A 126,419-nucleotide genomic window follows, 5' to 3' on the forward strand; every position below is an offset into this window, starting at 1 on the left:
CCCCTGCCTGCCCCCCCAAGGCCCCTGATCCCGGCAGTGCCTGGCCCCATGTCCCCCCAGCCCCTCCGACCCTTCCGACCCCCACCTACCACCCAAGGCCCCTGATCCCTGCAATGCTTGCCCCAGCCCCCCCAGCACCCTGATCACCACAGTGCCTGGCTCCATCCCCCGCCTACCCTCAAGCCCCCTGATCCCTGACCTGCCCAGCCCCATCCCTCCCAGCCCCCTGAGGCCTCCACTTCCTGCCCCCGCACCCCAGTATGCTCACTTAAAACAAAGAAACAAACAAACAACCCCCCCCCACCCCCCAGCACTTACCAGCAGCTCCAACTGCCCTCAGGATCACTTGGGGCCTTGCCTGCAAAGCAGGGGGCAGAGGGACAGCCCCAGCGGCCCCAGCCCAGGCCCTCCTGCCCTGTGCTGTCTGGGGGCTCTGCCAGGGGGCCCTGGAACCCCCCACCCCTGCTCCTGAGCTAAGTAGAGGCTTTTCCCCAGTTTTTATTCTGTTTTTTTTCTGGCTTCTTTTTTAAGTGCTGGTGCCTGGGGTGGGGGGGCAGCCATCGGGTCCTTGGGGTGCAAATGTGGGGTGGAGCCAGGGCGGAACAGCCATTGGGGGGGTCTGGGGGAGAGGGGGGTGGAGCTGGGTGGGGCAGCCATCGGGGGGGCTGCAGCAGCAGGCAGGGATGGGGCCAGGTGGGGCAACTATTGGGGGGCTGGAATGGGGCATGTGAGCCTTGTAGGGGGTAGCCTCTGTGGGGGCCATTTGGCCCCTGTTGGATGGCCATAACCCCTGTGTGGCCATAGCCCCCCAATAGCCAGTGCTTTGACACTGTAGATATATCAATAAAACATTGCCTAACTGATCGCTGTCTCTCTGGCTCACTTCCTCTCTCTCTGTTTATAGTGGTCTTTTGTTTTAACTGTGGAGGAACATGGATTTTGGGGTATTTTAGAGAATGACTTTGGGATTTTTTTTACCAGGAATTTTTCAGTTTTCCAATAGGGAACACCTGAATTCCTGCTAGGCAGGCCAGTGGCATGACCTTGCCTGCTCCGAGCTGGCACCTTGGACCCAGCGGCTGTGGCTGACCACCTGGCCAAGTGGGGCCAGGAGGACATGCTTTGACAGTACAAAGCAGGCCACCACACTCGGAACATCTTCCGGGAGATAGTTGCCCAGGTGGCCAGGAAGGGGGCACACGTGGCAGTAGTGCTGCACAGAGGCCAACCCTACAGCCACACCTCACTGGCAGCTGGCCCAGAGGGGAGATGCCTCATCCCGCTCTGGCAGGTGCGCAGCAGGTCACAGCCAGGCAGCAGCCCCCACTGCCAGACTGCTGCAGTGGGTAGGGGGCGCAGGGAACTCTCGGGGCTGCTTCAGCAGTCCAGCTGGCACAAGGGGCAGTGTCCCCAGGTACCAAATGCCTGGACCTTTTTCCAGAAGTATACCCAGATGGCCACAAATGAACTGTGCCGCTGTATCTGAGAGCTGGAGGAAGATGTGGTGGAGCTCGAGGCCGCCCTGCTGGCTGCTGGCAGTGATGTGGTGCTGCACAAGAGCCTCTGATTCTGCAGGAAATCCTGTGTGACTTGGCAGAGAGCACGGCCTGCAGAGCAAGGATCTGCGCCTGCTGCCAAGAGCTGGCAAAAACCAATGCCCCAACCCACTTCAACCTGGACCGGCGGTGGGCAGTGAACAAAGTCTTAGATCACCTCAAGACCCACCCCCCACAAGGTCCCCCACAACCAGTCCCCCAGCAATCACCCCACTCCTACCCACACACCAACCCACATCTGTCCACACACACTCACACACCTTCCCCCACACCCCTTCCCACCCCCTTCCTGCAAACACCCCATCTACCCATCACATACCCATCATATGTGGAGAAAACCAAAAGTATGCATCAACACATATGTATTTCAAATTTATTTTATCATAATGATAGAGACACTGGTAGGCTTCCATATTGCTTTAACATTGTACAAATACCAATAAAGCATTGCCCAACTGATTGCTGTCTGTCTGTCTCTCTCTCTAGATATATATATGTATGTGTGTGTGTATAGAGTGGTCTTTTGTTTTAATTGTGGAAGAACGTGGATTTGGGGGTATTTTTAAAAATGGATTTGGGATGCTGCTGCAGCAGTCCAGCTGGCACCAGGGGCAGTGTCCCCAGGTACCAAGTGGCCGGGCCCCAGAAGCTCTTGAGAGCAAGTAGCCCTAAGCTGCTTGCCAGGACAGCTTTTTGTATGGATGGGGCCAGGACAGGGCAGCTTTTTATACTGCTGGGGACAGCACAGGTGCTGGCCCTGGGCGCTAGCTTTTCCCTAGCTGCAGATCCAGGAAGAGCCAGGCAGGGTTATTTGGGCCCGAGTGGCACAATTTGCTCCACAACAAAGGGCATGTCTGAGCATGTGTGCTGAGGCAAAAGCCCCACCTCAAATTTGCACCGCTTCTATTTGAGTTGCTGCAAGCACACATGTTTGCATGTGTGCATGCACCTGTGGTGTCCTCAGCATTTGCAGTGGTGCTGTGCTGGCAAGGTGGTGGTGTGGCACCATGTACACAGTCATGTGTACCAAAAGTATAGGGGTGGGCTTATCTATAGCACCCACGGAGTGGGTATGGTAGGACCATGAGTGGGTGCCCATGCCTGATGTAAACAGTGGCACTATGGGTAGTTGAAAGGCATCTCACAGATTTCTGGGTTCCTGCTGTGTTGGTTTAGTTACCCCATCCTGCCACCAAGGGCCCAGCCCAGCCGGGCAGCAGAGGGGCCCTGAGAGTGGTGGGACCCACTTGGGTCTGGCACGCAGTCCTCGTGTGCATCACCAGGTCCTGCCTCTGCCTTGCTGTGCCTGTGGGGGGTGGCATGCAGTGGGATCTGGGCCAGCCCTGTGTGGCTTGCTAGTCTGACTTTGCACCAGAGTGGGTTGATTCTTTTTGGTGTTGGTTGATGGAACCGGAGCGTGCTCCATCCACTCCATGCATTGACCTGGTATTGTGCTTCCAGGACCCGTGCAAAAAAAATTAAAAAAAAAAAAAAAAAAAAGGGTCACATGGCTCCAGGAGGCATGAGCCACATGGGGCTGGGCTGGGTCTATACCCCCGCAGCCCTGGGGACATCCCTTTGCCACTCCCCAACCCGCACCCACATCCATGAATGCCCCCCCCCCCCCCCCCCCCACTTACCTTGGACAGCGCTGGGGCCTGGAGGAAGCAGGAGAGCAAAAGAGACACTCTGGCTGACACCAGAGCATCTCTTTTGGAGGACTCACTCCCTGGCATGGTCTGGGACTGTGTCTTGCTCTGCATTTCTGCAGAGTGGTTTTTTTAGACCCCTGGATGTCCAGGGGTCTAATTTTCTCCCCACGCTGCAAGTTTGCAGTAAGGGGAACCTTTTTCATTCCCGCACATGCCTCTTGCCCTGCCTCAGAGGGGTTTGATGTGGGGCAAAAGGCATGTGCGCACTCATCTGGACATGCCCCACCTGTGCTTCAGGGAACAACAGGCACAAGAAGAATGCAAGACAGTGGTAAGTTTGCCAGCGGAGGGGTACTTTGGAAAAAGACAGATTTTTAGTTGAATTTTTGAATGGGCTAACTGCTCAATGTCATCTCCCCTGACAACTGTTCCTCGCCCTGACACAAGAGATGCCGTGACACAGAGACACAATGGTATCAATGAGGATACTAATTGATTAATTAGGTATGTATGTATGTAATCAAAAGAAAATACAAGTTATGTCATGTGAGAAGAAAGCACAAGGACTTGGATTCTTTCTAACTGTCACATTCACTACCCAGAGAATAGCACTGATCATGCATTGTAAAGATTTCAAATTTGTCTTTTGACAGGAGTGAAAATGAAATCATTGTCCAGTTTCAGGAGGCACTGCTCTTTACTGGTGGATAAGCAAGGTTCGTTCACTTGTTCATTTGTTTGTTTGTTCTTTCTTTTTTGCTTGTTTGTTGCGGGAAGTTATCTTTTTCTGTATCTTGCCTTTCGAGAAGTGCTTTTAATCCCCATTTTTTTCTTTTTCTCTGTTTCTGTTTTATGCCTAACCCCCATAAGCCCCCCCCCGACCCTTCTCACTCCACCCCTTTCCCCATCCCATTTTGTTTTTTATGGCCGCATTCCCAGACACTTATCTCTGTAGTTAATATACACAACTTTTTTTTCATTCCCTTAGTTTTAGCTTTTGGGATTAACCCTGTCCTAGCAGGAATGGATGCTCCTACACCCAGTGGCTGGCATGGGGATGCCTCTCAAGGTCTCCCCCTTAACCATGGCTTGAGGGTTCACACCTCTCCTTATGTCAGGGTCGAGGTCTGCGTAGGTGCCCTAGCTGGTCTCCTGGGACAGCGTAACATACATTATGCGGGTCATGTGAACACAGTCCCAGTGATTTACCTGAGCACTTCCACCCTGGTCAACAGGGTGTTTGCGGAGGGCCTGGGCAACGCGGGCGTACACTATCTTGTTATGTCCCTAGATACCCAGGCTATGAGGGTGGTGATTTCCAACGTGCCCCCACATGTGTCTGACCAGGAGCTAGCCAAGGGACTTGAGCCCTATGGGGTTCCTATGAGTCCCTTTCACTGGCTGACAATCGGAAGCAAGGACCCAAAGCTGAAGCATGTCCTGTCTTTTCAAAGGCAGGTTTTCATGCTCCTCAGGGAGGGCCCTCAGTCTCTGCCTCGCTCCTTGAACCTCATGCTTGATGGGCGGAGGTTTGTGATTTATTTTTCCTTGGGGGAGACCATGTGTTTCCAGTGTGGTAGCTCTTCCCACCTAGCAGCCCAGTGCCCATGGAGGAAAGTGGCCAGAACATCAGGAACTGCAGCGGCACCGATGGATGGCACATCCACATCCTACACCCAGCTCCCCCCAACCTCCTTTCACCTCTGTTCCATCCGAGGGGCTGGGGTCTCCAGTGTGAGAGCACCAGCCAGTGGAGGGCCTGGGACTGCTCCTCAGCCCTCTCCCCCACCCATTCCACCTATGGTTCCCCCCCCAGTGCAGAGGTCCCACCAGGCAGAAGGGCTGATGCCTCCACTTGCCCCCTGCCTGCCCCAACTGCCCCATCTGAGGTGGCTGGGGTGGCCAGTGACTGTGGTGCCAAGGCCCTATTAGATGACGGGGCTCGGGCCTTCTCCTGGCCGCCCTCCACCACAGCCTTGTTCGAGGTGGCTGGCCCTGGGGAGGTGGGCTGGGAGCAGTCTGGCCTATCCCCTATGAAGAATGGGCCACCTGCCACTAAGAAGAAGAAGAACAAAGAGCGGAAGGTGAAGGGACACCTCATCCCCACTGAGACCCTCCTCGGCCGGCTCTGGGGGGGCACTGCTGGAGAGTCTGACCCCACTCTGGCTGTCATGCCAGCAACCCTATTGCACGTGACTGCGGAGGGGAATGGCTTGGAGGTGGGAGAGGCAATGGCGGTGGTCACCAACCCCTTACCTGTCTCCCAGTTTCCAGAGCTGGGTGGCAGTAAAAGTGATACAGAATGCCTGTCTTCTGGAGGCCCTACCCATCGGGTGGCAGAGGAGTCTGCTGACCTCTTGGTCACATCCCAGCCTACCGAGTTGGATGAGGAAGCTAGTGAGATGGAGATCCAGCTTTCTGAGTGTCACAAGCAACCTTGAGAGCAGGATGACCTCTTTCCCCACAGGAAGGTGGGGATCACTCCCCTGGAGCCAGTCCTTGACCTGGTCGATGAGAGAAGGTTGATATGTCTAGACATTGAGGGTGTAGACACTGCATTTGTGGGTGAGCTTCCACCTTGGGTGCAGCCTCACCGTGCTTTTGTCAGAAATATCCAGCCCATGTTGGCAGATCCCTGCCCCTGATCGCCCCCAACTATGGGGGTCTCCTGGCCTTTTTGAAGCAGACCAAAGGATAGAAGACTGTAGAGGAGTGCATCACCCAGTGGTGTGCAGATCCTAAACTCTTTATCAAGGCTTCCAGAGCTGTGGCCAAACTTATGCAACAGGATCTAGGTACTCGTCAGATGGCTTACCGTCGGGAGAAGCTCGCACAGTGGGTGAGAGATGAGTGGGGTTGGGGTGGTCCCTGGAGTATAGTAGGGCATGATAGGCCTTCCCTGACCTGTCTCTGCTGTTTTGCTCTACTCTTGGGTGCTCAATCTTCCACCTACACCTTACCACGCTCTTCCTCTCCCATACCCACACCCATGGTAACCACAACCATTGCACTTTTAACATCAATGGCTGTCGAGATCCAGTGAAATGGGAGGCCATCCTGGAGCTCCTGCACCAGAAGTGGCTGGCCATCGCCTTCCTCCAGGAGATACATTCTGATAGGCTCAACCAGGTGGCTTGGCACACTGCCTGGCATGGCCACTTGTTCTTGAGCTATGGCACCAACCTTAGCACCGGAGTTGTGACTCTCCTATTGCCACAACTGCAGCATAATAAGGCAGTGGCATGGGAGGTCATCCGTGGCCACCTGCTGACTGTCTGCATCACCCTAGCACAACACCACCTGCTACTCGTCAACATCTACACATCCACTTATGGCCCGGACACAATTGCTTTCTTTGAGACCTTGGCCTCCTGCGTGATGCCAGTGAGGATGATGACTTGGTCCTTGTAGGTGGGGACTTTAATTGACACCTCGCTTGACTGCACAGGGCCTGAGCCTCACTTGCCCTCAGCATGCAAATTGCAGTCTACCCTGGGCCAGTACACCTGGGCCAGGATGAATGCTGGTGGTCTCACCATGACCTGCCTTGACTGCCTTTATATCACCAGGCACCATCTGTGCAGCAGTCACATCATTCCTTTAGGCCTGTCAGATCATGGCTTGTCCTGCTGTGAACTGAGCCTGCCAGGGAGAACGTACATGCAGGCACCCTATTGGTGTTTCAGTGTCAGCCTGCTTCAAGACTTCTCCTTCTGAGACTGCTTCACCCACTTTTGGTGGGGCTGGGAGGCCACAAGACTGAGGTAATCCTCCTGGCAGCTGTGATGGGATGTAGGCAAGATACAGATCTGGGCCTTTTACCAGAAGTACACCCAGATGGCCGCAAATGAACTGTGCCGCTGTATCTGTGAGCTGAAAGAAGATGTGGCAGAGCTTGAGGTCACCCTGCTGGCTGCCAGCAGTGATGTGGTGCTGCGCAAGAGCCTCTGATTCTGCAGGAAATGCCTGTGTGACTTGGCAGAGAGCACAGCCTGCAGAGGGAAGATCTGTGCCTGATGCCAAGAGCTGGCAGAAACCAACACTCCAACCCACTTCTTCAACCTGGAGCAGCAGTGGGGAGTGAGTTAAGTCTTAGATTACCTCAAGACCCCCGAGGGCAGGGTAATCATGGACCCGGGTGAAGTACGTGAGCACGCCATTGTTTTCTATCATGACCTGTTTGCAGCTGAGCCTTCCTGCCCTGAGACCATTCGGGAACTCCACAAGGGCCTGCCATGTCTGTGCCCTGGAGGCCAGCGAGCTTGAGCAAGCATTGTCTTTGGAGGAGCTGGCAGCTGCCATGGCTGGCCTCACCTCTGGCAAGGCCCTAGGCCTTGACAGGTTACCCGCTGAGTTCAACAAGACCTTCTGGCCTCTCCTTGGCCCATGCCTCCTGCATTTTCCAGGACAGCCTTGCTAACAAGGTCCTGCCAATCAGCTGCCCCCAAGAGGTGCTCATGCTGCTGCTCAAGAAGGGAGACCTTGGCTGCATTAAGAACTGGGGCTGGTCTCCCTGCTGTGTGCGGACTACAAGATTCTGGCCGAAGCACTGGTGACCTGCCTTCACACCATCATGACCTCTGTCACTGGGCCTGAGCAGAGCTACTACGTGCCAGGCAGGACCATCCAAGGTAATCTGTTTCTGCTGCATGACCTACTCACAGCCAGTGAACTCTTTAGCCTAGACATTGGCCTCATCTCTCTGGCCCAAGAGAAGGCCTTTGATCAGGTGGGTCAAGCCTACCTCTTCCAGACCCTGGAGGCCTTTGGTTTTGGGCCTCTCTTCACCGGGGCCCTCCAGATCTTGTATCAAGACACCTTCAGCCTGCTCAAGTGAATGGTATGCTCTGCACCCCATTCCCTGCACATAGGGGCATCCGTCAGGGCTGCCGCCTGTCAGGCATGCTCTATGCCCTGGCCATTGAGCTGCTGCTGCATGCACTGCAGTGCTGCCTGAGCATTATGGCTTTGCCATTAGCCACAGGCCCATCCATTGGCCCTCTGCTCTGGCTGTTGGTGTATGCAGATGATGTGACCATTTTCCTTAACACCCAGAAAGACGTGTGGGCCCTGCCAGACTGCTAGCGATCCTATGAACGTGCCTCCTCGGCCCGTATTAACTCGGCCAAGCGTTAATCCCTGCTGCTTGGTGCGTGGATCAGTGAGCCCCCCGCCGATTAGCCAGGGGGCTTCACTTGGTGCTGTGAGGGCCTCAAGGTCTTGGGCATGTTCCTGGGGCAACCAACCTTCACGGTGTACAACTGGGACGGCCTTGAGGAGGGGGTGGAGACCCGGCTGCAATGATGACACTGGCTTCTACCCAGCTTCTCCTACCATGGTTGTATCCTTATCGCAAACAACCTGGTGGCAGCAACGCTGTGGCACTGGTGCACTGTACTTGACCCGCCACAGGACCTACTCAAGAGGCTTCAGCACCTCCTTGTAGATTTTTTTTTGGATGGGCTTTGCTCGGTCTCATGAGCTGTTCTTTACCTACCTGTTGCTGAGGGGAGCCAGAGCCTGGTCGACCTGGCAAGCAAGGTGGCCGCCTTCCGCCTGCAAGCCTTTCAGCAACTCCTCTACGGTGAGGAGCACCTACCTTGACAACAACTGTCGTGCCGGTTCCTGCAGAGAGTGGGGGCTCTTGGCTTTGACCGGGAGCTCTTCCTGCTAGTCCTCATGCTCCTGAACTGGGAGGTGCTTCCAGCTTTCTACCATGGCATGATATGAGCCTGGCAGGCCACCTTCTGCCTCCAGCCAGGGGCCTAGCACCTGCAATTCCCACAACTGCTGAGGGAGCCCCTGGTGCACAACTCAGTTATTTATGCTCCTTAACAGGGAGGGTCCGGGTTTGCCCCACTCCATGTCCTTCCTGATTGGTGGGCAGGATTATGAGGTCTACCTCACCACTGGGGACACCTCATGCTTTCGGTGTGACAGCAGGTCCTATCTGGCTACCCAGTGCCCAAAGAAGAATCTGGCTGCAGTGGACACACTTGCAACTGCACCCAATGGTGTCTCATCCGCCTCTGGTACGGCAGCCCTGTCAGGTGGTGGGGAAGGGCCTTCCTCCCAGTCACTCCCCATTTCATTGGAGTCAGGTAGCTCTGTGGCAGTGAACCTGCCCACCCCCCTGCTTTCCCTTCAGGGGAGGATTTGGCCCCTCCTGCTGGGAAGAGCAAGTCCCAGAAAAAAGGGGGTCTTCTAAAAAGGCCTCGTCATCCCCTCAAGGCATCCCCACCACTTTGAGGAGAGCTGAGGTTAGTAAGCAGGGCCCGCCTCCCTCTCAATGACTCCTTGGCACCCCCCCAAGACCCTCTAGTGCTCAGGGGTGTCCTGGGGGTAGGGGAGGTGGTGGGGGAGTCCAGTGGCCCTCCCTCTGCTTCTCAGTTCCTTGAGCCCGATGAGGTTGATATGGAGGTTGGGCCCCCTGAGAGCCACAAGTGACTCTGGGAGCAAGAGTGCTCAGGCCAGGAGAAAGCCCTCCTCTCCCGCACAAGAGATCAGGGACTGATATCCCCACTCAGAACCTCTCAGAGGATGTTGCTCCCACAGGGCTTGATGCTGAAAGTCCTGGCATGGGGGAGAGTGATCCCCACCCCCCGGGGCTTGGCAACTCTCACTGCCCGATGTGTACAGCTCTGTCTCCTTGCAGTTGGATTTTGATTCTGCCTCTGAGGATGAGTTGACAGAAGTCCTGCCTCAGAAGGTGGTGTCCCCCATTTCAACTAAGGTGCCCCCCTCAATAGGGATCGTACCCAACCCAGAGGCGAGACCTGTTCCTGCTTCTGAGGAACCTCCTTGTGTCAGTTACTCTGTTGAATGACTTACTGGTTTTCTTGACCAGACCAAGCACCACTGGAGGGTTGCACAAATGGTTGCATAAATAGTTCCTAGAATCTGAGACATTTGTGGTGTCCACTGAGGCTACAGCAGTAATGCTGCACTCCATTCCAGGGATGCAGTGTTATAGTTTTTGCCTAAGCAAGCTCATGAGCATGCTAGGCACCTGTTGTGAGCAGTGCTGGCTGGTGAGCTGTAGGCCTGGTTTTTCCCTGTCCTGAATACTTGATCCTCTCTGTTGTTTCTCTCTGTTCCTTTGGTTTTGCCTCTCCCCTTTTCTACACCCTTCATGCATGGCTGCTGTGGTGGGCCAGTAGGTGGTACTCCTACACTGAGCAACCTGCCTCACCATGCTTGACCACCTGCCAGGCTCCAAGTCCCTCCCTGGGAGTGCCTCATATCTGGCTGACCCCCTTCCTGGAGCACACCCACAAGCCTGGAGGTAATGCTACCACCACCCATTGTCTGGACTGATCTTGGCCCAGTGCCCCCTGGGAAACACAGGCCTAGTAGTCATAGATTTCATAGATTTCATAGACATTAGGGCTGGAAGGGACCTCAGAAGATCATCGAGTCCAGCCCCCTGCCTGAAGGGCAGGAAGTCAGCTGGGGTCATAGGATCCCAGCAAGATAAGCATCCAATTTACTCTTGAAGGTGTTCAATGTAGGTGCTTGAACCACCTCCAATGGCAGGCTGTTCCAGACCTTGGGGGATCAGACAGTAAAGAAATTCTTCCTTATGTCCAGCCTGAAACGGTCTTGTAGCAGTTTATGACCATTCGACCTCGTCATCCCTTGGGGCGCTCTGGTGAACAAACGTTCCCCCAGATCCTGGTGGTTACCCCTGATAAACTTATAGGTGGCCATCAGATCACCCCTGAGCCTGCACTTGTCCAGGCTAAAGAGTCCCATGGCTCTCAGCTTGTCATTGTAAAGTCTGTTTTCCTGACCTCTGATCATGCATGTGGCTCTTCTGTGGACTCTTTCAAGCTTCTCCACATCATTTTGAATGGTGGAGCCCAAAACTGGACACAGTACTCCAGCTGCGGCCTCACCAAGGCCGAGTACAAGGGGAGAATGATGTCCTGAGATTTGCTTGAGAAGCATCTATGGATGCAAGCCAGCATTTTGGTCACTTTACTAACTGCAGCATCACAGTGCAGGCTCATGTTCATCTTGTGGTCAATGATGACCCCCAAGTCTCTTTCTTCCATAGTGCTAGCCAGTATAGCACTGCTGAGCCTATAAGAATGCTGCAGGTTTTTCCTCCCAAGGTGGAGAACCTTGCATTTTTCAGTGTTAACCACCATCAGGTTCTCGCCCGCCCATTTGCTGAGCCTGTCCAGGTCAGCCTGGATCGCCCTTCTGTCTTCTGGTATGGATGCTTTGCCCCAAAGTTTGGTGTCATCGGCAAACTTGGCCAGTCCACTCCTGACTCCAATGTCCACATCATTAATGAAGATGTTGAACAATAGGGTCCAAGGACAGAGCCTTGGGGGACCCTACTGGTCACAGGGCACCATGATGATTGACTTCCATCAATTACTACCCTCTGGGTCCGACCATGGAGCCAATTTCCCAGCCAGTGGATCATGGTGGACCCAAGGCTGCAATTGGCCAGTTTCTCCAAGAGGTGATCATGGGATACCAGATTGAAGGCTTTTTTGAAGTCAAGATATATGACATCAATCTCTTCTCCCTTGTCCAGGTAATAGGTCACCTGGTCATAAAAGGAAATGAGATTGGTCAAGCAAGGCCTACCTGCAACAAACTAGTGCTGGCTATCCCTCAGGATATTGGCGTTGGCCAGTCCATTAAGGATGGCCTCTTTAATAAACTTTTCTAAGATCTTCCCTGGGATAGAAGTCAGGTTGATGGGCCTATAGTTTGCCGGATCCACTTTCCTCTCCTTCTTGAAGATAGGCACCACATTGGCCTTCTTCCAGTCTTTGGGCAACCAGAGCACCAGGAGTCCTCAAAGATCCGTGCCAGGGGCTGGGCTATGATGACCGCCAGCTCCTTGAGTATCCTGGGGTGTAGATTGTCAGGGCCGGCTGACTTGAAGGTATCCAACCTCTTAAGGTGTTCCTTCATGAGGTCAGCATTGATGGAGGGCAGGAGATCTCCCTCACCCAGACCTCCCTGTCCCGTAGTGGGCATGGGCGTCCCATGGGACTGAAGAAAGACCGATGGAAAGTACCCATTTAATAGGTTGGCTTTTTTCTGGGTGTCAGTTGTCCCATCTGGTTCATCAGGGGTCCAATGTTGCCCTTGCTTTTCCTCCGGCTCCCCACATATCTGAAAAAGCACTTTTTATTGTCCTTGATGCTCAAAGCTAGTTGGAGTTCAGTTGCAGCCTTGGCTTTCCTGGTTTGCTCCCTGCAGGACTGGACCAGTGCAGCATATTCCTCCTTGGAGGTGCATTTCATCCCCCATCCTTTGTAGGCCTTTCTTTTTAGCCTCAGGAGGTCTGCTAGATTCCTGGAGAGCCAGAGGGGCTGCTGTACCCTCTTGCTGCCTTTCCTCTGAGATGGAATCGAATTAGCTTGTGCATTGAGGATCGCTCCCTTGAGGAGCAACCACTGTTCCTGGACTCCCCTCCCCCTGGGGTCGTGGTCCCTTAGGGCCTCACTGACAAGCCTCCTGAGCTTGTCAAAGTCAGCTTTCCTGAACTCAAGGACTTCAGTGTTGCTGACTGACTTGCCAGCTTTACAGTAGATGGTGAAGGTGATCAGCTTGTGGGGTAGTCCATGTGAGGTATTCAACCCACTGCAAGAACTTGGGGTGCTTCTTTCAGTCTGAAGTACAAATACTGGTCTCCCATAGTCAGCAGAACCAAGGGGACCCCCAAGGCATAATCTAGACCTTCTCCCAATAAGTCTCCCACACCGGGTACCGAGGAGAACTTTATTGGTTACAAGGAGTAGGTTTGGAATAGGGTAGAGGAATATCAGAGAAATACGGTACCTTAGAGCAAACAGTGGCGTGGTAGCCTTTGATCATGCACCTGAGTTACTGCAAGCTATATATCTAGTTAGATCTCGAGTAGCTTACTCACAAGTGTCATCCAGAGGCAGGTGGATATTCCCTCTGGAGGTAGGCAGTTCTTTGACCATGAGTTTCAAGAGAGAGAGTTTCAGATGGTCCAGCTTCTCTGAGAGTTTTCATCATGGCTTCTGCCCCACCTCCTGGACAGTTCTTAACTTATATAGAACTTACAACCTCTTTTACCTGATCTGAAGGCCAGCAGCTGTTGGCTGCCAGCCAACCAATTTGAAATGCATCACTGATTGCTGGGTAGACTGGCAGAGTCTCTAGCCCCTCCCAGTCATGATGACATTGCTTAGAACAATAGGGAGTTTAAGCCTCCATCCAGGTGTGTGAGGCCAGTCACATAGGCAGAGGAAGCAGGTTTCCCCCTCCCTCAGGAATGTATCTAGCTCAGGTTATAACTCAGTATTACCTAAAGCTGATGGGGCCAGGGATGTCTGCCCTCTGCAGTGACCATGGTATTGTCAGATTTGTCATCTGTCTGATAGCAGAGTTTGGGGAGAGAGAGAGTTTGGGGAGGGACAGAGATGGCATTCTGCCACAGCTGCCACAACCTTTGGTTCTCTCAGTGCCAACAGCTGCAGAGACCCTGTGAAGTAGATGGCACTCCTTGATTTTCTGCACCAGAAAAAGCTGGATGTCACCTTTCTGCAAGAAACTCATACTGATGCAACTAGTCAAGCTGATTGGCATGCCACCTGGAGGGGCCATATGTTCCTGAGCCACGGCACCTCTCTCAGTGCAGGAGTCGCAATCCTTTTATTGCCACAGCTTATGCCTGACTTAGTGGTAACCCAAGAGGTTATCTCTGGCCGCCTGCTAACTGTTCATATCATGTTAGCATAACATTGCCTCCTTCTAATTAACATCTGTGCACCCACTGCCAGGTGAGAATGGACTGCCTTCTTTGAGACCCTGGCTAACTTTTTGAGGAGTGTAGCTGGCAGTGACCACCTTCTGCTCCTGGGCAGGGACTTCAATTGCACAGTCAATGAATGGCATGACCAGAACAGGCCAGAACCCAACCCATTCTCAGCCTGGCAGCTGTGTACAGCTTTGGAGGCAAGGGACCTTGTTGATGTCCGGCACCATTTCCACACTGATGCAAAACAGTACACTTGGATAAAGGCAACCTCTGGTGGGATTTCTCTGGCACGCCTTGACCAAGCATAGCCTGCCAGTCCTGCGTGGCAGCTTCATCATTTCATTCAGACTCTCAGATCACAGTCTTATTGGCTGTGAGCTAAGTCTCCTTGGCAGAGCATGTCCCCAGGCACCCTACTGGTGTTTTAACACCAGCTTGCTGCAGGATACTGACTTCTGTGAATGATTTGCCTATTTCTGGTGGACCTGGGAGACTGCGAGAACAACCTTTTCCTTCTGGAAGCAGTGGTGGGATGTGGGGAAGGTACAGATCTCTGCTCCATTCCTGGCTCACAAGGGCATCCACCAGGGCTTCCCCCTCTCAGGAATGCTGTATGCTCTGGCCATTGAGTCCCTGCTTCATGCGCTGCGATGGCACCTGACTGGCTTTGTTCTTCTATTGACCTCTGATTTCGTTGGCGGCCCACCAGTTAGGCTGATGGCATATGCAGGTGATGTGATCGTTCTCCTTGGCACCCAAGGTGATGTCCAGTTGCTGCTGGACTGTCAGCGTGCTTATGAGCATGCTTCCTCAGCTCACATTAACTGGACCAAAAGCATGCCGTCCTCAGTGCATGGGCCAATCATTCCCCCCCAGCCCCAGACCTCTCTGGGGGTCTCACGTGGGAGCGCAAGGGTCTTAAAGCTCTGGGGGTGTTCCTTGGACCATCAGTCTTCCCAGCCTGGAATTGGGAGGGCTTCAGCGAGAAGGTGGAGGCATGCCTGTGGTGGTGATGCTGGCATTTGCCTAACCTCTCCTACACTTGGGAGGTTCATGTCCACCATGCTTATGTCCTTGATACTTGACCTCACATGATGTGGAGGCAGCACCTAGTGGCACCGGCGCTCGCACCAGCTTGCCCTGCATAGTGCACACTTTATAAGCTACCCATTGCCAAACAGACTAGTGGCCTCCAGTGTCAATTGCTGCATGGGATACTGGCCACTGGCACTCTTGTCCACCACATGGACCCAGCTGCATCAGCAACTTGTCCCTTTGCCCAGGGGAGGTAGAAGAGGATTTATTCCATGCCTTCCTTGGGTGCCCCAGCTGATGTGATTTGCTGACCTCGGCATCTTGTCACAGGTGATAGACTTGGACCTCTTGGAGGCTACCTATTTGGTTTTTTTCCCATACTGGGTGGCTGAGGGGAATGTCATCTGCCTGGCCACCTTTTTGCTTGATCAAGCCAAGATGGCCATCCTCAAGAGTCACAGGAACTGGCTCAATGGGGTCAATTCTGACGACACCCTACGACTCTTTCAGTTCTTCGTCCAGGAATGCCTGGCACTGGAATTTGAAAATGCGGTCCTCCAGCAGACAGCACCCACCTTTTAGGTGTGTTGGACCATTCAGGGGGTGCTTTGCAGCATTGAAGGCATCCATTTAGTTCTCGTGCTATGATATTGCTTGACCCCTCCCAGGGTACCAGCAGGGGTCTGAGTGGGCTGTTGTTGAACTAGCTGGTTTTGTTTTTAGACCGTGCCATAGCCCTAGGCTCTGTTGTACCTGGGCCCCTGTGTGGGCAGTGTTTTATTTTGTTGTTGTTGTTGTTGTTGTTGTTGTATTGTTACCCCCTTTTCCTTAATAAACCTTTTTAAAGTCTAAAAAGTCTGTCTGCTATCTTGGTTTATTTGTTTATTTATTTGGTTTTTATTTTCATTTTGTTTGATGCCTTTATTTATGGTTCTTAAGTTAAATTATGTTATTAAAACGTTTTGCTCTGTACAGTACAGGGTTTTGTGTGTTTGCTCAAAATGAAAAAATGTGAAGAGTGGGAGAAATACTGTGGCCATGAATGGCCTGTGCGTGATGTGAAAGCAGGGGTGTGCTCTGGGGGTGCAGGGTCAGGCACCTTTGTGGGGACAGGACAGCAAAGCAGGGCGTGCAAGAAAAGTTGGGGTGCTGAATCGGAAGAGGTTTGTTGACTCTGAGAAGTGGCAGCAGGGAAAATGGGCATTGCCTGCCAGCAGTGGTGAGAGGGAAGGGGAGAGCCTCAAAATTCACAGCAAGGCCAGCCAGTCGTAGTACTGTGGGCATGCACAGCCCAGCCATGGTATGAATGCAGGGGTGTGCTCCAGGGGTGCGGGGCCAGGCACCCCTTGAGGAGGGGCACAGCAAAGCAGGTTGTAGAAGAATCTTCTTCCAGCCTCCAGCTTTTAAGGGTTTTTTTCCCCTTCCTTTTGTTTTGCTCTTCTCACCTGTCTGTCAAGTGGTTGCCCTGAGTTATGGTATATATGATCTGAGTCACCTAGCCTCCATTGTCCTGAGCCCTAGCATCATGACCTGGGGGGCAGGGCCTTGAGTCCCAGTCAAGGTGTGATGCTTTTCAAATTGGTTGGTCAGCCTCAAACAACACCTGTCCCTGACTGGGTCAGGAAGGTGAGGTCAAGCAAGCTATTTTAGGGGGAGGCTCTCCAGGGAGTGGGGGGAACCATGTTGGGACTTTTACACAGCAAACTGAACCTCTGCAATCCTCACTCATTTCTGGGATGCTGAAGTGAGTTAATTACCAGAATCTTAACTAGACAGATAGCTTACAGTAATTTAGATGCATTTTAAACAGCTACCAAGCCAGTTCTGTTTGCTCTCAGTATTCTTTTGATACTTCTCTGATTTGTACCCCTCCCCAAGCCTACCCTCTCTCTCCAGTAAAGCTATCTGCTATAACAAGCTTTGTGGTACATGTTTGAGGGGAATAGGCATGCCTTTTATTCCCTTGTCTCAGCTGGCTAAGGGAAGCTATTTTCTGTGCTTCAGGTTAAAGGAAACACTGCAAGATCTGGCAGAGGGTCAAGCACCCTCCAGTTTCACAAGGCCTGTGTACCCTGGGGGGCACAGGGCCTGTGCAATGACCAGACCTTGGGGTGGTGGTGGCAGTTACCCCAGGCTTGCAGGTGTGCTCTGGGAGGGGTCGGCAAGATTTGTAGCACCCCAGGGAAGGCACTCAGAGCTTGGTAGGTGGTTGGATGCAGTGTGGTGTGTTGGTCAGCACACGAGACTGGCCCTGCCACACAGGGCATGTGAGAAAAGTTGGGGCATTGGAATGGAAGAGGCTTGCTAGCTTTGAGAAGTGGAAGCAGGGAAAATGGGTGTAGCTGGCTTTCAGAAATGCATGTGTAGATGGGGAACAATTCATTTTTTTTTTAAATGACCAGTAAAGATTTGCAAGAATCACACCCGGTGTCTTGTTGCAGCATTGAAATCGAAATTCCATGGATTTCCAAGTGAACCCATGTGGCAGCTGGTGATGAAATAATTGCAAGGCAGGGAAAATGTCATTTACATGTTGAAAGAATAATACAATAAAAATACAATAAAAATAATCCTCTTGGCACAAATTCACCCACTAAAAATAAAACATGTCAGAGGTGGTTTAATTTACCGGGATAAAAAACGACTAACAAGGTGACAATGTGGATCTTCAGACGTGATTAAGCTAGCAAAATGATGAATTTTGTCACGTGGAAACAGTAAAAGCACTTTGTGGACAAGTGTCCCCCTGTGACTGGGGCTGTATCTATGCCATATCCTGCTGTTATTCAGAGAAAGCTGTCAGTTCACTGTTAACTAGTCGGTGGGGGGGAACTCTTAACGAAAGATGCAAAGGTGGCAGAGCTACTCAACAGCCACTTTGCCCCAGTCTTCACACAAAAATTAAGCTGCAGGCAGATACTGATAAGGATCATTTGTATAAGGGAGGGGACAAGAAGAGAGATAAAATAACAGAAGAAATGATCAGAGAGCTTTTGAGGAGTCTGAATGAATTCAAGTTGATAAGCCTGATAACCTTCATCCCAGGGTACTAAAGGAACTGGAAGAGGAGATCTTGGAGCCCTTTGCAATGATATTCATAAAGTCATGGAAGATGGACAATGTACCAGAAGATTGGAAAGGGGCCAGTGCAGTACCCCTCTTTAAAAAAGGCAAAATGAGGATCTGGGGTGCTACAAACCAGTTAACCTCACCACAATACCCAGGAAGTCACTGGAGAAGAGCCTAAGGAAGGCCATTTGCAAGCATCTAGAGGAGGAAAGGGTGATCACAAGCAGCTGGCATGGATTTATTAAGTTTGTGCCAAACAAACTTGATCTCCCTCTTTGACTAACTAATTATTTGGGTGAATGAAGGAAATGCTGTTGATATAGTGTATCTGGGCTACAGCAAGGCTTTTGATTATTAACAGATCCATGTCAGAATGGCAAGAAGTTTAGAGTCCCATAAAAGTCTGTCCTTGGCCCTGTGCTGTTCAACAAGTTTATTAACGGTTTGGGTGCTGGTATAGAAAGCTTCTTGAGCAAGTTTGCAGATGACATGAAACTGGGAAACACTGCAAATATACTGGAGGATAGGAGTGAAAATTTAGAAGGATCTCAACGGGTTGGAAAGCTGGGCAAGAGCTAAGAGGATGAAATTCAATGCTGAGAAAATCCAAGGTGCTACACCTTGAGAAGAATAAATTTTTAAAAAAAATACAAAATAGGTGACACCCAGCTGGATGGCAGCACTATTGAAAAGGAATTAGAAGGCTTATTGGATCTTACACTGAATATAAATCTCCAGTGTAATGAAGTTGCACTAAAGACAAATAGTTTTGGGATGCACCAATAGAAGAAGCATTAGGTGTAAGGCACAGGAGGTGATAGAGTCTCTCTACTCGGCACTGGTTACGCCTCATCTAAAGTACCATGTAGTTTTGGACTCCATATTTTAAAAAGGATGTGGAGAAGTTAGAGAGGGTCCAGAGACAGGTAACAAAGATGAAAGGGCTTGGAAGACAAGTCATGTGAGGAGAGAGGAGAGGTTGAAGGCACTTAAAAAAGGACATAATAGCAGTCCTCAAATACCCGGAGGGCTGCCATGAAGAAGAAGGGAACACTTTTCTTTCTTTCTGAAGAGGACCAATGGCTTGAAATTGCAGCAAAGTGGTTTAAACTGGGAGGAAAAACCTGCAGCATCCTTATAGGCTCGGCAGTGCTACGTTGGATAGCACTACAGAAGAAAGAGACTTGGGGGTCATCATTGACCACAAGATGAACATGAGCCTGCAATGCGATGCGGCGGCTAGTAAAGCGACCAAAACGCTGGCTTGCATCCATAGATGCTTCTCGAGCAAATCCCGGGACGTCATTCTCCCCTTGTACTCGGCCTTAGTGAGGCCGCAGCTGGAGTACTGTGTCCAGTTTTGGGCTCCACAATTCAAAAAGGATGTGGAGAAGCTTGAGAGAGTCCAGAGGAGAGCCACGCGCATGATCAGAGGTCAGGAAAACAGATCTTACGATGACAGGCTGAGAGCCATGGGACTCTTTAGCCTGGAAAAGCGCAGGCTCAGGGGTGATCTGATGGCCACCTAGAAGTTTATCAGGGGTGACCACCAGGATCTGGGGGAACATTTGTTCACCAGAGCACCCCAGGGGGATGACGAGGTCGAATGGTCACAAACTCCTGCAAGACCGTTTCAGGCTGGACATAAGGAAGAATCTCTTTACTGTCCGAGCCCCCAAGGTCTGGAACAGCCTGCCATCGGAGGTGGTTCAAGCACCTACATTGAACACCTTCAAGAGTGAATTGGATGCTTATCTTGCTGGGATCCTATGACCCCAGCTGACTTCCTGCCCTTTGGGCGTGGGGCTGGACTCGATGATCTCCCGAGGTCCCTTCCAGCCCTAATGTCTATGAAATCTATGAAATCTATGAGAGCAGTGAGGCTGTGGAATAGATGCCTGGGGAAGCTGGAATCTCTGTCACTGAAGGGGTTCAAGGAGAGGTTGGACAGGTACAGGCTGGGGATGACCTGAGCCTAGTGATGTCTATGCCCTCCTATGGCAATTTCCCAGACTTCCAGGCTTTGCTGATTGCTGCAGGAGCTGGGCAGGAGTTTTTTTTCTTCTCTTGCTGCAGCATGTGCCAGGAGGTTTCCTCAGAGGCACTGGGTGCTGGCTAGAGCCAAGCCTAGGGATTTTGACTAGGCTGTGCCAATGCTCCTGCTGAGACTTAAAGCTGGAGGTTCCTGGCTAAAGGGTCTTGCCCCTTTTCTCAGGGTTAGACCAATCACCACATTTGGGATCAGGGAGGGAACTTTTCCCCATGGTCAGATTGGGATGAACTGTGTGGGTTTTTGCCTTTTTCTGTAGTCAGCGGGAGTCACCTTCTTCCTGGGATATGTTGGGCATATATTAACCACCTTTTACAGCAGCAGGACTTTGGCTGCTGTGGTTCCCCTTCTTTATCTGTGCAGATTTGGGTGTTATGTCCTGTGGTTGCACATGGGCTGACTGTGTAGTTTTGCTAAGAGGTTAGACAATGGACTTGGATGGTTCAGATAGGGATAATCCTGCCTCAGGCAGGGGGTTGGGCTAAATGTGACCTCTGGAGGTCCCTTCCAGTCCTACTTCTCTATGACTCTATGAGTTGTGAAATCAGTGGAACTAAAACTTGATTTCTCCCGAAAAACTTTGCAAGACGAAGGAGACTCCCTACAACCAATTGCCTAAAGTGCCCTGAAGAGACCACATAGAGTCCGCAAGATTCTCATCAGTAGACTGGTGATACAACTCCTTCCTCTGTTTAAATTGCAAACTCCTTGGGGCAGCACTGGGCCGGTGGAAAGAGCTCAGTGCAGTGAAATGGTCTTTAAGCCTTACCTTAAGGCATAAAATGAGAAAGGGTTTTGTTTGAGAATTACCATATAGTTGTTACAACACACAGGGAAACCCCCCCCGACAAAAAAAAAAAAGAAAAGAAAAAAAAAAGATTAGTTCAAAAGGGAATATTTAGTTCAAAAGTTCCTGCAGAAAGAAATCTCCCTAGACATCTTCAGGACTTTCCTGAACTCAGTGTTGCTGCTAAGAATAAGGACTTCTCTTCAGAGAATGATGAACAGGCATGAAAGTTTTTACATGTTAGGTACTCCACCTCACTTAAGTACTCTACCCCGCCACCTCTCCAGCCTTGATGGGGAGGCTTCCTTAGCAATGGTTTAGAAAGCACACCATATTCCTCTTCTCCCTACCTCTACCCCCATGTCGTGCCTCTTCCTCTCCTATTCATACTCCTCCTTGCTTCTTCCTCTTTTGTGGCCTACTTCTCTAGGATCTGGGTTACCCTCCAAAAGACAGACCAGGGATCAGCAACCCCCAGTACTCATGCCAGACCATGGCACATGAAGCCATCTTCCTTGGCATGCCACAGCCAACCTGGACTCTGGGCAGCTTCTGTCAGCTGCTGCCCAGGGCCTGGGCTGGCTGCAGCTGGGAGGCTGCAAACAACTGCATGGGGCTCTGCAGCCCTGGCACCAGTTCTGTGGCTGCAGCAGCTGTGCACACACCTCTGGGTACATGGCCAGGAAGGGGCCTGGGGTAGCACAACCCTGGCTCCTCCCCGACTGTCTACCCAGAGGCATGTGTGCAGCTGCCGCCACCATGGAGCTAGTGCTGCGGCTGTGGACCCTGGCACAACCGCTTGCAGCCTTCCGGCTGCCTGCTGCAGCTACCCAGAGCCAGGGATGGCTGTGGAACACAGTCAGGAGGCTGCAAACACCTGTGCTGGGCTCCAGAGCCCCAGCACCAGCTCCAAGGTGGTGGTGGGTGCACACGCGGATCACAGCACATGGCTAGGTAGGGGCTGAGGCAGTGCAACCCTGGTCCCTCCCTACTGTCCACTCAGAGGCAGGCGTGCAGCCGCCGCCAGCAATGAAGATTGTGCCCCTTGCAGCTCCGCCATCTCTGGCACACCAAGTCGAGTCATGGGTGGAAGCTGGGGTGATTTTGGCACTCAGGGCAAAAACGGTGCTGACCCCTGAATCAGACCAAGGCACCAACATAGAAACATGGTGCCTGCTTCTGCATAGCTACCAGCCATCCTGAATTCTCCATGACAGTCCCACACGTGAGGGCTCTGGCTCAGTTTCCCATGAGAACTCCCCAAAACAAGCCTTTGTTTCAGGTTTGAAAAAACTGATCTCATGTCCATGCCAGAGAGCATCCTGGTCCATGTGGTCAGAGAACACAACGCAACGCCACTTAGTGCCGTATGAATGTGGTCATACTGCTCCTGGGTCACAAGGTACCCAGAAGCTACTTCGTGAACCAGACATAGTGTAGCAGCAAGTTGCAGTGTCACATGCCACTACACCCAGTCCAGCTTTGTCTCCCATTGGGAACTAAATCAGTCCTGAAATTTTTTCAGCTATTGCTGTGTGCTTCACCTGCTTCAAAGGGGTGGGTGAAACCCAGAGCCCCCAAGCAAAGTGGGATACAAAGGATGAATAGATGCAGAGGAGAGAATTGGATCTCACATACAAACAGCTACTAGATCTTTAGCCAGTATAGGTGGGCACCCCTCCATTGACCAATGTGGAACAACCCTGCTTGATGCCAGCTGGGAATCTACTTCATACTGTTTTCTGGTTCTGAAGATAGTGGGGTTTTTCCAAGAAAGAGATTTTTCTGTCACTCCATAAACAATGCAGCACTTAATATTGCAGAAAAGACCTTTCCCATGAGAGTCCAGACCATCCTACTATGCGGCTCCCAAGCCAATGCTAGATTGATGGCAGATGACCCCTGCTCTCTGTGGGACCTCTCTGCAATGGGGATGACTGTTTTATAAAAGATGCTACATCCTAAGAGAGAGTTGCACCTTACCAGTGTCCATTATCATCTGGGCATCCCTTGATAGAAGAATGAACCATCCAAGAAAGAAGATCACTAGAGAGAGGAAAACAATTCATTTTTGAAACACTACAGGCTTCCTTAGTCAGGGGGTCCCCAAGGCAGGCATGGCTGCTTGTAGGCCAGAGCCTTAGCCTAACCAGTGCTATTTTTAAAGCAATGCTATGCAGCTGAGCTTGCAAAATAATTGTTTCCTAGAATTCTGTTTCATAGGACTAACTTTTTAAGGAAGGCTATGTAGCTGAACATGCACAAAAACTGTGGTTTAGCATTTAAGCTACTTGGAGGCACTCTTATTTTACAAAATAAGCCACTTTTGTTCTGAAAAATAGTAACCACGGAAGTATTTACTAAAAATACATGTTGGATAGATTCAGGTTTGAACTTCTGAGAAGCAGCGGCTGCAGAAGAAGAACTCCACAGCCCCAGACCTCCTCAGGATGGATTGGCTGAAGGAGTTGTTAATTAGTTACAGCACTAATGTAGGTCGGGGTGCTCAACCCCCAGTCTGTGGACTGTATCTGAGCCATGGAGCCATGTTATCCAGCCTGCGGGGCTCCCCATGGGTCCATAAATTTGGCTGTGGTAGAGCAGTGGTTAACACTGTCACCACTCCCCTGCTGCCAAATTTCCAGGTCCTGGATGGCTGGATTGGACCCACAGAAGAGATTTGGCCTGCGGACTGACTGGGCACTGCTCATCCAGCTCACAAGGCAAAGAAGTTGGGCACCACTGGTTTAGGTAATGGTGATATTAGTTATATAAATCCTATGCTTGTTCTGTCAATAAATTCACCTTGTTAGGCTGCAGTCTTGGTTTATCAAGAAATGAAAGGATTGGACTTAAGCCCCTAAAGTGGGGTTATACCTTTGAACTGACAAGCAGTGCACAGTTGCTTCTAGTGAAGCGTGAGTTGACAAGCAGGGTCACATCTAGTGAAGTGTGATGGCAACATCCCAACATCACCATTGTTTTGGGCTAGGATTCAGCTCTTTGTGCTCTAAAAGGAGAAGCGAGATACAGTAGAATAATAAAGAAGGTTGGTGCCATGGTTAATGCACCAAGTGGCCACTTAGGAGATCCAATTTCATTCTCTAGCATTGTGGCCCATTTCCCATGTGACACATCAGGGAGTAGAAATTACTTCAATTGCTCAGTGCGGCAGTGTAGGGGAATCTATGGGCCAGTTTCAGCTGGTATTGTAGGTTCCAGCGGCCCATAACCAGTCCTCAGTACAGGTTACTACAAACCTGGAAAAGTCCACAGGGAAGGAGAGCTAATTCAACAAACTTTGGGATATCCAGGGTTGATACATTATGTCCTCCTCTTAGTTCTTCCTCAAGTATATGGTCTCATTTGTAGGATCAAGGTATCCATGCCATGAGCCTCTAGTTAGAATGAGAAGGGTGACAGAAGAACTCACCTGGGAGGACACCAGTTAATAGCAAGTAACCTGCATTTTTCTAAATACGGAGCCTTATGGTACTGGCTGTTTCTATGTTTCACCCGGTGTATTGGGAACAGTACAGGATTCCAGCTGATGAGGGGTTGAGCAGTGGTTTTAAGATGATCTTACAAGAGCAAATAGGCAAACAGGAGTTTGGGAAGCAGAAAGCCTGGGATGTTAGGACCCAAGATTAGAATACGTGACTGCACTGACCTTCTGCAAAAAAACAGGAACTCAGGCTGTTGTGAAAATAGGAAGTACAAATTATAGGAATCCTTTCTCTAGAAAGTATGATGATAGTTCCCGAGGCTATAAAAGATCATAGTGTCAAGAAGATGAACATAAATCCCCAACCATGGAGCAACGTTGTCTCTACTCCAGGCAGGAAAATTTTGAAAAGATGGAACTCACAATGGAGAGCCCGAGGAGGAGGCAAGGTAAGGGCAGGACTGGTCTGAGGAGAAAGGGTGCTGGGTTCTGGACTAGGACTAAGAGATAGGTATAATGGCTGGCTCGCGTCCAGATTCTGCTATTCTACTGATTTTAGCCCTACTTGTACAAATGTTTTTCCTAGCATTCCTAGAAACACCCTAGCTCTCAGAGTAACTCATTGCTGTGGTAACTTCCTTTCCTTCAGTGTGATGTTACTCCAGGAATGTAGCTGGTCTTGTGAGTCTCTGCAGCATTTTCCTTCGAAAGCCTAAAAGGGTCCTTGTGTCCCAGAGTTAGGGCTTCTCCACCTGGGCGTCACAAGTCCAGCCGCTCTCAAGGAATCACAGTCACTCGGTGTTTCCCATTTTGCCAAAATGGGAAGAGACTCCATGTCCTGAGCATTGTCACTTTAGAGAAAAGATGAGTGAGTCGTTGCAGTGACTGAAGGGTGCTGACCCAACATTGAATTGCACTGAGAAATCTAACTGGCATTGCTCCCCATAGCTTTCGGCTGCCAAGGGAAGGCCATTGCAGTCCTGTGCGTCTTGCTGGTGATCTGCTTTGTGGTGTTCACAGCTGTCCTTATAGTGAACCATGGGAAAAGTAAGTCTTCTATGTCGCCAGCTCAGTCCTACATTTCTCTTGCACACTGAGAGGCTGAAGAGATTATTAGGGAGTGATTTTATCATACTGGGACAAAAAAAACAAACAGCTCAGGGACTTAGATGGAAGCTAAGATGCAAATCTACTTGTGGCGTAGCACGCATGGCAAATTCCACAAGCAGGTGGGACTTTTCTAAAGTGTGCATGTGACTTGGGAACACAACTCCCACTAGCTTTCCACAGTACCTGTGCTCCTAAAGTCATTTTAGAGAACCCCATTCAAAAAATCAGGAACTGGGACAGATCCATACTAGCCTTTAACCCCTCAAAAGTGGATATTCAAAGTAGGATCTCAACTGTAGCAGGCAACTGTTTACTTTGCATAGCATTCAGCCCTGCAGTGTGGTGTGAAGGGCAATTCTTTCTTTCAAATCTCTGTGCTGCTCTGACCCTTTACTTTGCACTGAAGCCCAAACTGGTCCCAAGAATCCACCACAGTGCACTTGAAACTGAGGGTCATATCTAGTGAAGCGTGATGGCAACATCCTAACATCACCATTGTTGTTGGGCTAGGATTCAGCTCTTTGTGCTCTAAAAGGGGAAGTGAGTCACAGTGGAATAATAAAGGAGGCTGGTGCCATGATTAATGCACCCAGTGGCCACTTAGGAGATCCAATCTCATTCTCTAGCATTGTGGCCCATTTCCCATGTGACACATCACTTCCCTAATGATAGCTTAATTCTTCCATCTGTAAAATGGGGTTCCTTTCTTGCCTGGGAGATGGTAGCATTCCTGCCTCTGGACAGTGGGGTGGGGCAATCTCCTCTCTCTGACCCCTTGTAAGGAAGCAATGTCTTATCATGCTGTTTGCAGCATCCATGGAGCTATCCAACATGAAGATGCAACTTGAGAAAATACCAGTGAATTCCACAAAAGAACTAGCAGACCTTCTGCACTCCATAGGTAAGAACCAGCCTTATCGCTCCAGTCCTGAATGGCTGCCGTTTCTTTGTGGGGAAGCCTAGATATGGCCATCCTGCTTCAGGGTCTTTTGCTTCAGCCTAGAAGCATGGTAGAGAAAAGTGTGGTGAGTGGGACATCTACAGGAGCTGGCAATTGGGATCCAGTGCAAGCTAAGGATAGACGTAATGGTTGACAGGGTGGCAGAAAATGGGAGCACTCAATTGTCTTATATTCCTTTTAGATTCTGCAACATCCAAAGAACTCAAGACAATCAACAGTCAACTTGTTAAAGGTACTTTCTTGCCTCCCAAGAGGGCTGGGGATAACAGAGCTCCCAGTATCACTGACAGTGAGATTTAAAGTCATGGTTCAGGGTGGTGGGGTTTTTAAGACATAAATATTATGTTCATTTTATACCGTTGCACATTTCTAAGCCCTTAGGACTATGCTTTGAGCTTCTCTGCAAGCTTAAACCAGGGGGCATGGGGCAGGAAATGTAATGTTCTAAATGAAAGCTGAATTTCTCCCCTAATCATAGAAAGCCAGAAACTGAAACCTGATGGAATACATTACATCACATGAGATAAAAAATACGATAAAATAGCATGGCTTGACAGCAATGTAGGCCCTGGGACCTGAGGTGGAAAAATGTCCCTTTGTGGAGTCCAATACAATGCAGAGCTCTTTCCCTTTCCATCTGCAGTGTCTGACGAGCTGGCTGAAACAAAGACGAGGTTTGCAAAGATCCAAACAGATTCCAGGAAAAATCTATCAGATTTCCATGACTCTATAGGTAAGAGAGGTCCTACTGCTTTTTAACAGACCCTAACGTTGACTGACTTACTGATGGATCCTGACTACGTTGTTACTAGGGCTGTGTGAAATTTTGGCAGCCATTTTGTTTCAGAGGGGTTTCAGGTCATTTCGGTGCCTGAAACACCAAATCGGATTGAAACAGAAGGCTCCAAAACAGCTCCAAGATGTTTTGGAAATGTTTCAGAGAACTGTGGAGTTTCGGAGCCAGGCTTGTAGGGAAACAAAAGCTAAGAAGAGGGAGAGGAAAAGACTGCTTTGATATTCACATCTAGCCCCTGGTTCAATTCCCCAGCTCTCTGACCATTTCCCCAGCTCTTCCTTGGGGGCCATGGGCCCCCAATCTGCACGCAGGGTTTCAGCAGGCTGCTGCTGCAGGCTGGGGCCAGTGGCAGCCGCTTGGCGCAGCCCACACCAAGCTGCGGCACTGCTGCTGGCCCCAGCCTGCAGCAGCAGCCTGCTGAAACCCTGCGTGCAGATCCAGGGGCCATGCTGGGGGAATGATCCGAGAGCTGGTGAATCGAACCGGGAGCTGGGGAATCCATGTCACACCACCTGGCTCCGTTGGGAGCAGAGATCCACACCGGGGTCTCCTCCCTGCCACTGCCCACCCCGTGCAGTCCCACATGTCTGCTGCCTGTGGAGCCAGGCCGTGCAGTAGGGACCAGCACTATCCTGCTGTGCAACCTGGCTCTGCAGGGATTCAGAGATTCAGCCACTGAATCAAGCCAAATCTCTGCTGAATCGAACCACCAACCGAAGCTTTGCTCAGTCCTACTAACAGTTACCGCACAAAGATGAGACGTTGTGAAGGGTTCTTTAAAAATACTGGCATGGGGCTCGAAACACACAAAACCAAAATGATCACAGGAACAGCTTCAGTTGGAGGGGAAACTAGAAAGGAGAGATTTCTTCAGCTTGGAAAGGACATAAGTGACAGGGAATATGATAGCAGCCTGAAAAATCATAAAAGGTGTAGAAAAGAAAAACTATTTGCTATGTTGTATATATAACACAAGAACTAGGCATCACCTAATGAATTCATCCAGTTGTTTAAAACAAAACAAAAGCAAGTTATTTTTTAACACAATGCACAATTAACATGCTGCTGTCATTGCTACGGGACACTGAAGCAGCCAAAAGTATAGCCGTGTTCATAAGAGAGATCAGACACAATTTATGGAGAAAGGATCCGTCAGGAGCTATTAAGCACAACAGTTAGGATTGTAACCTCCTTGTGATGACTGGAAGAGTATGAGGAGCTGGATCACTCTCCCTTATTTTTTGGTACTCTTTCTCTGTCTCTCAGTGATTCTCAAGCAGGATGGCATAGCACCGCAGGGTGCCTTGAGATCCTCTCAAGGCTGCCACAAGGTGCTAGCACTGTTAGGCACGCAAACACAATTCACAAGATCAATCCAGAATTTTCACACAGGAATTCACAGTGTTGGAGACATTCTGATCTGCTGTGGTTTTTCTGAGTTCTTTGCATCACAGGAATTGCTGTAATATTTTTCATAGTAAAAAAAAAAAGAGCACGATAGCTCAGAGCTGACATTTCCGAAGGTTGCCTTGAGTCTACAAAGGTTAAGAGCCACTTCTCTAAATCATCCAATACTTGCAACAGTTGGACACAGGTTACTCAGCGACTACTCAGGTTACTCAGACCTTTGGCCTGACCCATTCTGGAAATGATTGCAAGTTTTTATCTTGCCAAAGAATAAGCATTGGGGAATTCCTATTAGATCAGTCAATTGTTTGCATAGCTGGTCCCAGAGAGCACAGAATTGAGATCTTCTAGATTTCAGAAGAAAGTACAGGACTGAAATTTAGGAGACACATCTCAGTTTGTGTCTGAGCAGAAAATTAGCATAGTAGGATACATTCCTAGTTGGGCACCACAATAATACAAAGCAAGTAACACCAACAAACACCACCACCACCATCTCATAAAAAGTTGCCATTACTCCCCAAGTTTCACACCCCACAGCACAAAAGACTGTAACCCAGTGAATGCTATGAGCAGTTGTAAGGGTCGGGGGGCTGGTGAAAATGGAACCTCCTCATTCTCTTATGTCCCTTTTAGATTCCAAGCTGTCCACAGAACTCCAGACAATCGACAATCAGCTTGTTAATGGTACGTTCTTCACTTGTCTCTCAAGACATCTGGTAGGAAGCAGAGCCTACAATACTGCTAACAGCGATATCCAAAATGATGACTCGGACCACTGGGATTTTTAAGAAATAAATGCTAGGTTCATTTTACTCATTTCCATGTTACTGTTCCCTTGCCATTACACTTGGGATGTACTTTAACGCTGCAACTAGGAGGGCAAGAAATCTAATGTTTTAATGGAACACAAACTTCTCTCCTATTCAGAGAAAGTCAGGAACCGAAGCTGAAAAAAATGCAGCATATATAATAATGCAATTTGTGATAATATAGCATGGATTGGCAGCCATGCAGGCTTTGTGACCCGAGTTGAAGAAATCCCTTCTTGACAGCCCAAACACAGCACAATGCTGTCTTTTCCCTGTCATTTGCAGTGACTGAGGAGCTGAGTAATACAAAGCTGAGGCTTAGGAAGATCCAGGAGGATTCCAAGCAAGATTTATCTGATCTCCAGGATGTAATAGGTGAGAGCTTTCCCAGTTCTGTTTTAATAGAACCTAAGTAGATATTTTTCCTAGAATTCTGATTGCTGCTCCTAAAAGAAACAAAACATCTAGGTAACACTGTAGAGCATTTAAATAAAAAACCAAACAAACCTGGCAACAAGAGCAGTGTTATTCAAAAAGACAAATAAAATCAGTAGGAAATGAATTTAAACCAAACTGAAAATACCAGTGTGCTTTATACAACTCTAGGGGACACCCAACCTCTTGAATTATCTGTGATCTGCACAGAGTATTGCTTCTTTTCTATTTAGATCATAAATTTCATGAGGCAGGGGCTGTCTCTCATTAAGTGCCATTTGGCACAATGAGGACCCATCTCACTTTGTGCCTGTGCAGATGACAGTGCAAAAGGATACCAGTCATAGCTGGGGACTGGGCAGAACCAAGTAGATGTGGCCCTGATCTCAGTTAGGTCTTCTGGGCACTACATGAATATGAAATATTAATTGCAACAAAGTTGATGACCTTACAAAAAGGTTCTGCCACATGTTCAAATTAAAGCTGGAGAGAAACGAGCCATAAAGTTGTTCCACATTTTCAAGCACTAACTCGGTAGCTGTTTGTCACTTGTTATAGCTGAATGGACATTCTTATGGTGTGATAATTACTTTGCACATGTGGCTGATCTTAATTTATTGCATGATTGACCAGTTAATTGTGTGAAGTGTGTAATGTGTAGCAAGGACCTAAGACTCACAGCTTTGAACAAGGCTGTGATCCAGTGAAGAACAGCCACAGGGACTGGTGGGAGTTGTTAAAAATGGAATCCCCCCACCCTTCCATTTCCTTTTTTAGATTCCAAGATGGCAAAAGAACTCAAGACAATCAACAATCAGCTTTTCAATGGTATGTTCTTTACTTCTCTTCAAGAGATCTGGGGTAAGCTAAGCCTACAATACTGTTGATAGCAATGTTCAAAATCATGACTCAGGCCAGCATGGCTTAAGAAATAAGCACTAGATTTATTTTATTCTTTTCTGTGTTTCTGAGCACTTAGCATCTCACTCATGCCACAGTTTAACCTTCTTTCTGCAGCCAGCAGATATAGAAATGTACCTATTTAATGTAGGCTGAGTTTCTCCCCTAAGTTAGAAAAAGCCAAGAACAGAGGCTTAACAACTCACACCAACTATCCCAACACTTGTCATAAAATAGGAGGGAATGATAATGTAGGCCCTGGGACCTCAGGTAGGGAAATCTCTTCTTGCCAGTACAGAACACAACACAGTACTCTCTTTCCTGTCATTTTAGTGTCTGAAGAACTGAGTGAGACACACCCACAGCTTATGAGGGTAGAAGCGGATGCTAAGAAAAATCTATCTGATCTCTGGAACTCCATAGGTAAGAGATGTCTTACTGCCTTCTTATAGATCCTAAGCAGATCTAATTACTGATAGGCCCTGAACATGCTGTTACCACTCAAGAAACATTTGAAACATTACATGTTCTTTTAAAATACTGGAACTAGGGACAGCACCACTCAAAACAGCAAAAAAGAATCATGATGAAAGGAACTGAAAACAAAACATAAAATATCATTATGCACTATATACATTCAGGGTGCACTCAGCTTTTCAAAACTATTGGTAGATCTTGCCACTCTATCCCAAAAAGGAGATAACAGAATTAGGAAAATTACCAAGGGGGGAGGAACTGAGATGATTATATGGTATGGAACGATTTTGGTAGGGGGAACTAAAAAGGACAGATCTCTTCAATCTGGTAAAAAAAGAGATAACTGAGGAAGGATGCGATAGCAGCCTATAAAATCATAAATGGTGTGGGTAAGGTGAACTGTTTCACTATGTCTTACAACACAAGAACTGGGGACCAGGCAATGAACCCATCAAGCAGCATGTTGAAGACACAAAATAAAGACTTTTTTTTTTTCCAAATGCACAATTAACATGCCACTGTCATTGCTGTAGGACATCAGTGAAGGTTAAAAGTATAACCAAGTTAAAAAAAAAGATCTAGCTTATGGAGGAGAGCTCCATCAGGGTCTATTAAATGCAACAGTTAGGGATGCGACCTCCTCATGGTGACTGGGAACGTATGGAAGGGGATGGATCACTCTACATTGTTTCTAACACTCTTTCTCTAAAACATATATTACTTGTTACTGTTTGACATAGGGCACTGGACTACTGGGCTACTCCATTCCTTTGGCCTGGAAATTCTTATGAGTTTCTATCTTGCCCAGGAAAGTGTGCTGGTGGATTTCCACCGGCCCAATAGATGGGCTTTGTGTTGCCGGCCCCAGAGAGCACAGAAATCTCCTAAATCTATGTCTTTATGGGTCTGCATAGCATTTGGCACAACTAGAATCCATCATGGTGCCTGTGAAAAAACAACACAGTAGGATGCCAGTCTTACTTGGGGTCTGAGTTTTGGCCAATACCAAGCTTAGAGACGTCCCAAACTCATTTGGGTCTCTAAGCACTATAATTATATAAAGCATTAATAGTAGTAGTAGTAGTAATAAAATAATTAAAACCTTACAAAAGGCTGCCATTGTTCCATATGTTCTACATTCCCCCGAATACAAAGCTGTGACCCAGTATACTCTAAGTGCAGGTGTTTTTGTTAAAAATGTAATCTCCTCTTTCTCTCTTCCCTTTTAGATTCCACCATGTCCAAAAAATTCCAGACAATCGAGACTCAAATTCACAGCAGTAAGTTTTTCTCTCTCAGGTGGTCTGGGGATAGGTAAGGCCTACAATACTGTTAAATGTAACATACAAAATCACAACACAGATCAGTCGGATTCTTAAGAAATAAGTGTTAGAATCATTTTATTTATTTCCATGTTTTTGAGCCCTTGGCATGTCACTTGTGATATGCTTTAAACTTTTTGCTGCAATAAGAAAAGCTAAAAATTTACCTTATTGATAAAATCTGAATTTAAACCCTTATTAATTGCAAGCCAGGTACTGAAATGGGAAGAAATATATCACTTCATCTTTTTCCGGTGACCATTCATTCTGTTCCTCTGTGTCTGTCTCTCTCCCAAAGACTTGAGAAAGGGGATTATGATACCCAAAAGCTTGTCTATGTCTATCCCAACCATGCAGTTGGTCCAATAAGATATACATCACCCACAAGAATTCTTGCATATTTCCTGGACCATCACAGCAACATCATTACTTCAACACTATCAGCAAATATCATGCAATTTGTGATTGGGCAGCAGAGAAAACTATGTAGGCCCTGTGCCCTGGGATGGGGATTTCTCTTCTTGAAATATCAACACAATATAATGCTCTCTTTCCCCTGGTATCTGCAGTATCTAAGGAGCTGGCTGACACCAAGCAGAAGGTTATGATAATCCAAGCAGATTCCTGGAAGAATTTATTAGCCCACCTAGGCAAGACAGGTAAGAGAAGACTTTTCCATACAACCCCACAATTACTCTTACATCCTTTCAGAGAGAATTCAGAGTATGACCTTTCAGGACTGGGTTGAACTGCAGATAGAGTATGACAATAGCAAAGAGTCAGAGCAGGGACTCCTAGCCTGATATCCCAACAGTGGAATCCTACTCCAACAAGACCTTCAGGGATATTGAATGTTTCCCTGCAGCTGCAGAGGTCTCTTAGACCCAATAAAGGTACACATATGTGTAATTACTGGTGATTATGCATTACAAAGCCAACATTGGGCTTTTCTCTAGAGAAAGTCAGTCAGTCAAAGGCCCAGTTAGACCTCCAGGTAAAATTTTAGCAGTCCTTGCTTGTAGCTCTGGAGGGTATCATTTCAACCCCAATTGTACTGGTTAAAATGGCAGCAGACAAGGAATGTCCCGGTTACTACATGTGATGTCCTGTATGCTTGGGTGCTTGGCTGAATTTTAATAAGTGCCTATGCATAGGTGTTTGGCTCTCAAGAGGTGCTGAAAGCTCACCATACCAGAGGAACTCTACATTAGCTGTTACCACACAAGAAAGAGATCTAAAACTCCCACTCAGGGCTCAGCAGCCACCAGAGGAGGCAAAAAAATGTTTGGGATTATTAAGAATGGAATTGTAAAGAAAACTGAAAGTATCATGATGCCTCTTTATAAATGTATGGTATATCCACTAGGGGTGTGTGAAGTGGGCCCTATTTGATTCAGATTCGAATTTGGCCCAGATCAGGGACAGTGATTTGATTCGTTGATTTGGATCACTGTCCCTGATTCAATTTGGCTGAATCCAAATCTGAAGATTCGATGCTGATTCAGAGAATCAGTGATTCGGACATAGACACAGCTTTAAAAGTTTGTTCTACATACCTTGAGGTAGCAGGTGCAGCTCGCGATTGCTGTGATGCATGGAGGTGCATGGAGCATCCACAGGAGTGCGGGGGGGCCCTCCACATGCTTGGTGGTGGAAGTAGTTCCAGTCCACTTCTGGGTCCAACAGGAAGTGTGCCAGGCCCCTCCCCCCCGTGCCCCCCAAGCTCAGCGCTCGGCCGCAGAGGGACCCTGGGTGCCTCCCCCAGACCCAGGAGGCACCAGTTGGTGAGCTGGGGGAGTGTGGGGGGGGCCGCCCAGCACACTCCCTGGTGGACCCGGAAGTGGATCAGAAGTGCTTCTGGTCCACTTCTGGGTCTGCTGCCGAGTGCACTGGGGACCCCCGAGCACCTGGGGGACACTCCATGTGCCCCAGTATCACAGCATTCACGAACCCCTCTACCTAGAGGTATGTAGAAAAAACATTTAAAGCTGTCTCTATTTTCAAATTGCCAAATCTCTCCGAATCAATTCTGAGGATTCTGATTTGATCTGGAGAGATTAAAGGGTCTCCTGATTTGCTTAGGATTTGGAGGTTCAGCCATCAAATCGGGCCAAATCTCCACCATATCAAATCAGGGACTGAAGCTTCATGCAGACCTAGTATCCACACCTTGAATACTTGCCCAGTTCTGATTCCCAGACCTCCAAAAGGATAGAGAAGAACTACAGAAGGTCCAGAGAAAGGCAACAAGGATGATGAGTGCTATGAAAGGACTTCCATATGAGAAGAGACTACAGAGGCCAAGCTTTTCAGTTTAGAAAAGAGACAATTGAGGGCAGACAGGATAAAGTTTTATAAAATACTAAATGGGAAAGAAAGAGTCAATAGGGATTTATTATTTAGTATCTCTCACAATACAAGAACTAGGGGTCAACATGAAACTAGTAGGCTGTAAGTTTAAAACTACCAAAAGGAAGCTTTTTTCACAGAGTGTGTAATTAAAGTGTGGACCTCATTGCCACCCAATCTTGTGGAAACTGAGAGTTCAGCTGTATTCACAAAGGGATTGGACATGTTCTTGGAGGAAAGGGGCATCAGTAGCTATCAGAGAGGCACAGCCTCCAAATCAGAACTTCCTAGACCTCAAAAGCTGGTAGATGCAAGCGAGAGAGGAACAGTGGAAAATTCTGGTCAGACCCAGTTCACTCTCCCTTTCAGCTTCTGCTGTCTGCCCATGTGACACAGGAGACTGGGTCTGACCCAAGAAATGGCAATTATGTTCTTTATAACTACCTTCAGACACTGGGGATGCACAGCCCTGTGGAGTCAAATCCCTTCAGTGCAAGTATGAACCGGACTGTGACCCTGGTTGGGCTGGCATGAATCTGGTGATTCTGTAAGAAGAGGATGCCCTTACTACAGATTTGCACATCCATGGGGAAAAAGTATCTCATGGCACAGAAACAGAGGGCCAGCAAGCTGATTGTGGGGCTAGCAGGGTGAAACTTCATCCCTGCAGGTATAGAAAGCTCAGGAAGTCAAAGACAAAAGAAGGGCTTAATTAATACAGTTGTGACAGGCATCACTTTAACAGAAGGGCATGGATGAAGACGGACAGGGAGACAGTTGGAAGGACAGAGGGGAAGGGGACAGACAGTAATGAGGATGAGAGCGGGTCAGCTACAAAACAGAGAAGGAAGATCTTGAGCCAGTACATAATACAATATCCATCCTTTCCTCCTGGTGACATCTTTCTACCTTTTGCCTGCTCGTACAGAGATAAGGAACCTGACACATTTTTTGGTAGAAGAAGTGGGCAAGGAGCTGACTGAAGTGAAAAAGGACTACGAGAGATTCCAGAATTCCTTGAGCAGCGCACAGGAAGAATTAAGGAACCTCACAGGTGAGGGCTTACAGCCAGGCCTGTGCCACCAGTAAAAGCATTAACCTCAAAACACTCCAGGTCAGGCTGTTTCATTTTCAGGCTCCCAATAGGCCCTACAGCTAACTCTGCTCCTTCTGCAATGAAGCTGACCACTACTCGCCAACCTGAGGGTCAGTTCTTAGGCAGAGCTGTTCCTTCAGAACGTATCTCAGAAATGTGGCCTGTGATCCCAGACTAGGCTGCATGTCATCTGTGGCCACCTTCATCTGTGAGCAGAGAGAAATAGTTTGCTGTGTTCAGCAGTAGAAGGCAGGATAAGTTTGCACTTACAGACTAACCCGAAGTGTGTGTGTGTGTGCATGTGTTTACAAACACACATGTACACACATACCCACTTTGGTTGGTCTGTAAGGTACAAATCTACTTTGCCATCTACTTGACTACTATATATAATATGAGAGAGGGAGAGAGTGCACAAGGTTTCATGGGCTGAAGCTCACTGGTCTGATGAAGTGAGGTGCAGCCCACGAGAGCCTTTGATAGATAAAGCTACTTTGGTTAGTCTATAAAGGTGCAAATCTATTCTACCTACATCTATATACCCAGGACTGGTGTTAGGATTTATAGATAAACCAAGTGTCACTAAGAAAAAAGTTATATTACTAATTTCTCTTTCCAAAGGAAACCAACCTGCAAGCTTCCTGTTGCCTAGGCAAAGGTGATAATATCATGTGATTTGTGTAACTACCCAAAAAGACGATCAAAGGCTGAATACTGCACCAAAATAACTGGCAATACTTTTCATTAGGAGACAAGGATGGGCAGAGAGGGTGGTAAATTCATTAACTGTTCACTGCCAAGTATTTGTGCAATCCTAATGAAAATTTAAGTAGTAAATAAGGAGTATGAGACGCACAGAAGATTTCTTACACTTCAACTTGTCTGCAGCTAAGCCTGGGGTGTTTGACTGGGCTGTGCCAATACTTCTGCTGGGACTTAAAGCCAGAGGTTCCTGGCTGAAGGGTCTGGCCCCTTTGCTTAGGATCAGACCAATCCCATATTTGGGTTCAGGAAGGAATTTTACCCTATGGTCAAACTGGGGTTTTTTTGCTTTTCTCTGCAGTGGGGGCATGGCCTCCCCCTGGGATCTCTTGAGTGTATATTAACGACCTTTTATAGAAGCAGGATATTGATTGCCGTGGCTCCCAGCTTTGCCTGTTGCAGGTTTGGATGGCATGTCTTGTCTTGTGTTAGGATTGATGGTAGATTTACAAAAAGGTTAGATTATGGATTTGTTTGATTTAGATAGGCATGATCCTGTCTCAAGCAGGGGGCTGAACTAGATCAGCGTTTCTCAACTTATGGGTTGTGACCCAAAAGTGGGCCACAAGAATATACAAAAGGGTTGTGAACAAACTTAAAAAATGGGTTTTCCTTTAAAGAAGAAAAATGTAGGAAACCATGGGTTTCCCTTTGCAGGCTGGCAGAGTTCCTGAAGGGTGGCTCCTGCTGCTGCGTGCACTCCCAGCAAGCATGGCAGGAGGCATGTGCCCCCCCAGCTCTGTGCACAGGGCAAGGTGGGCTGCTGTTGTGGGCTATGCCCTGGGCACCAAACTTCGGTGCTTTGGCACTGGTCTTGGTACAAAAAAACCATAGAACCACTAGACTAGATGACCTCTGGGGTCCCTTCCAGCCCTACATCTCCATGATTTTGTCTCTAATGCAAAATCTTTCTCTCACCTGACTTCTATCAGATCTCTTCTGCACAAGATGTCCAAAAGGCTGGGTGCAAGATCAGAAAATCTGTTACTTCGTTTCAACATCAAGCAAAAACTGGAGAGATTCCAAGAAATTCTGTGCCGATCTGGGGGCTCACCTGGCTATCATTAACAGCGAAAGGGAAAACGTAAGTCAGATGCTCAGCTTCCTATTGTAGGTCCAACATAAAGGAAGAAATTAGCTCTTATTGAAAAAAAGGGTTCAGCTTTTTAGGATTTAGTTTCCATTTACAAGGTTGGAGTGTGCACATGGCTAGGTATTGTGGAGCAGCTGAGACATAGTAAAGATCCACCGTATCTTATTCTGCGCCAAGTTGCTTGTATATCCACTTATTCTGATCAAATGGAGACTGGAGTCTGGCCCAAATTCCTTAGCAGAGGGCGCTTCTACCCAGTGCAATTGATGTGCCTGAATAAACTCCATAGTAGTTTGTGCAGAAGCTTATTGCTCCCAGGTGCAACATTTACGTGTGTACCCAGGACCACAGCATATGCAACCGGGACAGCACAGCCCTGGCGAGCCGGGGGTCCTGCAGGTCAGCCTGCCAGCCCAGAGCTCTTCTGCCCCACCAAAATGTGCTCTGGAGGGGCTGGCTGGGACATGAGGGTGCTACAGTGCGGGGCTACCCAGCAGGTAGCCTCCCTGCACAGTAGCACCCTCATGCCCCAGCCAGCCCCAGTCATTGTTTACACATGTGTTGCAGTGCAGTAAATAACTCTGCCATAGGATAGTACTTGTGCTGGCAGTACTAACCTGTGGTGGAGTTAATTGTGGTGACTGCAGAGCTAATTAGGCAATTCCACAGTGTCTGGTGTAGATGCCCCCACTGAGAGGTAGATAGCCATGTTAGTCAAATATGGCATAAGACTTTAGGATATTAGTGAGACTTTTGGATGTCTCAGGAGGTTGACGGTGGTTTGGGAGGAACTGCAGAGTCATCTGAAAAACACTGAATGAGCTTCACCAACTGAAAACTGAATGTCCAATATGAGGGATTCCACACACAGGGGGGTCCCATGTGAATCCAGCCTACAGATTATTTTGTGGTTCTCTGTGCCTGGTTCCTGCAATCGGAGACAAAAGATATCTCCCTTGCCTCTCAAACACTAATATCTATCTATCTATCTATCTATCTATCTATCAATTTCTTTATTTTTTTTCATCCTTGCACCAGGGAAGGCTTCTCAGATCTCTTAGGTGAGATTTCACTCCAGATCTCTGACCAGGACTCTGCAGCAACCAAAAGTAATCCCACCCTCAGGAAAATCCATGCCTAGCTTTAAATTGAGGCCTGAGAGAGAATTTGGGGCAGGGCATATACACAGGGAGGGCAGAGGTGGCCAGTTACTGGCGTGCATCTATAGTCACTCTACTGAATGCAGCAGGGATACTTTGGATAGCAATCAGTGGAACTATGATTTGAATCTGAGTCTTGTGCCCACTGTATATATATTTTATCCATGCAATTTATATACTGCCATTCCCCCCAGAAAAGGCTCACAGCAGCTTACAGCAAAGGAAACAGAATAATTTACAAGAGCAACTAGAATAAATTAGACAAAATTCTAATCTAATAAAGGTCCTAGTCTGTCTGTCTGTCTGTCTGTAACAATTTTGACCAAGTGCACAGGCTGTTCTCCAGTGGGGAGAAGTGGTAGGGTGTGGGGGCGGGGCTTGGAGGGCAGCAGGGAACTCTGTGGCCGGACAGCAGCACAGGGGCCAGTGCCTGTGCTCTGGGGGCTGAGCAGCCATGAGATGCTGTGGGGGGGTGGGGAGGAAGGAGGAGCAGGGGGCCATGGCCAGGCTGCCTGGTGCAGCAGCCTCATCCCAAGGCAGAGGCTGCCACAAGCCCCCACTTCTCTTCCCTTCGCCTGCCCTGGAGCTGGACACGCTCCGCTGCTACCTGCATGAATTGGTGCCACCGCGCTCTGGCTCAGTCAGGACAGGGACAGCTGAGGCACCTCTGACAGGAATGGGGGGGCAGGGGGCTGTGGGTCGGGAGTGAGGGACACTGGGGTGGGGCGGGGACTGTGGGTTGGGAAAGCAGGCGGCACTGGCAGTGCCAGGGGGCTGTGGTTCAGGAGTGAGGGGCACCATCAGGGCCCAGGGGGGCAGAGTACTGCAGTTTGGTGAGGGAGGGGCACTGGCAGGGCTGGGGTCAGTGGGTTGGGAGTAAGGGGCAACAGAATGGGCAGGGGCAGGGCCATCCTTCGGGACCGGTCATGTAAACACTCCTTTGTAATCCATCATTTGTGATGGGCATTTGGCTAGTATAATATAAAATATTTAAAAGTTTACAATAAACTAGAAAAGAATTTACAGTCATATCCTAATACCTAGGCTTAATGAAATTTGAAATGATATGGGATACAAGTAATTTTGGGAAGGTAGGTGAATCACTTCCTTGATTATCCCAGAAAGAAATCAGGAGACCTATAGTCAAGAATTTACAAGCCCTGGGAGCTGACACTAAGCTATCTTCATTTCTCCTGGAACAAGCTAAAGTTGTCACAGAACAGCAGTGCAATGTATTGCATTTAGTCAGGTTACTAGCAACTCTGACTCTCCATAATGCAGTAGCACCTGTCAGCTCCAGGCAAGGCCCCATTGCTCTGGGCACTACATATGCACACACGTCACAGAAGGCAGTCCATCACACAGAGTTCATAACACAGAGTTTACTTTCAATTCAGAAAGGGATCTTTGTAGTGCACAGCTGAGATTAGGCATTTAATCTGGTAGATCTGGTCTAAAATGGATTTTTCCTCTTTAGCAAAAACTGGAATTCTCAACTGTTTAAAAGACCCCGCCTAACTATTTCAAATCAACAAGACCGCACGTCACTGTGGGACTCGTAGCTTCAGCACATCAGGCCCCTGCTCTTCTCTGAGCCGGGCTTTCTGCTCAGTTACACCTGCCATAACACGTCACAATTGGCCTCTTTGATAGACAAGGTACATTATGGGTAGGGGTCACAAGGCAGGCTGCTGTTTTCATGGGCTCATCACAGGGCCCCACGCCTCTGGCTTAGGGGCCCTGGTGGCTCAACTCTGGCCACGGATTGGTGGAGAAGGCTGTCCATCATATAGCCCCTTCCCTCACCACTGATTGGCTGAGAGAGTTGTGTTATGTGGCCCCACTCCTCACTGCTGATTGATGGGGGGGGGCACAAGACAGGCAGCCCTCTGCACCAGTCACTGGTGAGAGATGGCAGCCATCTTGCCTGCTTCCCCCCTCCCCACCCAAGGTCTGGCCACAGTGGCCATGAAGACTGTTAGCTCCCACTGGGGAGCCAGCATTGTATTTTTAGTAAGTCATCCCCTGCCCCACCCCCCAACCCCCCACTGGATTTCCTGGAAATTGCCTGATTTTGTAACTTCCACGAAATCTGCAAAATTGCAATTTTAATAGTTCCTTAATTATGAGTGCCTCTAGCCATGGACCATCCTGGAAGACATAGTCTGATAAATCATAAACTTAAAGGACTGAAAAAATTAGTGCTTGGTAATGGCGACGAGTCTGTCAATGAGTCCAATAGTTCAGTAGTTTGTACACGTCCATCCAATGATTCCCAATTGGGGCGCACTCACTCCAGAGATGTACGCGTCAGATCCGCCTGCCACGACTTTGATGGTTCCCTGGTTCAGTGTCTTTCTATGATGCGCACACGTCCGAAAATGAGACCTCCAGTCACTCCAAGTCCGAGATCCTTGAGGGCTCCTTCGTCCCCTACACCCTCGCCCAGGCCTCCATGCACAAGTCCGGGTTGCCCTCCAAGTCTCCCCTCTGGTGAGCGGGGAGGGGCAATGCCTCGAATACAAAATACAAAGTTAGCAACCACGAGCCAAACAGTCAGTTCCACCATGGGGCCCCTGACTCCAGGTCCCTGTGTTTGCCGGCTTCACTCAAGTCCAGCTCTCCTCTTTCAGGAGTCCCCTTGTCCCCCTTACCGGGGTGGGCTGTCTGCCCCCTTAGGGTCCTTTCCCTTTGTCCCCTTTGTCTGGGGCGGCTCTGACTCCTGCCCCCAACGCACTGTGGCCGAGGCCCGTAGCCCACTTCTCCAGGCTACCGGCCGAGTAGCCTCCAGCTGGGGTGAGGTGCCTCCAGCCTTCACAATCGCCTTGAATAACTTCGGGGCTTATCGCTCCTGGTGTCTCGCCCCGGCGAGACCTCACCCTTTCCCCAGAATGTGCGTGCAGGGCGCGTGTCGACGTGCCTCTGCCGCTCCGGACTCCTGCTGGGGATCCGCTGCCATCCCGGCTCTTCCAGTTCCCCTCCTCTCTGTTCCGGCGTGGCTTTTGTGCCCACCGGCGCCGCCGCACACCTGGGAGGGGTAAGTGAGTCTCCCGCCCTCGGTGCCTGCGGGGGACTCGCACCCGTAGCCGGGCCCGCTCGGCAGCTCGCGTGCTGTGCTGACCCCGCCGCGCCTGCACCGCGCCCCCCACTCCTTAGCTGCCGGCAATTTATTGCCACAGTGGCTCCCTCTTCGCTGCTCCCAGGGCTTATCGGGGCTGGGGCTCTCTCACAGGTAACTATAGACTCTCACCTACAGACTCAACTTTGTGTTCTTTTTCCCCTCCATAGAAATTTCTGTCAAACCAAATTCCTGCTTTCCATGCTTATTGGCTGGGCCTATCTGACGAAGATGAGGAAGGATACTGGCACTGGGTTGATGGCACTTCCTTAACCCTCAAGTAAGTCCTTTTTATTTGGTATCTGTGGAAATTGAGCTGTTCCAGACAATCAGGCAATTCTGCTTTCTCCCTTCTACTGAAAGACACTGAGACACGGAGTATTTACATCAGCATGAGTTTGTCTCCCTCTGGTAGTTGAATCACGTAAGATCTGAGATCCTCTTTTATCACCAAAAGAGCATCCTACCACATTAGCACAAAACAAAATGCACCTTGAATCTTTTGCCCAGTTCTGGTCCCCACATCTCGGAAAGGAAACAGAAGAGCTAGAGATGGTCCAGACAAGGGCAACATGGACGATCAGTACTATGGAGGATCTTCCATATGAGGAGAGACTAAAGAGGCTGGGCCCAGCTTGAGAGCAATCTTCCTTCCAGAATGCTTAATACTATGAACAAGCCCTGCATCCTCTGGCCATGAATAATCCCAACTCTGGGGTCTCCAACTCAGTGGCAGTTCAGGCATGGCATTTGCAGATGAGTCGGGCTCAAGTCACCTCAAGATGCATTAATGAGCTATGGTAGAGATCATCCAGGAATCAAGAGATTGCCGATGATGACAACAGTAGTTCAGGAAGAACTCAACCGAGATTGTCTGCATCTAATGAACAACGTTTTCCTCCATCAGAACAGCTGGTTCATTGAAATCAAACTGTTCACCCGAGCAAGATTTCAGCAGAGTTTCCCCAATCAGCTCTAGCAGCATGCTCTAGGACACACTGGAATGACTTGCAAGCAAGACTATGGGGCTCTAACCCCATCTTGTAATGGGAGATGTGTCTGTGGTTAGGATTCACTAGACCAGAAGTTAGGATTCCTAGGTTTGAGCTCTGTGTTGGTAAGGAATTGGTCTGGGGTGGTCAGAACAAAGAAGCTAGGAACCTGGGTTCCATGGCCAGCTTTTCCATTGGGCTCTGGCAGACCTTGAGGCCATCTGTCCTTTTGTTTCTACACCAGCAAAATAAACTGAGAATGGATCTCTTCCATCTCCAGAATAAAAAATGAATGCACCAACTTCTCACTATCCAGCTGCCATCACCAACCTACCACAGCTCTGCACTGTGGGATCCAGCTCTAGGACCATTTGGGGTCGGATTAATCCATGTCCCAGCTGATGTGTTAGATTAGCAGGCTGGTCAGTGCCCACCGATATCTGTGATGCAGATGCCCATCCTTTAGGAGCTGGCCCAGTTGACACCACTGTTTTAACAGTGGATTAAAAAGCAGTTCTTCTACCCCAATGTGCTGGTGCCCATCCCCTTTTTAAATTCCAGACTTACTGCTAACCACAAGGTCTCTGGCCTCTTTCTCAGGTTCTGGGATAAGGGAGAACCCAACGATGTAGGACGACATGGTGAAGACTGTGCCACCCTTTTGGACAGAGGAAGATGGAATGATGTTACCTGCCATGGAGAGGAATACTGGATTTGTGAACGGAAATGCGACCCAGAGCTTTGAATTTATAGAAGGGAGGGGAATGACAGACTGTAAAATGAAATCCAGGCACAATTGCTAAAGATTTACATCTGTTAATGCTTGGGGGCTATTGCAAGGCTTTGAGTTTGAATTTATCAGACATAACCCTGAAAAGCAGGGTTAGAAAAACTGATTGATTGGTATTTATTATTGAGTTTGTTTCCCTAGCCCACTGGACCCAACAGCAAAAGCATTTCCCATGATCTGGGATGCAGGATCTGACGTTGCATGTGGTCCCCACATGGGGGATACAATTGCTCAACGTAGTAGATCTCATTGGCTCCATATGCATCCTGGCACTGGCCTGAATACTGATCTCAGATGCACCACTGTAAATGCAAAAATGGTACTGACTCCATTGGAATAATTCTTTATTGGTGAGAAAGATACAATCTGGCCCTTCTGACTAACATGTCCTTTTATAAATATCACCCACCAGTTCTGCTAGGAGGAAAAATACTTGTTTGTAAGGAACAGGATTGAGACAGAGGGAATCTGTGTTCAGTTCCCAGCTCTGTCACCATCTCATTGTATGCCTATGAGAAAACCAGTTAATTTCCCTGGGCCTCAGTTTTCTCATCTGCAAAATGGGGATAATTCTGCTTTTGTCCATTACAATATAAGCTTCTGGGGTCAGGAGGTGTTTCCAATTCTCCCTCTGCAGTGCCCAGCACAGAGGGGTCCCAAATGCCAAATGGGGCCTCCAGGTGAATTACTGGATCAGTGTGCCTCAGGATCAGAGATTTACATCTTTCCGGAACATACATGCCTGGGTTTTAATGATTCAAAGTCTATTTTTGTTCACCAAATTCCCCTTTCTCCATAATATTCCAGTCATGCTCCTCTCACAGGAACCAATTCTGTGGAGAGCAGCAAGGTATTATTTACCTCCCTTACAATGTGCAGCGACCTCCTATTTGACAACCTATTCCCAGTGACTCACAACATTTCTGTAACCTTCTGCTTACTGGTGATGGGGAAAAGTCAATAACAGCAGCTTGTTTGTGCTGGGCGTTAGCCTGCTGCCAGTACACTACTTTCTCAACAAAAACTTTGTACTTTTAAGACTATGCTGTACCCAGACCATCCTCATTAAGTAGGTGCTCAGAGACAAATAAAACGTTCCCCAGCCTTGCCGCAGAGTCATCCATGTCTTCTGTGCAGAACAGGCCAGTTTCTCAGCTGCTGTAAAATCAGCACCACTGGAGAAGCTACCGCAGCTGGGAAGACAGTCTGACATAATGAACCGCAACATGCTCAGGGAAGGGCTTACGGCTGGAGGAAATGTGAGGGCTAAAACCAGGAAATTCAAGAGAGGAAGAAGCAGCTAGTCACAAATTCAAGTCCAAATTGGAGACAATGAGACTCAGCACAGAGGCTGCTTGAGTCCAAACACCATGCCCAGGTCAGAAACATGGGATAGTGAAGCTTCCTTTATGTCCTGTCTGAGCTACCCAACTCCTACACCACGGGTCATGATTCACAAACTTAACCCTGTTCCTCTTTCCCAGCTTAGTTTATCTTAGTCCTGCTTGTTGTGAACATTTGGTGGAGCAGCTGGTTGTTCTGGGAGAACTGATTTGCATCCAGCCACTCCAATCTAAAATGCACAGATATAAAATGGTGTCCCCTACCCTCACACCCCAAGAGTGCTTTAACACACAGTCTACATGGCATATTCCATCTTGCTTGCTTATCTCCCGCACTGGAGTTATAGTGCCTAAGCTTGCTGGAAATCTGAGTCTTCATTCCCAAGAAAACAGGTGTGTGCGCACAAGTGTTTGCATGTGTACATGCATTTCTGTCCTCCCATGACCCAGCCCAATCCAGTTTCCACACATTCCTTCAGCAGCACCAACCCAAGACACAAAGCACCTCCTGGGTACTCCCTGCAGATACAGAACATGGAGTGGCAGAAGTATCTAAAGGACATGAGAACAGATCTGTTTAGATGCATACTTTAGTTAATGCTGGGATCTCCTTCCAAGACAGGGAAGAGTACCTACAGTCATATGAGGATCACTATCATTGCTCTGAAGTCAGCATACCAGAAACCCAAATGGTAAAATCTGGTGTTGCTTTGCTGAAGTCAGTAAGTCCATTACTACCAGCTAGGGATCTTGTCCTGTATAAAGAACTTACATACATGCAGGCTCAGCACTAACTGTAGAAATCATAGCATAGAAAAGTAGGGCTGAAAGGGACCTCCATAGGTCATCTAGCCCAATCCCCTGTCACAGGCAGGATCATCCCTGTCCAAGCCATACTGGACAAATCCATCATCTAAGCTCTTTGTAAAACTACTGTCAGCCCTAACGCAACACATCACACCCAAAACTCCCACAGGGAAAGTAGGGGGATGGGGCACAGCAGTCACAGTCCTGCTTCTGTAAGTGGTTGTTAATATACACTCAGAAGATCCCAAGGAGGGGTTGTGCTTCTGCTACAAAAGAAGGAAGGCAACCTCCAGGTCTCCCCACCAGGTCCATACCAAACTAAAAATGGGGTAAACTTCCTTCCTGACCTCAAATATGGCAATCAGTCTGACCCTGAGCAGAGGGGAAAGACCCTCTAGCTAGGAACCTCCAGCTTTAAGTCTCAGCAAGAACACAGGCACAGCCTAGTCAAAATCCCCAGCCTTGGCTGCAGCCAACCACCAATGCCTCCAAGGAAAAAAAGAACACACACACCTGACACGTGTAGCAGGAACCGAGTGGGGATACAAAATAAAATAGGGAAGCTCATCAGAAAACAGCCTAAGGAATAAAGAGAGGAAGATAAAAGCAGAAGTTATGGACCTACAGGCAAAAAGATTTTTCACTGAGGCTGAAGGTCCATGAATTGTAAAGAAAATTGTTTCGTTTGCTGTTCTCCTTCACTGATCTCTGCCTGCCTGTCCGTCCAACCTTACCCTGTGAGTACAACAGGGCAAACACTGTTGCTTCTTGTGCCTTTGGAAAATGCCTGGCACATCACAGGCACTGTAAGGATTGGGTCGAGGAGTGTGGGGGTAGACAAGCATCTGAGCCACAGGCAACTCCAGACCAGGGTCCAAAGCTCCCTGAGAGAAGCAGAACCAGAGTCCAAATCTAAGCCCTAGTCAGTAAGCAAGATCCATGTCAGCAGTCTCAGCAGTGCCAGAAGTCAGGAGCAGGGAATCCAGGACACACAAACAGGGTCAGCAGGAGCAAAGAACCAGGGTGAAGGGGAAAAGGTGCAGCTGTTGACAGGTTGCAGAGCACTGAACAACCAAGTCCAAGTGAAGAGCTTGGGTTTATATAGGTCTACTCTGCAACTACTGTAGCTTACATACTGAGCCTAGTCTGCAGCCAGTGAGCTTGACCTTTGTAGCTGCTCCCACTCTGTACCCAGATGGCCCTGCTGAGGGTGCAGATTGTCTTCTAACAAACAGTGGCACACACATTTAGACAGTGCACAGGGGAACTCACTGCCACCAAGACTGAGAATTTAGCAGGATTCTTAACAGGCTTTGAAGGCTTAACAGGCTCCTCTTCTCTGATTTAAAGTAGACTTTGTGCATTTGAAACTCAGGCCCTGCATAATAAGAACAGTCAGTGACATTAGGTAAGCTGATAAATAAGTCAGACTCTGCTGAGTCAAGTCACATCTACCATAGGCTGCTGCTACTTTCAGAACTCTGGTCAGGACACAGAACTGCCGCCAAGGTACACGCTCACCGCACACTTCTGACAGCCCCGGGCAGCTTTGGATAGGCGCAGGGCCCGCAGAGGATGAAATGGATTCTGGCAGGGCACCAACTGCTGAACAGACTGCTGAAAGGTGCAAGGATCATCAGATGTATTCAGGGGGCTGCTGGGTGTCAGTCCACACCTTTCTGTACTTAGAGTAACCCTCCAGGCAGACCTCAGATAGACTTTTAAGTATTCAAGCACTCAAGGTTTGCTGGCAAAAAGCTATGCAGTATAGGTCTAGTGAATGCACTATGAAAGTATTTCTTCGGTAAACAGAAGTTCACCTGCAAAAGAGGGTAAAAGGAAACTACCAAAACCTAATTCCTAAGAACTATTTGGAACGGTTCACGTATGACAGGCATGAGGACACTGCAACGTCTGACTGACCATGACACAGTGAAGAGGCGTGCAAATGCTTTGGTTAGAAACAAGAATTATAGAGAAATGGGGCTGGAAGGGACCTTCAGAGGTCATCTAGTCCAACCCCCTGCCTGAGGCAGGATTGGCCCTATCCAAACTATGCTATAAAAATCCATTGCTTAACCTCTTTGTAAAACTGTCCACCCTGGCACAAAACAATACATCACGCCTGAACCTGCCACAGGTAAGGCAGGTAGCCAATGTCTTGCTTCTATAAAATATTTTTAATATTTTAATATCCCCAACCCCATTCCCACTAGGTCTCACTATCTTGGCTCTACTTTGGTTTGTTTCGTTTACAAATACAGCTGGTGTCAAGCTGTCTGCCAAAAATCTTATGATTGCCTTGCAAATACTTTTAAACTGCTGATCTTTGTGCCTTTTGCAGTCATGTAGCAAAGGGAAGCTGTAAGCAAAATGCTGAGTTGTTTCCCCAAAGCCACTATGAGACAATGGCTACTTCTGGGTTCCACTGTCAGTGCAAATTCTTCCTTTTCAGGGCTTCTCTCTCCCCACAGACCTTTGAGTGTAAGGCAAGGATTTTGGCTATGCATAGCTAGCCTAGCCATCCTTCAACCCAAAGTGCCAGTCCTCAGAGCATATAGGCACAGATTCTACCTGCAGCACTTAATCTCTGCTTCCTCTGTAAACCTGAGCCTTAGCCTGACCAATGCTATTTTTAACTCAACATTGTGTTGCTGAACTTGCAAAAGACTTGTTCCTTGGAATTTAATATACCCATGATCCTTGCTGTTTTATCCTATAACACTAGTGGTTGGGTGGTGAGAAGCAGCAATGCTCAAGGTATGAAATGGGAGCACAGGCTGGAGCAATTTGAGTCAGATTTGTTTGCATGTCTGAGGAAGATAGGCAGCTGCAGGAAAAGCAGCCAGAAATCCCAGGTTACCAGAGCATGGCCCAGACATTCCACTAAAGCTGTTAATCATTTAAGTAACTGCATTTAGGTAAATATCAGTTGTCCAGATCTTTCACTTCTCCACCATATGAGACAGGTTGCTGTCTTCTCTCTCTGTAAGCCAAAAGGGTCCAAAGTTAAATTCCCTGAAGTATGGTAACATCTTTACACTGAAAAGTAGTGCTTAGAGAGAAGAAAAAAACTTGAATCTTCTACCTAATTGTGTAGGGAAACCTCTGGCTTAATTTCAGCTGATTTTGCAGGTTCCAGTACTCCAATTCTAGCCCTCAGTTCATGCTCCTGCAAACCAGAAGTTCACAGGAACAGAGCTAACTCAGCAGACTTTGCAATGTCTTGGGGTTGATACATTATGCCCCTTTAGTTCTTTTTCAAGTACATATTCCCAGTTGTAGAATTAAGGCACTGCTATCATAAGCTGCCTGTTGATGTAGGGTGGAAAAGAGGAGAGCTCCTCTGGGAAAAATCCAGTTATCAGTGAGGTGCCTTCATTTTTCTGACTATAAAATCCTATGCTTATTACAGTTCTTATGCACCATCCAGTGTATCAGGAGTAGCACAGGGTCCCAGCTGATGAGGCGTGCTGATTTTATAAAACACAAAAGACAACCAGGCATTCAGGGAACTCAAAGTTTGGAAATATACAGACCAGAGCCTGCAGCTTCCACGAATCTGTTACTCTGTATTGACCTTCTGCAGAAGGGAAGTCAAGTAACTAGGAGAATAGAAGTTGTTATTATGATGGGCGTTCTTTTCCCGGCATGAAACTTGACAGAAGTTCCTGGAACTATAAAATGTGCTGGTGTCAAGGAAAGAAGCAGAGGTAACCACAGCTATGGAGCAAGTTGGTTATAACAAGCACGAAAATTCTGATTGCGTAGAACTCGAAATGAAGGAACCAAGCAGGAAAAGAGGTAAGTGGGGAGTGGTTTAAAAGACAATGGTCTTTCAATTAAAGTTCTGGGCAAGGACCCGAGAAAGATGGGGTTAGTGGTTAGTTTGTGTCCATAATCAGGAAAATGTATGGCTCTCCTACTAGTGCACTGATTTTAATCTCAACTGTTATAAACCAGGGCTGTGCAAAATTTCGTCACCAGTTTTGTTTCAACCTGTTTTGAGGTTGAAATAGCAAAGTCAAAATGAAACAGATATCATCAAAACAGCCTCAAAATGAGGCAAGTCAAAACATTTCACCATTTCGTTGTTTCGCCCATAGGCTATAATGGGGAAGGTCAAAACAGGCTATAAATGTGTCATTCTAGCCAGATTTGGATAAAACTTGCAGAAATGGCAGACCCTGCTGAGGCCACAAAGCCTGCCACATTTCAAGGAGATAGGTGCAGGGGGTTCAGCGAAACTGCACCCCAAAATCCTGAAAGCAAAACTCATGTCACATGTATGTGGTAAGCCACAGTGGGGTCAAAACTGCAAGCATGCTAACTCATGCTGAGGCCACAAAGCCTGCCAAGTTTCAAGGTGATAAGTGCCAGGTGTGGAAGAAATCAAACTTCGTGGTTGAATCAGAACTGACAGAGCCAGCTTTTCTTTATTTCAGGCTATACTGTGATCACAGGGAGGATTTCGTACAGCAAGGGGAATCACCCACTTGTCTGTTTCAAAGGAATCCTCTTCCTCTCTAAGTTTTCAAGGGTTTTTATACTTAAGACAGATAAAGAGAAAAAAAATATGACCTTGGAGAAACTAAAACAAGTTTACTTAATTGGACCTCTGCGCACAGGTTAATAAGACATGCAGGATTCCTTATTTTAAAACACGTAACTGAAATAAGCAGTATCGGCACTTCTGGTTTCTGTCTGTTTTTCTAGTCAGGGGGGCCAGAAGCCGGACTAAATTCATTCCTACATTCTCTATTTTTTTTTTCTCAACAAGTTAGATATTTATAGCCATTAGACTTTCAACTTCTAGTTTTTCTTTCTCTTTACTTTCTGCTATTTCAACATACAAATTATGTTTCTGGTTGATGGGCTATTCCTCATTTGCAGCACAGTTTAAGCAACATTGAATTATCATAAACACTACGCATACTCTAATAAAAACAACAAACGATATCAACAAACTATGAATGATGGTACAGACTAAGGAACTGAAAATAGAGCTAAACCAAGAATTTAAATTTCAGCTATCTGACTCATGCAATTTAGCTGCTTCTTTCCGAATATGTTTAATTAAATCCTGGATTTCTTCTGAATTATCAGGAATATAAGTACAACATTCTTTACTTATTAAAGCACAGACTCCTCCTTTGCTGCCTAGTATATAATCTAACACAAGTTGGTTTTGCAGTGTCATTTCCCTTATTTCCTTCATTTCTGTATTTATTTTATCAAAACTATCAGCAGTAGCATTAGCAATCTTTTCCAGAGATGCTGCAACTTTCTTTATCTTGGACATAGCTAAGCCTGCGCCATAGCTGGGGAACATTATACTCCAAAACCTTTGATTTTCTGTAATTTGGTGAACATTGCGAATTCTTCCTTTAGGTAAGTGAGATTTAATAGTAAAGGCAGGATACACTGCGAAGACATAGCACATTCCTCTCCAACCAGAGGGAAGATTTTTATAGGCCTTATCTCCACACACAAAATAGTGACCAACTAGTGCAGTATATCCAACTGTATTACAGCGTGGGGACATCATTCATTGTGAATAATAGCCTGAAAAATTGACCTGCATGGGAGTAGTTAGATATCCAGGAACCATTAGAAAACCAAGCACCATTTATCTTAAATTCTGCCTTGCACTTACTGACTCTTACTACAACACGAGATCCGTTACAGGTCCAACAGAATTTTCCAGGGGTGGCATAAGCTAATCCTACATAGTCAGACCGGTTGCAACTTACATTCTGCCAAGTTTTGTTTCCATGAACATCTGAATATTAAGGGGCTAACATCTGAGTTGCATTCAAGGGTACTGGTATCACGGGTATTCCTCCAGTAGAATAGATAGGGACATGACTACATATCCAACAATGAGAGACATTTAAATCTATTCCAATTTGATTAACTAAAGACAAGAACATATTTTCATGAAATGATCTTTTTTGTTGGTGCGGAAGTGTAGTTTGGTTTACAGAGTTTCTTATAACTGATGAGTCAAGTTCATATAAGATGGCCCAAAAAGAAATACTGAGAACCACCCAAATCATGACTAACTAACTCCACCTTGGGAACCAGGAACTAGGTAGAGGACTTTTTTCTGTCCCAAAGGACATAGTGGTGTCTTTGGGGCACATCCTCTTTGCTCTGTAGTGGCAAATCTTCTTCACCAGTAGGCGCTTGGCTCACTACTGGTCTTGAGCTCTCCTGCTGGCAGGTGCTAGGCTCACTACTAGTCTGTGGAGACTGATTACAAGATTGATATGGAAGAGACTTTGAGTCTAAAGGGGCTGATGTTTTCTTACTGTGTGAAGTATGGATTCATCTCTGGAGTCCTTGACACTTTATTGAAGTGTTGGTGGTCAGGAGTACCTGGAATGGGCCTTTTCAGTGAGGTTCCAGCGATGACTTTCATTGATGGACTTTTACATGGACCCAATCTCCAGGCAGGATAGAATGGCACGGCTCATCTGGTTCTTTGGGGAGAGCTGCCTGTACCTGTGAATGAAAAGCCTTAACACACTTCATTAGTGCCTTACAATAGTCCAGAATGGTATCATCAAGAGAATGTATATCACAAAAGTGGGAGGCAACAAGTGGCAAGGCGGGGAGCCTCATGGGTCTTCCCGTTAGAATTTCATGTGGGCTAAGCCCAGTCTTTTAGTTGGCAGTAGATCTCATACTCATAAGGGCTATGGGAAGTGCATCTGGCCAGTTTAAGTGTGTCTCAGCACAAATTTTGGCCAATTTATTTTTCAGAATGCCATTTTGGCGTTCCACTTGGCCCCAGGCCTGTGCATGGTATGGGCAATGAAAGTTCTGTTGGATCTGCAGGACTTTGCAGACTTCTTTCATTATCTGTCCAGTAAAATGAGTTCCTCTATCAGAGTTTAGGGATAAAGGAATACCAAACCTTGGAATAAAGTCTCTGAGCAACTTTTTGCTTACAGTAATGGTATCAGCTTTTGCACATGGCTAGGCTTCTATCCATCCAGAAAACATACATACAATAACAAGAACATATTCATAAGAACAACATTTCTGCGGTTGAATAAAATCTAATTGTAAATTTACAAACGGTCCTCAAGGTGGGGGATGTGCTGCCTTCTTTGTTTTTACAGGCTTTCCCACATTATGGGCTTGGCAAATAAGACAGGTGTGTCAGTACTGTTGAGCCACAGATGGAAAAGTTGGAGCAAACTAATTAAGCTTAACAGCTTCTATCATCTCCCCTTTGCTCATATGTGCCATGCCATGGTGTATGCCAGCAAGATGAGGAAGAAGGACCACTGGGGCAACCAGGAGGCCGTCCGGGGAGGGCCACTAATGGTCAGGGTGTAACAAACACCCAGCCAGTCTCCATGTTTGTTTCTCTGGTTCTGGAGCCTGATCTTGGAGGAGGGCAAAGTTGTGAAGACTTGCCAGTGGAGACTGGTCAGTTGGAATAGACAAAAACACAGGCATAGCCTGAGGAGTGGAAATAGCCGCAGCTTTGGCAGTGGAATCTGCCACAGCATTCCCAAATGTAACATCATCATAAGGTTTCTGGTGAGTCTGGCATTTAATAATAGCAACAGCAGAAGGTAATTGTAAAGCATTCAACAAGGCATTTACATATGGACCATTACTAGTCTTGGCACCTCCTGAAGTGAGGAAGCCTCTTTGTTTCTAAAGTTGACCGTAATCGTGTGCAATACCAAAAGCATAGTGAGAATCAGTATAAATATTAACAGAGGCACCAGAGGCCAGGGTGCAAGCCCTGGTGAGGGCCACAAGCTCAGCAACTTGAGCTGAATACACATTAGGTAAGTGATGGCTTTCTATAACATCATATTGGGAACATACTGCATATCCTGCAGCAAGGGAACCTTTTGAGTTTCTCTGACATGATTCATCAGCATAGAATACTAGATCTGGGTTTTGCAAGGGGTTGACCTTTAGGTTAGTGCGGGGCATTGATAGGTGAGCAGTAACAAAAATGCAATCATGGGGTTCACCATCTGAAGGGGTAGGTAACAGGGAAGCAGGGTTTAAAACAAGGCACCTAGTTAGGGTGACATTTCTAGCAGAAAGAAGCAAGATTCCATACTTAGTTAATTTAGCATTTGAAAGGTGTTAGGTTTTTGTTTTTAGTAGAAGCGCTGCTACAGCATGTGGGACAGCAACAGTAAGAGAACAACCTAATACAAGGGTGGAGGAAAGTTCAACAGTGACAGTGGCTGCAGCTACAGCACGGAGACATGGGGGAAATCCAGCTGCAACTGGGTCGAGAGCAGAGCTATAATAAGCAATGGGACAGTGCTTTTCTCCATGTGTCTGAGTAAGTACTGCAAGTGCAAATCATGACCAAAAAGGATAAAAGGTTTAGTATAATTGGGAAGGCCTAAGGCAGGAGCTTGCAACAGAGCTTGTTTAATAGAGGCAAAAGCAGCTTCGATCTCTGAAGTCCAAGGTAAAGGCTCAGAAGTATTAACAAGAGCCAGATTTTGCAATGGCTTGACTATACAGGCATAGCCGAGTATCCACTGATGGCAGTAACCAGCCATGCCTAGGAAGGTATGCATTTGGGACACAGTAGTTGGTCTAGGGATTTTAAGAATAGCTTCTATTCTGGAAGAGGAAAGCAGTCATTCTCTAGCAGAAATATCATGACCTAAATGGTGGACGTGAGGAAGACAAAGCTGTAGCTTTTCTTTAGATGCTTTATGGCCTTTTAGGGCAAGAGAGGTGAGGAGAGTTAAAGAATCAGTTTTACAGGCTTCAAGGGAGGTAGATGCCAAGAGCAAATCATCAACTTATTGCACAAGCACAGAATTTTCTTTAAATATTATGTCATCTAGATCTTTCTTCAGAATTTGAGAAAAAAGAGAAGGGGATTCAGTATAGCCCTGGGGCAGTCGTGTCCAGGTATACTGAAGTCCTTGATAGGTAAATGCAAAGAGAAACTGGCTATCAGGGTGTATAGGAATAGAGAAAAATGCAGAACACAAGTCAAGAACAGTAAAATAACAAGCATTAGGAGGAATATAGGACAAGATAGTAGCTGGATTTGGTACAACAGGGAAAGTAGGTAAAACTGCAGAATTTACCACACAAAGGTCTTGTACAAAGCGATAGGTATTCTTTCCAGATTTTTTTACAGGAAGAATAGACGTATTACAAAGGCTCTTGGTTGGAACAATGATACCATGCTTTAAAAGGGCAGTTATAACAGAGTGTATCCCTTCTTCAGCTTCTAGATGTAAAGGGTATTGAGCAACTTTAAACTTAGCTGGGTTTAATCTAATTTTTACAGGCTGGGCAGTATGGATTTGTCCTACTTCATTAGCATGCTGGGACCAGAGAAACGGAGGGACAGCTTTTATGATTTCTTCTTGCAACACAGAAAGATTAGGGAACTCAGGCTCAGGAGGTGAGCTAGCTAAAGTGTCAAGTATTGCTATCTCATTATCACAGGGGACATCTAAATAAACACCATTAGGAGAGCAATAGTTAGTACAGTCAAGTTTACAAAGCAAATCTCTGCCTAATAAATTAACAGGAGAACAAGGACTAAGAGGAAAGGCATGTTGATCAGAAACAGGACCAAGAGAAACATGTAAAGGTTGAGAAACAGGATGAGGAACTATTGATTTTAAATTCCTACAGCATTTACAACAGCAGAGGAGAGGGGAGTTGTGGAAAATTCTTCAGCTCGAAGAGTAGCGTGGCTTGCGCTCTACAAAATGTAGTAACGATGTCTACTAAACATTTTGTAGAGATACCATTTATTATGCAGGAAACGAAGGGATCATCCTGATTAAGTGGGAGAAGCGGGGCCGTGATGATGTTACTATTCCTCAGGCTGGCCTAACAGGAGGCTCCCTGATTCAGGACAGAGAACTGAGTGTGAGGAGGTGGTGGCAGGTTAAACATCATCCCCGGCTGGCCAGGCCGGTGAAGACATTGAGCCTTCCAGTGTCCTGGTTGGCCATGATAATGAGAACTGTCATTATTTTGGGACTGAAATCCTCCTCATCCCATCCTACGACCAGTTCCCTTGCCTCTGAACTGTCCTTGATGGAAACCTCTGCTTCTGCCCCTACCTAAAGTCTGTAATTGTAATGTCATTAGCTTAGTTTCCGTGGATTCCTTTTTCTTTTCCTGGCAGGTTGTACAATGATTTGCAATGGTGACTAGTTCTGCAAGTGGCTTAGTCTGCCAACCTACAGCAATTGTGCACAACTGTTCCTGGACTTTAGAAAGAAGTCTGTGGACAAAGGTGAAAGCAACTGCTTCTGGGGCAGTTTCAGCTGCATTTTCAATACTTGAATGTCTTTCAAATACTAGTTTCAAGCGGTCCATGTAGTTTGCTGGGGATTCTCCTTTATTTTGTTTACAGTTATGTATTTTGGCCCAGTCAGTTTTTCTGGGGCAAATTTTAAGCATAGCCTCAAGGATGTGTCTTTGGGCATCTGCTAAGTGATCTCCTATTCTGGGGTCTTGAGTAGGCCAAGTAGCCTGTGCAATGAGGTGGTTGCAGACCTCAGAGGGCAGAACACTTCTCATTAATTGGTTCAAATCTGCCCATGTTAGATTATAACAATGGATTACAGTGTCTAATTCATCTCTACATTTTTGGGGTTCCTCTCTGACGTTGGGAAATTGTTTAACAAGGTTTAGGAGATCTTCTGGAGTCCAGGGGACAGGGACTGTGATTGTAGTTTCACCATTTGGACCTTGTCCTGGAAGTTGGAGCAAAGGCACAAGCTGAGCCTTTTTAGTTTTTAAAGAAGGGGCTGGACCATACTGGGTATCAGACCTTAAACAAGAGGAGGGGGTTGAGATTTCAGGAGACAGATGCCATGCCTCCGGTGGATGTGGGCATGCCCCAGGGGCAGGTGACGGTTGTTGAGTGATAGTTTTCTGGTGAGGTGGGCTAATCCTGCCGGAAGAGCCTATTTGGTTACTTTGGACTTCTTCAGGTTTAGATTGTGCCTGGGGATGATATGGGGGTGGCACATTAAGAAAATCAATTATATCTTCTGCAGATTCATTCTCAGTTTTTTGTGGATAAAGTTGTTTTGGTGCTGATGGTACTGTTGATGGGGGGCCCCCTTTTGGTGAACTTTTCTGTTTTAATTCCTTTATCTGAGATTTCAGTTTCTCTTGGGAGTCCTTAAGACTCCAAACTTGAGATTCTTGATGTCTTTTAATAGCTTCTTCATACCAATCAAAAAACGTGTCCCATTGAGTCTGTGGTATATTACTACCTCTTAACTCAAGGTCTCTGCGGAGATGAACAATTTTACTTATATCAAATGTTCCCTCCAGGGGAAACTGCTGGTTAAAATCATCTCTGGTATACCAATTCCATTTGTCTAGAAACTTACAACTTTTATGGCCATAGCGTGTGTACATGTACAATGCTGGAGTCCCTTTTGGTGGAGCCGTATGTCTTTAGACTCTGCACTCCCCATATCTTTAAACTCAATGCACACAGGTCTTTCATACAGGAATGGCTTATTCAGGGTGTCTGGTCAGGTTTTGAGATCTGATAGCGGCACAGAGATGCTGTGGCTAATGTCCAAAGACAAGACTCCACTGCAATAACAGCACACAATGCAGTTACTCAGGGTTAGACACGGCTCATTTATGAGGGTGGGGAAAGGGTAAACCTGTCCACTGGGTCACGAGGTTCCAGTTGGGCCCCCTTGCATTCAAAACTGCCCTTTTGGACAGCCTTGGGGCGGCTGAACCCAACCTTAGTCTCAGACCTGGTCAGTGGCTCATATTTCTCAATTCATACTCTCAATTCACACAAGGGAATTTCTGCATTGAGGCATGAGATTCAAGAGCATTTCTTTAGTCTCAGCCTTGGTCAACGCTTATCGTGGAAAACACTCACACTCTTAAGAGCTTCCACCTTGCACCCTTGCTTTCAAAGACCACACAGAACAAGTCTGGTGTCCTCAGGGTGGCTGCACAAGGTTTCCACTCCTGGCCTCAGAGAGACTTCCTAGTTTTTTACAGAACTTAACTCAATTCACACGGGGAAATACTTTCATTGACAACAGCAACACAGAGTCTTTAACCTTAATTCTTTTTACTCACAGTTACTACTTACACAGTGGGTCTGACAGTTCTGGCAGAAAAAAAGTTCGGATAGGGTGAGCCTCAAGCAGTGAATCAGGAAGACACAGAGACAGCCTCTCACTGAAAAGCCCCAATAGAGATTTCAAAAGGTCTCTCCTTGATTTGATGCCAGGGCTTCAGTGAAGAGATATCCAACTGATCACTCCAGGCACCTCTATCCGAGTCACGGCACCAAATTGTGGAAGAAATCAAACTTCGCGTTGTGGTTGAATCAGAACTGACAGAGCCAGCTTTTCTTTATTTAGGGGTATACTGTGATCGCAGGGAGGATTTCATACAGCAAGGGAATCACTCACTTGTCTGTTTCAAAGGAATCCTCTTCCTCTCTAAGTTTTCAAGCATTTTTATACTTAAGACAGATAAAGAGAAAAAAATACGACCTTGAAGAAACTAAAACAAATTTACTTAATTGGACATCTGTGCACAGGGTAATAAGACATGCAGGATTTTTTTATCTCAAAACATATAACTGAAATAAGTAGCACTTCTGGTCTCTGTCTGTTTTTCTAGTCAGGGAGGCCAGAAGCCCGACTAAATTCACTCCTACAAGGGGTTTGAGGGAAACTGCATCTCAAGCTGCAGACAAGCAAAACTTGTGACGTGGGTGACAGTGTGTGTGTTAAGGCGCAGCAGGGTGATGGCTGCAGGCCTGCTAGCCCCTGCTGTGGCCACAAAGCCTGCCAGCTGTCAAGGAGATAGGTGCAGGGCTTCTGGGGCCCTGCACCTCTGGCTGCTGACAGGCAAACCTTGTGTCATGGGTGCTTGTGCAACTGTGTCTGTCTTGGGGCGGCGTAGGGGGAGAACTACTGCAGGCCTGGCTGCTAGGCCCTGCTGCAGCCACTAAGTCTGCCAGCTGTCAAGGAGATAGGTGCATGAGGGAGTCTGGGTTCTGGGGTGCATGGTGGGTTCTCCTAGCCGAGTAGAGCAGGAGAATCACTTCTTTGCAATGGTTTCAATTGATGCATGCCAGTGTACTGTTGGCCCTGCCGGCTAAGGCTGTGTGAGGCTTTGAACTGTGCTCCGGATCCAGAGGAGCTTCGGTGTCCAAAGCAGCATGTCTGGATCAAAGTGCTGGCTTTGTTAGGCTTTTTGAAGTGGTTTGGAGCTTCCAAACCGCTTCAGAAAAGTTTTGGAGCTGCTTCGGAGATCCGGCCATAGGGTATAATGGGGAATCAATAAAATATCTATAACTTTGTGGGGGGTTGTCTGATTTGGATTAAACTTAAAGAGATGGTCACTGCTGCTTAGAACATGAAGCTTGCCAAGTTTCAAGATGGTAGATTTAGGGGCTTGGGGGGAACTGCACCCCAAATATTTGAAAGCAAAACTCATGTCATGTGTACATGTTAAGCCACAGTGGGCTCAAAACTGTAGGGCTGGTAGCTCCTGCTGAGGCCACAAAGCCTGCCAGGTTTTAAGAAGATAGGCACAGGGGTTTGGGGGGAACTGCACCCCAAGCTTCTGACAGGCAAAACTCATGACATAGATGACCCTGTGTGTGTTAAGGCACAGTGGGCTGAAAACTGCAGGAGTGGTGGCCCCTGGTGAGGCACAAAGCCTGCCAGCTGTCGAGGAGATTGGTGCAGGGGGGTTCTAGGACCCTGCACCCCTAGCTGCTGACAGACAAAACTCATGACATAGGTGCTTGTGCAACTGACTGTCTCTGTCTTGGGTCAGTTGATTGTCTGTATTGATTACTTCCTCTCCTTAGTCTGTGGTTTTGTAGGTGTTAATCCATGCTTGTTAACTGGTTATGTAGTAACTAGGTACTGTGTATTGAGCTGGTCCCTGAGTGAATCATGATTAATTGGTAACTGGTAACACAGTAGCTTAGCAGCCTGGCCTGCAGTAGTCCGTCCCCCACCTCCCCCATACCCCAAGACAGACACAGTTGCTCAAGCACCCATGTCACGAGTTTTTCTTGTCAGCAGCTTGAGGTGCAGTTTCCCCGAAACCCCTGCACTTACCTCCTTGAAACTTGGCAGGCTTTGTGGCCTCAGCAGGAGCTACCACCCCCGCAGTTTTGACCCCACTGTGGCTTAATACATACACATGACATGAGTTTTGCTCTCAAGAATTTGGGATGCAGTTTCTCTGAACTCCCTGCTCCTATCTTCTTGGAACTTGGCATGCATCATGCCCTCAGAGAAGGCTACTATTTCTACAGGTTTCATCTAAATCTGGCCAGAAGTGACACTTTTATAGCCTGTTTTGTCCTTCCCCATTATATCATATGGGCAAAATGTTGAAACAGGTTTGAAACGGCAAAACATTTTGATGGAACGAAATGGAACAGCCATTTCAACTCAAAACAAAAGTCAAAACAAAACACTGTTCTGTCAAAACATCGAAACACTGGTCAAAACGGAACGCTTCCATTTCGCACAGTCCTATTATAAAACTGATTTTTCTAACCTTCATATAAACTCCTTAGCTCTTATAGAACAAACTCATGTCTGTGGAAACTCCACTTCCTATATTATGATGTTAGTCTAAGAATAAAGCTGGTCCTGGGAACCTGAACCCTATTTTTTCCCTAAAGCCTAAAAAGATTCTTGTGTTTCCACAAGTCTGGGCTTCTCTACCTGTGGGTCACAACTCCAACTGCTGTCAAGTGATCACAGTCACCCTGCATTTTCCATTTTGCCAAATTGTAGAGCTCCAAAAATGGGTGGGCCCCAGTAGAAGATGAAGTATCACAGAATTATAGAAAGTTAGGGTTGGAAGGGACCTCAGGAGGTTAAATCTAGTCTAACCCCCTGCTCAAAGCAGGACCAGCCCCAGCTAGATCATCCCAGGCAAAGCTTTATCTAGACAGGTTTTGAAAATCTTCAGGGATGGAGCTTCCACCACCTTGCTGGGTAACCTGTTCCTGTGCTTTACTACCCTCCTAGTGGGAAAGTTTTTCTTAATATCTAACCTGAACTTCCCTTGCTGCAACTTGAGATCATTGCTCCTTGTTCTGTCATCTTCCACCAGTGAGAATGGTCCAGCTCCATCCTCTTTTGAGCTCCCCTTCAGGTAGTTGAAGGCTCCTATTAAATCCTCCCTCGGTCTTCTCCTCTGTAGACTAAATAAGCCCAGTTCCCTCATTCTTTCCTCATAAGTCATATCCCCCAGCCCCCTCACCGTTTTTGACACCCTCTGCTGAATTCTCTCCAATTTCCCCACATATTTTCTGTAGTGGAGGTCCAAAACTGGACACTACTCCACATGTGGCCTCACCAGTGCTGAATAGAGGGGAATAATCACTTCCCTTGACCTACTGGCAACACACCTACCAATGCAGCCCAGTGTGCCATTTGCCTTCTTGACAGCAAGAGCACACTGTTGGCTCATATTCAGCTAAAGTACCTCAAGGTATTTGCCATAATATGAATCCCTCCTCTCCCTTAGTTCATTCATCTTTGCTCTGAAATAACAGTGCCCAGTGCCTGGAGTCTCTTCCCAGACACACGTTAGAAGGGCCTGATCCAATGCTGAATTGCACTGAGAAATCTAGTGCAACATTGCTCCCTACAGGTTGCCACTTCTTTTATTCTGCCCAAAGGAATACCATTCAAATCCTGTGTGCCTTGCTGCTGATCTGCTTCGTGATCTTCATAACTGTCATTGTAGTGAACCAAGGAAAAAGTAAGTCTCATACTTTTCTATTTCAGTCTCAGATCTTACTTGCCAATTTGGACACCAAAAGGATTATTTAAGGATGAATTTTTGTGTTGGGACAGGAAAAAATAGTCCTAGGGGGCTTTGAATGCAAGCTCAGTTGCAAACGTAATCGTGAAGTAGCTGCCACGGATTTCATAAATAGATGAGATTTTTTTAAAGCATCTAAGTAGTTTAGAAACAAAACTCCCATTGGCCTTCCACAACACTTTTGCTTCTCAGGTCAGTCAGAATCATAGAATCGTAGAAAATGAGGGCTAGAAGGGACCTCAGGAGGTCATCTAGTCCAACCCCCTCCTCAAAGCAGGACCAGCCCCAGCTAGATTATCCCAGCCAAAGCTTTGTCTAGCCAGGTCTTGAAAACCTCCAAGGATGGAGAGTCCACAACCTCTCTGGGTAACGTGTTCTAATTTTTTACTACCCTCCTAGTGAGACAGTTTTTCCTAATATCTATCCTAAACTTCCTTTGCTGCAACTGAGACCATTGCTCCTTGTTCTGTCATCAGTCTAACATAGAACTTTGGGCACCCCCTTCTAAAATAATCAGTAATTTTGACATACTTGGGGCAATAGATTTTATGGTAGTGAATTATTCCAACAAAGGGTCCCTTCTTATAAACTGTATTCTACAGCAAGTGAAGCTCCAATTTAATGGCTTATCAAGGACCCTGCAATGTATGGGGACTATGTAGTAGTGGGTCACTGTACAGTATATCATGGGCACAGAGAACATCAATTCTATCGTGGGGCTCACAGTCAGATCCTTCTGTTCCCAAAGCCTACATGAGGCCTGCAGAGCAACAAGGGAGGTTGGTGCTGCAGTTAATGCACTAGGCTGCAAATTTTTATCTCCCAGCTTTGCTATTGACTTTCTGTGGAAAGAGCTCCATCACTTCTCTAGTGATACCTTAGATTTACCATCTGTAAAATGGGACGCCTTTCTTAGAATCACAGATTCATAGATTGTAAGTGGCTGGAAAGGACCTTGCAAGATCATCAGGTCCAGCCCCCCTGCACTAAGCAGGTAAAACAACTGGAGTCAGGTGACCCCAGCGAGGTGACCATCCAGTCTCCTCTTGAAGATTTCTAGGGTGGGTGCTCTCTTGCTTGGGAGATGGTAGTAGAGCTGCTGTTGTGCATTGGGATGAGATAATCCCTCCTTCTTTGACCACTTGTAATGGCAGCAATTTCTGTATCTGGCTATTTACAGCATCCAAGGAGCTGTCCGATGTGAGGCTGAAGATTGAGAAAATCCCAGTGAATTCCACAAAAGATCTGTCAGACTTTCTGTACTCAATAGGTGAGAAACATCTTTGCCCTCCCAACACCTGATTGCTGCCATTTTCTCATTGAAACTCTGGGTGTAACCATTGTGTCTCAGAGTCTCAACCTAGAAGGATGGCAGACATGATAAATGTGGAGTGGGACATCCACAGGACTCAAGTATCCAGTGCAGGCATAAGGGTTGTGGTGGTGTCAAAAAGTTAACCTCCCCATTTTCTCATCTCCCTTTCAGGGATGTCCAACGAATTGAAGACAATCAACAGTCAGCTTCTTCATGGTATGTTCTTTACTCATCTCTTAAGAGGTCCAGGGATAAGCAGAGCCTAGAATATTGCTAATAGAGACCTGCAAAATCACAGCGCAGGCCAGTGGGTGTTATAAGAAACCAGAAGTTAGCTTCACTGTATTCACATTCTTATTTTGTTAGACTCAAATACTTCATCAGGCTGTGTTTTAAGTTTCTCTCAGGAACCAGGAGGGGGTAGCAATTTGCCTTTTAACAAAGCTGAATTTCCCCCTAAACCATCAATGGCACATGCCCCCGGCGGCTGGGGGGACACGGCTGCACTGACAGTGGCGGGAACCCGGGGACAGTGAGTGGGGATGTCCCACAGATGCTGCCAACACTGTTGGTAACGGGGGGTGGCGAGTGCTGACTACAGGTCAGCGACCACCGGCAGGTGCTGCCGGCAATGTCAGCAGCAGCCGGGGCAATCACGGACCACCCGCAGATGCCAACAGTGCCGGCAGTGGGGTGGCAAGCGATGACTTCCTGCAGGTGCCGCTGACAGTGTTGGCAGTGCCTTTTTGCAGGAGGTGCACTGCCACGCACAGGGGGTGCACATGTACCCTCATGCACCCCCTATGCATCGTCCCTGCCCTAAACAAAAAAAGCCAAGAACTTAAGTCTGTGAAAACACATCAAGTGTCAGAGACCTGAGATAAAACAGATAGAATTAACAATGTAGGCCCTGTGACCGCAGGTGGGGAAATCTTACCACATTCCCACACATAGTAATGCTCTTTTTCCCCTGTCATTTGCAGTGTCTAAGGAGCTGGACTACACAAAGTTGAAACTAAGAGAAATCCAAGCAGATTCTAAGAAAGATCTTCAGAACTACACAGGTGAAATATGTCTTCTCTGACAATACCTACTTACCGCTACTTCCTTTGAGAAAGAATCCCCAAAATGACCTTCCTGCCCCAGGGCCTGATTGCAATGCAGGAAGGCTTAGTGTAATAAAAGACTGAGGGAGTTGTGAGGGTTAGGGCAGCAAGCCCTGGCTTGATGATCCCATTTTATAATCAGTTGAAATTTGGTCCCACCAAGTTCTTCCCTGCTGAGTGGTTCACCTCTGCAGTAGGCATTTGGATCTTAGACTCCAATCCAACAAAGGCGCTTATCATAATCATGCATTACAAAGCCTACTTTGTGCTCATCCCCAAACAATGTGAATGAGTCGCAGGCCAAACTAGAGAATTTGAACTCGTTTTAGCAATCTTTGCTTGTAGCTCTGGAGGACACCAGTTCAGTCCCAACTGTGGTGGCTGAGATGATATTTCTTATGTAATACTTCCATTCCCCATTACTGCATGTGATGACATCTATGTTTGGGTGCTTGACTGAATTTTAGATAGGCAGAGGGGTCAGGTCTGGTCAGTGCAAGTATGAACCAGACAGTGACCCTGACTGGGCTGGCATAAATCCAACATGAAAACATAGGTGGTAATGTCCTGACTTCAGATTTGCATCTTCAAAGGGAGCTCTCAAAGGCCAGAAGCAGCAAGTTGACAAGCTGACTGTGGGGTCGTTAGGGTGAAACTTCACTCCCAGAATATGGTGGGTGTAGGAAGCTCCATAAGTCAAAGGTGTAAGAAGCAATTAGTAAATCCTGGGAGCATCTACACATTCATTAATGCATTGTAGTTACCGTGCATAAAGTTTAGTATTTGTATAACCAAATACTGAATCAACATGCAGTAACTGGCATTACTGCACAGTAGTGCTGGCATATGGCTTTTTAGTGATGCCAACTGATCAGTAGCCTAATACTACTGTGCATTACCATATTAGCATGGTTTTTGCCCTGCATGCTAATGCACAGCAGAATTAGTCTATTGCATGGTTAGCGTTTCGTGTAGATGCGCCCACTGTGACCTATCTGTGTAAGAGGATGGATGAATAGAACAGGGTGGATAAGACAGATAGGACAAAGGATAGTTAGAAAGACAGAAGGAAGTGGGAAAGAAAGAAAGACAGAAATGATAATTAGAGTGCATTGGTTACAAACTAGAAAAGGAATAGAAAATGTCAGTCTTTCCATTTTGGTGACATCTTTCTACCTTCTGCTTTCCCTTACAGATATAAAGAGCCTCACACAGTCTATGGTCAGGGAACTGACTGAGGAGCTGACTGAGGTGAAAAGAGCCTGTAACAAGTTTCAAAATATCTTGAGCAGCATACACGAGGAAATACGGAATCTGTCCGGTGAGGGTTACAGGGCAGGGCTCTGATATCCGGAACAGTTTTAACCTCAAAACAGTCAGTGAAAGCTATTTCATGACATTTTCACACTCCCAAAAGGCCCTATGGCCTGCTCTACTCCTTCTACAATCAAACTGATCACATTCCCCCCCAACTTAGGAGTGTCCAGTAGATGCAAAACATTACACCGCTCATAATGGCAGTCCAGAGTGGTTTAGTTACTTGATACATATCATTAGCGGTGCACAATATAGTGTGATAGCATGGGTCACCAGGGGTCATCATTGTACATCATCTTTACAAATTCTTTATCTTAGCCCATGAGCAATATTTAGCCTTTGAAGACATATTGGGTTGTTTTTAGTTTTGTGCTGTAATTTACTGATCCTTGCCGAAATCAACCAGCCAGTTCTTAGGATAGAGTTATTCCCTGAAAACTCAGGACTGATGTTTGGCCTGAGATTTCAGACTGGAAACTCTGTTGTTTGTGACCACATTCATCTGCCCCCAGGGCTGGTGTAAAGATTTATAGATAAACAAGTTCTATTAAAGAAGATATTATAATACCTGATTTCTTTTTCCAAAAGGAAACCAACCTGCCATGGCTTGGCAGATGGCAGTAGTATCATGTGCTTTCTGTAATTCTGAGAAATAATCACCACTGAAGTCAAAATAGGCACACCAAGCAATCTGATGCCCTCTTTAACAGAAGATAGGGAAGTGTGAGGGGTAGGAAAACTTCATTAACAAATTCACAAAAATTTACCCAAACCATGTAAGTTCTATAATTTCTTTAGGGATGTATGTTGTAGCTGTGTTGGTCTAAGGACATAGTCAGACAAGAGTCTTTGGGTAAATCTGATCTATTGTATTAAGCCAACTCAAATAGTTGGAAAAAATCTTCTCAGCGAGCTTTGTGGCACAAATACCCTTCGTCAGGCTTAGGAAGCATCTTCAGTTGGTGTGTGCTCTTCCTTGCTGGGAGGAGGCCGCTGCCTGGTGCCCCTCCGGGTCAAGCCCCCGCCCAGGCCCCTACTTGGCCCAGCCCCCAGGGAGAGAGGAGTGAAGGAGGGGGTACTTACCAGTCCCCCTCCTGTAGGGCAGGGCCCCCCAAATCCCAGGCAGGGCCCCCCTGGCCTGAGAAGCCAGTGTTCCCCGACGGCAGGCCCACTGCGCATGCGCGTAGTTTAAAAGGGCCCACCAAACAGGGGCCAAAAAAAAACAAAACAAAAAACAAAACAAAAAAAACCACACACTCAGGACTCAGGCAGGCTCTGGAGCAGTGAGAGACGCGCGGGTGAAGCCCGCTGCGCCCCCACTCCCCCGAAGCCCCCCAGACACTCCCTCAGCAGCCGCCGAGCCCCCTGCCGACCCCCAGCACAGCCGGAGGTAAGCGGGCTCGTGGTGGGAAGGGGTTAACTCCTCGCTTGCTCGGAGGAGGCCACTGCCTGGTGCTGGGCCTGGTCAAGCCCCCGCCCAGGCCCCTACTTGGCCCAGCCCCCCAGGGAGCCCCGTGACCGGAGCCGTGTGAACAGGCTGCGTAAACAGGCACTTGAGTTAGCGCAGAGTTCGCGCAGGGGAGGGTGTGGGAGGGCACGAGACCCTGCCTGCGACCCCCCCCAGCCATAGCCAGCCCCAGCCGTAGCCAGCCTACCAGAGGCATGACACGGATGGGCACGCGCCGCACCCCGAGGGTCTCCTCGGGCTCTGCGGCCCCCCCATTGGGCGCCTCAGAGACGGCCACCCAGACGGGGCCCATGGTTCCGGGCTCCACACAGACGGAGCCCCTGGCTCTTGGCTGCGGGGGCTGCCTGTCCCTTTTTCAGGCTCTGGGGCCCGGGAGCATGGCCCCCTCCCCTTGCGGGGTCTGCTCCCTACTGGGGTCTCTGGCGCACCAGCTGGAGGAGCTCCAGGCCACAGTCCAGAGACTGCGTGCCATCAGGGACTGCGAGCAGGAGATAGACTCCTACTGCCAGGCCCTTCTCCCCCGGGAGCCGCAGGGTAGAGCTCCGTCTCCCTCCGCGACTAAGGAGGACTCTGGGACCTCCCGCTCTGCCCAGTCAGGGGCATGGACCAAGGTGGTCAAGGGCCCCAAGGCCCGCCGCACCAAGGCCCCTGCCCCGCCGGAGCTTAGCAACAGGTTCGCACCTCTTGCAGCCCCAGCAGAGCCCACGCAGTTGCCAGCTCCCGCAGGCAACCCAGGCTCGACTGCAGCTACTGGCCCCGCTCTCCCCAAGACAATGCGTAAGGTGTTTGTTGTGGGAGACTCCATCCTGCGGGGCACTGAGGGGGCAATCTGCCGCCCCGACCCCTTAGCCCGGGAAGTCTGCTGCTTCCCGGGGGCCCGCATCCGAGACATTGCGGAGAGGATCCCGCAGCTCCTCTGGCCCACAGACCACTACCCCATGCTCCTGATTCATGTGGGCACCAATGACACGGCTCGGAGCACCCCCAGCCAGGTCATGAGGCGCTACAGGGAGTTGGGAGCGGGGCTTAGGGGTCTGGGAGCTCAGGTGGTGTTTTCGTCGATCCTCCCAGTCTCGGGCTATGGGCTGAGGAGGGAGAGGAGGATCCACACGGTGAACCAAAGACTGTGGCGCTGGTGTTATCGGGAAGGCTTTGGCTTCCATGACCACAGCCCGCTCCTTGGAGAGAGAGGCAGCAAGCTGCTGGGAAGAGATGGCCTCCACCTCTCTCCCCTGGGGAGGAGGCTCTTCTCAGCCAGGCTGGCTGACCTGCTCCACCGGGCTTTAAACTAAGCCCGCTGGGGGATGGGGGGACTACTGCCCCTGCTGGCCTGCTGAACGGCCCTTGCAAAGCCAGCGGACCAAGGCACTTAAGGGGGCACTTAAGGGAGCTCACCCCTGCCCCAGCCCTGGCACAATCTGTGGGCAAGGCAAGAGCCCCCAAGGGCACACTTGCCTGCCTGTACATTAATGCCAGGAGCCTGGGCAACAAGCAGGACGGGCTCGTCCTCCTGCTCAGTGCAAAGAAATATGATGTCATTGGGGTAACAGAGACCTGGTGGGACTCCACCCATGACTGGACCACGGGGATAGAGGGCTATACCCTGTACAGGAGGGATCGTGTTGACAAAAGGGGCGGGGGTGTAGCTCTCTATGTAAAGGAAAGCTACATGTCCCTGCAAGCTGATGTTGGTGACCGGCATGGACAGCTAGAGACCCTCTGGGTAAAAATTCGTGGGGAATTCGGCACAGGGGACACAACGGTGGGAGTCTACTACAGACCTCCCACTCAAAGTCCTGAGCTTGACCAGGAGTTCACCCGGGAACTGACTGAGGCCGTTTGCTCCAGGACCTTGGTTGTCATGGGTGACTTCAATTACCCGGACATCTCGTGGGAAGATCACTCAGCTAAATCTGAGCGGGCGCAAACCTTTCTCTCGTGCGTGGATGACCTCTACCTGACTCAAGAAGTCTATGGGCCAATGAGAGGCAAAGCGCTGCTTGACCTGGTACTGGCTACGGGGGACGACCTAATCGGCGACCTAGTGATTGATGGGAAGTTGGGTGACAGCGACCACGAGTTGATCACCTTCACCATCCGCCGTAAAGCTGGCAAGTCAGTCAGCAACACAGAAGTCCTTGACTTCAGAAAAGCCGACTTTGACAAGCTCAAGAGGCAAGTCGGTCAGGCCCTCAGGGACCATGACCCCAGGGAGATGGGAGTTCAAGAAGAGTGGTTTCTTCTCAAGGAAGCGATCCTCAGTGCACAAGCTAAATCTATTCCAACACGGAGGAAAGGCAGCAAGAAGGCACAGCAGCCCCGCTGGCTCTCCAGAGACCTAGCGGACCTACTGTGGCTAAAAAGGAAAGCCTACAAAGGATGGAGGACGGGATTCACCTCCAAGGAGAATTATTCTGCACTGGTCCAGTCCTGCAGGGAGCAAACCAGGAAAGCCAAGGCTGCAACTGAACTCCAACTAGCTTCAAGCATCAAGGACAACAAAAAGTCCTTTTTCAGATATGCGGGGAGCCGGAGGAAAAGCAAGGGCAATGTTGGACCCCTGCTAAACCAGATGGGGCAACTGGCAACTGACGCCCAGGAAAAAGCCAACCTATTAAATAGGTACTTTGCGTCAGTCTTTCATCAGTCACACGGGATGCCCATGCCTGCTATGGGACAGGGAAATCTGGGTGAGGGGGATCCCCTACCCTCCATCAATGCTGACCTCATGAAGGAACACCTTGAGAAGCTGGATACCTTCAAGTCAGCTGGCCCTGACAACCTGCACCCCAGGGTACTCAAGGAGCTGGCGAGCGTCATAGCCCAGCCCCTGGCACGGATCTTTGAAAACTCCTGGCGCTCTGGTGTAGTGCCCGAAGACTGGAAGAAGGCCAATGTGGTGCCGATCTTCAAGAAAGGGAGGAGAGTGGATCCGGCTAACTACAGGCCCATTAGCCTGACTTCTATCCTGGGGAAGATCTTAGAAAAGTTTATTAAGGAGGCCATCCTTGAGGGACTGGCCCAGGCTAACATTCTAAGGGACAGCCAGCACGGGTTTGTTGCGGGTAGGTCTTGTTTGACCAATCTCATTTCCTTCTATGACCAGGTGACTGATCACCTGGACGAGGGAGAAGAGATTGATGTCATATATCTTGACTTCAGAAAAGCTTTTGATCTGGTATCCCATGATCACCTCTTGGCCAAACTGGCCGGTTGTGGCCTTGGCTCCACCACTATCCGCTGGCTGGGAAATTGGCTTCGTGGTCGGACCCAGAGGGTTGTGATTGATGGCAGTCACTCATCATGGTGCCCTGTGACCTCAAGGCTCTGTCCTGGGACCCATACTGTTCAACATATTCATTAACGATGTGGACATTGGAGTCAGGAGTGGACTAGCCAAGTTCGCCGATGACACCAAACTTTGGGGCAAAGCATCCACGCCAGAAGATAGGCGGATGATCCAGGCTGACCTGGACAAGCTCAGCAAATGGGCAGACGAGAACCTCATGGTGTTTTAACACCGAAAAATGCAAGGTTCTCCACCTTGGGAGGAAAAACCTGCAGCACCCTTATAGGCTCGGCAGTGCTACGTTGGTTAGCACTACAGAAGAAAAAGACTTGGGGGTCATCATTGACCACAAGATGAACATGAGCCTCCAATGCGATGCTGCGGCTAGTAAAGTGACCAAAACGCTGGCTTGCATCCATAGATGCTTCTCGAGCAAATCCCGGGACGTCATTCTCCCCTTGTACTCGGCCTTAGTGAGGCCGCAGCTGGAGTACTGCGTCCAGTTTTGGGCTCCACAATTCAAAAAGGATGTGGAGAAGCTTGAGAGAGTCCAGAGGAGAGCCACGCGCATGATCAGAGGTCAGGAGAACTGATCTTACGATGAGAGGCTGAGAGCCATGTGACTCTTTAGCCTGGAAAAGCGCAGGCTCAGGGGTGATCTGATGGCCACCTATAAGTTTATCAGGGGTGACCACCAGGATCTGGGGGAACATCTGTTCACCAGAGCGCCCCAAGGGATGACGAGGTCGAACGGTCACAAACTCCTGCAAGACCGTTTCAGGCTGGACATAAGGAAGAATTTCTTTACTGTCCGAGCCCCCAAGGTCTGGAACAGTCTGCCATCGGAGGTGGTTCAAGTACCTACATTGAACACCTTCAAGAGTAAATTGGATGCTTATCTTGCTGGGATCCTATGACCCCAGCTGACTTCCTGTCCTTTGGGTAGGGGGCTGGACTCGATTATCTCCCGAGGTCCCTTCCAGCCCTAATGTCTATGAAATCTATGAAATATCAGATTTACCCAAAGAACCTTGTCTGCCTATAATTTCTTTAGAAAATGAGCAGCTAGTACAAAGAAACAGAATTCAATTTCAATTAATAAAGTATGCATTGCAAATCACTTGCATGGTCCTAATGAGAATCTCTGAAGTTAATAAGAAACATGGGGAAAACGCATGAGATTTTTACACTAGTCAATCAAGCTGGATTTAGTCTCTCAAATGTAAGATTTCCATAACCTGTCATCTCATAGATGCCATATGTGCAAGATGTCCACAAGGCTGGCTACCTTTTCAGAAAACCTGCTACTACTTTTCAACCTCAGCTAAATCCTGGTCCAATGCTAAGGAATTCTGTATTGATCAAGAATCCCACCTGGTTATTATTAATACTGAACGTGAAAATGTAAGTCGTCTGTTCAGTTTCCTATTGTAAATCCTTATAATTAAGCCCTTTTTCAAGGAGGGCTAACTTTCTATGCTTTCCTTAGTACAAAGTACGAGTGCACATGTGGGCAGTTACCAAGCAGTTGATAGACAGCAAAGTTCCACCTTACTTTACTCTGCACCAAGTTGTTCTTATGCCCATTTACATCAATGAAACAGACATTGGGATCTGGCCCAAGCAGCCTGGGATGAGTGACACATTTTGATGCCTCAGGAAATTCAAGATGGATTGGGAGGAACTGCAGAGTCATCTGAAAAATATTGAATGAGCTATATCAGTGTCCAACACGAGGGAGGATTCAAATCCAACTTAAAGATTTTGAGGGGGTCTATAACTAATAACATTTGAATGTTACCAACTTGGGCAAGATTTACGCTGCTAAGCAGCAGATAAAAGTCTCTTTACTATCTCAACCTTGCACTAGGAAAGGCCTTGTATATGAGCAAGGTGGGATTCCACTTCAGATTCCTGACCAAGACTTTCGTTGTTTCATAGTTGTTAGGGCTGGAAGGGACTTTACAGATCATCAGATCCAGCCCCCCCTGCACTTGGGCAGGAAAGACTGCTGGGATCAGCAACCAAAATCAGAGCAGGTGCAGGTTGTATGCATGGATAGGACAGAGGTGGCTAGTTACTAGTGTGCAGCTATAGACACTCAGCTGAATACAATACAGTTACTCCTGATTTACATCCTTAGAACTGAGACTAGAATCTGACTCTTGAGCCCAGATCATATATCTTCCATAATCATATCTTGATACCTGGACGGTAAGTGCTCCCAGGAACCTGAGATGAGATAGGACATGAGAAGTTTTGGGAAGGAAGGCAAGAGGATTTCTTTGGACCCCCAGAAAGAAATTGGGATGCTCCTGCCAAGGGATTTTACTCCAGAACCCAGAGCATATACCTTTCACAATCATATCCTGATACCCAGATTTAAAGTGCTCTCAGGAACCTGAAATAAGATAGTACATGAGGAGTTTTGGGAAGGAAGGTAAGAGGATTCCTTGGAGTTCCCAGAAATTGGGATATTCCTTTCAAGGGATTTAAAGGCCCCCTAGAGCTGAAACTAGATCACTGCAGGAGAACTGAAAATAATCTAAAATTGTCAGAGAATAGCAATGCGGTATCCAGTCGATTACTAGGAACTACTGTTCTCCATAAGTTGTAGCACCTGTAAGCCTCAATCAAGACCCTATTGTTCTAGGCCAGGGGTGGGCAAAATACGGCCCATGGGCCAAATCTGGCCCATGCAGGGACTTGTGCGGCCTGCAGCGAGTCCCTTGGTCCTACCTGACCCAGGAGCTGTCCAGCCCGTGGTGCATCTCACCACCCCCAGGCATGCAGCACGGCTGAGGCAGCTCCACAGCCAACTGGACTCCATTTCTAGGCAGCCCAGGCAGCAGTGGCTCCTCCCAGCTGCCACCACTGCTGGCCCTGGCCCCATGGAGACTGGCAGGGATCCATGCAAGGACCCCTGGACCTGGTCCGGTCTGCCCTGTGCCCACTCCAGACCCACCCTGGCCAGAGTGGACCAGCTCCAGACCAGCTGGGACCTGCGTACACAGCCTTGGCCTCAGACCACCCCGCGCCGAATCCAGACCCAGCCATTTATGATAAGCAGCGGTGGCAGTGGTGGCAGCAGCGGCCAGACAGAAGCTGCTGCTGGGAGTGGGGGAAAAGCGACCACTTCCCCCTCACCACTGCTAGGCCCTTCTTGCTTCAGCTGCCCAGAGCCTGCACCCAGGCTGTCCTGTGGCTCTTCTCCACTGCCATCACCACCGCCACTAATGCCACTTCTGAGCCACCCAGTGTGGCAGCGGTGGCAGTGAAGAGGAGCCACAGGGCAGCCTGAGTGCAGGCTCCAGGTGGCTGCAGCAAGAAGGGCCCAGCAGCGGCAAGGGGGGAAGTGGCTGTTTTTCCCCTGTGCCCAGCAGCAGCTTCTGCTCAGCTGCTGCTGCTGTTGCTCATCGTGGGCAGGCTGGTCTGGAGCAGGCACATGGCAGGCAGGGGTCAGGACTGTGCACGTGGGTCCTGGCTGGTCCTGAGCTGGTCCACTCTGGCTAGGGCGAGTCCAGAGCATGTGCAGGGCAGGCCGGGGCCGGGGACATGTACTCAGCTGCTGCTGGGTGCTGGTGGTGGTGAAGAGCTGCAGGGTGCACAGGCTTCACACTGTTGCAGGGGAAGGGGTGCTGACCAGCCCACGACAGCTCCCCAAAACTGGCTATGTGGCCCGCAGGCCCAATAATTGCCGCCCCCTGTTCTAGGCACCATACCTGCACACGCATCACAAAAGGCAGTCACATCCACTTATAATACAGAGTTTGCTTTCTTTTCAGATGGAGATCTTTGCAGTGAAGAGGTGGGATTAGGTATTTAAAATAGATCTGGTCTGAAATGGGTTTTTCCCTGAGGGAAGCTTAGATTCTTCAGCAATATCCAAATACTAAATATTTTTTAAAAAGCTGCTTCAGTGCATTGTGGGAACTGTAGCTGGACACAGTGTGTCCCTCCTCTCTCCAAGTCGGGCTGATCAAGTTATACCTCCCATGATGTATAACAGTCTTATCTCTTGGAGGAAGGAAGTAGTGCATCACAGGTGTCACTAGCCAAGGAGCATCATGGGATATACAATCTCAACAACCCTAACTAGGAAGGCTTGGACTCTCATACTATTGGCCACAAACACAAGTTACACTTCCTGCCCATCTGTTTTGTGCGTCTTGATTATCTTCCTAACTGGTTTTCTCCCTGTAGAGGTTTCTGTCCAACTACGTTCTTGACTCCCGTGCTTATTGGCTGGGCCTAACTGACGTAGAGAGGGAAGGAGACTGGCGGTGGTTGGATGGCACCTCCCTCTCTGTCCAGTAAGTCTATTCTCATTCACTTTCTGTGGACAGTAAGCAGTTCCACAGAATTAGGTGATTCTTACTTTTTCCTCCTGTTGAAAGACATTGAGAGACAGAGTATTTACATTAGAGTAAGTCTGTCTCCCTCTGGCCGCTGGACCATGCAAATTCTGAGTCTTGTTTTGTCACCAAAACAATATGCACAAGGCTAACTTAGAGCAGGATTAGTTGCAGGCTGTTCCTAGGATGCTGAAAGCTGCTTTAAATGATGTGTTCACTATCAGGTAAAGTTAAGAGTCCTGGGTAGAAAGGCAAAATTTAGTGAAAGGAAGAACTAGATACATTTCTATTACATAGACAATTTTGGGTTTTTGCAATATGATTTCATTCTGACTGGTAAGGGAAACTGAATTTTTTTAATAACAACATGGAACTGCAGCTCCAAAGCAACTGGGTCTCTGGGATGGCAATACTGTGAACGCTGGAAGCCTTGCATCCTCTGGCTATGGACAATGAGATCTCTGGTGTGTCCTACTCAGTGGCATTTTTTGAAAGTGGAATATTCAGTGGAGTTAGATTTCAACAAATCCTACAGAAAGTTATGGTCAGAATTTTCCTAATCAGCTCTACAACATGCTCCAGTACGTCCCGGAACAGGACTATGGGATTCTAACCCCAGCTCTGTAATGAGAGATGGGTCTACTGATGAGAGCAGGACACTAGGAGTAGATTCCCATGATGGGAAGGACTTGGTCCATAATGGTTAGAAATCAGTTCTTGGGTCTTATTTCTAGCTCTTCCAATGGGCTCTGACAGAGCTTGGAGCAATTTGTCCCTCTGTGTCTCCATCAATACAATAAACTGGAAACACATATCCTCCATCATCAGAACAGATACAGCCTGGGAAATGACTAGGCCAACATCTCCCTATCTAATTGTTAGCAGCAATATACCCACTCTTGCCCGCAGGGACCAGCTTTAGAAACAAGTGGACAGATCACTCCATATCCTTGCCGATCTGTTGTGCCAAGATTAGCAGGCTGGACAGTGCCTGCTAGTATCTATGATGTAAATGCCTCTCCTTTAGGAGGGGGCCCGGATCACATCACTATATGGGAAGCTGTGTCCACACTAGGGAGATTATATGCATAAATTAATATATATTTAAAGGCACCTATGTGAATCTACGTGAAGTAGCTGGTATCCAGCCCTTCAACTCAATGTCACTGGCATCCTCCCCGCTTTTTTAAATTTCAGAGTTATGGCTGACTCCAAGGTCTTGTCTCTTTCTCAGGTTCTGGAACACTGGGGAACCCAACAATATTGGACACGAGGGTGAAGACTGTGGCACCATGATGTCCCAGGGAAAGTGGAATGATGTAGTCTGCTCAGTGGCACATTACTGGATCTGTGAACAGAAATGTTAGCCGAGTCCTTAAATTCATAGAGGGGAGGAAAACAATCATATAGTGGACAAGATGAAGATGTGACAAGTCCTGGGCGCTTCATTTTGTTAATACTTGGGTCTACTGCAAAGCATAGGGCTTACGGGACATAATTCTGAAAAGCAGATCAGTATTTTCTTCTTTTAGTCCATTTCCCCAACATGCTGTGCCCCAGAACAAAAGCATTTCCTGTGATCTGGTCTGTAGGATCTAGCATTACTTGTGGTCCGTACTCTTCCCTGGGTGGGATACAGTTGCTCAGGCTGGTAGACCTCAGTGGCTGCTGCTTATCCCTCCTGGCACATGGCTGGATTCTGACCTCAGATTGCACCACTGTAAATGCAGAGATTGACCTGATTTCAGTGGAGTCATTCTCTACTAGTGGGGGAGAGACTGAAATTAGGCCCTTCTGACTAAAGTGTCCTTTTACAAATTTCACCCACCAGTTCTGGTAGGAGGAAAAATGCTTATTTGTAAGGCACAGGGCTGGGACAGAGGGGATCTGGATTCAGTTCCCAGCTCTGTTACCACCTCTTTGTATGCCTATGGGAAAACCAGTTTCTTTCCCTGGGCCTCAATTTTCTCAGCTGCAAAATGGGGATCATTTTGCCTTTGACCATCCTGTACCTTGCAATGTAAGCTCCTGGTGGCAGGGGCTATTTCTCATTCTCTCTCTCTCTCTCTCTCCCCCCCGCTGCCAGTACCGAGCACAGCAGGGCCCCAAATGCCGATGGGGCCTCCAGCAGCTACTATTGCATCTTTATGTCCGAGATCACAGATCTCTGGCTTTCAGGTGTCTACATTCCTGGGTTTTAAAGATTCAAAATCCATTTCTATTCAGTGACTTCTTTCTCAGCAACATTACAATAATTCTCATCATATTTATTCACTTGCCTTATTGTGTACTTTGTCCTCCTCATCAACAACCTATTCCCAGCAGCTTCAGTCATTTCTTTGATGTTCATTATTCAGACTATGAAACTTTATGTTCATTAGAGTGTCTACATACCATCAAGTGCATCGGGAATAGCACGCAGTCCCACCTGATGCAATGTGCTGATTTTAAGTAAATCTTATAAAAGGCAAGAGGCAAGTAGGCATTTAGGGAACTCAAAACCCAGAAATAGAAGGACTGCAGTTATAAAGGATCTTGCTCTAAATAGAAATTATGCAGAGTCAGGCCACTTGGAGAGTGGGAAGTACAGTCTGCTTTTCAGAATTATGTCCCATAAGCCCTATGCTTTGCTTCTAAAAAGTGACAACAGATCCTGAAGCTATAAAATGAGCTGGTGCCAAGAAAAGAAACAGAGATATCTCCAGCTTTGGAGAAACAGGGTTTCAACAGCAAGTGAGAAAATTCTGTTTGGGAGGCCCATACAGTGCACCAGCCAAGCAAGAGAAGAGGTAAGGGAGAAACTGGTCTGAGGGAAAACGTTTTTGCAGTTAAGATTTTGGTCTCAGACTCTAGTGAGATGGATGTAACTGTTGGCTTGTGATCTGATTTTAATTCAGACTGTTAAAATCTATTTTCCCCAACGTTCATAGAGACACCATTGCTTTTATGGTGTAAACTCATCTTGGTGGTAATTCCGTTTCCTTCCATATGATGCTACTCCAGAATCAAAGCCAGTCCTGTGAGCCTGTGCCTTATTTTTCCTCTACAGCTGGAAAGAATTCTTGTTTCTGTAAGGCAAGGGTTTCTTAACCTGGGGAGTCACAGTGCCGACTGTTGTCAAGGAGTTCAATGGGCCTGCATTTCTCACTTTGCCAGTGGTGCGGTGCCCAAGATGGAGATGATCTGATTCATTTCCTAGCTTTGTTATCATCTCCTTACAGGACTACGGGAAAAAAATCATTTACTCTGGCTTCATTTTCCTCATCTACAAAAATGGGGATAACTCTAACTTCCTCCACCCTCTCCATTTGGAAGGGAAGCTTCTGAGGGCAGGAACTGTTTCCCCACTTTCCCTCCCTCTAGCTAGAAGTGTTGAGCCAAGGAGACAATTGATCTTTTCCCCCCTTTAGACTTGAGATTTTTGTAGCTAAAATTGATGGGCAGTGGCATTCTGGTATCTAGGGCTCAAGTACTACCCTCACGAGTACCAATCTGGCATCAGGATATCCGTGCCAACTTGACAACTGCTCGTCCAAGGGACAATATTTTATCTGAAGTAGAGCCACACCCCTAAGCTGATGTAAATCACTGTAACTCTGTTGGACTCAATGAACCAAATCCCCAGCAAACATTTTGCATAGCTTCACTGACTTCACATAGAACTAAAGTGCCTCTCCCTTGTTTTGCATTCACCCCTCTCTATTTCTTAACTCTTTGGCCTTTTTAACTTAGCATTCTGCCTCCTGCATGATTAGAGATGTTGTTCCTGATGTTTTAAAAAAATGAGAGAAAAAGAAAGTTGTAAACTGTTCTGTAATGGAACATATGCAAATGTGTAACTCGTACGCACTGGAGCATGCAGGCTGCGGGGATGGGGGGGGAGGGGGTTTCTATTTCAGCTGAAGGTACGTGGATGGATTTACCTCAGTAACCATGGGGGTTGGATTAAATGCAATGAAAATAAGTGACTGACTACATAAGGTGTTCATGTAAGCATGCAGGCAGATGTTGTAGGGGAGCATTTTATAAACATGGTCATATTTACACTAGCTAAAGACTTCAGTAGCCTTACTCTGAATTTACCAGTGCACATGAAATTGGAATTAGGCTCCTACTATACAACCCTCTGCATGGCATGTCATGCCTACATAAGAACTGCCATTTCCTGGGTCAGACCCTAGTTCTATCTTGACCAGTCTCCTGTGCCACAGCAGCTGAATGTGGATGCTGAAAGAGATGATGAACAGGGTATGAATAGGGCTTTTTTCCCCACTGTTCCCCATCCACTTGCAGCCTCCAGCATTGAGGGTCTAGGAAGTTTTGATTCAGAGGCTGTGCCCCTAACTCCCCTGTACCCATGTGGCTAGAAGTAGGCCCCAGACTTTCGGGCTCTGGCAAAAAAAGTATCATAGAAAATGAGGGTTGGAAGGGACCTCATCCCCAATGAGATCATTGTTAGCAAATAAAAACCTAGGATTCTGGACTAGCCCAGGGATTGACACAGCACCTCGTTCGATGAGCGATAAAAAGGCATTATTTACTACAAGTATTTCAAATCAAGTCAAGTGAACCCAAACCCAATCAAAGTCCAGTAATTAGCTGTAAGGTGATGATTTCTCACCAAACTGGCGACGGAGAGGTGGTCTGTTTCTCTTCAACTTCTAGAGTAAGTCAGGCGCATCAGCAACTGGTGTCAGAGAGATTTCTCACTCTTGAAGTGCAAGTGCTGTTTGCTGTTTTACTGCCTTTTTATACCTTTAGTTTAGCATCTCCAAAGTATTCTTTTAGTTGTGTAAATCAAGAGAGAGTCCCAAGCAGTAATTGACAGGAAAAACCTGCTCATTACTGGTTATCAGAAAATTTTAATTTGAACGAGTTACCTTCTTTGGTAACAAGAGGTTATCCAGTTTGAAACATATCAAGAAACTGATTAACAGCCAGGGAAAACAGTAAATCAGGAGGAGACATCTATCACATATGGAGAGTGTCTCTTCCTGAAAATAAACATGAGTTTCATAGTTTCATAGTTTCTAGGGTCGGAAGGGACCTGAGCAGATCATCTAGTCCGACCCCCTGCCATGGCAGGAAAGAGTACTGGGGTCAAACGACCCCAGCAAGGTGTTCATCTAACCTCCTCTTAAAAACCCCCAGGGTAGGAGCCAGCACCAAATCCCTTGGAAGTTGGTTCCAGACCCTAGCCGCCCTGACCGTGAAGTAGCGCCTCCTGATATCTAACCTAAACCTACCCTCTGCCAGCTTGTGACCGTTATTCCTGGTCACTCTTGGCGGTGCTCGGGGGAACAGGGACTCCCCCGATGCCTGCTGATCCCCCCTGACTAGTTTATAACAGGCCACAAGATCCCCCCTCAGCCTTCTCTTCTGGAGGCTGAACAGGTTCAGGTCCCATAGCCTCCTCGTAGGGCCTGCCCTGTTGTCCCTTGATCATTCGAGTGGCCTCCTCTGGACCCTCTCCATGTTGTCCACATCCCTCTTGAAGTGTGGCGCCCAGAACTGGACACAGTACTCCAGCTGTGGCCTGACCAGTGCCGCATAGAGGGGGAGGATCACCTCCTTGGACCTGCTCGAGATGCATCTGTGGATGCATGCCAAGGTGCGGTTGGCCTTCCTAACTGCCTCTCCACACTGCCGGCCCATGTTCATCTTGGAGTCAGTGATGACCCCCAGATCCCTTTCCGCCTCCGTGCTGACAAGAGGGGAGTTCCCCAACCTGTAGGTATGGTGCCGTCCGTTCCTCCCCAGGTGCAGCACCTTGCACTTGTCTGTGTTGAAACCCATCCTATTCTCGTCCGCCCACCCTTGTAACCTGTCTAGGTTAGTTGCAAAAAAAATATTTACCATACTAATTAATCAAGGATAGACATTTCATATGGTTACACACCAGGCAACTAAGAGTCTGCCTGAAATCTTCCTCAATATAGCAAGATAAGCTGGAAGAGATACTTCATTGTTCCTTCTCAGATGGCTTAGCCATGAACTCGCATCCTCTTCCAATATGCAGTTAGCATTATTATTCTGTATTTTAACTTTTGTGAGTAGGCCTGAGCTTAGAATGAGTTTCAGAGTCATCAATCATCCCAGCCAAGGCTTTGTCTAGCCAGGTCTTAAAAACCTCAAAGGACTAAATAAGCGCACTTCCCTCAACCTCTTCTCATAAGTCATGTTCCCCAGCTCCCTCACCATTTTTGTCACCCTCCACCGGACTCTCTCCAATTTCCCCACATCCTTTCTGTAATGGGGGCCCAAAGCTGAACACAGTACTCTAGATGTGGCCTCACCAGTGCTGAATAGAGGGAAATAATCACTTCCCTGGACCTACTGGCAACACACCTACCAATGCAGCCCAGTATGCCATTAGCCTTCTTGGCAGCAAGGGCACACTCCTGGCTCATATTCAGATTATTGTCCACTGTAACCTCCAGGTCCTTTCCTGCAGAGCTGCTACCCAGCCAGTCAGTCCCTGGCCTGTACTGGTGCATGGGATAGTTCTGTCCTAAGTGCAGGACTCTGCACTTCTCCTTATTGAACTGAACGAGATTCCTTTTTGTCCAGTCCTCCAATTTGTCCAGGTCACTCTGAATCCTAGCCATAACCTCTAGTGTATCTACTACTCTCCCCAGCTTGGTGTCATCTGGAAACTTGCTGAGGGTGCTCTCTATGCCATCTTCCAGGTTTCTGATGAAGAGATTTGTAACCTGGGTGGTACTCCAAGAGGTACCCCCCCTCTGCAATTGAAGGGATCAAAGCAGGTACACAAATGCTGTGGGAGGTGTAGGGACTCTCCTCCCCCTATAGAGCAGAGCCAGACCATCAATGGGGACTTAACCATATAACTTTTAATGAGAGAACAATACTGGGAACATAACCAGTATAAACCAGGGGGTATAGGGGACACTGCAATGCCCTGAGGGGGCAGGATTCAACAAAGGTTAGACACTTACAATCTTAGATATATTCATCCAGTTGACAAAAGACAGGGTTAACCAAAATATAAAACACAAACAGTACAGCAAACAGTACTGGTTGGTGAAATATAAAAGGCACAAAATATAAAATGTCAAATGACAAGAAATATAGGGCCTAGGTACCTGGAGGGGGAGAAAGAGGGAAAACACAATGGCCCCTTTCCACTGCAACAAGAACTTCCCCTTGTTACTTCACTCACACTAAGTCACCCCAGAAGTACTTTCCCCACAGAATTTTGGCAACCGTTCTTGCTGTTTGATCTCGCGTAGGGAAGGCCTGGGCATATCGGGTGAAGTGGTCTGCCACAGCCGGCACATTCCTTTTTCCATGCCCCTCCCCTTCTAAGGCTAGGAAATCCATGCACACAAGCTCCATGGGTTTTGAGCTCTGGATGGTGTGTAGATAGGCAGTTCAAGCGGGCAGGGTCTTCCTCCTCACACACTGATCACAGTTTGAGCATTTAGTCCTTACGTCTTCAGCCATTTTGGGCCAAAAGAACTGCTCACGGGCTAGCGCCAGGGTGCGCTCCACCCCCATGTGCCCAAAGTCATCATGCAAAGCCTGTAATGCAAGGGCCTTATACTTCTGAGGGAGGACTAGCTGCCAATATTTCCATCCTTCTGGGTCCTGCACCTCCCGATGTAGCACTCCATCAAACGAGCAAAGCCTTTCCCACTCCCTCAACAGGAGGTGGGCTGCTGGGGTAGCATTATTAAGGGTCGCAGGGCAGGTATTCCCTGATCTCCGGGCAAATAGCACTTCTTGCACATCTGGGTCCCGTTCTTGCTCTGTCCACCTTTCCATGGCTGTGATCTGGGGCAACGAGGAGGGAGTCAGCATGGTGTACTGAACCCAGGCCTGTGGGATCCCCTTAGGGGGCAACCCTAACACCTCAGCCATGCAAACAGTACTTTCCCTTGTCCCCACAGGGTCTTGTAGCTGCAGGTCACAAATGGTCTTCACTGTCTTGGGGCTCCAAACACTCCTGGGGTTGTTGGGGAGTTGTCGAGACAGGGCATCAGCATCCATGTTCTTTCGTCCTGCTTGATAGTGCAGGCTGAAGGTGTAGTTGGCTAGTGCCACGATCCAACGTTGGCCAGTCTGTCACAGACTAGCTGGGCACTGTGAGGATATCAATTTAGTTGCAGACTGAATGAGCACTGCAACTTTATTAACCACTGGGCTTTTTGGTTCGGGATCGAGGAGGTGATGTTGGAAAGGAAAGAAATGACAAGTTTCACTTACAAAAAGAAATTAATTTTACTTATGACAACAAAAGATATAGTTTGCATATATAATAGTTAATAAAAAAGTTAAGCTAATAAACAGACAACATAACAATACAGATTAAAATTGACAGTGACGATAAAACGGATAAAGAAATTAATCAAGAGTTCCCACTTGGTTAGTAACTTATCGATAGTCCCTCGGTTAGAAGATGCACGGCAAGTTGAATCAGCGAAGTCAGACGTCTCTGAACTGGGCTGCCCGAAGGAGAACCAGTGGAAGCTCCTCAGTTAGGATCTGGTCCTCGCTCTCACAGGGAGTAAGAGAGATCTGTGGGGTACGGGACAGCAATGACCCTTCTGTTCCGTCCTTCCCCAGGGTTACTATGACGTGTGTGTTCTTTTATATTCTAATTATGCTAATTTTTTATGTAGCCATTTATAATATTGCTTTATAGCTGTTATCCTATGGGGGTTAAAAGGTGTTAGAAATTGTTATAATAAGTTACTGCCCAAGCTGGGCTTTATCCAATAAGCAAATTGCTAGTGCCACGATCCATCATTGGCCGGTCGCATCCAACTGGTGAGCACATAGGTAAGGGGATTATTGTCTGTCCACACCTGGAAGGTGTTTCCATACAGATAGTCCCGGAATTTCTCAGTGACGGCCCACTTGAGGGCCAGGAATTCAAGCTTATGTACCAGGTAGCGTGTCTCGCTGGGTGACAATCCCCTGCTGGCAAAAGCCACTGGTTGCCGGTGTCCATCATGTTCCTGGTTCAGTACAGCCCCCAGTCCTGACAGGCTAGCATCCGTGTGCAAAATAAAAGGGTGGTTGGGGTCAGCATATGCCAGCACAGGTGCCTGAGTCAGCCACCGGATCACCTCCTGGAAGGCATCTTCACACCGTGAGTCCCACCAGGGACCAAAAGGCTCTGTGGGGCATCGTGTCACAGGAAGCCCGTTTAAGCCATTGTTTTGCCCCTTCTTGCAGGGTGACCTTCCCACCTGGTGTCCTCGAGTCAGGGCATTTAAAGGTCCAGGTATTGTAGCATAGTCTTTAATGAGTCGCCGATAGAAACCCACAAATCCCAGGAACCTTTTCAATTCCCTAAAGTTCTTGGGTCGAGGCCAGGTGGTCACAGCACTTACTTTCTCTGGATCAGTGCTGACCCCTTCCTGTGATACAATATGTCTTACGTACTTCACAGATACATGTATCAATGGCCAACTTAAGTCCAGTGATCTCCAGCTGATCGAGTACCTGGAGTAGCACTTCTTCATGTTCCTCCAGGGTCTTTCCCAAAACAATAATACCATCTAAATAAACCAGTACTTAGGTCATATGCATATCCTCAACCACCTTCTCCATTAGTTGCTGGAAGGTGGCAGGAGCCCCGAATATCCCTCGGGGCATTCGCTCAAACTGATAGAATCCCAAGGGGCAAATATAAGCAGTCTTCGCTTTGTCCTCTTCCCACAGAGGTAGTGGCCATTGCACAGGTCTAGTACCAAAACCATTTGCTCCCTACTAAACAGTCCAAAGCCTCCTGCACCCGTGGAACAGTGTATTGATCAGTGATGGTCCAGGTGTTCAAAGTCCAGTAATCAATATACATATGGAGTTGGCTCTTCTTCTTCCGCACAATCACAATGGGAGAGGCATAAGGGCTCTTAGATTCCATGATGATGCCGTGGTCCATGAGCTCCCGCACATGATGTCTTACTTCCCCCATCTCAGTGAGGGGAATGGGCTGAGACCTTTCACAAAAGGCTCGTGGGTTGCTCAGATGAATGTGATGCTCCACCCCCTTAGTCTCCCTTACATCCCAGTCATGCAGGGGGAAAACACGGGCTCGAGCCCTGAGTGTGTTCCTGATCTGAGCTTTACAGGCTTCGGGCACTGGGGAATTCCTGAAAAAGAACCGAAGGGTCAATTGGAGGGGGGTTTCCCTGCTGCTCAGGATTCACCACTTCAGCTTCCTTTATCAAGGCCACCTTCTGTCCCAGGTGGACCACAATATCTTTCAAGGTTGGGTTAACCACTATCACGGTACCCAGGTCTTGGTTGAGCCCTTTTGTCTCGATCACGCCATTAGGGATCCTCAGCACACCGGGTCTCTCTCTCCCAGTGGGGGTCTCCACCACCAGCAGCTTATTCTTTTCATCCCTCTCAATCCAATTACATACAGTAGGCAAAGCCCATTGGCCCTGTGCAGGGACTCGCTGGGGCTTTGCTCCAGAGAAGTACAGGGTCCCCACAACCTCAGGGTGACCCCACATCTCTCTATGCTCCCATCAGTCATATGCCTCTGAGCACAAGGCATGCATCATTAACCACTGTTGGTAATCTGGGCCAGCCTGTTGTTTACAGTTGCGAGCAAGAACCTGGAAAAGGCTGGAGTTGGTCCCTACAATGAGACTGGCCCCTTTCATCCACCCCAGATCAGGGCATACTGGAGTGATGGTTGACACTTCTTCCTCCACCCCAGCTATTTCAGCAGGGAATTTTAGCCTCACAGTCACATAACCCCTGTAAGGATACTGTTCCTGGCTTAAGCCACAAAGTCCCAGCCCCGTAAGGGGAAGCAAAGGCAGGTGTCTCAGATGTTCCTCATAGAAGGATTCAAATAGGATGGTAACCTGGGACCCACTGTCTAGAATGGCCCAGCATGGGCGACCATTCACAGTCATGGGGACCTCCGTATGGGGTCCCACTAGCCCGTTTGGCAGTGAATTTACTGAGGGTAGTGTGCGGGAGTCTGTCTGGGTCCGGAGCGGAGCCAACTCCATTGCTCTGCCCCTTCCCCATTTCCCGCTGCCCTTTTAACCTTTCAAATACTAATTCAGGGTTCTCAGGCTGGGTGCCCTCCCGAGCAATGTGCCCCGGCTCCCCACATCTATAGCAGAACCCTGGGGCCCTAGAGTGGGTACGGGGCCGAGGTCCTGCTGAGGCACAATGACGGGGCAATGGCTGACCCCTGGGCGGGTGGGTTTCTGGACATGGCAGCTGCTAGTGCTGGAGCCACAGACTCCTCCTCCACTCACAACAAGGTGTCCTCATGGGGAGCCACCATTAGCACCTGACCCATGGGTCCCCTCCAGGGGGAAACATCCTCTGGGACCCACATAGTCTCTCTGAGTCTGGATATCTCTTCCTCTTCACAAATCTGTCGGAGGAGGTGACTGAAGTCAGGTGGGCTGCTCCGGCTCCCCACTAAGTTGAGGTTTCGGAGTAAGTCTGAGCTATACCATGCCCCACTATGAATTTGGCAGAGCTGTATCTGATTGGTGTAGGTGACACTAAGTGCTCCTTGGGTCACCAGGCATTGTAACACTGGGTCTAAGCTGAGGATGTATGCTGAAAGAGTCTTGCTCTTGCACTGGAAAGTTCCCAGCAATTCATAGTACGCCCCCCCCAACTCCCTGTGTTGGCCAAAAGCATCCTGAAGGACCTACACACATTGCTGGGTGGTGATAGCAGGGTTCTGGAGTTTGGCAGTCCTCACAACCCCAAAGGCAGGCTCCCTCAGGACCTCCAGCAGACGGCCTTGCTTATCCTCATCAGGTATTTGCCAAGCCAGTAAAGAATATGGGAGAGCCAAGAATTGAATCCTTCTTCCCTTGCAGGGACTGGAAGGGTTCTTGAGAAACTCTGGAGTCTCTCATAGGCCACCTGGTCACTGGAGGAATGGGTCACCTCCTGCAGAATCTGCTGGAAAACCCTCACCCAGTCTGGGGTAGCTTCAGTATCAGCAGGTTGCCCTGCTCCCCCCTGCACAGTCCCATCACTCCCAGAGGGTATGGCAAACTGGTCGGCATTGTACATGTCTCCTGGAGGCTCTCTCTCTCTCTCTCTACAGGGGTACACAGCACTTGAATAATATTCTAGCACCTGCTACGTGGAGATCCTGGACGAGCCCCCAAAATGTAACCTGGGCAGTACTCCAAGAGGTACCCCCTCTTCAATTGAAGGGATCAAAGCAGGTGCAGAAGCACTGTGGGAGGTGTAGGGACTCTCCTCCCCCTATAGAGCAGAGCCAGACCATCAGTGGGGACTTAACCATATACCTTTTAATGAGAGAATAGTACTGGGAACATAATCAGTATAAACTAGGGGGTATAGGGGACACTGCAATGTCCCAAGGGGGCAGGATTCAACAAAAGTTAGACACTTACAATATTAGACATTTTTATCCAGTTGACAAAAGATAGGGCTAATCAAAATATAAAACACAAACAGCAGAACAAACAATACTGGTTGGTGAAATATAAAAGTTAGAAAATACAAAATGTCACATGACAAGGAATATAGGGCCTAGGTATGTGGAGGGGGAGAAAGAGGGAAAACACAATGGTCCCTTTCCACTGCAACAAGAACTTTCCCTTGTTACTTCACTCACCCCAGCTAGGACTTGAACTCATATCTCCCACATGGTAGGCAGAAATGCTGCTACACAGCCACCAGTGCTGACACTGCTTTAGGCTGCTAGGAGTCTTGACCTTCCAGGATCCCTGGCCTTATGTCAAGCTGTCTGGCCTCTGATCGGAGGAGCTGGAAGCAGAACTGGAAACCCCTCAGGTCGCTGCTCAGATCCTTCCTGGAGTGAGGGAGCCTCTCCTGCTGGCCACAGCCTCTCCCAGGGAATCCTGGAGCCCAGCGGGGAGCCTCTCCTGCCAGCCACACGCCGTGCTGCTGAGGGTCCAACTTCTGCCTGCAGATCCCGCTCCTCCAGGCTCTTCTGGCACACTGCTCCTGCCCCACTGGCTCAGCTCTTTGAAGCTCTTTCCTCATGGTCCTTCGCTGGTCTCCCTTGAGTCAGCTGCACTGCCCCTTTTATCTCCCTCCAGGTGACCCAAGGGGCCAATCAGGGGACATGGGGGGTGAGTGTCTGGGGCCTGATTGGTGAGGAAAGGGAAACCCAAGTCCTCCAATCATCTTTTACCCCTTCAAAACCCCTGGGCTAAGTCACTGCCAGCCACCCTGTCACACATTGAACAAAACTGGCCCCACGACTGACTCCTGGGACACTCCACTTGATACCAGCTGCCAACTACACATTGAGCTGTTGATTACTACTGAGCTTGATGATTCAGCCAGTTTTCTGTCCACCTTACAGTCCATTCACCGAGCCTGCACTTCCTTAGCTTGCCTGTGAAAAAGTTGTGGGAGACCATATCAAAAGCCTTGCTAGAACAAAGATACACCACATCCACTAGTCTGCCCGCATCCATAGAGTCTGTCATCCCATCACAAAAGGCAATCAGGTTGGTCAGGCATCACTTGCCCCAGGTGAATCCATGCTGACTGCTCCTAATCACCCTTTTCTCCTCCAAGTGCTTACAAATGGATTCCTTGAGGATCTGCTCCATTATTTTTCCAGGCACTGAGGTGAGGCTGATTGGTCTGTAGTTCCCTGGATCTTCCTTTTGCCCTGTCTTACATATGGGCACTATGTTTGCCCTTTTCCAATCATCAGGGGCCTCTTCTGATTACCATGAGTTTTCAAAGATGATTGCCAATGGCTCTGCAATCACATCAGCCAACTCCCTCAGCACCCTTGGGTGCATCCTATAGGGCCCTATGGACCTGTACACATATAGCTTTTCTAAGTAATTCCTAAACTGTTGTTTCACCACTGAAGACTGCTCACCTCCTCCCCAAACTGTGCTGCCCGGTGCACTAATTTGGGAGCTGACCTTGCCTGTGAAGACAGAGGTGAAAAAGGCATTGAGCACTTCAGCCTCTTCCTCATCCTCTGTCACAAGGTTGCCTCCCCCATTCAGTAAGGTACTCGCGCTTTCCCTGATCCTCCTCTTGCTACTGACATACTTGTAGAAACCTTTCTTGTTACCCTTCACATCTCTTGCTAGCTGCAACTCCAGTTGCTCTTTAGCCTTCCTGACTTCTTTCGTGCATACCCAAGCAGTGCTCGTATATTCTTCCCTAGTTATTTGTCCAAGTTTCCACTTCTTCTAAGCTTCCTTTTGTTGACTGAAGAGTTCTCCACTAAGCCAAGCTGGTCTTCTGCCATACTTGCTAGTCTTACTGCGCATCAGGATGGTTTGTTGCTGCATTCTCAGTAAGGCTTCTTCGAAGTACAGCCAGCTCTCCTGGACTCCTCCCACCACCAGACTGGCTGCCCAGGGGATCCTGCCCATGAGTTCCCTGAGCGAGTCAAAGTCTGCTTTACTGAAGTCCAGGGTTCTTACTCTGCTGTTTGCCATCCTTCCTTCCTCGGGATCCTAAACCGAATCATCTCATGGTTGCTGCTGCCCAAGTTACTATCAGTTAGAAGCAGAAATATACTTCCCCATCACTGAGTTCTGGCTTTGGGCTGCAGACCACACTTACACTCCAATCCCCAAAGAATGCCATGGCTGCATAGCTGAGAAGAACAACATCTCTGGCAAGGGAGAAAAGGGCCTTCAGATCAGATTGTAACTTCAGTTAAACTGATGCAAATTCAGAGTCACATCCTGGGAATCAGCAGTGTGACTCCAGATTTACCTCAGGGTGACAAGGTGGAATCTATCCATTTGGCTGCACTTTTTAGTAATAGGTGCTTAGGTCCTGGTCCTTTGGCAGGGAAAATAATGAGCCAAGCAAAACATCATTGCTCAATCCAATAGGCCATCTAATATGAATCAAGTCAAGGAAGACTTCAGCTCATGACCCCACCAAGGCCTTCTACATGCTTCCAAAGGTTGGTTATCCCTAACTGCTTGCAAAGCATCAGACAGGGACTTTAGCTCCTATTCCTGTATCTTGCTGCTGGTTTCTTTATAGTATACTTGGAAAACAGACATTGAAGCTTCCCTGCACTGCAGTGGACAAGGCAATCCCACAATGCAGGTCACCACACTCAGAAAGTATCAATGAGCCCCTGCTTCAAGCAGCAATGCTGGGCACTGGGGAGTGGCAGGTTCTGGAATCCACTGGCACAACTCCAGCTGTGGTCCAAGGGGCAGGTGTGCCCGGTAAGAGGAAATATTGCTGCCTTATGGTAACCTGACCATCATCTTAACCTTATGCTCTCCTTAATTGTCAGAACACAACTTGTTACACAGGATGATGATTGCTGGGACTTACCAAATGCATCTGAATATTAACAGGTGCAAACACATCCTCTTCTAGTTCCCTCCCCTTCCTAGCTACATTGTGGTTTGCTGCACCAGTGAAGAACTTATAAAAAAATAAACTGACAGCTGCTACCATGCAGCACTATCCTATGACCTAGCTCTTATCAGCCAGAATCTGTCAAGCTGCCTCCTCTAGGGAACTGCTGGGCATTATGGAACTGGAATTCCCTACTGCAGAGTGGTCGAAGTGGACCTCCCTGCTGAAAATTAACCCAAAGCCTGGGGAATAAAAGCCATGAAAGCTGCATTTCCACTAGCCCAGTTTACAACATGACTGATGTCCACACATGGCAGAAGCCAGTGTTGCAGACATCCCTTCCCAGAGATGTTATTCTTCTCAGCTGTGCAGCCATGGTGTTCTCTGGGGCTTGGAGTGAAAATGTGGTGTCCAGCCCAAAGCCAGAACTCCATGATGGGGAAATATATTCTTGCTTCTACCTGAAGTTTTGGCTGAGAGAACTCCAGAATTGCTGAACTGTACAGCTGGGATTTTCTCAGGACCATAGGAGTAGCTGCAATGAAAACTGGACTAAAAAGAACAGAGATTTGATACAGTTTAGCAATTTCCAGAATCTTATGAGATTCATGCAGTTCAGTGACCCACTAGCCACCCAATCACCAATCCCTCTCCCAGCTAATGTTTTACCCTGCACTTCCACAGAGGTACTGTGGTATGACTGAACTACATGGCACATAAGAGCCTCCACACATTCCAGGTCTCCTTGCATTACTGCTGTGCCCAATGGCACGGCGTATAGAATGGGTCAATGGGATTTAAGTCATATCTAGGCCTCATGCTGACTCCACAGAGTGAATTCCATCCTAAAGCCAGGACTCCAGCTGCTACAGATTAGCATCATTTCACTGGAATCAATCTGATCCCCAGCTGGTATATGTATACATTGCTCCATTAATGTCATTGAAGCAATACATTTTTATGCTAGCTATGGATGTCATCCTGAGAACCAAATCCCAAATCCATGCAAGCCCACAGCAAAATTCCCTTTGGCTTAGATTTCAGTGCAGCAGTTGTGTGGAAACGGCATCATCCACGTTTCCAGCCATGCTTTCATTCTACTTGTCCTAGGCATGAGCTATGGATTGGGAATTGACCATACATGTTGGGTTTAGAAATCTGTCATAGTGCTTTGCCAGTGATTTGCATGATGTTATTCATCCCAGCCCTTGCAGAGAGAGGAAGTGAAACAAAGAGGGCTGAACAAGTGTCCCCAGTGAGATGTTAAGAGCAAGAAAGTGGGATGCCCCTCATATACAGTAGAGTTTTGTGTCTTGGTCTGGGTCTGACTTGACATCAGTACTCCTGAGCTTCTGGTCACCAGCAAGGAATCATGGCTGAGCATGGACTGTATGGGAACTGGCTGTGCCCTCCACCATCACCAGGAAAGGGACTGACAAGACGATCCGGTAAGGACAAGATGACTGGAAATCAGTTCACATAGCAGGGTTTAAAAAGGGGAGTAGTGTGCAGATGTGGGCATTGCGGGAATTGTATAGTGTGTATAACTGTATGTATTTGGTGCATGAAGATGTTCAAGGATCTTTTGTATACCATTGAGTGGATAGGTATATGTAAGCTCTGGTTAGGTGAGTTACATACCAGGAGTGTGACAGCATGCAGTTGCATGCTGTTTTTTTTATAAGTGATTGCATGTTTACATGTGCACCAATGTATAGAGTTGTGTATTTATGTATGTGAATTGCTTTTTTAACATGCATATTGCTATTCCCATGTTCAGGGTTGTGTTTGTTACCAATTGTGATTTGAGTCTATGGTTCTTGTCATGTTACATATGTTATGCAATGAACTGGTCAATCATACAATAAATTTAGACTGGCCACACATGCAAAGTAATTATCACGCCATAAAAATATCCATCCAGCAATTAACTGGTTAACTGCTCAACATATTTAGACCAGCCATACGTGTAAAGTAATTATCACACCATAAAAATGTCCATCCAGCTATAAAAAGGCATCCAGCTACTGAGTTAGTGCTTGAAAATGTGTAACAACTTAATAGCTGGTTTCAGTTTGAACCTGTGGCAGGGTGCATAGTTTGGAGTCAATTTACATGACAAGTGATAATTACTTTGCATGTGGGCTGGTGTCAATATATTGTATGATTAACCAGATCATTGCATAATACATTTAACATGTGGCAGGGGCTTGTGTGCACATTTATTTGCTGGATTTTTGTGTATGCAAATATAAATACACATAGTGTCCAGAGTGCTATCTGCAGAGCATAAGTACTTTTGTGTGTGTTGGTAAAGATCACCAAATAATTAAAAGAAGAAAAATCTCCCCTATTTAAAAAAAAAAAATCAAGCAGTTATTGCTTTAGGATTCTCCCCTGTTCCAATTTAGATTACTGCATAAAACACTGGGGAAACACCTAGAAGCTGCAAATTGTTGTAGCCTGAATTAAATCAATGCTGAAATCAGGCCAATGGTGGCAGCAGACACAGCTCCTCTGATGTTAGCAGAGTTTAGCTCATTGGGGAAGCACATGCATGACAGCAATAGGACGTGGGGCACATCCCATGCTAGTGGGTGCATCTATACACATATGTAATTAATGTGAAGCATTAAACTTCAGTGCATATTGCACTGGAGTTTATTGCTCCCAGGCACCATGTTTACATGTGCACCTGGCACCTCACCATGTTGAGCCAAGTTGGAGCAGCCCCGGCTAGCAGGAGACCCAGCTAGTCCAGAGCTGCTCCAGCCCCAGCTCAACGTGCTATGGAGGGGGTGGCTGGGGCACAAGGGTGCTTCAGCACGGGGCTAGCTGGTAGGCAGCTCCTTCACTGGAGCATCCTCGTGCCCCGGCCAGCCCCATCAACATCTACACATGCACTGCTGCGCACTAAATACTGCTGCAGGATAGTACTTGTATTTACAGATACTAACCTATGATGCTGATGCTGTTTATTAGTTTACTGTGACCTAATAGGGCTGCATGTGTAGATGTGGAGACTTTACTGCGGAGCCAATTAGGGAGCTCCACAGTAAACGTCTCGTGTAGATGCTCCCAGTATGAACTAGTTGAACCCCTTTGTTGACTAAACTAAAACAGGCTTTTTTCCTTTAAGATTTACAACCACAAATATTTATGTGCAGTCTAGATCAGTCTTTGCAGTGTGTTAGCAGTCTTCAGTGAACAAATAGGCAGTCAGTTCCAGGCAATAATATGCAGTGTAGACAAGAGCTAAAAGGTGGCCATAACATTTACATGGCCTGCTTCCCATGAAATGTCCGGGGTTAGAGTAGAGGCCTTGGAAGCCAACCCTTTCAAGTCTTCTCTATGCTGCAAGACTAAACTGTGTTTGAACAGTGTCTGGGAGTTATAAGCCTCATCAGCAGAGCTATAAGCCCTGACATAGGATCATAGGAAAGTAGGGCTGGAAGGGACCTCACAAGTCATCTAGTCCAGCTCCCTAAACAAGGTAAATTCATCCCTGACTAAACCAACCCAACCAAGTGTCTACCTAACCTGCTCTTAAATATTTCCACTGGCATGGAGGGGCACATAGCAACAGGGCAGGCATTGGTGAGGCAAGGTGAAGGGAGGGCAGCCAAGGAGGGCAAAGGGCAGGGGAGCAAGGGGCGGGGGTTTGGCCCCTCACCTCCCACTGCTGCTTTCCCCACCACATACGTGTGCATTTGGCGGGGGGGGCGTGAATTTCATATGAGCTTCTACTAATTAGATTCTATACATGAGAAATTATAAACACATTTATAATTTTCCATTTACAGAATGTAATGATGGGGGGTGGGGACATCTTAAATTCAAAGTCATCTTGGATTTGGGTAACAGTGGTGCTTTTCAATTTTTAACTAAAGTTATTTATGGACCATTCTGACTCTTGCACTTTTGTGTCAACATTTTCCATTACCTTATATACCTTTTCTCCTCATTATGTAACACCTTGATGTATTTATGGACAGTGATCATACCATCTCAGTCTTGGGCTCAGAAAGTGAAAGTTGACTTCCTGTATTCTCTCATAAAACAGGCTTTTCATTTCCCTGGTCGTCCTCTGCATCCGTTCTAGCTTGAGTTTACACTTCTTGAAAACTGGTAACCAGAACTATACACCGTGCTCCAGATGAAGCCTAACAGTGCCTTGCATAAAGTGGCTAGTATTTCCCTATCTTCTTTGGAAATCACTTTCCTTGTACATCCTAGGACCATGATAGCATTTTTCACAGCTCTGTCAGATTTGCAGCTCAGAATCATCATGTGATGAGATCACATACTCAAGTCCTTCTCTTCCTTTGTAATTTTGAATTGATCCCCTCCCAGGTTGTATCAGAAATTTTTGTTATTAGTTCCCAATGCACAGCTTTCCATTTTGTTTCATTTGCACAATGCTTGTCCTCGAGTCATCCAGCCCTTTGCCAGCTTTCAGTTAGTAGAGCCAGATCTCCAGCTGGTCAAAATCAACATCAGTTTGTAAATCAGCATCAACTGATTGAAGTTTCAAGGCAGATCCCTAGCTGGAGGAAATGGACACTATTCTATTGACGTCAAGGGCCAAGATGCTCAAATGGTGTGAATCGGTATTAATCTGCCAGAGCCAGAAGAGCCAATTTGAGCTTACCTGCCATAGCTTACCTGCACTAGAAACTTGTATTAATTTAACTACAAAGTAGTATGATACAAGGTGCATAACTATATAGGGATTGATATAAAAGAGCTTATCCTAGAATAGCTTATTCTATTATATGAAGAAGCATAAAAAAGCATCTTGCTACTAGTAGAACTGCACCTAGAGCTGGGTTTATCTTACCATATTTACAGTTTAGGCATTATCCAAAACAATTTGTGGAATAACTCTTAAGTCTCCAAGGTCACTGCTAAATTACAAAGTCCAGATGGTTTTGGCGAGACTTTTGCTTCATGTGGCATCATTTCCTTTCCCTGACTAGATGAATGTATCTCCACAGATAATGTTTCTGGTAGCAACTATTTGCTTTTACACATGCAAGTATCTCTGTCCAACTCTGCTCCAGTTTAACTTGTTAAAGAGCAGCCACAGTGAAGATGAACTGGTTCCAGCTGCTTGGTTGCAGCTTCTAAGTTTCTGGTGCTAACTACAAATGACAACATGGAGTCTTCTAGATCAGGGGTTCCCAAACCATGGTACACATACCCCTAGAGGTACACAAGACACCTCTGGAAGGTACACGGGAAAAATTCAGTTTCATAGATGTTAGGGGCTGGAATCATAGAGGACCTTACAGATCATCAGGTCCAGCCCCCCTGCACATGGGCAGGAAAGACTGCTGGGATCAGATGTCCCCAGCAAGATGGGCAACAAGACATTTTTTGAAGATCACCATAACTGTACCACCTCTGGGGGGAACCAGCTCCAAACTCTCGGCACTTGACTTGTAAAGAAGTTTTCCCTTATGTCTAGCCTGAAGCAATCCTCAATCAGCTTGTGCCCATTATTTCTTGTCCTCCCCTGGGGGGCCTTGGTGAATAGATGCTCCCCCAAACCCTGATGCACACCCCTGATATACTTATAGGCTGCCACCAAGTCCCCTCTGAGTCTTCTCTTCTTCAGGCTGAACAGTCCCAAGTCTTTCAGCCTCTCCTCATATGACCTGGTCTCTAGGCCTCTAATCATGCTTGTGGCCCTCCTTTGAACTCTCTCAAGCTTCTCCACATCCTTCCTGAAGTTCAGTGCCCAGAACTGGATGCAGTACTACAGCTGTGGTCTCACCAAGGCCGAGTAGAGCAGGAGGATGACATCCTTAGCCTTGCTCAAGATGCCTCTGGATGCATGCCTGTGTTTGGTTTAGCTCTGCCAGCTACAGCATCACATTGGACACCCAGATCTCATTCAGCTGTGGTACTGGCAAGCTTAGCACTGCTCAGCCTGTAAGTGGATTATTTCTCCCCAGATGGAGTACTTTACATTTCTCCGTATTCACCAACATCAGGTTGAGATCCACCCACCTCACAAGCCTGTCCAGGTTGGCCTATATTGCCAGCCTGTCTTCGAGCCTGACCACACTCCCCCATAGTTTGGTGTCATCAGCGAACTTCACCAGTTCACTTTTAATACCCGAATCCAAATCATTGATGAACATATTGAAGAGCACTGGTCCCAGTACTGAACCTTGAGGGACACCACTGGTCACCTTCCACCATGATGACTCATTTCCATCAATCAAATACCCTTTGGGTCCTACACCAGAGCCAATTACCTAGCCACCAGACCATAAAATAGTCGAGGGTGCATGTTAACAATTTAACCATGAGGACTAAATGTGTAATGGTAGTTTTCATTTTCATAATAATGATAATTGGCATTTGAGGGGTTAAAATATAACACATATGCTGGTAGGGGTACACAAGCAACTGGTAAATCTGGAAGGGGGAATCCAGTAAGAAAAAGTTTGGGAATCCTTGTTCTAGATAATTCCCACCTTCTCCAAACAATTCTCTTTCCTTTCTTTTTTGCAGGGACTTATTCATTGGCAGGGAAAGCAGAACATATGAGTCATTTCAGATCAGGTGAGTCAGCTATACTGCTTTTCCCATATGATCAGGCTGTCTGCACTTGATAAAGTGCCAAGCTCTGGACCACAGCATAAAGCAGAGGGAAACTTGACAGACACCTGTAACACTTTAAGAGAAGAAGCTGCTTGAGAAACAGCTCCCAGATGGTAGAAGGCAGCGGATTAAGGACCCACCTGTCTGGGAGAGGGCAGGGCTTGAACCATCTAAGTGCTTGAGACAGTTCACCCTGAGAGCCACAAAAAGAGGAGCTCCTGGTAGCAGGGCTCCTGACCTGACAGTGAAATTTGGAGAGTGACTCTACAGGCCTGGGGACTGGAGAAAGCTGCCTGGGGCAGAGAAAGGCTTGTCCGTGCAGGCAGGTGATCCTGATTTTATGGTAAGCCCAGAGAGGGTTTGGGTGTTTTGTTTTAAAGTTACACCAGTGGTTTATCCTTGAGCCCTGCTGAGGCAGGCTCTAAGCCTGCTCAAAGTCTAGTAGCCCAGGAGCGGCTTTACAGAGACTGCCAGGGCTGGGAAGCCTGGAGATCTCTACTGAGGCAGGAGCGGGAACAGGGCCCAGGAGAACCAAAGGTCCAGGAGGGACCACAGCCAGGGATTGCCAGAGCCAGGAAACCTAGAGATCTCTACTGACCCGGGAGCAGGGCTAAGGTCCAGGAGGGGCCACTGCTAGAGACTGGGAGGGTCAGGGACCTGCAGTTAGGAAGGCAGGAACCTAGAAGCCAGATCCAGGACTATGGGCCTGAGCTAAAGGCCCCACAAGAGCATAAGGGGAGGAAGCTGATAAAGCCAAGACCTCTATAAAGGCAAATGACCATAAAATAACACCTGTGAAGCATGGGATATGGTATAGGGAAGGACGGAGTCATGCAAAGAGACCTTAAGGCTATGGGTACCCTGGAGAGGCACGGATATGCAATTAGCCCTTAAGGCTGCAGGTGCCTTGCAGGGGGCACAGATAAGCCAAAAAGATCCAGTAAGCTTAACAGCTGGAGTGAGAGTGGTAGAGTCCAGGATTTGGTTGGACTAAGGCTCAGCCCAAAGCCCAAGGTCAGCCTCCCTTATCTAATCTTCATTGAGAACAAGGTGGGTCAGGCTAGGAGACAAGGAAGCGCTACTTTAGGGCATTTGTAGACATGCTCCAGGAGGTGCCCCATCACCAAGATCTGCACTGATTAAAGTGCCCAGAGCGTCATGTGTATCAGCGTCCCCACACTAAAAAATGGTGATGGGGCACTTTAACTAAAGCTGGTCAAACAAGCTGTCCCAGGGAAAACACAAAAGGTGGACCCCAAAGGGTCAAGGATGGCCCCTGGGGGCTGGCACACCCCAGGGGAGACACAACGAAGGGAAAGACAAATGAAAACCCCTTACCTGCAGCAGGAACCGCAGCGGGACCAGAAGCAGTGGTGGGCCAGCTGGAGAGAGGAGGGAAGAGAGCCAGCACGGGGGAATAAGAAGTGTGGCCAGTGATGTGGAAGGGAGGAGGAAGCTGGGAAGGAGCATGGGGGGAGTATCCCCAGGACCCCTCTCGGAGGAGGGAGCAAGCAAGGACGCCTACCATAGGGCAGGAGGCTGCCCCAGAGATCTTCAAGAGAGAGATGCTGTTGCCGGACTGGGGAGAAAGAGGTGGCCAGGCTGCATCTCAACATAGGACCCCGGGAAGAGGCTCCAGAGACGAGACAGGCGAGTGAGATGCCCTGGGAGGGAACCCTGAAGAAAAGAGAGATCTAAGGGATGCATGGTACTGAGTCAAGAGGGATCCTCCACAAGCATAGCCCAGCCCCTGGGATCTTCCTAAGTGGGAGGCGAATGGCTACGACAACAAATCGCCCTACATATCCACAGCCGATCGGCGCAGGACTGAATGATCAAGGCCCGACGGGTGCAAATGCTTTAGTTAAATCCCCACCACCATTTTTCAGCACAGGGATGCTAATAAGCACAATGATGCTGGAGTGCAGTAATTACCATGCTCCAGTGGACTCAACTAATCAAGTCTGCTCCAACACGCTTTAATGCACACACTCCCTACACATGTACAGGAGCCTTTAGAGCCGGGCGGTCAGTTATTTTGGATGGAGGGCTGCTTACTGAGTTTTGGCAGGCCATCGAGGGCCACATGCCAGGCAGCCAGGGGCAGATACCTATTAATTTTCTAATTTTTTTAAGGTGCCCCATGGGCTGGATAGAATGTCCTGGTGGGCTGCATCCAGCCCACGGGCCACATTTTGCCCACCCCTGCCTTAGAGACAGAGCTGGGCCAGAGCCCCATGGTCACCAAGGGGCCTCATGGCTGCCCTGTGACTCAAACCTGGTAAAAGTGACACAGCAGAGACAGGTTCAAATCACTGTCAGAGCTGGGAACCTTGTGTGGCCTTGGGCAAGTCCACATTCTATGTGTATCTTGATTTTCTCATTCATGAACTGGAGATACATTTCAACTAACACATAAAAGGTACTTTGAGACCTATGTTTAAGGGACAAAATTTTCTACCGCTCTATACTTTAAAAAAATTATTACTATTTGTATTTCCTTAACACCTAGAAGCCTAACAAGTGATCAGGATCCTACACACACTGTGGAATCCCAATCTCCCATTGGCTTCTAGGTGTCAAGGTATACGAGAATTAAATCCTGACCCTTGAAAAACTGCCTATGATCATAAAGTATTTCCAGATGCACTTACTCCATTTACCTTGTAGGCAATCCCTACATCTCCTAACTTCAATGGAGTTACTCCATATGTGTATCATTATAAAGAAAAAGCAAATCAAGCTTCAAAAGAACTAAGTGACAGTCTCATCCTTCCAGCAATAACAAGGACAGCCTGTAAAAAAACTTGTTGCAGGTGGTATAAAGTCCTGTAGATCCAAAGCTACTGAGAGTCTCACATGGAGGATATAGTATATCTTATTCATATGTTTAGCTTAACAATATTAAACTTAATGTATATAAGTAATGTACATTCCTATGTTGAATCAGATTCCCACTTGACACTGCTCAGAGCTGAATTCATTTAGACCACAAAATCAGATAGCATAGTATAGTACAGTCTGCCAAATGTTGCACTGTGATGAATTCTTCTCTTCTGTTTAGACTCACCTGATAGCTTTGCTGATGAGGAGGATTATGATGATGTGTCCTTGACTGAGACAGGAAATCACAGACAGCAGTGGGTGCCACCTGAAGAAAACCAGGGAAGCAAAGCTGTCCCAGGTAGAATATGCTCTTCTCCTCATTCTCTTCATTCCAGGGACTGCTTATTCCTTGGTGAAGTCAATGGGATTTTCACCAGAAATGAATCTGACTCCTTATTGCCAAGCAATGACACATGCTGGAGAAATAGGCTTGTCTGACCCATGTTGAACTCACACCTTCTTCTAATGCTTGCACTTTCCTTCCCTTCTGTAGGGGTTTATGTGCTAGCAGGGAAACCAGCAACTTCAAGTCCTATTGAGACAGGTGAGTGAGGGTTCCTACGGTCAACTTTTCCTTGAACCATGCCATGTGAGTTGCTCAGTCAAAGGATTCAGATGGGCCACAAAGCAGCCATGAGAAAGATGCGTTTCTGGTCATTGTCTACTGGATATGTCTTCAGCTTTAGTTTACTTTCCAGCAAGTAGTTCCTTAGCATCTTTCCTGTAAACTCAAAACAACATCTCTATTAGATTTCACAGAGTCTCTAGCACTTCTTTTCAGAAGTCAACGGTGCAGACTGGAGCTAGTGTCTCAAAGTTAAAACTCTAATATCTCTGACTTGCCTTACCACCCACACTGAGCCAGCACAACACCCATGCCTGGGACAACATTGAGAACTGTACCCTGGCAACAAGAAGGTCCTGCATTTCCTTCTCCAACTTCTCACTCTCGTCATCTAACCACTGACTCCACTCCCCAATAGGAACAGAATCCAGGAGTTCTGATTCCCAGACCAGCCACGAGGCACCACTCCCTTCTGACAGCTGGAAAGAGAACTAGTCCTGAATCCAAGATGTCCACCATCCTCTAACCCCTGGACCACTCTTCCTGTTACTCTTTTGAAAGTCATCAGCATTATTTCAATGCAAGCTATGATGATTCCAAAACATTTTAAATAACCATGGCATTTTCCTTGAAATTCAAGAGCCTAGCCTGAGGGGAACGGTTCTGGGATTCCTCCTGCTGGGAAATCCTGCAAGTATGGTAGAATGGAGGCAGGGGACACAATTGTAGCTCGTTCTAACTAATGTTGCTTTCTCCAGCTGACCTGATGCCTCCCTCGGCTCAAGATAGATGTTGCAAGAAGTCCATTGTGGTTTTATATATCCTCATGGTTGTCTGTTTTGCAATATGGGCAGTTTCCCTCTCCTTTGCACTGGCAAAATGTAAGTCCCACTGTTCACAAACAGATTTTGACATGTGTGCATATCTTGATGTGGGGGAGGGGAGGATATAATACATGTCTCTGAAGCAGCATGTCTGTTTTAGGACTAGGATGCTGCAGGGACAGAAGAGGGGGGCAATGCAACAGTTAAAAAGAAGCTTTTTCTTACCTCTTCACCACATGCAGTTACTGGGTTTGTTATGTTAGTGCAGGGTTGTCCAACTTCTCACTGGCTGAGGGGCCACATGCCCAGAGTCTCCCTGCCATGGACTGCCATCACCACTGGGCCATTTCTCCTATGCCTCCCCCACAGCTTCCCCTGCTGTGCTCTCCCAGCTATGTGGGCTTCCCTCACCCTCTCCACCTCACTGTCTCCCTTGCACTCCCCCGCTGCATGGGGCCATGTGGATCTCAGAACCGCAGGCTCCCCAGATATGCCATCCAGCTCCCAGGGACAGGATGCACAAGCAGAAGGAGAGAGGGAGCTCTGGTGACTGCAAAGCAATGGGGGCTGCAGTGTCCAGGAGGGAGTCCAGGGAGCTGCAGTGAAACTCTTAGCAGGCCACGTGGGCAGCCTGCACTAGTGAAAAGCATCCGATGCACATGCATACACACAAAACTCAGCTACTGAGTAACAAGGCACTCCCACTACATACACACAAGTAATGGCAATATGCATGCAGATTTCAGTGACACTAGCACCAAATTACCTCCTAATATATATGTATACCTAGTTTACATACACAGTCTCAGTGACGCTGGTGAAACAGCTTCATCTTCTCTCTCATGTTTGCTATACTACTGTAAATCCAGAGTAACTCCACTGAAATGATGAATCTCTGGGCCTTGTTTTCCACTGCCCCAAGCCTTATGCATTCATTCACACGCAGGAAAAAAATTTGCTGTAACAGAAACCATTGGTTTACAGAGAATACTGTTAGATCTGTATTCTCTTCCCCAATCTGTCAGTCTCCCAACACAACCAGTATTTTATTCCCATCTTGTACTGGTGTGAATGACTGCACAAGATGCAGGGCAATTAAGATATCAAGATCCATGCATACAAGTAACCCTGCTTTACTGCGGAATGCTAAACAGGCTTGTGCTATTCCTGAACATGAGGAGTTACCAGCAGCCCCAGAGAAATTCCTGGTCCAATAATTCAGCCAAGTCCCATTCAGCTCGAGAACAAAGTTCATGCCATATCCTGTCCCAACAAGGCTCCTCTGGATGCCATCGTAAATTCAGAGCCATCAGTCTCACAATAACGGGTCAGATTCTCCTCCTGGCTATACCTACAAAGCCAAAACCATTCCATTAGGCCAGAATCTCAACTGCTGTAAACCACCATAGCCCCATTGACTTCAAGACATAAACCAACCTTTCATCAGTGGGAGGTGGAAGGAAACCTGCCTCGATGGGAAATTATCACCTCAGTGCACCTTCTGAAGCCGCTAGTGGAGGCACAATACTGGACCAGATGCCTTCCTGGTCTGATCTCGTGTTATCATTTGTATGTAGCTGTGCTAGCCCAGGATCTGGCCCACTGACTTTTAGATGCATGGAATAGTCCATTCTTCTGTTTCCCTTTTAGACTCGGAGATGTCGGAGGAGTTAAGGATGCTAAACTTGAACCACTCAGAAAAAAGTAATGGTAGGTTTCTGGACACTAGCCTATGTGGCAAAAGTACTTCTTGTTAACAGTGGAGAGAGGTAGTTCTGAATAAGCTGTGGATGGGTCAATTTAGTTTTACCAGTCCTTGCCCCTCTCTAGCACATCTCATTCAAGCATCTCAAAGCTTTCTGCATGCTGAAAAAATAGCTAACTCTGGCATAGTTTAGCAAATAGCTATTCCTAGGTCTGATTCTCCTCTTACTAATATCAAAAGAACACTGCTGACTTCAATGGAGTTGCTTCTGATTTATACTGATGTGTGGAGTTTCTCCAAATTCACACCAGGACAACATCAATGACTATAACAGATTTGACTTACATCAACATAATATCACTCAGCCCAATTCAGCTATACACCAGAACATGCTGGCATAGCACCATTGACTCCAGTGAAATCAGTCCGGGGTGCACTGGTGCCAGTGAGAGGAGGTCAGGGTCTTAGACGTCAATTAACCTATTCCTGCTTAACATGGGATAATATGCAAGGAAAATCAAGTCCATTATCCTCATACAGATGGAGAAAAAGTGGCACAAAAAAAAAAAAAAAAAAAGGAAAGCCAGGTTATGGTTACACAGAATCTGCTAAGAGTTAGATGTATAAGCCAGATCTCCAGCAGGTATAGTGGTACAACTGTAAATTTATACCAACCAAGGATTATTGTTGTATGATGGTGTCATTTGTCCTTCACAAGTGAAGATGACCGCTTCCAGTGGGGGCTGGGGCGGGGGGGAGAAAAGAGAAAGGAAGTGGGAAAGAAAAAGGGAGAGAGAAAAGAGGAAGAAAGAAAGAGAGGAAAAAGGAGAAAGAAAGAGGAAAGAGAGAGGAGGGGGGTGGCGGCTAGGTCACATGGGTACACAGGTGATTTATAAGCCCAATCTTTGCCCTGAACAATCCGCTGCAGCAGGGGCAGGAGAGCAATGAGGACTGGACATGAGAGGTCCTCGTTTTCCTGGCCACGCACTTCCTCACTGCCTGCTGTGCGCCACTGCTTGAAGGCCAGTGCTCCACTCTGGACCGATGAACTCCAGGATGGACGGTCCCGAGCGATTTTCTCCCATGACTCCGGGTCAATGTCATGGGAATATTGTGGTAGTACCTTATAAATCTCATCTCCAGTGTGCCAGGTAGAAACACAACAAAGTAGGGGCTCCTGACCCGAACAGTTTCTCCTCTAAGAAAAGCAGAACAAGATAATAATGAAGTGATTGAAGATCTAGCCCTTTATGAAGATTTCTTTCATGAGAGCCTTAGTTTAATTTTTGAGGCCCAAGTGGCATATGACTTAGGATATAATTTGTACAATCAGCCAAATGTCTGGGTATTTAACTGGAATTTCACTTACGGCTAGATTGCAGTAGAAGACCCTGGGCATCCTTCTCTTTCAAGCATACCACACAAGTCAATGATAAAGTCAAAGCCACAGTGAGACTAGACCTAAGCAATCCTAAAGCTATGACTGTACTGGCAATTGTTATATTTATTTTAGTCCTACCTAGAGACCCTGACTGAGATCAGGGCAGATAGTAGTAGTTAGTCTGAAATCAGGCAGAAGTACAGGAGCTTATGCATCTCTGATTCAGCTGGTCTATATGGTACAACTCACCCTTCCTTCTGCCTGAGACCAGAGCCCCAGTATGGTAGATCCTGATGCATGGAAAAGACAGTCCTTGCCCTTACAGCCTAAGCACACAGAATAGACAAGAAGTTGATAAGGGAAGTGACAGGTTTCCCCGAGTCCCAAGCCAGCCTCAAACCTGCTAGACCAAGCTTCCTAAATTGTTTTATGATACTTCATATTTTTCAGCAGTGAGCAATCTGGACGATATAAGATTGGAGCAACAAAGAATCTGGAAAACCATCAACAGCCTCTATAACGAATTCAAAATTACCACAGGTAAAACTAAATAAATACTGGGCACATTTTCATTTTGCTTCTTTTCTTTCAGTCCAATTATGATACCAGGGGAAATCATGTTGATGTCAATTGAATATCAAAGGGGCTTGGCGATTTAAGGATATTAGAGTAACTCAGCTGAATCACAACAGAATAGAATTACAACAGATTTATGCCAGTGGAATAAAAGAAAAAAGTGCTGCACACCAAAGGACTAGAAGTCCCAAGCATAAATGACTTTTGGCCAAAATAGCTCCTAGAATCAAACAAAACAACTCCAAGGAAGTCAGTGTAGTCTCCAGAAAAATGTGCAAACATATGCTTCCGGTGAGCAACAGACAGTTGCCGTCTACATGAACTGGAGTCTCCATTAATAATTCAAGACTCTTCCACATTTTACCTTATAGGAGAGCTTTGCAAAGGTCTCTCAAAACCTGTGAAATGTCCAAGCAAGTGGAAGATGTTTGAGGAAAACTGCTATTATTTTTCAAATCAAAGAAAGAACTGGAAAGATGCTAAGCAGTTCTGTACTGATAATGGGTCTGACTTGGTTGTCGTTAACACTGAAGATGAGCAGGTAAGCCACCTCTCCCCTAGCTACTCTGCATCTTATGAAGTAGCAAGAATGAAGCATAAGAGGTCAGATCCTGCTCTCCATACCACTAGTGTTCATCCAGGATCACTCCAGGAAAGTCATAACAGTTTCCAAAAGTGTGAGCCGTGAAACAGAGCAAGTTTTAGCCATTTACCTGATCTTTCTCTCTAATAGATGCACCCAGTAGTTACATTAAAATTATACTGGCACAAAAAATTAATCAAGCCCAGGGTAAAAGATTCTTACAAATGAGAGCTGAGCAGAGTAGAGCTGCACCAAAGACAATGCTGCTCTTCCAGTCTGCCCCAGCTAGGGCACCGTCCTACTGACTCCAATACAGTGCTGCTGGCTTACACTGGCCCATCTGCACTTCTTCTCAAGAAAGCAGTTACATGGGGATGGTTTTTGTAAGACATATCTGGTCTGTTTTTTACTGAGACCTACCAAAACTATTACCTGAAAGGTGCCTTCAAATTGCTCACTGGTCTAAGATCGTTTCCTGTCAGCCCTCAGATTCATCATTTTGACCCTTTCCTTTCTTGCTTTCCCCTTCTAGCTGTTTTTGAAAATGCATGCCAACAGCAGCAGCACATACTGGCTAGGACTAAGTGATACTGCCAAGGAAGGAAATTGGGTATGGGTAGATGGCAACCCTGTTATTACCAGGTAAGTTCTTTTTTGTGCATGTCCCTGAAACAAAAAAAATAGTCCTTGAACTTTGGGCCTTTGAATCTAGGGTTGTATCCCACCCCATGAAAGGAGTCCAAGTGGGCACTGGGAAGCACATATGGAGCAGGGGGCGGAGGGGGAAGCATGGGGCTGAAAATTTAGCTTAGGATGATTGTTTTACATGAACTTAGTGCAGGGATGGGCTATTATTTGTGCTGGAGGGCCACTTAGGGAGTTTTGGTGAGCTGTCACAGGCCAGGTCTGCAAAAAAATCCACTTTCAGGTGATTTCAGGGCTAGGATGAAAGTAATATAGATATGTCCTAGGGCCAAATTCTGGCAGCTGTTAGTTAAATTTAGCAGATTTTGTACCTACCTATATCAAGCCAGACTTGGTCTGGGTTATTTATTTCACAAGCAGTGGAGAGCCATTGTGGATGGTGAGACCCAGATGGAAGTCTCAGAGCAGTCAAAGCCATTCATAGATGCATAAGAAGACTCATGCAAGACAAGGATTTTGCTGGGTGATATCTTTTATCCCAACCATGCAGTTGGTCCAATAACAGATATCACCCCCAAAAATCCTTGACCATCATGGCCACAGCCTGACTCCAACATTTCTAAACAGACTTAGGCATCTAAGCTGCAGTTTAACAATTTAGGTGCCTAACTCACAGCAATCCACAAAACTCCCAACTGAGGGGGAAGTAGACCGCCTGAGCTCACACCCATAGGCATCTAATTTGTATGGGGCATCCTCCACCCTTTTCAGACCTTGTTTACAACTTGTCTTCTTGTGGGATAATTCTTGCTGGACAGCTGCCACTCTTGCCAAGCCTTCACGAGTTCTACAAAACTTTCTTCTATAGAGCTTGGTTTTATTACAGCTCCTCCCACAAGCAACTCGATCAACCAGGTCTAGTTTAACATGACTGGGCCTAACTGTTCTTTTGGTTATACCGAGAGAACTCCATAGAGACTGATACCTAGTTAGTGTACATTAGCATGGTTTCAATGGGAAGAATGCTGATTCATACCAGACGGGGACTTCTGCCTGTACACTTCACAAAGCCTAACAATTATTCTTTACCTGTCAGCATCATTAAATACATGAGGATGTGATTTTAATGCGATTTTGTCCTCGTCAGCTTTTGGGCTATTCCAAGAAATACTGACAACCATGAAGAGGAAGACTGTGCCAGCATGTGGCCTGATGGGAAATGGAATGATGTCTCATGTTTCTCGACTAACTACTGGATTTGTGAAAAATCACAGATATGCTGACTCATTTCTTAAACATGTTGCTGTTGCAAGATAAGGCACAAAACCCCTTCACTCTTCCTAACCTACCCAGCAGCCAACAGCAATGAACTCCAGCTCCTGAGTCAAAGATGTAGCCTCTTTTGATTTGCAGTAGTGCTCCCAAAACCTTCCCATTTGTCACAGCATGCAGGCATCCAAGTGGTGGTATTCTTACCTGAGCCCTGCTAACTATCCTAACCTCCACCTACAAACTCAGAATATTTGCATGTATGAGGTGCAATGGCAAGGAACAAGACAGGTAACTGTGTGTATATGCAAATTGTTATCAATAGGCTCTGAGTGGTAGCGCCCAATTAAAACAATGGAAGTTTACATTTCTCAGATACATTTGGCCCAATTTTTGCTCTGGCATCTGTGTTCCACTGATGAACCAACAATTTCAGAATCGTTAAACTTTCAAAAAATATTATCTAACAAGATTTACAAACTGCTCCTCAAAAGTAAGTTTGATACCAGACACCTGCAAAGGGTGCAACAGCAAAGCAGCTGAGATACCCTGCTGGGAATCCAAAATCATGCTGAATGTCACCCTTACTCCAGCTGTCCCATGTGATCATTTGGACCGATGACTTAAAAATGGTTGTGTTGTAAACATCTAAACATCACGCCTTTGTGTGCCACTGTGCCTTAGACTACAAAACTGGGGTACCTTAACCCCACCAGCATGACAGGCCTGGGCAGACTTGCAACCATCACCTTCAGCTCAGAGGTATTGCCTGATGGCATTCTCTTTGCCTTTTTTGTTTCAAACTTCAATCATAAATAACAAGCATTTAAATACCAACAAAAAAACTCCCCGAGTAAAACTCATGTTAACCTAAAATAAAGGTTGAGTGAGAAACGTTTTTTCTTTCTAAATAAGAAAGTGGTAATTTAAGCATCACAAAAATTCTGCAAGGGTCTCAAGGGAGGAAAATGAAAATAATTTACTTGGTTTAGCTAGATTCTCAGCTGCTGCATGCATCACTCCAGATCCATTGACCTCCGCAGACCTCATTTTATTTATACCAGCTGAGGATCTGGCCCACTTTAACACTGTCTCCACTTCAGACTCATGGGTGAAATATGCACCATTGTGGCAGTGGCCTTATGTGGGCCCTCTGTTTGGAGGCAAATTTCATTGAGAGTCAAAATGTTGGCTAGGATGAAATCAATAAAAGTCTTATGGTCAAAATTCAGTGGGATCAGAATTTAACTTAGCTTCCAATCTGGAAAAGTTTTTTTGGGTTTTTTTTGGAGTCTATTTCAAAAAGCCCTGACTGTAGGAAGATTCTTGGTTTACTGTGACCAAGGTCCATTTCTAGCAGATAACACTTCTGAACAAGTTAGCCTCTAACTAACCCTAGCTAACTGGTCACCCTGCCCTGCCTTCTACCTGACTTCAAACTAACACAGCTAACTACCTCTCTCCAGTAAAGAACCAAAATACAAGACCCAAGGCTACTGGTCCCGTAAGCAACCATTGCTTAGAGCAGGTTTATAGAAGGTGGTTAATAGAGTGGCGCCTGCAGATCATGCACAGATGCAAACATGACTCTTGGTAAGCAGTCATCCATTTCACGTGTCTGAATGTCCCGTTTCAGCAGGCATACCCGTTTTATCATCCTAGCCAGGTCTTGGATGAAACCAAACCAAAGAACCTGGGTCACAGGAGAACCCATCATTGAGCCCAGTCTTTGTAAGGGACGGTACCTTGGGGGTTTAGCCAGGCAGTATGACCAATAAAGCTTGTAACCAAGTACTTTGTTTTGGAAGTGGATGAGTCTTTATTGAAGGAGACTGTGACACTGTCCCATCCCAGCTCCCTCCACCATGCACCTCTACTTCCTGCTCCTCCCTCAGATCATGCACCCCACTCTTAACTCCCCCCATACACCACGCACTGCCCCTCCCACATCCCCCCCAACACCATGCATCCCCCTTCCAGTTCCCCACAACCATGAAGCCCCTTGGCCCATGCACAGAGCTGTTCTCACCCCTCCTGCATGCGACGCGCCTCCCCACCATAGTTTCTCTCCCCCATTTCAGGGAAATGTCTCCCCGCCACTCAACGCCTCATAGGCTGAAACCATTTGTCCATCACTCAGTCTCAACCAATCAGAATCTTCTCTCAGCTGCTTGTGGTGGGAGTCATTTGAGAAGCCCGCCAAATACCTCCAGAAAAGCAGCTCAAAACAGAAGAGCCCAGGTTTGCCAAGACCCCCGCCTATCTTATTTCTCCCTGCCAATCAAAATCCTCCCTTTAATGGAGGTGGGATGGATGGCAGAGTTCTATGGAAGAGGGAATGCAACTTGCTTCAGCCAGTCCCATTAGCTGTGCTTCCTCCCGCCTGTCAAACAAGAGTGATCAGGAAGCTTACTGGGAAAAAGGTGAGGATTATGCCCTTGGTCCTTGCACTTTGATCTTTGCATCCCTGCACCTCAACCAGATACATCCTCTCCCAGCCCTATGGCTGCAGTGCCCCCTCCATAGTGCCCATAGGGCCCATGGTAGGCCCACTGCAACCCAGCAGCAAGCTCCTGCTACTCTTATCACAGCCCTGTGGCTTCCCTTTATGGCAATGTTCTGTCCCCACTACAGCCAGCCCTGTGCATGTAATCTCATGACTATGTGGGTTCCCTATGAAATGCTTATAGCAGCCAGCCACCCATCTTCAATTCCTTCTATTCTTATTTCCCATCCATATAGCACAAACCATTTCTCCTCAAGGACTAGACTCTGAAGTCACTTCAAGAACCATCATTGAGCCATGATAAAGAGATCACCTGCAAATCAAAGGGACTGCCAATGATGACTACAAACTACACACCAGTGACACTCAACCAGGGTGCCCTGGCACCTTGGGGTGCCTTGACAACTTTTTGAGGGTGCTATGGGGTGCCATGCTCCATTAGCATTGTTAGGTATGCAAATGTGGTTCACAAGATAAATCCAGAGATTTCAAATAGACATCCATAGTGGTGGTCTTTCTGAGGTCTTTGTAACAACAACAACAAAAAAAACCAAAACAGCAGGTTTTTTTGTTGTTGGGGGTTTTTTTTTACTACATAAAAATAAAGAGAAAAAGAAAAAGAGTGAAAACTAACACTGGTGTTTTCCAAACCTGTCTAGTATAATTCCTAGGCACAATACCCACCTCACCTTCAACACCCACATGACAAACCTCCTTGCCTTTCCTTTACTGCAGTGGTTCTCAACCTTATTAGGAGTCAAGGTACCCCTCGCTAGACTCCAGGCCCCTCTCAGAAAATGTCACTTTTACTTGTTTTTGACTAGGGAAAAAATACTAGAGCAATTCTTCTGTTGCAAAGAACTCAGAAAGACTACAGCAGGGCAGAATGTTTCAATACTATGAATTTTTAACTGAAACCTATGGGCATGTCCTCATGAGTATGCGTGTGCAGGGCCACATGTTTCTTGAAGGACAAACAGCAATGAGATATATTTGTGCCATTGCTATTTGTCCCCAGGCATGCTTGCACATGTGCGTGCATGCAGAAAAGTGACCTGAGTGGGGTAGGGGAGTCTGGGGCCAGCGCCTGTGCTGGCCCCAGCGGCCCTAACTGAGGTCCTGGGGGCCTCCCAGGCAGTAGCAGCCCAAGCCAGCTGCTCAGAGCCTGGCTGGCAGCCAGAGCAGGGCTGTGGATGGCCAGGTTCTGTTTCTGGCAGTGCATGCTGCTGCAGCGTGCACCACTTTCTTTAGCAGTGGTTTTAAAAAAAACCCTAAAAAACCCCTGCCATGCTATAAATTATCAGTGCAGCAAAATGGTGCATGTGTGCTGTGTGTAGTTCATTGCTCCTCAAACATGTTTGAGGCTGCGCAAACCATACATGTGCACTTGTCAGGACATGCCCTGTGGTTTTTTACCGGTGAACCTTGTTTGCTCCCCTAACAGGGCTAATATTGTGTGGCACCTTGAGAAGGTCTTAAGACACCCCAGGGTGCCATGACACCCTGGTTGAGAATCATTATTGCAAGGAGCCCCTGTAGCCATTGCAATTCCCATATAGCACCCTCTTACTAGGATTGCACTTCCCTTCTGTGCACCCCTCATGATAACCCACAGTACAGCCCCACAACAAAAAACCCAGCCCCTTCCGGGACCCTACAGTACCTACCTTCAGCTCTCCATGGCATACATCCTATATTCCCTCTGTGACACTTTCTGTACTTTGCTACTACTTAAAGGACAGAAATCTGATTTTTCATGCAAGGAGGCAAAGTTTGATGAGTAAATTATCATTATTCTCTCTGTACTGCTAAGACTCTCAGGCAGTTCATAACTGGAGTTGTCAGGCACGGGGAGTATAAATAAACTTTTACAGTTAAATGTCACTCTGTAATGCAAGCGTGTTTTCCTCAGAGATCACCTGCAGAAATGTAATTCAAGGAAGTTCATACCTTCCTTTCAGCATTGGCTACTTGCTAAATCATTCCAGATTGAACAAGGGTTCCCAGTGTTTATTAGTGCTGAGGAGGAACAGACAAGTCAGTCCTGCACTTTTCAGTTGCACGTTAACAGAATAGGAAGAACATGGCACAACAAACCAGAATGTTGTCAGCTCTCCTGGTATAACTCCACTGCTTAGCAATGGAATCAGAAACTGCATTTTATACGGTTCATCCACAAGATGAACATGAGCCTGCAATGTGATGCTGCGGCTAGTAAAGAGACCAAAACGCTGGCTTGCATCCATAGATGCTTCTCAAGCAAATCCCAGGATGTCATTCTCACCTTGTATTCAGCCCTGGTGAGGCCACAGCTAGAGTACTGAGTCCAGTTTTGGGCTCCACAATTCAAAAAGGATGTGGAGAAGCTTGAGAGAGTCCAGAGAAGAGCCACATGCATGATAAGAGGTAAGGAAAACAGACTTTACAACGACAGGCTGAGAGCCATGGGGCTCTTCAGCCTGGAAAAGAGCAGGCTCGGGGTGAGCTAATGGCCACCTATAAGTTTATCGGGGTGACCACCAGGATCTGGGAGAGCGTTTGTTCATCAGAGCGCCCCAAGGGATGATGAGGTCAAACGGCCATAAACTACTGAGAGACTATTTCAGGCTGGACATAAGGAGGAATTTCTTTACTGTCCGAGCCCCCATCAGAACAGCGTGCCATCGGAGGTGGTTCAAGCACCTACACTGAACACCTTCAAGAGCAAATTGGATGCTTATCTTGCTGGGATCCTTTGACCCCACCTGACTTCCTACCCTTCGGGTGGGGGGGCTAGACTACATGATCTTCTGAGGTCCCTTCCAGCCCTAATGTCTATGAAATTTATGAAATCTCAGATGAATTTCCCAGAATGAGATATGGCTAAATTCTCTCCACACTCTAGTAATAATCTTTACATTGACTCCAGATTAAATATTAATAGCTATCAAAGCACTCCTTTACATTATTGCAATATTGCCAGAATTATCAACTGCATTGAAACAAAAAAGGATATACAGTTACATAGCACACTGTTGTATAAGAACTAGCATGCTACAGTGCTGAGAAAAATCGATGCCTGCAGGTTTAACAAAGAGGCCAGGTCAAGTTTTAAGCAATTTCAGGCAAACTGGCAATATTATTTAAGCAAATACTTAGCACAGGAGGAAACAAAGGACAAAAAAAAAAAAAATTCTATAACACGCCTGGGATTTCCTTTCCTTTTTAGAACACAAATAGCATTGCATTTATTAGCCTTGAAAGAGGACACATAATGATCACTTATGACAACCTTCCTAACTGCTCCATACTATCTGTTGTCTTCTGCTGAGAAATGTTTCTTTAAAAAATGAAATATATGAGGCATCTACTGAAATGCCTAAGATGTCATTTATGGCAATTACTGAATTTACTCATTTTAAACAGTGAATATGGAAAGATGACCTCACGTTTCCTTCTCACTCATACCCTGGGGGTCAAGTGCCTTCTGAGCACCAGGGACTGGTTTCAAATGCTTGCATTTTAGTCATCACTCAGTTGTGGTTATGAGCTGGCAAGCCTATAATGACACTGGCACATTGGGCTGAGGTTTGCATTCTTGTTCCACCTTTACCCAAAGGGAAATGCCATTTCTTCTGCTGTGAATGTGTTCAAATCAGCATCATGGAGTCCATTTCTCCATCAGCCAGTACTGGAGCCTGAATATGCTCGAACAAAAACTTATACCAGGCATGGCACACTAGGTTTGCAAAGAACTATAGCTTCATGGAAGAGCTGCAAATCAGTCACAACAGCTGAGCTAGCATCTGTTTACCCAGCTCAGTTGAGGGAAACCCTATAGACAGAGTCTTGAGAGCTTCATGGAGAAACTTTTTCATAGAAACTTTTTTGTCAGCTTCAGTTGGAACAGAATCAGACCACCATCCAAGACTTGAGAATAGAGGCAGCAAATACTGGGGTGAAATAAAATGTATTCCCTCAATCCTTGCCATAGAACAGCAGACAAAAACTGATGGAGGTTGAGAGATTCCTTTTCCATGCAAAGGAACAATCATCTGGTGTTAGGAATGGAGCAAGCTGTTATATTTCCCCACACGCAGTTCTCTTCACTTTGCCAGATGACTTTTGTGTTCCTAGAAAAAAGGGAAGAAAAATGAGGGAAAGTTCCAGGCCAAGTGATATTTTATGAAAAGCTTTTAGGGAACCTGGTACTCTCTGCAGATGTGACTAACTCTCACTAAGTCCAGTGCTGGACTATATGGCACCAGTCACTCGGAAGACAACACAAGCTACTTATTATAGTGATGGATCTATTAAAAAAAAGTATAACTAGATGGGGGTATCACCTAGTAAATCAGTCACTGGAGTTCAATTTAGGAGACCTAGGTTCAGTTCTCAGCTCTGCCACTGATTGCTTGGATGACTTCAGACAACACACTTCTTCCTTACCTCAGTGGTCCCTTCTGTAAATTGGGACTACCGATTCTGACCTCCCTTGAGATCTATAAATTAATAAGGACTAGTCTGTTCTCCAAGTGTTTTAAACAACCACTAAAAGCACAATCCAACATTATAAAACACAGCAGCCCAAAGATAACACACCAGAGAAAAAAATTAAAATGTCATAACCAAATTTATCATATAGAGCTGATAGCTTCTATTATCACAAGAGCACATAGCTATAGATATGGGATCAACAGATATTGTGTTAACCTATAAATGACTCTGGTGGCAGTAGATGCATGGCAGCAAGATGGGGAAAACTAGACTCTGATAGATTTTTGCAATACCAGCACATAATAGGAGAGAATAAGATCACTTACCATCCTGATGGTGACGGGGGGTCACTGATGTAGATAGCTCATAAGGCTGAGATTTGCTGCCAACTATTCCAGTCCTTCTAAACCATCTCTTATACTGCTCTCACCTAGGGAACAAAAACCATACAATGCAACCAACAACCCAGGAGCAACTCAGAGAGTTTTTACAGCACTTGGTGCTAAATCTGAACAGAGCAAAGGGACTGAAATGTTTGCAATCATCTTCTCTGCTGCAAACCCCACATGCAAACTGATTAGGTGGGAATTTCCATATTCATAAATTTCCTGGCCTCCCATCAGCCAAATTCTGCATTTGGGTCACACCCAGGCAATGTCACCAAATCCAACAATGCTGCAAAGAGTACAGAAATTTAGCTGAGCCTATGCAAACTGGTGCTGCTACCACAAAATCACATTGTTGGACTTGATGCATGAATTACTGAGTGCACCTACGTGATGCAGTTCTGTGACAGGTCAAATTATAAATGATCCTTTCTGGACTTAAACTGTGGGAAAAAGAGGAAAGTTAGGGTACAGGAGGTTGGAGGGGAGAGACGGAAGCTCACACCAAAGACAGGAGCAACCAAAAGAGATGCCTGCAGCAGAAGACAGAACTGTTGTATGTGGAGAGAGTAAAACCAAAGCACACGTGCACACAGTCGCCTTGCTGGCTGAACATGATTGTAACTGCTGTGGGAACAAAGGGCATTGGCTTTACCTGGCGATTGAGGACACAGTGCACCAGGAAGATAAAGGCTCCCTGAAGGCTGCTGCTGATGGTGAACAAATATTCCACGACCAAACCAATCTGCTTTATTCGAAAAAGAGCCAAACTCCAAGGGCAGCCCAAGATAAAGACCTGGGCAATCACTTTAAATGTCAGTAACCTGGAGAAGAGCAGAAGAAGAGATCACATTGTAACCCTACATAACCCTCTATAAAGTGCAAATCTACCCTGCCTCCTTATGGGAGGTGTCAAAGACAGCATACTCTGGGCTGGGCTATTCTCCTGATCACACCCCTCAATAACACACTTTAGATAGCGACTCTGAAACAGGCCATACTCAAACCAACATTGAGTGGCTGTCTCACATCTTCCTCTACTGATCCCATCCCACTGAAGCTCATAGAGATACTTCCACTGGGCTTTGTGTGAGGCTATGGATTAGCTCCCTTATTCCCAAATGTGGGGGCCCAATCCTGAAAGGTTCTGAGTTCCACCCAGCTCAGTAGACATTGAAGGTTCTTTGCTCCTGGCAGCATCAATGTCCTTGTTTGATGCTCTCCAAAGCCTTCCAGTTACTGAGTCTGTACCATACCGGTATTTGCTCCTTTTCATAGAAGTACAGGGATGGTCATCTAGTCCAACCTCCTGCTCAAGGCAAGTACATCCCTACCCAAGCCATTGCACACAAGTCCCTTTCTCACTTATTCCTAGAACTCCACAAACAACCTGGTTGCACCACTGGAAGACAGGTAGCCCAAGGACAACAAGAAAACCCCAACCTGCTACAGGTCAAGCAGGGAGACAAGGGCACTGTCAATGTCCTGCCACCAGGAGGTTGTTTTAACTGATCCAGGAGCATCTCCATCAAAGACTCCAGCAGCCTACTCACCACACCCCATCCAATAGGTTTCATACCTGGTGCCTTTGATGGTGGTGACATCTGTGTTGAGAGAAGAGAACATGTCCCTCAGGATCCAGAGGGTTAAGAAAAAATATTAAGTTTACCTGTAGAAACAACACAACGGTGTGGCTGGATTAGGTGGCGAGGTCCATTGGGTCCAAGATCCTGCCTCCAAACTGTGCCTGACATTAGATGTTTTAGAGAATTCTCCTGCAGCAAGTCTGGGCGCCGTGACCTCCCCTAGTGCCCTTGTCTACCATGCCAACCTGGGCTTTGAATGCACCCTCTATCTCGCCCACCACGTCTTTGATCTTAGTATTGTCAGTGGAGGCTGCCTTCCTACCCTTCTTGGCACAGGGCTGATCTTACTATACTGGGATTTTCTCTGAGTCCCAGTGCTGGTCCTCTCCCGGGACCAACTCAATACACGCGTCCCCCTCCAGGGGTGGATCTCTGACTGTGCCCCTTCTTGCCCAGCTCGGACTTCTCAAGGGGCTTACGCCCCACTCAGGGCTTTGTAACTTCCAGGCAGTGCCCTGCTTGGGCCTGCCTCCCCTATGTTAAAATCACGGTTCGTTTCTTTTGGAGGCTTGCGAATAATAATTCCTCAGGCACACACTATTAGCAACACAAAAGGTATATTTGCAAATAGGGTTAGAGTGAAGACAAAGGGCCACTCCGCCCCCGAGGAAAACTCTCAGCTGGCTTTTATCCTTCTTCTCCTGGGCACGTGTGCAGAAACAGGAACTCTTACAGCTTATTTCCGGTTCATACAAACATATATGTAAATACGTCACGTCATACGTCGCATGTTCATTATAATTAACTACTTAAGTATGCGGGGCAGATAGGCATATATGCATCAGCTAATTACGCATGCTTAGAAAGCTCTCTAGGTCACCAAAAGTTGAAATCCTTCTCTCTTTCAAGGACTCAGTCAATTGAATTATAGCTTCTGTAATCTGCATGAGAATGTCAGGGGAGTGTGTGATTTAGTGTAGGAAAAAGATAGTAATTTGGCCAAGAGGGAAAAGGGAGTGATACTTTAGCACAAAGGGTCCTTGGTAGTGTGCTTATCAGGTACGAGATGCAAACTGTGCAGTTCTAACAACACTCTATTCATTATGCATTCCTAATAATATTTCTAACACCTATGTTCCACGGCCGCTCACATACTGTCCTCTTCCGTGCTCTCCGCGGTCTCTATGCCCGCACTCGGGCCTGTACCTGCGCCTCTCGCGCTCTCTGCCCGCACTGGGCTCTTTGCTTCCGCTCCTCGCGCTTGCTCGCCTGCACTGGGGCCTTCTATGCCCCACTGGGGCCCTTGCTCATGCTCCTTGCGCTTGTTGCCTGCACTGGGGCCTTCTATGCCCGCACTCAGGCCTGTGGTCGCACCCCTTGTGCTCCCCGCTCGCACTCGGGCCTGTCTATGCCCGACTCGGGCCTACGCCCGACTGGGGCTCTTCCCAATTGGGATTTCCAATTGGGGCCTGTCCCGGTAATGCCCACACTGGGCTGGGGTCGGGACCCCCCCACTGCTTAGACCCACCTTTCTGGGCCCGCGCCCTACTGGGCTTCCACCTCTACTGGACTCTTCCCGAAGTCGCCCCAATGGGCTGGGGTTGGGACAACCCCACAATGCGGCACCCTCCGTGGTGCCAGGAACTCCCCCACCTTACTGGGGAGCTCCTGCTGAGGCCTCCTCCACCCCTACAGCCTTGCCCGGTCCTCCGGCTGCATTGGTAGGTGTGTTGTCAGCAGATTGAGGGAAGTGATTATTCCTCTCTGTTTGGCATGGGTGAGGCCAGATCTGGAGTTCTGTGTCCAGTTCTGCACCCCCTCTCTCCCCCCTTCCCCACACACATAGAAAGGATGTGGAGAAATTGGAGAAGTTCCAATGAAGGCCAAGAAAAATGGTTAGGGGGCTGGGGCACATGACTTATGAGGAGAAGCTGAAGGACCTGGGTGCATTTAGTCTGGAGAAGAGAAGACTGAGAGGGGATTTAATAGCAGCCTTCAGCTACCTGAAGGGGAGTTACAAAGAGGGTGGAGCTAAACTGTTCTTGGTGGTACTACAGGAAGACAGAAGAGGGCAACAGGAAAGAAATGGCAGACCTCATCTGGTGAAGAGGGATCTGTCATAGACTTTTTCAGGAGTAGACCTTCTGAGAAGGGGTACAGATATAGAGATGGGTGTGCAGTTATGCGGTGCAAACTGTGCAACTGGTTTTACTGTGCTATGAGCTGCCAAGGGCCACTTAGTAAAGTATTGGAGGCGGAGTTGTATGTATGTATATCTATCTTTTTTTTTTTTAAACAAAAGTGGTGACAGATGACAGAACAAGGAGCAATGGTCTCAAGTTGCAGCAGAGGAAGTTTAGGTTAAATCTTAGGAAAAACTTTCCCACTAGGATGGTAGTAAAGTAGCGGATCATGTTACCCAGAAAGGTGGTGGAATCCATGGGGGTTTTCAAGACCCGGCTAGACAAAGCTTTGGCTGAGATGATCTAGTTGGGGCTGGTCCTGCTTTGAGTTGAGGGTTGGATTAGATGACCTCCCAAGGCCCCTTCCTACCCTAATTTTCTATGATACATCATTGGAATGATCCAGCGTAACAACTGTGAACATTACAGATACTCATTTCAATTTCCAATCTGTTTCTGAATCTTGCCATGTACTTGCTGTGTTGACAACAGTATCCCAACTGCAGCCTATAGATGCGGTCATACCACGAAGCTGAATTGTTCCCATGCCACCAGATATGGCTTAGGCAGAAACAAGGTAGTCTCTTTGCTGTGAATCCTGATCTGCCCTTTGCATCTTCTATGGATTCTCAAATCTCTCAGGTTTCTGTCTCCAAGCTCTGTTCAGCAGCAGGATTTGTCTAGCTCCTTTAACATCCCTTTCCAGCCCTGTGATACACCTACCACAGCACATACTCTGGCTTCATTCAAAGTCTTTGGAACGTACTTCCACTTTCTCTTCTGGAAAACTGGTGTTAAGAAGCTGATCTCTGACAAATCTCAGCATTTAGCATGAGGTTTTTTTCCACTGACGCTTACATAAACTGTGTAAGACTTAATATTCATTGATTGCAACAGAAATGAGAGGATGACAAAAGTGATATCTTTATCTACTCGCTTTTCAGAGAGTAAAACCATACTTAAAGGTGCCCTCTGATTGCATCAGCATTCTCATTAAGCAAATAGCCCCCCACTGTGACTCATCTGATTATCCATGGTTTTTCTCCTTAAGGCATACAAACTTACAATTTACCATTGTCCAACCTTACTCTATTAGTCCTTGAAGAGAGAAAATCAATTGTATACCCACAAAGATAATAAAACAGACTGGTCCGATGAAACACCAGATAAAATCTCCCTGTTCTGAGAGCCAGCAACTGCAAGGAGAGAACAAAATGTACTAAATGACTCTTAGCATTAAAATGAAACAAATTTCCTTTTTTCTTTGAGCTTGTGATCTAAAAGAGATGTGACAAAAGGCAACAGGGATCAATTCAGGATGATTCCTTTACCGTGTTGGTAACGTGATTCACCATAGTGAGGAAGGGCAGTTCAGCTACAAAGAGGCAGATGCAGAGCTGCAGGTGGATGGCAGTACTGATGGACCATGATGAACGGCACAGGAGGAAAGTGAGGATGGCCAGGAAGAGGCACAGCAGGGAGATGCTCAGCCCCATGTAAGTGAGCATGATCAGGGTATAACTCCTCTGTAACACAAAAAAGGGAGAACTTTAAGGAAGAAGAAATCACATTGGAGAAATCAGGACTTAGAAGGAACCAGATTGTTCCCTACAGCCATCAGGTGTGGAGCTCTGTGGCTGGAGAAGGTGGAAGGGCAGGAGCAGCTGGGTCGCTGTCAGTGGAGAAAATCAGAGACATTAATACTGCATGTGGGGAGTGACCAGTGCTCAGAAGATGGCTGGGTTCTCTGGATCTCTTGATGATGACTGCAAACAAACTGGGCCAAATACTGGGCCTACCGTGGCAGGCAGGGTACTTGTGATTTGCAGGCTGTCACTCCCCCCTGCCCATCCCCTGCTCCAGGGATCTCTTCCCTGCTCTGTGCTCCCTGCTCTGCACACTGGGTGCCACAAAGCCATGGCAAACACCATTGGTGATGTGTAGGGACTGCACATGGGTATGTGTGGTGCCTGTACGTAGCAGTGCACTGCCTACGAAAAGGTGCCACCGACACTGTTGGCAGTGCCTGCAGGGGGTTGCTGCTTGCTACTCCTACCCACCTCGCTGCCGACACTGCTGGCAGTGTCTGCAGGTGGTCAGCAATCGCTGTTGGCTGCCGCTGCCGCTGCCAGCAGCATCTGCAAGTGGTCACCAACCCCTGGTTGGCACTCACTCCCACCACTGACAGTGCCAGTGGTGTCTACAGGAGCTCTACAATTACTGCCGCCATTGTCAGCACCACCATACCCCCTCGGCTGCCGGGGGCATGTGTCATTCATGGAAAACAGCAATTCAGAAAGGCAAATTCAACAGTGGGGGCATAGAGCAAGAGGCTATAAATCAGGGGTAGGCAAAGTCTGGCCCACAGGCCAGATCCAGCCAGCACTGAACGCCATTTCCCAGCAGCCCCTGCCCGGGTGGCTGGGGCCAGTTTCCATGGAGACCCCAGCAGCAGCCCCACTGTGGTAGTGTGGGGCCAGGGTTTCCACGGAGACCAGCCCCAGCAGCACTGGCAGGAAGCAGTGGCACTAGCCTCTTCCTGGTCCAAGGGGGAGCTGTGCTGCAGGTGGGAGCGGAGGAGGCTCAGCTGCTACCACCTGTGCAGGGAGGGGAACAGGGGCAGCATCAATTTTCTAAACTGAATAGGCCTGGCCTCCTTAGTCTCTGCTCATATGAAAGCCCCTTCAGACCACTATTCATCTTTGTTGCCTTTCTGTGGACTTTCTCTAGTTTTTCTATATCCTTCTGGAGGTGTCGGGACCAGAACTGGGCACAAGATTCAAAGTGTGAATGCACCCTGGATTTATAAAGGGGCATCATGATACTTCCCATTTTGTTTCCAATTCCAATCTTAATAATCCCGAACATTTTGTTTGTCTTTTTGATGACTTCTTGATGTATCTAGTCAACTGTCCACAGTGACTCCCAGATCTCTTTCCTGTGTCGTAACAGCTGATGTAGAGCCCATCATAGCATAGGTGGAGTTTGGGGAGGGGAGGTGCCCCTGTGCATAACTTGTGAATAGGCCATGGGAAGGCAATACATGGGATGCATCTGTGTCTTACCACCAGCATCCAGAGCTGGTACCTTTGGATGGCTGTGGGATCAAACTTGTGCTTTGTCTGTAATAAACCTGCCTGAGCCTTTGCCCCTAGACTGATCTATGTGGTCACTGTGTGTCAAAGAAGACAGGCTGGCTGCACTAGCAGCATGGGCAGCACCCTGACAGAGCACTCTCGCACGCAGAATTACATGCACCAACAGAGAACATGGAGAAACAACAGACAGATTATATCCTCAACGAGCTGGAAAGAGCTCTCAGCCTACATGAGAAAAACATGGGTGCAGAGAGGGAATGATGTCCTCAGGGGGACACAGCACTGTGGAGACTAAAAATCCAGGCTCCTTTACTCCTCCCCTAGGCCTTCTGCCCTAACCAGAAAGTAGCACTACAGGCCTCCTTGGGGCCTGCAGTGATAGAAGTTATCATTTACAGATGTTCCCTCACAAGAGACAGAAGAAACTGGGAACTGGGAGATGGTCCCTTTGTTAGAGAGCAGCTAGCTAGTTCAAAAGACACCAAGGGTCTGACAAGGTTTCCTACTGCCCCACAATGAAGTTCATTACTTAGTTCTCATTCACGTATACCCGCATTTACTGAAGCCAATGATTATTACACAACCCACCCCTGCACTGCACTATATCACTGGAAAATCCACACCCATCCTACTAGGTTTTGCTCCTCCTGCCATGTGTTATCAAGGGGGACCAGAAGGTGTGTCCATGGAGCTGACAACCCAAGACTCCCTTCCAGGCCTAGTTTCAGGTCCGTCTGGACAATGGGTTAAAGGATTTAATTTCAGACCTGGATTTGTGGAATTAATCAAATTGATTTGACTCCTTCCATGGTGCATTAAAACTCCAGGGGAGAGTACCTGGTGTGATGGCTCCTACAACCATCTGGCAGTCAATGCTCATGGTCTCTTCTTTAGCTTTCAGTTTGATTGTTTCTCCTTCCAGGCAGCCACATGTAATGAGTTTGACAGCGACAGCTAGAGACAGAAGGATGTGTTCCTCAGTCCAAGGCTTGGAAAGTGGTGAACCCATCCCCATTCAGGGCCAGATTCTTCACACCCTCACCTGACATAGTGTCGTGGCTGGAAAAGTATGCCAGGGACCCTTTTTTGTCCTGGGTCTGCACAACCCAAAAGAGTCCTGGTCCAGGATTGAGGTTTGGATTAGCAACCAGAGTAACTTACATTATGATACTTCCTGGAGCCTGTAGGGAAATTGGAGCCCAGTTGCACTGGGCACTGTGTATACATACACCAACTGGCAGATCCTGCCCCAAAGAATATATGACTTTAGGAGTGGATACCTCTATAATCACCATCATTTTGCAGGTCAGTAGCAGATGATTGGTTCAAGATCATAGAAACATAGAGAAAAGACCTCCAGATGTCATCTAGTCCAACCCCCTGCCTGAGGCAGGATCAATGCTATCCAAACCATCCTAGACAATCCATATTCTAGCCTCTTAGCAAAACTACTGCAAAACCTGACATAGCACAAGACACTACACGCAAACCTGCCATGAGAAAAGCAGGGGAAACACAGCAGCAAACATCCTGTTTCTATAAAAGGTTGCTAATATATGCTTAAGAGAACTCAAGCAGGGGGCATACCCCCAGGTACAGAGGAAGGCAAGACTCCCATAGTCCATCTCAATCTGACCATCAGATAAAATTCCTTCCTGACTCCAAATGCAGCGTTGGTCTGAGCATGAACAGTGAGGAAAGACCCTCTAGCCAGAAACCTCTGGGTCTGAGTCTCAGCAGGAGCACTGGCACAGCCCACTTACCATCTCCAGCCTGGGCTACAGCCAACATCCAGTGCCTCTGAGGAAGGCTTAAAACCCCCCAGACACATGTAGCAGCAAAGGGGGTGGAGGGGGTGTGAAATTCCCCCATGCAGCAACCAGAAAAGCCCAGAAGCCTGGGAAAACCCCATAGCAGAACATAGGCATCGCTACACCTCCATCATCCCTGACCAGTGTTTGTCCAACCTCTCCTCAAACTCCTCCAGTGATGGAGAGCCTACAGCTCCCTTGGGCATCTATTCCTCTAATACTGAAGATGTGTTTCCTGATCTCCAATCTAAAACTACTTTGCTACAACTTTAAGCCATGAGTCCATGTCTTGCTCTCTGCAGCAAGAGACAAAAGGTCTCTTCTTCATGGCAGCCCTTCAAGTATGTGAAGACTGCTATTGTGTCCCCTCTGAAGCATCATTTTTGCAAGCTAAACATCACCACCTCCTTCAGCCACTCCTTGAAGGACCCCTCCTCTCCCTTCCAAGTCCTTGATCATTTTTATCACCCACCTATGGACCCTCGAACTTCTCTATGTCCTTTTTAAAATGTAGAGCCCCAAACTGCACACAGTGCTCTAGGTGAGGCCTAACTAGTGTAGAGTAGAGACACTATCACCTCCTGTGATAGGAGGCTCTGACACAGCCAACAAGCCTGACCTCCATCCTCAAGCTACACTCTAGCTCAGAAATGCTAAGCACATGGCCATCCTCACTGGAAGGAAGGGCTTTGTGCAGCTTCCCTCACTCTTACCCATGGTTGGGGACATGAAATTCTGGGAGAGGTTCTGTGGGTTCTGCAAAGCCACTCTCACAATGAATGACTCCGTCTTCGCTAGCAGGACAGTTGCTGCCACAGACTGCTCCTGCTTGCTCAGCTCAGATGTGGCACTGAAGAGTTTTTCAAAGGAGTCAGAGGCATCCTGGGGTTTAGAAAGGAAGCAGCTTATGTCAAGCTAAGGTTGTGAGATGCTAGTCCCTGGGTCACTCAGAGATGACCTAGCAGACACCTCACAGACCCAACACCCTTCCCCATTACAGAGGCTAAGTACTGACAGTCAAAAAACCTGAGGTCAAATGGATTCAATTTTTGCAGGTTAATCTAAGCTGTGCAGATTCAACTGCTATGCAAATGAACAGACATTCACTTTTGATCCCAAAAATGCAGCCACATGCCTGCAGTGGCCCAGACCAGAAGCTGGGGGGAGGCTAGAGCACACCTCCCTGCTTGACTAGAGCAGACAGCTTGGGTCAAGGCTAGCCTGACCACCCTGCGATGGGGTGGGGGGTTTGTAGGGGAGGTTCAAGGCATCCTGGGATGCTGAGGGACTGCAAGTTAACTTCAATCTGGAGGGGATCTGAGATAGAAGCTCAATAAACCAATTTAACTAAATCAGTTAAGTCTAATACTACATCCATCCAGGTTTATCTTAAACCAGCTTTGGCCATTTTAAAAGTGGTTTATGTAGACTGCACTTCTGTTGTATTACAGATTTGAACCAGTTTCCAATCACTTATACCAATTTATGTGTAATTTCTGTCCCTAGCCAGAATGCTTAGGAGCTAGCAGCTTGGTGCTAGGGTGTTCTTATAGGAAACATTTAAGCCATTTAACCTTTAGACCATATGTAGAACATTAAGGGGGGCAGGGCTGCGTGCCTGGCCCACAGCCCAAGGGCCAGATCAGGTCTCTTGGGTTCCATGCAGCCATCAGCATGGTGCTATGTGGGCTGGGGTGGTGGGGGTGTTGGCTTGGAGCCAGTACTACCCCCTGGGTTTGGGGAGTGGAAGGCTTCTCAGGGGTACAAGAGCTGGGAACCATGCATCCTGGGATGCTGGATGACTGCAATTTGGTCACTTGATCTCCATGGAGCAGATGAAACTATACCTTAGCTTGAGTTAGGTAAAATGGCTCAAAGATAACCCTTGCCTGAAGCGGATACCTTTAAAATGTACGTCGTTCTTTATACAAGATGTAAGTCGTTCTTTATACAAGTTTCTGTCAATAAAGTGCTGTTTCCACACAGACAGCGTTTGAGAGTACTTCATACAATTGAACACTCTTTAACACATGGACACTTCCATTTTAAGTGTTTTTAGAATGGTTTAAAGAAAATCCGTAACACCACCCATAAGCATCCTTTCTAGGGCTGTGCAAAGCTTTGGGTGGTGATTTGGTTCAGAGGAGATTTGGCCTGATTCGGTGGCTGAATCTCTGAATCCAAATCAAATCAGGGGACCAATTAAAAGGTGCAAATCGATTTGAAGCTCTCCAAATCTTCAGAAAAGATTCAGAGAGCTTTGATGATTCGCAGCTCATAAGTAGGGGGCAGGGGAGGGAGGGCTGGGGGAGGGGACCATGGGAGGACCCCTGCCAGCCCCCAGCCCCTGTCCGCTCCCCCAGCCCCCACCCGGCCCCTGCCCACTCCCCCAGCCCCCCCATGGCTGCTCTGCCCACCCCAGCTCCCAGGATTTTGAAAAAAAAGGTCCCACTCACCAAGTGCTGCCAAGCGGGGGGACGATCCCTGCTTCCCCCCACTGCCCCACACTGCACGGGGGGCTCTGCACAAGTCTTCCGACCTTCCCCTCGCTCCCCCAGCCCCGCCTCATGGCTGCCCTGCCCGCCCAGCTCTGGCTCTTTAAGAAAAAAAAAAAATGAGAAAGACCCTGGGACGCACTGCTGCTGCAGCAGCCTTGGGGATTTGAGGTGCTTGTGCAGAGTCCCCCACGTGGTGGGGGTAGCAGGGGCAGCAGGAATTGCCCCCCACTGGGCAGGAGCATTGAGTCCGGGATTTTGTGGGGGTTTTTTCTTTTTCTTTAAAAGGTCGGAGCTGGGGCGGGTGAGGCAGCCATGGGGAGGCTGGGACAGCATAGGGCAGTGGTGGGCAGCAGGGATTGCCCTCCCTGCACCTGGCAGCAGCCAGTGAGCAAGGGCTTTTTTTTTCAAAGTGCTAGGAGCTGGGACGGACAGGGCAGCCATTGCCGGGCTGGGAGAGTGGGTGGGGGATGGACCTGAGCGATTCGGAAATTTGGTAGCAGCCAAATCAGATTCAGCCAAATCGATTCGGGACAGTGATTCGAATCACCAAATCGAATTACTGTTGCCCGAATTGGCCAAATGCAAAGTGAATACTAGCTACTTCGCACCAGCCTAAATTCCTTTCCTCTTCCCCCTTCCATGCACACTCCTCTCCCACAACTCCTTAACATGTGGCTCCTATGCAGCTGTGGGCCCTGCCCCCAAAATGCACCCCTTGCCTAG

At 47.6% G+C, this 126,419-nt stretch overlaps 3 protein-coding genes across 4 annotated transcripts; all 3 read left to right on the top strand.

Moving 5' to 3' along the window:
- Positions 1–24,664: 24,664 nt before the first annotated feature.
- On the top strand, positions 24,665–45,032 carry LOC149858667 (uncharacterized). Its single transcript, XM_090059978.1, has 15 exons — positions 24,665–24,802; positions 25,302–25,400; positions 26,275–26,364; positions 26,606–26,656; positions 27,068–27,157; positions 29,264–29,314; positions 29,725–29,814; positions 30,652–30,702; positions 31,108–31,197; positions 32,481–32,531; positions 33,143–33,232; positions 35,851–35,976; positions 37,713–37,864; positions 42,322–42,431; positions 43,744–45,032. The coding sequence occupies exons 1-15, from the start codon at positions 24,721–24,723 to the stop codon at positions 43,886–43,888; spliced, it is 1,368 nt and encodes a 455-aa protein (XP_089916104.1). The 5' UTR covers positions 24,665–24,720; the 3' UTR covers positions 43,889–45,032.
- Positions 45,033–49,396: 4,364 nt separating this feature from the next.
- Positions 49,397–78,822, top strand: LOC149858668 (CD209 antigen-like protein D). Of its 2 annotated transcripts, XM_090061048.1 has the most exons (9): positions 49,397–49,887; positions 61,750–61,860; positions 63,104–63,193; positions 63,410–63,454; positions 64,222–64,302; positions 65,540–65,665; positions 71,671–71,822; positions 74,622–74,731; positions 76,008–78,822. In XM_090061048.1, exons 1-9 carry the CDS (start codon positions 49,809–49,811, stop codon positions 76,138–76,140), a joined length of 927 nt encoding a protein of 308 aa, XP_089917174.1. In that variant the 5' UTR covers positions 49,397–49,808; the 3' UTR covers positions 76,141–78,822. The 2 variants fall into 2 exon arrangements, with proteins under 2 accessions (XP_089917174.1, XP_089917175.1); XM_090061049.1 differs by lacking the exon at positions 61,750–61,860.
- A 12,549-nt stretch (positions 78,823–91,371) lies between these two features.
- Positions 91,372–108,938, top strand: LOC149858669 (C-type lectin domain family 17, member A-like). Its single transcript, XM_090061233.1, has 10 exons — positions 91,372–91,551; positions 96,629–96,679; positions 99,783–99,902; positions 100,098–100,148; positions 100,928–101,050; positions 102,644–102,703; positions 104,530–104,619; positions 105,027–105,196; positions 105,771–105,880; positions 107,031–108,938. The coding sequence occupies exons 1-10, from the start codon at positions 91,476–91,478 to the stop codon at positions 107,164–107,166; spliced, it is 987 nt and encodes a 328-aa protein (XP_089917359.1). The 5' UTR covers positions 91,372–91,475; the 3' UTR covers positions 107,167–108,938.
- The last annotated feature ends 17,481 nt before the right edge of the window (positions 108,939–126,419 follow it).

Source organism: Crocodylus siamensis, chromosome 8 (assembly GCF_052110815.1).
Source record: "Crocodylus siamensis isolate JL-2025a chromosome 8, ASM5211081v1, whole genome shotgun sequence".
Lineage (NCBI taxonomy): Eukaryota > Metazoa > Chordata > Crocodylia > Crocodylidae > Crocodylus > Crocodylus siamensis.

Bases quoted from the DNA above. Each gene is read 5' to 3' on its own strand.
- LOC149858667 (XM_090059978.1), top strand. From the start codon at position 24,721: ATGGAGCAACGTTGTCTCTACTCCAGGCAGGAAAATTTTGAAAAGATG. The intron at 33,233-35,850 runs GTAAGAGAAGAC...CTGCTCGTACAG, and splicing joins AGCCCACCTAGGCAAGACAG to AGATAAGGAACCTGACACAT. The intron at 37,865-42,321 runs GTAAGTCAGATG...TCCCCTCCATAG, and splicing joins TTAACAGCGAAAGGGAAAAC to AAATTTCTGTCAAACCAAAT.
- LOC149858668 (XM_090061048.1), top strand. From the start codon at position 49,809: ATGGAGCAAGTTGGTTATAACAAGCACGAAAATTCTGATTGCGTAGAA. The intron at 63,194-63,409 runs GTGAGAAACATC...TCTCCCTTTCAG, and splicing joins AGACTTTCTGTACTCAATAG to GGATGTCCAACGAATTGAAG. The intron at 65,666-71,670 runs GTGAGGGTTACA...GTCATCTCATAG, and splicing joins GGAAATACGGAATCTGTCCG to ATGCCATATGTGCAAGATGT.
- LOC149858669 (XM_090061233.1), top strand. From the start codon at position 91,476: ATGGCTGAGCATGGACTGTATGGGAACTGGCTGTGCCCTCCACCATCA. The intron at 91,552-96,628 runs GTAAGGACAAGA...TCTTTTTTGCAG, and splicing joins GGGACTGACAAGACGATCCG to GGACTTATTCATTGGCAGGG. The intron at 96,680-99,782 runs GTGAGTCAGCTA...TCTTCTGTTTAG, and splicing joins TATGAGTCATTTCAGATCAG to ACTCACCTGATAGCTTTGCT.